General features: G+C 41.9%; 7 protein-coding genes across 12 annotated transcripts; 5 read left to right on the top strand and 2 right to left on the bottom strand.

Annotated features, from left to right (window-relative positions):
- The first annotated feature begins 24,896 nt into the window (after positions 1–24,896).
- TMEM72 (transmembrane protein 72) lies at positions 24,897–33,100 on the top strand. The gene is made up of 5 exons (XM_068166199.1): positions 24,897–24,980; positions 28,886–28,952; positions 29,950–30,021; positions 30,740–30,879; positions 31,070–33,100. The coding sequence occupies exons 1-5, from the start codon at positions 24,911–24,913 to the stop codon at positions 31,528–31,530; spliced, it is 810 nt and encodes a 269-aa protein (XP_068022300.1). The 5' UTR covers positions 24,897–24,910; the 3' UTR covers positions 31,531–33,100.
- On the top strand, positions 24,903–57,207 carry LOC137455415 (lipase member M-like). Of its 3 annotated transcripts, none has more exons than XM_068166198.1 (10): positions 24,903–24,980; positions 47,340–47,451; positions 48,681–48,798; positions 49,591–49,789; positions 50,434–50,543; positions 51,257–51,393; positions 51,944–52,090; positions 54,067–54,138; positions 55,413–55,484; positions 56,444–57,207. In XM_068166198.1, the coding sequence occupies exons 2-10, from the start codon at positions 47,413–47,415 to the stop codon at positions 56,675–56,677; spliced, it is 1,128 nt and encodes a 375-aa protein (XP_068022299.1). In that variant the 5' UTR covers positions 24,903–24,980; positions 47,340–47,412; the 3' UTR covers positions 56,678–57,207. The 3 variants fall into 3 exon arrangements, with proteins under 3 accessions (XP_068022299.1, XP_068022296.1, XP_068022297.1); XM_068166195.1 differs by lacking the exon at positions 24,903–24,980 and adding an exon at positions 45,096–45,786; XM_068166196.1 differs by lacking the exons at positions 24,903–24,980; positions 48,681–48,798 and having other exon boundaries at positions 47,370–47,451.
- Positions 57,208–59,822: 2,615 nt separating this feature from the next.
- On the top strand, positions 59,823–75,449 carry LOC137455420 (lysosomal acid lipase/cholesteryl ester hydrolase-like). Its single transcript, XM_068166203.1, has 10 exons — positions 59,823–60,038; positions 64,633–64,771; positions 66,083–66,197; positions 67,255–67,453; positions 68,079–68,188; positions 69,510–69,646; positions 70,175–70,315; positions 71,720–71,791; positions 73,813–73,881; positions 74,865–75,449. The coding sequence occupies exons 2-10, from the start codon at positions 64,640–64,642 to the stop codon at positions 75,096–75,098; spliced, it is 1,209 nt and encodes a 402-aa protein (XP_068022304.1). The 5' UTR covers positions 59,823–60,038; positions 64,633–64,639; the 3' UTR covers positions 75,099–75,449.
- An 873-nt stretch (positions 75,450–76,322) lies between these two features.
- On the bottom strand, positions 76,323–84,222 carry ANKRD22 (ankyrin repeat domain 22). 2 transcript variants are annotated; one of them, XM_068166209.1, is made up of 6 exons: positions 83,973–84,222; positions 80,772–80,963; positions 79,295–79,402; positions 78,828–78,905; positions 78,091–78,189; positions 76,323–77,404 (listed from the first exon to the last, which is right to left on the bottom strand). In XM_068166209.1, the coding sequence occupies exons 1-6, from the start codon at positions 83,991–83,993 to the stop codon at positions 77,327–77,329; spliced, it is 576 nt and encodes a 191-aa protein (XP_068022310.1). In that variant the 5' UTR covers positions 83,994–84,222; the 3' UTR covers positions 76,323–77,326. The 2 variants fall into 2 exon arrangements, with proteins under 2 accessions (XP_068022310.1, XP_068022309.1); XM_068166208.1 differs by lacking the exon at positions 83,973–84,222 and having other exon boundaries at positions 80,772–81,119.
- A 6,747-nt stretch (positions 84,223–90,969) lies between these two features.
- Positions 90,970–103,743, top strand: LOC137455421 (lysosomal acid lipase/cholesteryl ester hydrolase-like). Of its 3 annotated transcripts, none has more exons than XM_068166206.1 (10): positions 90,970–91,053; positions 92,851–92,989; positions 94,513–94,627; positions 94,877–95,075; positions 95,844–95,953; positions 96,292–96,428; positions 97,084–97,224; positions 98,219–98,290; positions 99,622–99,690; positions 103,250–103,743. In XM_068166206.1, exons 2-10 carry the CDS (start codon positions 92,858–92,860, stop codon positions 103,271–103,273), a joined length of 999 nt encoding a protein of 332 aa, XP_068022307.1. In that variant the 5' UTR covers positions 90,970–91,053; positions 92,851–92,857; the 3' UTR covers positions 103,274–103,743. The 3 variants fall into 3 exon arrangements, with proteins under 3 accessions (XP_068022307.1, XP_068022305.1, XP_068022306.1); XM_068166204.1 differs by lacking the exon at positions 103,250–103,743 and adding an exon at positions 101,103–101,920; XM_068166205.1 differs by lacking the exons at positions 99,622–99,690; positions 103,250–103,743 and adding an exon at positions 101,103–101,920.
- Positions 103,744–106,041: 2,298 nt separating this feature from the next.
- On the top strand, positions 106,042–128,466 carry STAMBPL1 (STAM binding protein like 1). Its single transcript, XM_068166202.1, has 11 exons — positions 106,042–106,279; positions 117,278–117,469; positions 118,295–118,512; positions 119,805–119,880; positions 121,225–121,320; positions 122,704–123,058; positions 123,687–123,811; positions 124,665–124,802; positions 125,424–125,536; positions 126,950–127,049; positions 128,140–128,466. Exons 2-11 carry the CDS (start codon positions 117,389–117,391, stop codon positions 128,194–128,196), a joined length of 1,359 nt encoding a protein of 452 aa, XP_068022303.1. The 5' UTR covers positions 106,042–106,279; positions 117,278–117,388; the 3' UTR covers positions 128,197–128,466.
- Positions 128,467–128,862: 396 nt separating this feature from the next.
- Positions 128,863–139,336, bottom strand: ACTA2 (actin alpha 2, smooth muscle). The gene is made up of 9 exons (XM_068166207.1): positions 139,260–139,336; positions 136,563–136,735; positions 134,737–134,865; positions 133,439–133,549; positions 132,859–132,943; positions 132,608–132,769; positions 132,161–132,352; positions 131,052–131,233; positions 128,863–130,272 (listed from the first exon to the last, which is right to left on the bottom strand). Exons 2-9 carry the CDS (start codon positions 136,689–136,691, stop codon positions 130,129–130,131), a joined length of 1,134 nt encoding a protein of 377 aa, XP_068022308.1. The 5' UTR covers positions 136,692–136,735; positions 139,260–139,336; the 3' UTR covers positions 128,863–130,128.
- Between the last annotated feature and the right edge of the window lie 2,661 nt (positions 139,337–141,997).

Raw genomic sequence — 141,997 nt, 5'->3', positions numbered from 1 at the left:
AGCCTGACCTGGTTTTACCAGGCCAACTCTGTACACTGAGATCAATGCCTTCCTGTTGTCCTCATGAATCTTTCTGTGACAGGCTCCAAGTCTAAAGAAAGATTCTCTAGTCCATACCTGAGATAGACTGCCTGAGAAGAGCTCATATGAAGAGCTGATCCTGCAAGGAGCTGAATATCTTTTCCCAGACAGCCACAGGCACCAGACTGCTGAGCTGCAGTCCCAAACATCTAACTGGATTAATTCACACTTTTCTTTATAACATCCAAATGACATATTATTCAGAACTGCATTTCCTGATTAGGCCATGATCCAGAAAAATACACAAACCTACTGAGTTTAAAGGAGACCCCCTGGAGTCAATAACTGGTCTCCTATGCTCAAAATTAGATCATAAGTGCTTTGCTGAATTGATGGTGATTTCAGAGAAAGCAATAGCCTGCAGCAAAGGTAAAGGCCCCAGAAAGACACTAATTGTTGGCAAACAAAAGCAACTATTAGCAAACATGAAAAACGATAATGTCAATATACACAAAGTAATTATGTGTACACAAAACTGCAATATGAACCCTGTGTAGCTATGAATAAAAGGCTTTGTTTGTGAAACTGGCCATTTCTCAATGTTTAGGTGCATGAGAACAAGTTGAAACATAAATCAAAATTAAGCCAGGAGTCCTCATCACTGGTGCTAAGTCTTTGAGAGTCTGGACTGCACAACACCTTTCAAAGATATTTCCATAACAGATGCTGTTTATTTTCTTCTATTTCCCTGTTGGCAAAGACACTGACTGACCAATTTATTTTTCCACTAGTTAAAAATTTTCTGGCTGCCCCTTCTGATTGTAAATATTAGTGGAAAAAAAAACATTTATTTGTTTGGAAGTACTCTCTTGGGAAGACTGATAAACACTATTCTTCAAAAACCTGAAGCATAGGCAAACTATGAGATTAAATTACCTTGGTGTTGCCAAGTCCTATGATTTTCACCCTACCTCTTCAATGCGCAGGACTTTTCATCCAGAGTGAGTGTTAAGAAAAAGAAATGGGAATCTCAAATTTTGATTTTAGCCTCAATGCTTACTGAAAGAAAACATCAGAGAGCACCTGAGCAGCTCTGAACAGTCTCTCCACCTGCTGCCTCCCCACAGACAGCAGCAGAACAGGGGCAGCTAAGCAGCAAAGATACTCCAGAGAGAAAAGATGAGATGGGTTTGTAGCAGTGCAAACTGGGACCATGGTCATGGGCACTGAACAACAGCCAGGGTGCTCTTCATATTACAGAGAATCCAATTTTGTTGCATGTTTCAAGCCATTATGGTCAATAAAAGAAAGCTGGAAAAGTTGTTCTGGACAAAGCTGTGGCATTTTTGTTTGGTTGGGGTTTTTTTAAACTGATTTTGACAAGAAAATGGAGCTCCAGATTGCTGAATTATTAGCAAAGGTGCAGGATTAACAGTGTTAGTTTATCTTTGAAGATGCACATTAGCCAGGAGTTAAGGCAGTTTATTCCTTATCTTCCTTACAAGTCTACAACAGACACTGGCTTTTCAACTAAATAGATTTCTTTTCATTAAACAAGAGTCAAACTGAACAAATTTGTTGATCAAACACTTGCAACACTTCTGACAAAGGAAAACATGTCTGGCTTCATACCCAAACAAGCTAAAGATTTTTTAACACGTGTTGCTTTCCTGTCTTCAACATCACCTGAGTGTCCTTGAAGGAAACCAGTGTGTAGGTGATGTCAGTTTAGAGGAAAGGGATTTCTGTGTGGGTGCTGCCTTAAACCTTAGTTGGTCTTTGGCACCTTCGTCCCATGCAGTGAACAAGGCAGAGGAGATTCTTTCCTCCTGTCAGTTATGCTACTGAGTGCTTGCACTGAAAGAGAGTTGCTGTCCTGCTAAAATGTCAACTCTTTTTCCCACCAGAAGGCCTGTTTTGAGACCGCTTCCTCCATGTGGGTGATTTCTGCCTGAAGTTTATCCTGTGTGGTCTCCTGCTAAATTCTTTTGTAGCGGAAGTTTGTGGCTAATCAGACAAAGCATTCAAATCACTCACATTTGGAAAAGCCATCCTTGCTTTCCTTGGGAAAGCACAGCTTACAAATACCTTGCCCTAGGAAGTTCACATTTTTTATGTGCTTTCCATCACAGGGAACTCCCTGGCAAAGAGGCACATCTGTTTGCAAATGATTCTACAATTATCTCCCACAAGTTTTAACTGATGAAAACACTGGTCTCTCTTTTCTTCTCTGTAAAGAAGAAAATTCGAGAAAACATTTATTCTCTGGAAGGGAAAGCCTCATCTGGATCTTTCAAACTTCATGCAGGATAGTTCAGTACCAGCCTGCTGTGGGAACAGAGTGCTGCGTTCCCCAAGCTCCTTGGACAATCCCAAACTTAAATGGTCCCCAGTTTGGAAGCAGGGAGGAACCGACCCCTGTTTGTTTCACTTGAGTGGCTTATGCAGACCACTCTTCATGGACAGGAGGATGGATAGGATTCTGCTAGGATCTGGAGTGCTCCACACAGTAATCCTTTCCTCAGCTGTAAGCATGCTGTATTTCACACAGCAAGCCCAGACTTCAGTAGCAGCAATTGCCTGATTATCTGATCGGCAAATTGGGAGACCAAAGTCTTCCTGCTGAGCTGAAAATCCAGTTAATAGCCAGGCTTTGGTCATTTCCAGGTGGAATGACATGAGCTGAGGGAAGCTGATTACTGAGTAAATGCAAATAGTTTCAGGGAAATCAGCTGTCACAACAGCAGTTTGAGAGCAGGCTCCACAAATTCACTGGGAAGTGAAAATGTCCATCATTCTGGGCTTGCCATTTCTGAGGAAGTGATTTATTCTTGATCACTTTGTTTCTACGTTCACACAGCTAGTTTGACTCATTGCAGCCCAGCTGAAGAGAAGAGAAGCCTTGAGCACTCAGGTTGCAGAGATCATCAGCTGTCTCCCATTGCTCCAACATCCTCCTTGTATTGTTCACCATACATTTATATACCCATCCCCACCTGAGCTATACTGAATAAGAACACAATTATTTTAACAGCAGCATATTATTCCAGCATAGCCAGTGTTAAAATACAGGTCATGGACTACTGCTCTATGAGATGCCATCATACAGGAAGGGCAGTACTCACTATTTTCTTCCACCTCCATTGCTCAGGATGGTATTCTAAGCCCCACTGTCTGCAAAATGCTATTACTTTCACCTCTCTTAATCTATCCCACTCATCACTGTTCAGTCTCAGTATCCCACAAGCACTAATCTCACAAGGTCCTATGAAGGTAGGCGAGAATTATCCCAAAGTTACAGATAAAAGAACAAGGCACAGAGCTGAAGGTCCAAAGCAGGCACACTGAGAAATCAAAGCTTTACTTCTTTTGTCTTGGTTTTAGACAATCATTTGAAGTGGGATCATCACAGTTCCTCTACACTCTCCTTAGATTAACACTAATGAGAGACATCTACCTACTCCCATCAGTCCTGTGCCAGCTGGAGTGCATACACATACCTAGGAACATGATTTGCATGAAGTCTTTACAATATGTTCCTAGGATTTAATCAGCGTTAACCATTTAGCCATGCTGATATTGTAACAGCATCTTTCCAACTGCTCTGCAACGCTACACATCCCCTCGACACAACCCCAAGCCACCACACAACCCTCCCTTTGTGCACTCAACATACAAGCCCATGACAGTGATTAACCAGCCTCATATGCAAACAATTACCCAACTTTTCGGGCAAGTCCCCAAGACTCCACACTTCACTTTGTCTCCATAAGGCATTTTTATCATGATGAATAACTCATTTTCAGTACTGGGAAATTCCTCCTGGGACAGGTAACTTTCCTGGAAGTACAAACTGTTTGTGGATCTCTCATAGACGCATATAAAACAAAGAGGAGGGATCTGCAAGAGAAAGAAGGGCAGAGTCAGTACAACTACAGGAATTTGATCAAAACAAATAAAATGAAAACTTATAGGAAGAAATGGCTCCTAGACCAAAGAGGAGTCCAGGAAAGTGATGAATTTCTCATTATTTAAGACCATCAAATGTACTTTGGACAGCGTACAGGAAGGAATAATTGCCCTTAGCTTCCACATGCATCACATGCCAAATAACTTACTTTAGCAGTATAATGCAGAAATTGCTTGCTGCTATAGCATTTGTTCTCTGTGTCATTGTTTTGTGGATATTTCAGCTTCACAGTATTGTCAAGTGGCAGAAAGCAGTATCCTACTCACACCCAACCTTCAAAATCCACCAAGCCTTTTTCACTTGTTACTGACAGTCTGCAGCCAGTGTCACAAAATCTTTCCACATGCCTCTTCCTAGACAGAGCATTAAGGTACAGAGTGCAAACATAAGTGAGCCTCTGTAAAAATATCACTCTATTCCTTGGCATAAAGGTTCACTGAGATTTTTGGTGTAAATTGTATTTTCTTTCAATCAGTAAAGCATCAGAACTGCAGGAAACAAGTAAACATGTTAAACCAAACAGCATTTTTATGTCCTTATGCTCCTGGTGTTCCAATTGCCCAGATCAGGAACTCAGCCAAACATGTAGCAGTCTTCTTCTGTCCTCCAAGATGCCTTTGCAGTGGAAGTGATGGGATCTGGTGCTTTTCCTGTTACAGGGTTGAAACAGCCAGGAAAACCATGCCAGTCCTGAAACCAGTGTAAGGGCATCCTAACACAATCCATGCACACTGCTCTACAGACCTGTGCTAACCTGACAGCAAACTTGAAGGAGAGCACAGCTTCCCCAGAGACAACTTCCTCTTGCTGTGAGATCTCAAGGAAGTTTTTGTTGTTGTTGTTTGGTTTGGGGGGTTGGTTGGTTTGTTTGTGGGTTGGGGGGGGGGGGGGTGGTGGTCTGTTTTTTGGTTGGTTGGTTGGTTTTGTTTTTTACAATTGCTTTCAGGGGTTGTTTCTGTTTCATGGGAATGTTTCGGATGCTCAGCTAAAGGGAGGAGCCAATTCCCTTGAAACCAGCCACAACCTTACTGACCTCTCTAAAACCCAGGTGTACACCTCCTTCAATAGCAGCTCTATCACTGCTGTCCTGGAGGAGCCACCACCACCAGCAGAGATAAGAGGCAGTTGTTTCTGAGAGTCTGTTTTGTATTACTTGAGAAAAAATTGTTCCAATATGTTGTGTTAGTTTTATGAGACAGACAAGTGTCCACTGAGACACAAGGTGTAATTATAGAGCAATTTCAATTAAGAGTCAAACTGTGGTCCTATAAGGTAAAAAGGTCAGTGCTGTATCTAGCAATGCAGCTGGATGGTGGTTTTGCACTTGGCTACAAAATGAAGGGAAATCCTAAATGGGGCCAAAAATATCCCTGTCTTTAGCCATGATTTTCTGCCAAGCATCAATCCCAGAGCAAATTCTGAATGGATATGTGCCTGGATTTACAGTTTAAACAATGTATTATGCACTCCTTTGTTTTAGCAGGTTCAGGCTGCAAATTCCACTCTTTCCAGAAAGCTTTTTTCCTTCCCCAGGTTTGATTACAAAATAACTAACTGAAGTGATTCTCCTTCGCAGTGAGAGTTTTTCAGCTGTTGAGTTTCAGATTATAGAAAAAAAAAAAATCCCAAAACTGGCACAGCATCCTCATGCAGTTCAAACAAAGGAGCAAACACAGAAAACATCAACAGTGGGAAATAATCTCAGAGCACCTCCTAGGGGACAAAGCCTGAGAAAACATCTGGAAGGGAATTAGATGAAGTACTATCTAGGACAGCAAATAGTCAGCATAGCATTCAAAAGGGAATGTCAAAGAAGCATAACTTGTTTGAGCTCTAAAATTCCCTGGAAATTTCAATATGCTCAAAAGGTGTGCGACAGTGCTTAACTTCAAAAGTAAAAAGCTAGGCCAAGATGAGATGAAAGCATGCAAAGGTAGAAACTGAATAGATGAGCTAAATAAAGGAAAGCGGAGATCAGGTAAATTCAGATGAGGGACAGGGCCTGGGACTGTGACTGTAGGTGAGTGCACAATAGTTTATTGGGGTTTAGACGAGTGGCTTTACTGGAATTCCAAGACATTAGACAACAGGAAAATCATTTTTCTTCAACTAGAAGTAAATTTTTCTAAGAATTTGGAATACCTGCAAATACTGTGTGGCTGCTTTTATGCAGTTGTAGATATTCAGGCAGATTACAGACCAAATGACATCCTGAGTCTGGTTTATTGCATAGGACCTGCAAATGTTCACACATATCCACAAACGTTGCTAATCACGAGAATTGCAGATAGCAAGAAGCTATCCCAGCCCCCTTTGAAGCGTCTCTGCCATCAACTGGAATATTATCTATCCTATTAAGGTTTTGGCAGCTACAAATGGGAATCTGGGCCAACTACAAGGTCAGACAAGTGTTCATGTCAGCCAACCATGACATGTCATCCAATTTGAAATGCAAATAACCTTACAGCAACCATGTAGGAGGGAGTCTAGGGGAGCAGCATCTCAGTGTGGCTTACTCCAGAAATAGAAGGTACAGCCTGTAGAAGGAAAGACTGAGTCAGTCATGAAAGCAATTAATTTTACATTGGAATGGAATATCATTGCCTTTCCAAATAAGGTATACTTCATAGGAATAGTTGTCATTCATCTAAAATCCACTAAACAAAGATTCTTGTGGGCAAGGTAAAAAAAAAAAAATAAATAAAAAAGTGGTCACTGAGAACCATGCCCAGAAGATCTGGGCAGAAAAAAAGACTACTTGGAAACTTACATGGGAAAGAGAATACAAGACTGAATTTACCACTGCTAGATATCACAGGAAAGAGGCAAATGCTGAAACAATCAAACAGGAAAACTAGCATGTTGTTAACTCAGTGATGATATCTAAAAGCCTGCAATGGGCACAGCAGCTACTCTCATCACCAATGGACCTGACAGCAAATTACAAGTAGAATCAATTTAATCTTGTCCTTCTGCCCTGGCCAACATTTTCACCCCATTCAACACTGCTAATCAAAAATAGAATAGCTCAGAGTTGCCTCTTGTCCAGAGATAACTTGTTCCCAGGAAACATTTGACAAAGTAGAAAGTGCCTCTGTAAAAGATTTTACATGTCTTACTCATCTAGGCTTTCCAGAAAGCTGATAAAGTAGTTTTAAACTCTGAGTAGAGATTAACTGATTTGATCTTGTCCACATTAGTTGTCTGAATTATCAACTTCACTAGGGCAGACTTATACCATGGAAAAAGGAAATCACTGGGACAACTGTCTAATGGTTTTGAATACACTAATAATCTGTCTCCCAAATATACTTACATGCAATTGATAGAGCAAATACAGCAGCAGAGCCATAATTTTGTTGATGAAGGTTTTAGAAGATATTATACGCAATCCCATCATAGAGAAAGGTATCTTACAAACTGTTCATGAGTTCATTACACTTGTATTAGCACTGGAAGTGCACCAAAGGTATGCTTCATGAGGCAAAGGCAAGAGCAGTTTTCTGGAGTCTCACATCAGCGTGGAAATGTAACCTTACCAATGTCAGCATTGAGATGGACATCTTGATCAGCATTGCAGGAACAATGCTCTATCCATCTCTTGGTTTTGATGCTTAGCCAGACATATAGAGAGAATAAGGAGTGAAAAAAAAATAAAAAAAAATTGGGACTGTGCATGACTGCCTGCAGCTGTACAGAGCATAGAGGAGAAAGTTGCCTTGTTTCAAAGTGACTGTACAAAAAGTCTTGTCACTCAAATTCTGCTTTGGTGATATACAAGCCAAAAGCAAAAGATGATCCTTAGGGACCAAGAGCAAAAGGGATGGAAACAGCAACTTTACACACCAGCAACATTAAGAAATTAAAGGAACAACCCAGGAAAGTGTTGGCTGGCAGTTCTCAACTTTCTACACATCACAGCACAAGCTCCCAGCTGGTTTGGGTATCTTGCCATTTCCAGTTTGATTCAACATAGGAAACAAAACCTCTCCTTGTCTTGACTGCCATTTGAACCTCTCAGTTAAATTCCAAAAGGAAGAAGCTTTGGTAAAGATGCTGATTTCCTAACCCTGCAAGACACATACCAAGCAACTCTAGCTAATTAACCTTTTATCTGTTAAGCTCCCTGCCTTTTGCTGGATCACACCATGAAAATTCCATTCTTCCCCCATCAGCTGTTTTTCCATCTTTCACTGTGACTCCAGTGCCTTTGGCTGACTCTGAATTCCCACCTCCTCCAGGCCAGCCCCTTACACTGGGCTTCCCTGAAGCCTGACAGCCAGATGTGGAGCCCAGTGTCAGGGCCACTTAGCTTTTCAATATAACCAAAGAGCTGCACCAACAACTGACAGCTATTTGGTTATATCTTTTTAAATAATTTGTCTTGCATATATGTGATCAACTAAAAACTCCTCACAGCTGCAAGAAAAAGCAAACAGTTTCCAGCTTGCCCTGAAGAGTCAAGAGAGGAGCCAGGCTTCAGTTTCCTAGCAGGATTATCTACAGATCACACCAGACATGAGAATCAGTCCAGAAAGCCAAACTGCTGTGCACAAACAAAAAACTATATGTCAACCTGCCCAAATTTCCAAATAACCTAGACCCACAGTGATGTTCTGCTGAATCTCTAGAGCTCTGCAAACATTTCTTGGACCATCCATTTTCAGCTGTCAATATATCAAGACCCATATTCTCCACACATTCATATTTCAAAGGCACAAGCTGGGAATGGAAGTGTTGATGACTTCTAAAGCCACAGAGGTACCCAGCAAGGTGTCAGAACAAGCAGCAGCTCACCACCATTCCCATTACAGGGGTTAACGAACCTGTGGAGCAGAGAAGAGTTTGTGGCACTGTCATGGGTTGAGTTGAATCTGCTGATATGTATTTGATACCATGCTGCCATCATGCCAGCTTCAAATGAAAGTGCTGGCAGGAGCAAAGTGTCATGGGGCCTGAAGTTCAGATTGTAACACAAGAGGCTTCCTCTTCTGGTTGCTGCTTCTGGGTTCCAGGTTTGGGGTGCTGGTCTTTGCTGTGCTGGCTGCTGTGTGCTTGGGTGGGTGGAACTGTTTTATTGCTGGCTTCTGCTGCTGCTTCTGCTTTTGCTAAGGTAACTGTATAGCATAGCTCATTAAATCCTTTATCTCAACCCAGAGTTTTTTGTGTTACTTTTCTGCCTGTGTGTGTGGGAGATGGGTGGCCTCCTTGGGAGAGCAGACTGTGTTAATCCAGGACAGGCTCCCAGCAACTTTCTATTCCAGACATGATATCTGCAGGACACCAGCAACCTGAGAATACAATAAAGGAAATAATCTAACACCCAAAACAAGGAATACATGGGGATGAATATATTTTATGCAATTAAAATAAAGCTATCTTTATAAGTATTGCCTGAGACAGCAAAACTAGGAAAGTGTAGAAACCATGGTAATACTTCCCTGCTTCTAGGCAGAGAGTTTAGTTAAGCACAGCCCTGAGCACATCAGTTGCATTCTCAGCTTAGAATCCATTTACGCAGAACTAGAGTGTAGCTTTTATCATTTGGTCTTCAGAGCTCTTCAACATTACTAACACAAAAAGAAGTTAGATAAAAGATAGCAGAGCAGAAGCCTCAAGAATAGAAAAATAGACAGCAACACAGCCAGCACTTCCAGTCTGGTTGCAAAATGTGGTAAACAGCAAATTCTTTTGAAATAGTGAAGTGTAGCAGGGATAAGATGATAGATTTACATTTAAGACACTGAAGAACTGTCCAAGAAAAAAAAAAAAAAAAAGTCTTTGATTTACACTCAAGTAAATCTTCCTCTGGATTAATCTGCCCAGCTCTGAGATAACATGTAGATTTTTTTTTTTTCCACACAACAAAGCATAAACAAATCCTCCATGTGCAGTGAATGGTGGGGCAGCAAAATGGAAAGCAATTTGGGAGCATGTACTTTCCAAGGAACGGAAAAACACTTTGTCATTCACTTAGGGGTTGGCTTTCAGAAGTGCTGCCAGGGCACTCAGTGTTTGATATAATCAGTCTGCTACCAAGAGCTTCATTTAAGCACAGGGAGCTGCCTGCATCTCTGGGCGATTCTCAAAACAGAGGGTCTGGGGAACATCACCTCACCCACTTCTGCTCTCCTTCAGCTAAATGTGACAGAGCAATTGTGCTGCAAGCTCCAGCCTGATGAAGCTAGGGCAGACTCAAGCAACTGCAGAAACTGGCATTACTGGTCCCCAGGGGATACAAGGCTATGAAGGCAGACAGGCAATTTTTCAACACTAAATAAAACAAGCCTTCATAACCAGGCATTATGTGCCTTTCCCCCCATCTTCTGATATCAGCAGCACCAGTCTGAAGTTTCACTACTCCGATGTGGAGCAAGACACTGTGCTGCAACACGGATCAAGGTAAGATGGATTCTTGTCTAACCTGCACAGCTATTACAGGTTAAAAAGTCTGCATTTCTGTTCCTGAATTTTATGAACAGTATGCCTAACTTCAGCAGTAAGGCAGCACCCCTTGCCAACCTTGGCTAGACTCAGCTCTTCTTCACCCTTCCACTCCAGCCTCTGCCCCTAGGCTGCTGGGGGCTAACCGCCCACTCAGCCCCTTTCCTTGGTGGGCTTTGTCCAAGGAAGGATGCAGACACAGCTGCCTCTGGCTGGTTTGAACACAGCCTCTGCAGCAGAGCCCATTGCCTGCAGGCTGTGAGCACACAGGTGCTGAGCTCAAAGGGGGAAAAGATCTCAACTGCCCAACTGTCTGCTTCAAAATCCCTGCTGTGTCTGTTAGTTTGTTTTCTTCAGCAGCAATGCTTTAGGAACAGCTGAGTACTCAGTTTCCCCTTACCCTGGGACTGAAAACCAAGCAAACTCAGATAGCACACACAGCTGTTCCTTCATCTAGAAAGAACAGTGTTTTGCATCTGGCTAGGCCACTCCTCAAAAGCATGGTGAGGAAAAAAAATACTCGGACAATAGTCAATTAACACAACAAAAGACACTCGGAAGTACTACATTACATGCTTGCTAAATGCTATCCCTGCAGTCAGTCTTCTGGGTCTCTAACCCTGCTCATTTTCTTCAAGGAAAACATTTTTATTCTCTTGGCAAATCTCAGGCAGCACTTTGCTTCCTAAGGACACAGACATCCTCTTGGGATAGCCAAATAAAGCCCAGGTTAAAAATATGTGTTCTTCAACCAGTTTTTCCTCGGTGGTGCATCCAGCAGATTCCTGGCACAGGCAAGCAACCTTGTCAAGCAGCGCTGTGTATTGCCCTAACAGTTACTGAGTTCACAGCTGCTGAGCAGCAGTGTAACAGGTTTTGGCACTTTGTCTGATGCACTCCAACACAACTGCTCACATGGCTACAGTGAACCACCTCACAGTTTGAATCAATAATCCTTATACACCTTTGTGGAAACTGAGGAACAGACCTGTGCTGACCATTCCAGGGCCACCCCACCTGCTCACAAAGGCAGGATTGGAAAGCAAACACAGATCTTTCAAGAATATAGCTTCATCAACAGGCCCCTTGATCACAACCAAGATCACTAGGATAGCAAGAGACCCAGGTCTTGTAGCTCTACATGCCATTTGAGCAGACATGTCAGCTGATGAGGTGCAGCTGTAATTGCTGAAGAATGAGTTACACCGAACATAAGGTGGTCAGTTTGGTTGGAACCTCCAAAGGCAAAAAGTATATCCAGGAGGCAGCATAGCAGCTGTGGGCACAAGCACCTGTATCTCCAAACTCAGACATCAAGTGAGAACAGCAACAGAAAGCCAGGGTTTATTTCACAGTATCACAGTATCACTAAGGTTGGAAGAGACCTCAAAGATCACCGAGTCCAACCTGTCACCACAGACCTCATGACTAGACCATGGCACCAAGTGCCACATCCAATCTCCTCTTGAACCCTTCCAGGAATGGTTGACTCCACCACCTCACTGGGCAGCCCATTCCAATGACTAATGACTCTCTCGGTGAAGAACTTTCTACTCACCTCGAGCCTAAACTTCCCCTGGTGCAGCTTGAGACTGTGTCCTCTTGTTCTGGTGCTGGCTGCCTGGGAGAAGAGACCAACTTCTTCCTGGCTACAACCACCCTTAAGGTAGTTGTAGAGGACAATGAGGTCACCCCTGAGCCTCCTCTTCTCCAGGCCAAACAATCCCAGCTCCCTCAGCCTCCCCTCATAGGGCTTGTGCTCAAGGCCTCTCACCAGTCTTGTTGCCCTTCTCTGGACACGTTCAATTGTCTCAATATCCTTCTTAAATTGAGGGGCCCAGAACTGGACATAGTACTCAAGGTGCAGCCTAGCCAATGCAGAGTACAGGGGCACAATGACTTCCCTGCTCCTGCTGGCCACACTATTCCTAATGCAGGCCAGGATGCCATTGGCCCTCTTGGGCACCTGGGCACCCTTCAAAATCCACTTCCCAAACCACGGTAGCTGCAAACAAACCTCTCCCAACAAAACTTCCTAGAATCCTGCTGTGCTCCCATAGGTCACCCAAACCAACCACACCCACCCTTCACCTAGAGATGACCTCCACCCTGGCTCTCCCACATGGTCATGGTCTTTAAAACCCCAAGTAGGATTTTACCAAGTGCAGACTGGGATTCAGGAAAAAGACTGGGGAAGAAACAAGCACATGGATGCCAGCCAGCAGAAGAGTGACGATATCTATTGCTAGCCCCAGATCGTATCTTTAAGCACTGGGATAATCCCATAACGACTTGCTGAGAATGTTTCTGGAGGGCATGATGGCAAACTGTGCCTGGGCAAGCTGCAGCAGCACACGGTGTAAAGTGAATTCCGTGATCAAATACAAATATGTTGTACTCTGGCACACAGTCTGTTTGCATAACAGTGTGCAGAAAATGTTGTTTTCTTTTTAATGGGAACAATTTGTCAAAGGGTTTGTGCCTCAGAGTGAGTTGCAACTTTATGCTTTAAATGAATATGAATGCTTCTCCTTTCTAAATAGTTGCTATCCAGAAACAAGGCAATGTTAGCCTGTTCATGGCATCTCCTGAAGAGTCAAGAGCAGAGAGGAGACAGTTCAGGCAAATAACTTTTTAACAGTTCACAGGCTGAAAGTCATCTGATTTGTTTTTGAAAAGGCCTTCTATAATTAGAAAATCAGGAGGTAGGGTTGGAGAAAGAGGTAAGAAAAAAATCTATGCAGCTTTGGAGATTTTATTCTTATTTTTGCTGCAATTTTGACTCAAAAATGCATCACGAGCTGTAGCACAAGACCAGCATGGCTGTGTTCACAAAAGATCCTCTGCTGAAGTCTGTCCACCTGCCACCTGATCTTAACTGAGAATTTCTGTAATAATAAATGGTGTTTCCAATGCTGGTTTTGGCTACCATTACACAAACATTTCCTGTGAAGAAGACAGGCAAATCTGGGACAAATAACTTCCTTTTTGGCACAAAACCTGGTCTGAAGCCATTCCTCAAACTCAACTCTGTTGCCCACAAGTGAATCAGATCTTTTTCCCCTGATGTCTTGAATAGGTAATGCCAGCAAGGGTAAAAGGCAATGAAGCAGCTGCACCATGCCCAGAACAGCAGAGCAAAGGTCCTGTCTAATGTTTCCTTTTTCATAAGTATCCCCAGCTGAAAAGCAAATGCTGCCCCACAGCATGTTTTCAGACAACCAGCACCAGAACAACAGGACACAGTCTCAAACTACACCTGGGGAAGTTTAGGCTTGAGGTGAGGAGAAAATTCTTCACTGAGAGAGTAGTTTGCCATTGGAATGTGCTGCCCAGGGAGGTGGTGTAGTCACCATCCCTGGAGGTGTTCAAGAGGGGATTGGACATGGCACTTGGTGCCATAGTTTAGTAGTCATGAGGTGTTGGGTGACAAGTTGGACTTGATAATCTCTGAGGTCTTTTCCAACCTTACTGATTCTATGATTTTATGATTCTAAGTTTCTGGTAAACCAAAGAAGACAAATGCATACATGACACAAGGGGTATGGGAGAATGAGGAAGTCATGATCAGCTCCCAGCTATCACTACATGGCTTTTCCTTCTATGAGGGTTTGCACTGAAGAAACAGCAGAAAATCTGCTTGGGGCTTACATGAGGAGCGGCCTGACTTGGAGCACTGCACATAGAAACATCAAGCCTAAGGCTGGTCAGATTTGCATGATAAACAAAAATTATAAAATCAATATAAAATTGTATATAGACAAATACAGAGACATCTTGAAGTCATAAAATGGGGTGGATGAACCTGAGTTGGCTTTTGCAGTTGCTGGGCAGGGCAAAGCCAAGTTGCATTCAAGTGCACTTCCCCTGAGAAAATGTTTAAAGAAGAGCCTGAAAATGACCCAAGTTCACATCCAAAGGTGACCTGAACTTCTATCCCTTTTTCCCGCACCAGGAGATATCAGCATTCATGGCCACACATCCAAGCAAGCCCTGGAGTTACCTTTAGCTTCCTCAATTTTCACTCAGATCCCCCTTCCCTAACCCCCATACATCTTATTCCATCCTCTTTTTATCTTATTAAGCCTGCGGTGGCCTCCCAAACATGCTAAATATAAATGTGTGGACCCAGCTATGTAAATAAAATGGCCTGTGTGGTAAGCATACAGGAGGGCAGGGGGCCTTTCCCACGGGTGGGAAGGCTGATTGCCAAGCAAATCCCAAGCCCTGTAGTCCTGCACAGAGAAAGGAAGCCTAAGATTTAGGAATGGTCACAACATTCCTTAAAGCAGCTGACCTTTTTCTCTACCTAGGGTGGGAAATGCCAGTTACAGGCAGTGCTAAAATCTGCCTCTAGCACCAGAGGATGAAGATCTGGAGGAAAGAGGGTGAAGGCACAGAGGTTGTGTAGGTAGGAATTTTAATGGATAAGTGGTATGCAACCAGAAGGCGAAGGATTTCTCCAGTCTTTCTATTGCTGATATATGCATATATCAGTGCTGACCATGGTGAGTGCTGTGTGAGGGCAGCTCTGGGCCTGCTGGGAATCATTTGAGCAACTCCCTTGATAATCTTTCCTCAAAAAGAAGCAGCTCAGACTGGAAAAATACATCAGAGGAACAGTTTAGAAGACTGCCAGACAGCTGCCTTACCATCTCCTGCGCAGCTTCCATGGTGAGAAGAGATCTAACCCTGTGTTGAATGAGCAGATGTGTCAGGGGCTGCATGTAATGTGTTGGTACCGAGTGTGCATACTGAGAGCTCTCACTGGTGCACACCCTCTGCTAGGTAGGATCCATGGAGAGTCTCCTCTTCTGACTGAAGAGACCTCATTAAGTTGCTGCTCTAATATAGTCCTCCGTGCCTCCCCATAGGTGAAAAGTGGCAGGAAGAAGGTGGATATGTGGCCACTTATAAGGTGAACTCACAGAGTGGGACAGCAGTAAGAGTTTGCCTAAATTCTAGAGACAGCAGATGATGTCATGAGATCTGGCTTGCTGTCACACTAACACAACATCAAAGATGCTTCCATTTTTCAGCAAGCAGAACAGCCTGTACCAAGTTCAGGAAGTGGACCTAAGTGCAAAGTGAGGTACAACACTGCCAGTGATCCTCAGAATCACAGGAGATGATCAAGCCACGCAAATAAAACACACGGCCACCAACTTCTGCCCATTACCACATACTCAAACCTGGAGATTAGATGTGCTGGATAAACTCAGGTTTACACCCTAGCTTTCCAGATGAGGCCAGGACAGCTTCTCCTCTCCCTCCAAATCTCATTAGCCATAGCAGTCAAATGGATTTGCAGGGAATGCCTTCTCTTTTCTGATTGGATGGCTAGTGCCTAGGCAGGGGCACAAAGAGTTGGTGTTTGGGGTCCTCCCCAAGGCCTCATCTAACCTCATCCTTGTTTTCAGCCTCCTTCTATTCTCAGCCCCAGCTATTAGTGATCTGATGAACTTCTGGGTTTAAAATGTATACAATTCAAATCTTTTCAGACTGCATAGCAAAAGAAGTGTCAAATCCTGCTGTCCTTGCTTGCTTTGTGGCCTTTTGAGGTCAACACCAAGTAAAATGAAACCCCAGAATAAATCCTTTTGAATAGGAATATTTTCATAAATACCTCTTCTACATAGCTTGCAAGTACTTGAGCCTCATTTCTGTATCTCTGCAGCCAAAACCATGTGTTTTGTGTTGTTCCACAGAAATCTCTCTGGTTGTTTATCTGCATAAACCCTTCCATAAATTGTTCATTTGGTCTCTAAATGCAGCAAGCAGGATCTTTGATGTATGTTTCAATCACCAGGTGAATCAAACACTGCTGTGCACACCTTTGCTCCCACGCAGGGAGAAGTTACCAGTCACCTTTGCCAGAAGAGAGGGCAAAAAGTCAAATGGTTTTGATGGATGGATAAATGTCTGTGGGCTGAACCACATGCACAGAGATTGTTTATACTAGAACTCCCTCCTCCTACTAGCTGATAAACTCCTCCTCCTCCAGTCTTATGGTATATACTCCAGACCAAAAGCCTGCATATGAATATTTGATCCCTTTTTTGAGCTCCTTTTACACTGCTGCATTTACTTCTGTGGTGGCAATTCCTCTCTGTACAGAAATAAGTAAAACATCAGCCTTTTTCTGTGGTGTTAAGGTACTACATGAGTCTTGCTACAGAGCTGCTCCACGTAGAGGTGGATCTCACTCTTCATCATCATAGCACAACTAATAACATTTGTTCTGAGTCTTATGAATGAGTCATGTTCATTTAGGTTAGAGTTTTGCTGACTTTCTTGATTGAGAGCTACCGCTGAATTTCACAAGGGATGTTCAGACTCACTGAGAAGCAGGCAAGATTCATCACTCTCAAATGAGCTGCTGACATGATTTGTGATACAGTCTGGATCAAGGCATCACTCTGCTTCAGTGTCCCCTTTCAAAACAGAAATGAGTCAGGGCAACAGGGAAACTAAGCACATTTACTTTGTGTTGACACATAGCGCTCCTGTTGGCAGTGTTGCCAGGTCTCAATGATGAGAGTCAGCCTGTGCATACAGTACACTATAATATGTCATGCTTCTCCAGGGAGAGAACCCCTTGTGAATGCCCTCTCACCCCTACACATGGCTCCTGCACCATTGTTACAAGTTGCTGCCTCCCAAGGTGGCAGCTCATACTGGCTATGTTTTTGTAGGGCAAGGGCCTGGAGGGATGAAGAAGTTGGAAGATGGAGCCTTAGAAAGGCTGTGAAGCAATTCAGATACCTCCTAGTGTGACAGCCCAGACCTTGTATCCACTGCCAGCTACTGAGGAAGAAATTGGCTGGCCCTGGGAGTGGGCTGCAATCAGCTGAACTGCTAATTCAGAGAGAATATGTGATTGATTTCATCCTTTTGAAGCCACATACAAATAGGCTGAGGCTGCTGTGGAGTATCTCATTGGTAATTTTTCTGCCTCTGCACTGCTGCTGCATAGTTTTCTTTGGTACCCTTTGGGCTCTGCGTTTTCTTGTGACCTGTAGTGTGAGGCTGGACTTCTTTTGCTACAGCCCACTGCTAGAAAGACAATTCTATTATTAAAGGTGAGGATGGGTCTTTCAAGACCTTTATTCACCTCCCTGTTTGATCACTCCGGTCCCATGGGACTTCTGGTGGGGTGAGGAATTTCTCAGCATCAGTGGGAAAATTGGGTGTGTGCTCACATGGATCACATCCTTCTAAGGGGCTGAAATCCATCCAGATAACAAACTATGTCTATACAGCAATCCTAAGCACAGCCTTTTCCATCTGCTCTGCCTACCCATGTCTGTCTTATCAATCGCTTATAGCTGACTCTTAGACAATGTATGCTCCTACTAGAATGTCTTTGTCATGTCAAGCTCATTATGCTCTGAGAATATTTTAGACTTCAACCCAGATGTGCTACTCTGTGGAGGAAGGAAATGGGTCTATTTTTATTGTGACAGATCACTGAGAGTCACCAGTGGCAGCTTCAGCATGATGAGTCTCTCCAAGTCCTGCAGCAGGCTGACTGCCTCATGGTGGGGGATTCCTGCATGTGTGGGCAACATGGGTGGTCTGTGTGACATGTCAGCTCACCTTTGAACACGTCTGGAGTCCCTGAAGCCTGGAAGTCTGACTAGTCCCACACTCCTGCAAGAAAGAATGGGAACTAAGGGCCACTAGGGTATATGCAGGGACTTGCAGAGGGCGTAACCATGCTTCAAGATGACATATGCAGCTCTTTTTGTGTCTCACTTCCCTCTTTATATGCCAAGTTCCAATCTCCTGTTATCCACTTGAGAGCCAAGATAAGGGTCCGGAAGACCAGAGATTTCCAAAGAAGGACAAGACCCCAAGACCCCACCACCAAGACCAACACTGAGCTCTGCTCCCTTTTCCCCAGGCAAGCCTCAGCAGCCCCATTACAGTGAGGTTTCTCCTTTGCCCTACTCCTGTTTAGCACTTGCAAGGACTGAGCAGACCCTGGCAAACAGCTCCTTTGTTGTGTTACATCTCAGCACAGCAGAGACAATCCCACTGGAATGAGCTTATGCCTGCAACTTGGTTCACCAGGCACATCCCTGGTGGCAGGAGCAGCCAGGTCCCTGGCAGGTCTCTAAACAGGCTGCTTGTGCATCCTGCTGGCTGGCATCCCCTCCCCCTTGCTTATTTGGAGGAGCACCACTGTTCCTGTCAGGGCTTTGCTGCTTCCACAATGCTTTGCATCTCCCAGTCCCGTTCCTGTTTCAACCCTCCTAACCATTCTCACTCTGCTGTCAGCAAAGAAGCTTCACAGGCAGCTGAGAAGTGACAAGATCAGAGGCATTAATTTCCATGGGGATTAGCCTTGAACTTGGTGCCTTGAACTTAGTCTCAGCTCCCCCAATGTCTCCTCTCCTTTGTTCCACTGCAGCATTTCTGGTTTAGCTTTAACCCCCAAAGATTATGAGTTTAAATCATACAGTTGTAAGTACTACTACTAGTAACAGCAAACTAGTATTAGTTTATACAATAATAATAGCAAACAAGTATTTTTCTCTTGAATTTTTTCTTTTCTTTATGGGTTTTGAGTCTTTTTTGCAGCTTTTTATCTGCAATTTTGAGAGCCAGAAATGTGTTTTCATGGGGAGTCTTGTATAATCACATGGTTCTAGGAACTGGGCACCAAACTCTGGGCTTGGTCCTATTGAAATGGAAATTGTAAGCACAGTCAATGAGTCTGGTATTGATAGGTTTTCTTATGACAGCTTGGTTTAAGACACACAGATGGGTTTTCATACATATACAGGCACACCTAGGTGACATCCTGATTTCAGAATCACACAATCACATAATTCTCTGCCAAGTGCTGTGCAAAATACCTGCTAGCTCAGCACACAAGACTCAGCCCACACATTTTGAATGAGGTGGCATAAGAATGTGGATTGATCCCAGCCATCCCCATGCAAAGCAGAGCCCTGGGGAACGGTCAGCCAGGAGCCCCTCATACTGCAGAGGACCCTCATCCAAACGGTTCCTTGTAAGTTTGTGAGATCACTGTAAGTATACTAAATGTGTTCCTACATGTAGTTTCTGTCTATAATTGCCTTTGCCACAGGGGCAGCAACTGCTGTCCTCTGCCCTGGAATCATCCCAGTGTTATGAGCTTTTCTTTATGTGGGACATATGAATGAGAGCTCATGCATGTTCATTGCCAAGCATAATGCAGTGCCTCTTTCTCCTCCATGACAGCAATGAGAAGGCCCACAGGAGAGTCTGTGAGCACGAAGGCTTTTCACCAGCCCCCCCAGCTCACCTTCTCCACTGGCTCAGCCCCTGGGACTGGCTGTACTGCAAAGGGACAATAAGGGCAGTATACTGCTGAGCCTTGACCCCATCCCTGTCAGAGTGAGAAATTCCCAGAGGAGTGGGTGAGTGTTCAACAGCATATTGAGCATCCTTTGATCACATACTATAAAGCAAAACAGGCTAGTCATTGATTCACGTTCACTGCAGCTCTGGGCTCCTCCCAGCCCCTTCAGGTCCACGTGGTGTCTAAACCAGCTCTTCTTGTTCAGACAGTAGGACTTTATGGTATCCTTTCACCACCTCCTCGCAGAGGGCTGGCTACAGATTGCCGCCGGCAGAGAGCAGCCACTTTTTCAGGGCAGTGGTGGGGTCCTGCTGTCCCCTGCCGGGCTTTACCAGCATGGCTTGCAGCACTGGCCTGGGTTTGAAGACTCCAGAGCACGTGATTTAGGGATTACACAAAAGCAAGATGGGACACACTTATGATTTTCAGTCCAGCTCTGCTGTTATGTTAGAATGAGCTAATTGGTACAGCTCTGGGATTTGTACCTTTTATGGGTTACACCAGTCTGTTAGACATGCTACATTACAGAATAGGGCTGTTGTAGATTTCTTGTTACTTTTCCATAGACATAGTTGTGAAGGTTTTGATGGGATGTGCTGTTACCAGGGTGGATACAATCTCTTATCAAAACTGGATTGTTGATTTTATTGATTGCTTTTGCCATGTTGTTAATTTTACCTTGCTTGCTTTTATGTATGCAAAGAATGTTGGAAAGGTTGATCAAAAGTGTGGGTTTATTAGGAAAAGAAAAAGCGGGAGATGTAGGAGAAGGGTTGGTTTTGGATAGCTTTGGGACAACTATGTTTTGTCTTGAGTCTAGGAGTTACCTCATCAGTAACTAAGAGAGAGAGCAGGCAGGATTTGGCTGGATATGTTAAGAAGCTTGTTTGCTAGCATTAACTCTATTGTACAGTGCTTAGCACATGTCAGTAGAAATGTAACCAATTAGAGTGTGACAACACTGCATTAGAAAAACATATAAGCCAACTGTGTAACTGTGTAATAAACATCTTTGCTGGTCTTCACAATAAAGGTTTTCGCCTGGAAACATCTTGGCTTGGAAGCCCTGCTTGTGTCATTACAAACAGTGACCCTGCATTACCACATCAGGATGCTCTTGCTTCATTCACACTGGTTTGGAAAGCTGTAGGCCACTGGTGATAGAAAGCATAGAAACGTTCCCACTGAGTGCAAGGAGATGTTTGTACTCAGTGAACCCACAGCTGTAATTCATTGATGCTTCCAGTCAACTTGGTCCATCCACCGTATATCAGCTAGCTGTCATGAAAATCCATTTTCTCCCCACAGCAGGTGATTTGGTGGAAGGACAGCACAGCGAGGAAGCACGTGGAACCACTGCAAATGTTCTGGGCAGCTTCCTTCTGTCTGCCTGTCCTTTGTCAGCCAAGGCAGAGTGCTGGTGTCACCCTGTCTCAGATGAACACATGGATGGAAGGAGATTCCAGTTTCACTGCTACTGCTTAGAGACAGGACCAAAGATGCCAAGCAAGGCTGCTTGACATGGTTGTTCTAGTTAAAGGCTAAAAGAAAGGAGGCAGTAAAAAAAGCAGATACAAATTTCTAGAGCATTGTACAAGGCAGTTTGGGAACTGTTTTTTTAGGATGGGCATAAAATGAGAATAGCTAAGCCCATCATGTTCCTATAGGTTTCTGTCAGAGTAAGGCTTGTGGTGCCCTACACCCTGTGAGGGGAACCTCTGCTCACTGTAGCACTCTTGCAGCATCAACATTTTGCAGAGCCAAGGCACAGGTGTGTGCTCCCTTGCAGCTTTCTAAGTGCAGTCACTCAGGACAGATGCTGCACTGTGGCCTTGGTCACAGAATAATGGTCCGATGGCCATGACACAGCAAAATGACTTGAGTAAAGTGTGAGGAGGGAGAGAGGAAGATGAGGACTAACACCACCATAAAACCCTAACACTGAAGTAAAATCCTCACAAGTCAGCCCATATATCACTGGAGGCAGCCTGTAAATGTGAATCCTGGCTGGCAGCCAAAGTGCAGATGGCAGCCTCTGTGCAAGAGAAGTGGCTTAATGTGCAGTGGGGTGTGCAGTGGGGTCCACGGCTGTTCATGTCCCAGAACAGGTTGTGCTGGTGCATAGGTTTTGCAGTGTTGGTTACAGGCTATTAAACCCCTCTAAGGTTGTAAGTTTCCAGTCCTCTTCCAACTGCATAAACTCATTCCTAAAAACCTCACCAAAACACACTTAAATGGCACACAGTTTCATTGAGGATATCATCTTCCCACTTGAACAGAGGCAGAACAGAAGGGCCCCCTCTACCGAGAAAAATAGGGTTCATGTGAAGTTGCTTTGTGAATCAAAGAAAGAAGATGATAAAGGAGTGTTGGCACAAAGCAAGTGTGAGAATATCTGTCCCGAGCTCCTCTCCTGGTCACTGAGGTGAGAGAAGCACCAGTGCACTGATGAACAGCAAGAGAAGACTTTGTTACCCCAAACTAAAAGTCTTTCCAGGCAGAGGACAAGGACCTTCAGAGAGGCTGACATAGGCCCACTCAGAGGATGGAGGTTGGGCAATAGCTAAAGGAACATAGAAGGGAGACAGGAGGTTTAAATTGTTAACATATTAATCTGCCTTTCCCAAATAGATGCTGTTCCTCCATCGCCACCACCACCCATAAACGTGTGTTTATTTTAAACCCTGGGGCTTATTGCTCTCCAGAAAGGAAACACTGCTGTCAAGGGCACTTAGACAAAGTCATTTAGTTTCTGGGTGAGAGCTCAGTGTAGTTTCATAAAAGCTCTCGAGTAACAGCACAGTGCACTGCACTGCCCATGTTGCCAACAAGGACCCCCACCATGGGAGGAAGCAGCAGCTTGCTCCATTAGGAGGTGCTGGGTGCTGCTGAAAGTTGGGTGCTGACAGCTTTCAGGATTCCGCTGTGGTCTTTGCTTCTTCTCTTCAAGCCTAAGCTCCTGGCTTTAAGTGGCTCTGAAGAAATCTTATGTCCTCCTTTCTTCTGTTTGCTTTTTAAGCAGTCTTCTAGCTTTTGTATTTGTAAAGAAATACCTGAAATTCAATACCTCAATGTTGAAACAAACAAGGGAACAACGGAAAAAGCATCCTGACTTTTTGCACAGCTCTTAAGCTGATTTGGTGATTTCTGGAAGTGGAAGGTAGTTCTGGAGCCTGCAGCAATGCACCATGAGAGGCCACAGCAAACAGGGCTGTGTGGTGCCCTGCCTGAGTGCTTCCTCAGTCTTTGTGGGACCTTCCCTTCTGATGTACCTCTGTTTTCCTCTTTGTGTCTCTCTTGCAAAGGAAGCTTTGACACACATCTGAGTCATGAGTTGTGGAAAACCTGTAGCTTCTTTAAACACCCACAGTAGTGAGAGAGGACAAGAGGAAACAGGAACACCCAAAGGCAGTATTAATGCTGCAAAGCAAAGACACATTTTGAGTCTGCACCATTCAGCACTGCCCTTCAGGATGCTCTGGAAGCCCTTCTCTAGTGGGCTTTTCTGTTGGAATATGTGCTTTGTCCCCACACCTTGTCAGCTTCGCCTGCTGCAAAATCCCTGCCATCCTCCAAGTTGTACATGTTCAGAAATACACTGCCTGTGGTTATTTACAGGAATTAGGCAGCCATTTCATGAACTCAGGCATTTTCCCATCCTGGGGAAATCCCAATCTGAAATGCAGCCCAAGATACTGTGGAAGTAAAGCTGTCACTGTGCCCTTGGACCAAGTCATCTCTACCCCTGGGACACATCAGTACAACACATACTGGCCAGGTTCAGCTTTGAGATGAAGAATCACAGGAGTCAGGCTCAGATGGTTGCTGCCTTCCTGCAGGGCTGCCTGTGCATGAGCTGAATGTGATTCACCCAGTCCTTTGCTCACATCACTGATTGGTTCACAGTAAGCACAGAGAGGGGCGGGGCTACAGGGACTCACCCGGTGCCAGATGCAGCACAAGGTGAGTTCACCGACCTGTGAATCTGCAGCCTTACAGGCACCAGGCATCCTTGCTGCCTGCCAGGACTGTGCTGTTGCTACACCCCTCCCAAAAGCACTATAACGACCAGATGCTGCTCTTGACACTTCCCCAGGCAGCAGCAGGTGGGATGCACCAAGTTCAGCACAGATGAATGTGGGGCTGTGGTCCAGAGGGGGACAGTGCATGGTTTCAGACATGCCCAAGGCTGCTTATATCCAGAGGTGGTATGTCCTGTAAAGACAAACCAAGGACCTTCAAGCTGTCTACCAATTCCAACATAAAGAGAGAGGCTAGGGAACCTATCCATTCCCCATATCCAGACACTTGTGTGACCCTGGTGCCATTCAAATGGCCCTGGTGACTATAACACAGAAATGCATTTCACTGAGGTTCCCAAGAAAAGAAATACACATCTCCCTGCTATGGTCATCCTGGGTCTGTGGGACCCTTGGGAACAGATCTGATTTCCTTGTTAATGTGGTTGCACATCAGCTTGGACACTGCCTGAGCCATTTAAGTCAGAACCTGGCAGAAACTGCATGGTGAGCAGCAGCTGTGGTGGGGGGCTCAGCTGCAGGAGGCAGCAGGGCTGGGGTGCCCTGGGAGCCTTGCAGCTTGCCAGAATGTGTTGCTTTCTTGCCAGTACCAAACACTGCCATCCTCACAAATAGTTAACTTGCCAGGATCTGCGCAGCACTAATGACTTCACATGCATTTAATCAGCTTGGGCTTCCAGAGCCTTATTCTCAGGAACAGGAAAGGCCATGCACCCCGAGTGCAAATGCTCCCAAAGCCGCACCCCCCCCTTTACCAATCATTAATCACTGCTAGGCCAGCAATGCCAGCAAGCAGCAAGCAAGCAGGAAAAGGCCAAGACTCCACAGCCCCGGCAGGAGCAGCTGGAAGCAGTGCTGACCGGTTCTCTGTGGTGGCAGCTCACTCTCCGACCACCCTCTGTGGGAGGACCTGGTGCAGGTGGCCAGTCCTGCGTGCACTGCCTTTTCCTTCAGGAAGGTCTCTTGGTCCTGGTTGTGGGAAGCTCTTAGTGTGGCTGGGAGCTGCTGGGCTACATGTGAGGCAAGAGTTCTAAAGAAGAGCTTCTGCCTGGTCGGCACTGCAGTATTCATCTCTTCACCATGCAGTACAAAGCGTTTTGGAGTACCCTGGAGTACACCTGCCGACTGCTGGGCATCACCACTGCAGCAGGTAAGAGTGAGCTCTCTTTTTCCTTGGCACTACAATGAACTGAGAGGTGTCAGGATCCCTGAGATGTCTCCCTGCCTTTGGCCAGGTGCAGGCACTGCCCCATCCTATAAAAAGGATGAGGAAACTTGCTCGCTGTTGCTTTGGGACCCAGGGAGGGAGAGTTCTTGGTGTCTGGCCAGGCTTTTTCCAAATACTGTGAGAGGCATAGTGAGACATCAGGCAGGAAGAGCCAGCACTCAGTATGGCAGAGGACAAACTAAAGCACAAAAGGAAAAGAAAAAAAAATCATATTCTTGTAAAACAGACAGGGGAGTGGACAAGATGAGACTGAAAAGCAAAATACTCATGGCTGCACAAAACTGCCAGGATGCTCTGTGGGATGTGAATATGAAGGAGGATCTTCCTGCGCTGTGTAGTGCAATGTCCTGTGCGAGGCAGGCCAGAGAAGGTGCAGCCATTGCAGCACACCTACTGCTGAAGTGTCTCTCTGCCTCTATAGCAACCCATCAGGAAGCAGGCTCAGGAAGCAGCTCAGTTTATAGCTGCAGTACAAGCATCATAAATTCACCCACCTGGCTAGTTGCATCTTTTCACCCACTGTTAGGGGCTGCTTGGGACCAGAGTCCTCTGGGTTTGGTGACACATCTGAGTGCTCTGTTTCAGGTGAAATGCAGGTGATTTGAGCCAGGTGTCTCAAGCACAGCCTCACCCAGAAGGACTGAACTGTGGTGAATAACCTTCTCAATATGAGGCAACTCCAGATAGGGCATCAGGAAACAGCTAATGTAGAGGCCTCAGGGGTTCCCTCTGACATGGCTGCTGACTCACTGTTACAGGACAGGACAGACAGTGATCTCTGTCTCAGCTTCCCTGAAGTTGAGATCAAAGTGCCTGATTTGCCTAAAGGCTGGAGGTGTGAACCAGATGTGAGAGGTGACTTGAGGTAGTGCCTGTTGTTCCTGTGTCAGACCCCCTGGAATTTCAGATTCACATACTGCAGAGTAGGTCACAGCATGCCTGGCTACTTTTGCATTTCCTTCATCAACTATGCACCCATGAGAGACACTTTGCTCAGGTCAGGGGCAAAGTAGAAAGCACACAGGTTAGCCGAAGAGATTAGAGGTCCCCAAGGACACTGGAAGCTGGGACACTGGAGGTAGTGCTCTGGAATGTGCTTTAGAGTACAGCTATAGGGCAGAGACTTGAGTCTCTGAGTTCACACAAACTCCCTGTAGATAAGTGCACACCATGGCGAGACAGCAACACAGAAGGGCTGGGACACAGCTTTAGCTAGGAAATGCAAATCTCTTCCTTTTCCTATCTTTATTACCCTCGGGCCCACATGAGTCCCCTCATACTCTCTCTTAAAGCTCCAAAGAAACTCATAAAGACCTTGCTGGGAGAAAATATGAGCTCATTGCCAATGGAAAACTAAAGCTAGAACAGTAGAATTCAAAGTATTTTATAATCTGGAAGTACTTTAGTGGAATACAGTCTCTTTCCTGATTGTTTTCTGTTCATCATTTTGCATCGCCTACAACTCTTTCTCTGGTACTTCCAGAAATGAGCAGTGCAGTTGTACCTCTGCTGAGCATCACAGACTATTTTTGGGAAGTATAAAGTATCTTGCTTAAAGCTGTACCACCGATCTCTATGCTTTTTCATAGCTCTGATACACTCCCAGTATCACCTGGTTTTCCCCAAAGGCCAGCAAAGAATGGGAGGTCCCTATGTTTTACTCTTCTATGTGTCTCAGCGGAGTAAGAAAACAGCTTGATGCAATGTTCAGTGCCTGATGAGGTGCGTGAGGTTTTTCCATGAAATGGAAACCATACAGAAGAGAATCCCCTGGGTGTTGTTTGAAATCAAAATAAGAAAGGGAGAGGAGAGTGTATCAGCCTCACTAATTGATTCTCAGAAAGCCTGCCCAACTCCATAAGCTGCTTGCAAACATAGGATACCCACATAATATAAACCTCCCCTTCCTCCAAGATCTTGGAGTGTAATGGCAGCCTGCAATGATGCAAAAGCGGTAGACAGGGCAAAGAGAGATCAAACAGCTCAGCAATATGCTACAGTGTTTGGGGCATCTCTGTAGTGCAGAGATTTTAAGATGTGATTTCTGCATCTAGGGGAGAGTCCTTACTTATTCCTTAATTCTCATGCTTTCAAACATTTAATTCCTAATCATGTGCCTTTAACCACATGGTTTGGAAAAGATCCAAATCAAAGCTGCAACTAATCCAAACAAACACCTCAGAAACAGCCCTTTGCTTCTTGCAGATTTTTCATGCCAACTGCTTTGTGGAAAAATTAGAAGGTGTGCAAAATGAGGAAACCTCCCCATCCAGAGCAGAGACTTGAGTGTAACAGCTGAGCTGTTGAACTCCGCATTTATCCCCAGAGCACAAATGAATAAACTCCACATTTGCAGAGAAGATTATAAAGAAGAGTTCTCAGATGTGAGACAGAAAAGGACAATACTTTGCATGCAGGATTATAAAGCTCACACATCTTCGCAGCCCTCTAATAAGGTTGATTTCCCTGTGCATGTGTTCATGGCTGCAGAGGCAGCCTCCATGGAGGAGGGTGGCTCATGGGTTCCATGCTTTTCCCTAGCTAACAGGAGACAGTAGCTCAGGTGACAGAGGGAACAAATATTGCAGAACCCTGGCAAAACTTAGCTCAGCCAGGGCTGGAAAGCTGTGTCCTCAGGCACAGATAAACCTTTAGCATTGACCCACCTCATAAGCTGATAGACACTGGTTTGCATCCCTGTTTTGGAGCCTGGTACTCTTCTCCAGCTGGGGAAACCCACAGCTCATAATAATGAAGCCAACCTGCACCTCAAACTTTTTGCAAGCATGCATTGCACGGAAATGGTGGTGAACTTCCTCAGCACCAGTGGATGGGCAGGGACTTCTTGGTGACATGGAGACACCAAGCACAGATTGGAGTGCAGTAAGTGCCCAAACCAATACCCTAGATATGAGAGCTGGGCTCTAGTCAGCTCCTTGCCACTGTCACTTGTGCACAGTGAACAGACAGGTGCTGATGCAAAACACTGTTTCTGCTCCATTTTGGAAAGAGCCTTGTGGGTAACTGAAGGATGTTGAAGGAAATTTTCCATTCCCTAAAGCTATTGGCCCCCAGTGGCCAGTCCAGGGAGGATTTTAGCCTCACTAATACTCTTAATCCCCCTTAAACTGACTCCCCACTGTGCTATGCTGGCTAGAGCACTGAGGGGACATTCATTCCCTAGTTTTAATCTCCATGCTTCCATTATGTGTTTTTCTGTTTGGCTAGCAAAGGATCTTGATGCCATGACTACAGCCCTTTGTGAGAAGGCAGCTGGCACAGTTCCCTACCCTGCTGCAGCCACATGTTGGGTGCAGCAGGCCTGGGCAAGCGGGGAGGGCAGGAGAGTGAGGCTAGCAGACCCTGGGGTTGGGGGGGGTTACCTAGACAGAGAGGTTCCCACAATGGGACTGGGCAGAGGTGGATGGAGCAGTGGGAGTCCCTGTTGCAGTTATGGTGGAACTGTGTGGCAGGGGGTAGAAGTCATGCAGAACAGTGCTGCTTTTCTTCCCCAGGTGTGCAAGGCCAGCTGGTATCCGTAGAGCACCTCTCCCCAGCCCACTCAATGGCAAGAATGCCATGATAGGGATACAGCTGGGATGGGTTTCTGGGCTGTATGTCAAGACCAGCATTCATCTCTGACCCCTCTGGGTTGGTGTGTCAGCATGAATCACTGCTGCTGGCAGTACTAACATGCTTCACAGCACAGTAGGAATAGCCTTACCAGCCCCTGGAGAAACCAGACCATTGATCCTGGGAGATGGTAGGACACCAGAGACCTGGGAACCAACTTTGTAGTCAGCATCTTTCCTACCTTCTTTTTCTAGTGCTGATTGGTGTGGGTGTAGAAACTCTTCAGCGAGGACAGTTCAAAAGCCTGGCATTCTATCTGCTGTGAGTATTTTTCTCCTTAAAGTCAAAGCTGATGGGGGTAACATGTTCAACCCTTCCACCACACACAGCCCCATACTAGACTTCAACAGCAGCATGGAGCAGCGTCCAAGGCTTTGGGTAATTCAGGTCTCCATATTTAGGTTTCAGAAAAGTAAGCTATTTCTGTTAGAAAGTGATGCTATTGCATCTTTGGTATTTGATATTTTCAATGACTGCATGAATGATTATAGGGTCTGTGGTGCCACTTGATTTCAAGAGGCTCTTCAACGTCTTTAGAAGACCATAGTCAAATTATCCTTCTCTTCTACTTTTTTAGTTCTTTGTTTAGTCATTCACTTGTTTCTACTCATGACAACAAATTCTTTGGTGATCCGGTAGACATTCTAGGTCAAAGACAATTGTCAGTTGTGCCTTTTACAACAGAAGAGCTTGTAATATTATCATGCTGGCTTTGAGATGCATGCTTAAGAATCATAAATTTGGCTTACCCTGAAACCAAACCAGAGATTTGTGAAGAATACATAGCAGCATTTAGAAGTGTTGGAGTAAGAAGAAATACAGAAATGCAGCAATGAATACAGATGGAACATAACAGGTGGATTCAGTTGTTCAAGGTCATTACAAACCTAGTAAAAATGTTGAAATCTAGAGATACAGGAGGAATTTCTACCTGCCAAATCTCAGAACTCTCAGAACTAGATTTGATTTTTTTCCCCAGTTGGACTAGATGACAGGTAAAAGTCCCATTCCAACCAACATTCTAAGATCATTCATGTCACTGTAGACTCACACAGGCCAGAGGTGACACTGGCTGCAGGTTGACCCTCTAAGGGCAGAAGGACTTTAAGCTCCTCTACAAAGCAGCCAAACAGGGGATGTCCAGACCCCAGCAGAGACTCTTTGGAATTGGATATGAAATCCTGGCTCTCTATGCCCTTTCTGCCTTGAAGAGCATACTCAAGCCCAATCCTGTCTCCCTGACAGTTCCACCTTTCAGTTTTTCAGGGGTTGCAGTTGCTCTCTGTGAAGGTTTCTTCTTTATCAGTTTGCTCCTGGAGATGTGCTTCACGTGAGTAGACCCCAGTCTTCTCCAGTCTTGGGGGGATATCTCTAAGGCAACTTGCCCCTTAGAGGCAACACAAGGCCTAGTTAATCTGCAAATGCCAGATTGAAGGTCCTGCCCCTAATGCCATGGCAAGTGCACTCAGGCAGGGGGGATGTAAGTGGGGCCGTGTCCATAGTCAGTTAAACCTATATTTTAATACAGGCCTCTGGTGTAATTTGCTGAGCATCAGTATGACAAACCCTGGTCTGCAGCATCTGCTTAAAACAGTATGAAGCCCTACAAGAGACTGATGTTAAAGGAAGATCCAGACACCCAGAGTGTGCTGCAGCTCCATCCCAGAGAGAGGGCAGAAATTTAACTTAAAATCTAAAAAACCCTTATGTACTTCTCAGAGAATGGACACTTCTGCTGTCATCTAGCATAAACTCAAAAGCTCTGAGAGCTTAGAGGCAATACTTTACTCCATCTAATAGACACTCAAATAGTGGCTAAGTGGGCAAACACACTAAGGAGAGATGGCCTGAGACACTGACCTCTGGCAGAAGTAGCTCCTGAACCCATCCTCCCATGGAAGGGACTCAGGCTTTGCCTACCTTCCCTGACCAACACACTGGTTTCCTGGAAAATCAGAGGATCTTCACATCTCGATGCATGACAGATCCAAATCTTTTTGCTGTGTGCTTGGTGCCCCATTCCACAAGAACTCTGTTTCTCTCCCCAGATATGAGCCTGACTCCCTGGCACAGGCCTGCTGGAAGCGGGCTAGACATCCGGGGAGCTTCCAAAAATTCCTGGGATACACACTGCTCTCAGTGGCTTGCTTCCTGCATCCTGTCCTCATCTGGCATGTCACCATCCCTGGTGAGGAGCCTATTCTGGTGTGAGGAGTAGCGCAAATGGAAGAGGAGCATGTTTTTTCAAGGGCCAGAGAGGGTGGGGAATTGTGGGGTGCCGGGCTGGTTGTGGATGGTGCTGAGCTAGCTAGACTAAGCAGCGCTTGGTGAGAACTTCACCTTGCTACAGCCCTCAGCCAACATGGTCTTCTCCCCAGGGTCTATGCTGGTGCTCACTGCCCTGGCCTATTTCCTGTTGAGCAAGAGGAGGAAGAGCACAGGGCACAAAGAGATGCATCCCCAGGCAGGCCAATATGTGGACCCTTCAGCCACTGTGGCAGCCCCAACCGTCGCTGGTGACACTGAGCAGACCTACACCTTCCACGCGTCCCAGAGGGAGCAGCACCACTCGTTGCTGGGCCATATGAAGAGCATCCTGAAGGGCAGCAAGGACAGAAGCCTGGGCCCAGTAGCTCCTGTCCAAGAAGCAGCCCCAGCAGCCCCACGCAAGCAAGTGCACTTCCAGGAAAAAGTGGTGCAGATCATCCCCTCTGTCAGCGAGAGCTTGGAGGATGTGGAGAGTGAGGCTGAAGAGACCACGTCGGACACAACACCCATCCTCACCCCTCCTGATGCTCCTGTAATACTCAGTCCCCTCAGCTCCACAGGCCTCTTTTGAGCCCTCAGCAGGACTGAAGATAGTACAAGCCTGATGACCCTGGCACGCTAGCATTCAAAAGGCCCTGAGTGGTGGCCTTTCTTGCCCTCTCTGCCACCAGAGTGACAACCCTGTCACTGCCTCTTCAAGGGTCTGCCCACAACACATGGTCTCACACTTTGTGACAGAGCAAGTGTGGTACCCAACCCTGCAGTACCATGCCCAGGGGATAGGTTGTTTTTTAGCCAGGGTAGTGCCAGGACAGTAAAGTTTCTGCTCCTACAGCCTTATGCATGGGCCATCCCTCTGTTACAGCACTAAACAACACAGTGGTTGCTCCTGCCTAACATCACAGCCATGGTGTGTACCTCCCACGTGGCTGCAGCAAACAGGAGGAGGGGAGACTGCCATGTCTCCAGAGCAGCCTCTGCCAGGGGTTGCTGTCTCCCTTCTGCCCTTGCTGCACATTGAAAAGCTCAGAGCTGAGACAACCTCAAGCACAGGGCACCTTATACTGTAGGTTCCCTCACAGCACTTGCACCAGCTGTAACAGGCCTAGGGCATCCAAAACTTTATTTCAGAGATGGGCTGAGACCTGGCACCCACTGTGTGCTAAGTGCCCTCCCCTGAGGCACACTCTGAGCCCAGCAGGGAAATCATGTCTGGCTTTGGGGGGCACCTACACAGGAGCAGGGAGGACCCTGGAACTTCCTGGTATCCACTGCACAGAGAGCACTCTCAAGTTAGAAGAGCTTTGGGATTATGTGGCCACTCAGCTCATGAGATTCAGCACTGTGCTGGCACAGCAGACTGTGTGTAAATCCCAAGGTGTGTTAACAATAGGCCTCAGAGGGCAGAGGCAATAATAAAATTTCAGTGTTGTCCCACTAGTCCCCTCCATCCCATCTTATCCCTGAACCCTTCAGCCCTGGTTTAATCCCATCATATTTTCTGCCCTTTGAGGAATGTTCACATAAAATCAAACCTTTCTCTCCTGTTCAACTCATTCTCTTGGCTCTCCCCTACCTGAGGTCTAAGACTTCCAGATGCCATCCGTGCCTGCAGATACCATCACCAAGGCCTTTTTGGTCAGCTTCAGGCAGCACTTTTGGTTGTACATGGGAAAGAAGTCATGTGGCTGAGTTTTCTTAGAAATAGGACACGAGGCTACACTGTCACCACTGCTAAGATGAAGTTTTAACTACTCTAAGCCCAGACACACAGCCTGAGGATGAGGCAGTGGTAAGGAGAGAAGACCCCTGAGACCTGCTAGCTATAAGGTAAAAGCCAGTGGGGCTGGCTGTGTTTTCTTGGAAATACATTACCTCTTCTTTTTAAAATCTCAGCTCTCTGAGTCACAATCACCATGTTCCTTGAGGAAAGAAGAGTAATTTAGAGTGCAGTGTGAAAATGGATGAGAGTTAAAAAAATCCCAAGGCAATTGAGATAAGAACCCAGTACTACTTTTTAATAAACTGGTTTTAAGTGAGTCCTAATTTGGGAGATGGATGAGGAAGGAAGTGAAAGATACTGAGTTACAATATTTGATTGCCTGTGTTTGATAATGAAGCACTTTCCACAAAGTTATAAACGGTGGCACACACTTGTCATTCTTACAATCAGACATAACCAAAAAGCTTTTTGTTGCATCACCAACATTTAAAATAATAGCTGGCATCAATATGTTATAGACACAACACATAGATTAGAGACCTCCTCCTCCTGGCTCCACAAATTAATCCTCCACCCCATAATTGTGTGCTGGGGAAGAGTCACGTACACATCTGCCTCTGGGGAGGTTTTACATCTGCAGAACAGTCTTCAGAAAATTGTGTTTGTTTACAGCCTAATGCACAACTGATAGCAGCAAGCCCAGGATCCAACCACAGCCCCACCCTTGAGCTAGGGTATTCATCACATTAAGAAATAAAAATAAAGCTGTTTTCCTCTAAAGCTGGTGACCAAACAGCACGCCCTTAACAACAAAGGTCCTGACTCAGCTATTACACGGTACCCACTCTTGTCAACTCTGCCCTAAAAGGTTGTGCTTGGAGATGGCTTCCTGGCATGATCACGCATCTGCTGTGCAATTAGACCCACTCTCATTAGCAAAATCGGCTTTCTGCATCTTCTTTGAACATTATCTAACTAATTACACACATAGAGATAAGGTTTATTGAAAAGGCACTGGTCCCAATAGATCAAGCAATCCACCAATGAGAGAAAGACCGCATGTCTGCAGCCTCCTCCTCTAGCCCTGAGCAAAGCTCCAGGGCAGCATGGGTGAGGATAGCTGTTCCACAACAAATTTCATCCTTCATCGCTTACTCAATCAGTCTCATGCCCCTACCAGCTGGCCAAGGGATGCTATGCAAGCACCTCTGGAGCAGTGAAGTGTTTGAGGAGCAAATTTTATTGCTCTGTGAAATGCCTAAAAAAGTTTGCACTAGTTCCAAGTCTGCAGAATTAGGTGTAGTTTTTAGGATTGTCTTTTGAAAGTATGGTGTAGGTTTCTCCTAAGAAGGAAGACCAGGAGAAGCTACAGGTGAAGTGACCGCTCAGTCTTCCTGAAGACAGTACTAGAACTGGTTATTCTTTCTGAATGCTTCTTTGTGTTGGCCTGGCTCCTCTTCAGCCACAGTTAGCTATCTGAGAAGATGAAGGCTGGAAAAAAAAAAAAAAAAGCAAGCTGCTCATCTTTTCTATATCATTAATTGCCTGTTCAGTTAAGGGCCATGGCTGGCTCACCCTGGGGTCTGGCAAGAGACTGCATCAGTGACAGGGAAGTAGATGCTCCAAGCTGTGCCCCAAACAGCACAAACAGGTACAATCTCAACACAAAGGCTGAGCTGATGCCCCTACTGCCCCTGCCAAGGAGTCCATTTGTATATTCCCCACTCTGTTCCTCACTGCTCATCCCACCCTTGGTGCTATCTTCCAGCTCCATCAGCTTACAGAGCTTTCCAGCTCAGAGGAAAAATAAGTAAGAAAAACTAAGTGGGTGGCTGGCTACCTTCTTGGGTAATGAGCAAAATAAATCACTGAAAGGAAGGGCCAGCCACAAAGTGAATCAAGTGAATGATAAAAGCACCCCTTTTAGAGGCAGGAGGCTTTTAGAGCAGCTCAACTGCTTAAAGAAATGCAGCCTCAGGCTTTCTTTAAAATCCCAGTGCAGAGAAAATGTTCAACCTCAGGGGGTGTCAGATGACTTTGCAGAGAGCTCAGAGATTATTTGCTAGAGTGTACATGTTTCTGTTGACCACTCTCCCTACACCTAACAGTGAGGGACTATCCCAGGGACTATTAAAGACACCAGAGATGCTGTAGAGAGTTTTTATAGGCATCTGTATATGAGAAACTTTCATAGGTAGAGGTGAATTTCAGGAAAAGAAAGAGGAAGAACTTGACATTATTAACTGTGTAGGGCAGTGCTATTTGAATTTGAGCTGCTTGAACTATAAATCCACAAAGCACTACATGAATGCTACTATATATTTTTTTCCTGATTACAGTTAATACATGATACATGTAATCCATTAAGATTAATCCTCTTAGTTAGACTGCATAAAGCTATAAACTTCTATGGATTCACATACTGAAAGGATACAAGATGAGTCATCCAAAAGAAACTACTCCTGTAATGTAAAACTCTGTGAGGTAATCCTGGTAGAAATTATTTCCTTCAAAATTTCCTCCAAAGATTTCTCAGCATGAGGAAAAATTTGCTGTGCACATGTGCAGTAGAAACACAACTCTCATCACAATTCACTGAACTAGTAGGCTGCAAACAGTTACTCCATTTAAAGTTTTATGTGAAGGTGAATACAGATTTCAGTGCAGGGCCTGATTACAACTTCTTTCCGCCTCCAATGCATACTAGTATGAGGAGCTGTTCACAGCTCCATGGACAGTTACACTACCTGCCCCACCACAGTGCTCTCACCTCACAACAGGTGCTTAAAGGGTCACACTTCAAACACCCAGTTCCCCTGAGCAGTTCTCCATTTGAAACATGGTTATGAATGTTTTACCAGTACAACAGCAGTGTTAGGAACATGGAGTACATTTGGAGAGAAACATGTCCAGTTTCTGCAGCATCAGTACTTGAAATTAGAAATTCCCTGCTCATATCTGCACATGCAATGCTCAGACGCTGGTATTAGTGTCAGTGTCATGGGCGGCTCCTAATTCAATATTGAGTAATAGCCACATGCAGCAGAGGACCTGTCTCCACTTGATTCCAAATGCTGCTTGCTTACACACTTGCAATCTTTCCACTTCTCTGCCTTGCAACTTCTCCCATCCCATTCAGGATAATCTGCCACATGCTGAGGCAGAAATGCAGATTCTTTTTTGGCTGGACTCCTGAATTTTGTGTTGTGCAGGAAATTACAGGAGGCAAGAACCATGTGCCAAACCTGCCTGGCATTCCTTGGAGCTGTCAGTTCCCTTATCTTCTCAGCATAGTGTGTCTAAAAGCACGAATCTGGCTATGTCAGGCTTGCATTACACTGGTGAAACTACTGCACTTAGGTTATATCCCAGTGAATGATTAAGGTACCCCTAGGAAACTAATCCTAGGAAGCTATTCACTCAGCATGTGACTTACTGAAGCTTGTTTTGTAACTCTATGCAAAACACCACGAACATGATTTTTCCAACCCAAGCCTGTAAATCACAGACTAAAATGGAAATTGCTATTTTGGACTCACACACACACACACACGCACAAAAAAAAACCCCACAAAACAAAACCAAAACCAATCCAACAAAACAACAATAGCAACAACAAAACACACCAAAAAACCACAAACAAACAAACAAAATAAGGAAAAAACCCAAACAACAACACCAACAAAAAGCATCATCTGAGAAAGAAAGGAAAAAACCCAGCATCTAAAGTTGATGCACAGCACAGGAGGAAGCTATGAACAGCATCTCAACACTAATCCTCATACCACTGTCACCTTTTCCTTCTTGTCAGACTCTCCTTCACCCCAAACTTTTCCACCTCAGAGCTGGCTTCATTCAGAAAAGAAAGCTATGTAAAAGAAAAATCATCTTGGTCAATCCATGGTAAACAAAACTAAGAGCTAACCTCTGCAGCTCATGCTTTTCAGCTACACATATACTTACTCTATATGCTGTAAAGTTTTATGCAAGCACAATGATCTGTTGCATGTAACGAGACACACCACAACTAGCTAAGTAAATTAGCCTTACCCCCCACAGTTAATACCAAAACCAAATATATATGTAATGGGAAGAGGGGGGGGGGGAGGAGAGAAATATAAAATCAATAAAACAAACAAACAATCAAACAAAAAAAAACCCAAACCACCAAAAAACCTCAAAGAAACAAAACCCAACCCAAACCTAACCACAAACCCCTCTAACCTGCACAATATCAAAGAACTAGACAAAAACCTACAAAATTATCTATCAAATATTCTGAAGTCCAAGGATAATATCAAACTTAAGTGCTCATACTAATATTTGTCATGCTTGTGGTAGCTATGAAAAGATGTAATTCAAATTATAATGGAGTTATAAATTAATAACATTTACTAAGATTTGATTGAAAGGTTGGTTGACTTTTCTATCAAAATTGCTGCTTTTGGAGTCATGTGAAAATGTCAGACACTCAGCTACTGTTCAAAGATGTACTACAGTCATAAAGTCTTGAAAGCTGGGAGCTCTTGGTGATCCTGTAGAGCTTATTCATGGCTTTGAATGCAGAAAGCTGGCTAGTCTGTGTTACCCAGAAAGGGGAAAACTGTTTAGAATTCCACTTCTTAAATGCCCTCTCAATTTTCATTCATTATTACTTTTTTCTGTCATCTTCAGCAACCAATAACAAACATTTCATGGACAACAGATGTTGCCAAGTTGAACCAGCTTGTACACATCAGTCGTCACAGAAAGCTGCTTCTACATCTGAAAAATCTGTCTACTGCTTTGCATTAACCAAGTGAAAGATACCTGCAAACCCACTCTTCATTATGTACAAATATGAAGCAGTCATATTTGTCTTTAACAGATAAGGCTAAAACTCATCACACACTCCAGTCACAATTCAGCAAGAGACTGGTTGAGATAAATGAATATATACAAAGCCTAGGACAAATTCCCAGAGTCAGGCAAGATGCCCAAGGACATCTGAAATAGAATACTAACACTCATACTTGGTTACTTCTTGTTGATGTTCTAGAGAGTGATTGCCAGAGTGTCGAGTATCCCCTTACATTACTACACTCCTTTTCTTTGTCCTATAGGTAGCAGTAGCCAAAGATAAAAAATAAGCAGACAGATGAGTGATTAAAATTCTGCAATTCTGCATTAAATATTTCCCCAAAATGCCCTCACAGGTGAATGGTCTTGTTAGGAAAAAAAAAATAGCAGTTTTGTGTAGAGGGTTGCATGTGCATAACTGATATGCATATACACCTTGTATTTATGATTTTACCCCACTACACAGCTGGTCCACTACGTAGAGAAGTTGGTTTACCATAAGCAATTATCTAGGTCTGCCTTTGGTTTTAATTTCTAATAAATAAACTCCAAGGCTGTAATTCTCTCCAGTTCCCAAAGAAAATTACAGACCAGTGGTCACAGAAGCTGTCTCAGAGCTGACCTACCCCTGATCTTGCCCCCATCCCTGGCGCCAGTGGCAGCAAACAACATGGAAACAACATTGCACATGGGAAAGTCATCATGCATAGGAAGGCATCATGTGAGAAATCTGCTGAATTAGGCAATCCTGCAGTGGGGAGGGAAAGGCTGACTCCTTCCACAGATCATCCTGATGGCACAATTCAATGTCTCTCGATAGCACATAATGAATGACAAGCACCAGATATAGTGACACAATTCACATCTCTACAATCTGGAGCAACCTCCAAGATGCAGAACATGCCAGGTGGGAATTCACACTATGCAAAATGGTAATGTGTCTTTCCTTGTGCATTTCCAAAGCCTTGGAGGCTAGGACCTTCCATCCATTTTTGTGTGTCTCATGAAGTTTTTCTTTGGACAGGTCTAATTTCTGTTCTTCCTTTGTTGAAATCAAACCATGCACAACTGTGCAGAAAGCAATGGCATTGACTTCAGGGTGCTTCCAAAGCTAGTGCTTTCTGGGCAAAACAAATGTTTTCTTATGAAATTAAAAACCAAGTACCTGGTATATGCAACATGTACAAAACTGCCCCTTAGGGTGTGACTCTGTAACATCAGGTGGTCTATAATATCAGAATAACTCATTTGTCTTTATAATTTGAAAATAACACTAGTCTAAAAAAAATGTTTGCAATGGCAAAATGTTTGCAAGCCCTTTTCAAAACATGAAGAAGAGCAATCCATCAGCAGTATAGAACTATACAGTGATTTTATTCAAAGCCTTCAGAGAGAATGGCTTAGCTCCCTTCTTACGGAAACAAAGCCCAGGAGATTATACTGTCTGCATGTTCCTTTGTAAATTTGGAGCCCTGTGGCCAGTTTTCACTGACAACAGCATAGTCCTCTGCAAAATAATTAAAGTTTCATGTGTTTTATGAAAAAAATAAATTTATGAACAAGTAGAAGAGGAGGAAGAGGAAGAGAGATGCCCAAATTACTGGAAATATTCAACTGGAGCTTGCAATCAACTGTAAGGTACAAACTGACAGGAAAACAGTGTTGCTACATTTAGTGCTCACAGAAGAGCTTTTTAAACACAGAAAAATTCTGATAGACTTGAATTAAAATGTTGACAGCATTGGCTGCCCCAAGAATTTTTTAAGTGCCTGTTAGAATTCTGTTTAAATCTTTTTTTCAAAGCAAAACCTTGTCAGTGACTTCTTTACTTCCAGCAGTCCATTCTCTTAAGTCTCTGCCAATCCTTTAGGGCACATGAGTAAGGAATTCAGCTATAATGTTCGTTTACTGATCATCAGATCAGAAAGAACACAGCTTGAATGGAAATAATCCTTAGACACTGTTCATATTGGGGACAGTTTGTGCACAAAATCTTCATAGCCAGAGGTGTCAGCTGAGCAGCAAGAAGGAAACGAGCCCTGAAGGCTAAAATTACTTAGGCAGAATGGCACAACAGTGACCAGTAATTCCATGTCTTACTTGTAACACCTGGACGCCAGTTATTTCAAGATTCCAGGATGACCTGAGAAAGGCTGTGGATTCAACAACTGCAGAGCGATTTGGCTGAGCAGTGCTGCAGTGGTGCTGCAGAATGCAGTCCAACTTTGCCAGCTGAGAAGCATGGTGCAGCACAAGGAGTACAGATGCTCAAAGCGGTGCTGCTAAGGGCAGGTCTGAGCAGGTGTCCCTACATGCTGCTCTGTAGGGATGCCACCAGCTCAGATCAGAATTACCCTGAGGATCACTGCACCCCAACTCACTGGACAGTGAAAACATGAACTAGTTTTCCTGTTGACTTTCAAAAGGAAAGTACAAGCTACTGGCTTTTCAGACCTGTTTCTTCTTTAAGATTGGCAGTTCCACTAGCACAGAGCACCCCCACTAAGGCATACGTTGTCCTCCTACAAAGACCTGGAGAAGTCATCACTTTTCAGATGGCCACCATTATACGTGTCAGGGAGCAAAACAGTCAGGAATCTACTCTGTAGAAGGATCTTCCTGTCTCAAGACACTTCACAAAATGAGGTCATCCTGACCATAAAAAAGACATGGATTTTCTTTTTGAGGGTGAGAACTATGACCTTATCTGATACTGTCTTAATGAAAGAATAATCCCTTGTTGCATGGAAACTTTGGATGTCTAGTGCAACATCAGATGGAGCAGCTTGGAAGTGGTCTGTAAATTTCATTTGTCCTGTTTCTGTGCCCTGTTGTGAAACTAACATTTTAGAAGTAAACTTCCCTCACTTAGCAAGAGAATTAAATATTTCTGACAAGTAAAATAGAGTGCATCACTTTGGGGTCAGCAGACACATTTTCTCTTTATAAGGGAAAGCTTCAAAGGCTACATTAGATAGCGGATCTTCTATTTAAAATGCATTTCTATAGCTAAGGCTAAAACACTTTGATCATGTTCATTTTTGGCTACAAAAGATCAAAACAGTGTTCTAAGTGTTATGTGTAAAGTAATCATCTTAATTTTGTAATTATGTTTTGTTTTTTTGTTTTTTTTATTTTATGATGGACTATTTAATGTGAGAAAAATAATGGCAATGCCAAGAGTAGAGCAGCAACTTTTAGTAGTAGCTATCTTTGTTTTTTAAAGAAAAAGGACCTTCACTGTTTCAAAAAAAGTCCTGTGTAGGGAAAAACTCAACCAAAACCAACTGTTTTACAATTTGGAAAGACAGATTATCCAAGCTATTGGCCTTGTGGAAGTTAGTGGGAAGTTGTTTCTATAGGGGAAAAAAAATCAACAAGCCAAGACTGAGTTAATTAGCAATGGAATTCATCTTTGAAAATATTTTTTTCAGTAGAAAGCAGGCAAGTAAAAAGTTGTTCACAGGAAGAGACTCAGAGGTCCCAGCTGCCAGCTAGCACAGGACCCAGCCCTGACCTCAGTTCACTGCACACACTGTGCTGCTGCCAACTTAATCCCAGCCCAACCCAGTTACAGATACAGAAGAATGCCAGCCTGAGCAGTCTCCCTCTGTCCCAGAGCAAACCCACTACTTTGATTCCTAGTTCTAAAAAAAAATCTAGTCACTCTGCCCACAACCCCCCTGACCCATCCTTAAAAATAACTCTGTAGCTCCTGCTGATGCCAATGCAAAACTGACCAGAGCAAACTGCTTAACTCAACCCCAGCCTCAGTCATTAGTCCTTCTTTACCAGTGCTTAATGGTACAACCTTACAAGGACTGCATGGGGCACAGTGAGTAGTGCTCACTGCTGCACACTGAGTGTAACTCCTGCTTAGCGCTCATAGAGTTTCAAGTTGCTTTTGCCAAAGGATTTGAATTCACAGTCCCACTAATTTAGCAACAAGTGCATGAGAAAGAAATCATACTGAATTTCACTTTCTACAGAGGTGTATGCAGATCTGTGAATTCTTTACATTTTTTTCTAATTACAGCTGACGCATATGGGGATGAGGAGATACTGCTGTGTACGTTACCACAAAACTAGCATGGGGCAAAACATTTCAAATAGTTATGCAAAGCTCATGAATTGCAGCAGAGGTGAAGAAACCCTGCCTTGCATACGTTTCGCAAACTGCAGCATCAGCCAAAACGGAAATGCTTCTTGTTTTCAGGAGTTGTGTTTCCTTTTGGATAAGTCAACAGAGGGGCTGGTGCTGAGCTTTTTGTTTGCAAGTTGTCCCTTCTATGGGTGGCTGGGGCTTGGGCAGGGAAGGACAGCACTGCCTGGAACATTCTCAGACAAGGTGTCAGCAGTGTGAGCAGAAGAGACAAGCATGCAGCTCTCGCTAGCCCTTCCTTTTGACATCTTACTTTACCTTTGTCACATGAAAGATTCATAACAATGTAAGTGCCAACTCAGAGCTACCTCACTCAACACTTAAGAATGCTCAGCCCAGTTTCTGGGAGCCCTCCAGGCTACTTCATGACATTTACCCTGATCATGAGCATCAGGAATATTTCTGCAGGCCTGACAGAGATGAGGAGAATCTCTAACTCAAGCAGCATCTGTTGTTACTGGTGTTTTATGGTTTTGTACTTGCATCTCTTTGTGTGTGGAATCCACTGGATGGACTCTCCTCCCTGTTAGGAGGCACTGCTGGGCATGACGGCTGTGCCTGCACACTCCAGACATACCTGTGCTGAAAGCCAACAGTGCTAGAGCCAAGGCAGGTGTCGTTGAGGGCAGATGTTGTGTCTATAATGTCAGAAACCAGGTATTGTCCCAAGGATGATGTGGAAAATGCACTGCTGGACTGTATTCTTAGTGTTCTGCTCACTCTCTAGAAACAACTGCTTCACTGTTATGGCATGAAATTTTTTTAAGTCACATGAACGTATGGAGAGGTTCCTTCTGTTTTTTCTTCCATGTGTTCCCTTGGAGACTCCTGGACGGCAATTTGCACAAAGCCAAGACTATCTCTCAATAAAGCCTCCTTTAGAGGCCCTCCTTAACATACTCAAAATAGTGAAATGGTTCTGATAACTATTACACCAGCTGGATGAAGATGCCAAAAGGACATATTTGATCCGTGAAGAACTACTATATTCAGCTGCTTGCAAATACCTTCCATTCTCAAGTCACTTTCACAGCCAAGTCTAATTCCTGAGGCAGGAGGGAATAAAGAAAGCAAAAGGTTTGCAGAAAATACCAAAATGCTGAGAATTCTATCCATTGCTGGGTTTTTTGTTGTTTTTCTTTTCTTTTCTTTTTTTTATTTTCTTTTCTTTCCTTTTCTTTTTTCTTTTCTTTTCTTTTCTTTTCTTTTCTTTTCTTTTCTTTTCTTTTCTTTTCTTTTCTTTTCTTTTCTTTTCTTTTCTTTTCTTTTCTTTTCTTTTCTTTTCTTTTCCTTTTCTTTTCTTTTCTTTTCTTTTCTTTTCTTTTCTTTTCTTTTCTTTTCTTTTCTTTTCTTTTCTTTTCTTTTCTTTTCTTTTCTTTTCTTTTCTTTTCTTTTCTTTTCTTTTTTCTTTTCTTTTCTTTTCTTTTCTTTTCTTTTCTTTTCTTTTCTTTTCTTTTCTTTTCTTTTCTTTTCTTTTCTTTTCTTTTCTTTTCTTTTCTTTTCTTTTCTTTTTTCTTTCCCTTTCTTTCTTTTATTTTCTGCTTTTCTTTTATTTTCTGCTTTTCTTTTCTCTTCTCTTCTCTTCTCTTCTCTTCTCTTCTCTTCTCTTCTCTTCTCTTCTCTTCTCTTCTCTTCTCTTCTCTTCTCTTCTCTTCTCTTCTCTTCTCTTCTCTTCTCTTCTCTTCTCTTCTCTTCTCTTCTCTTCTCTTCTCTTCTCTTCTCTTCTCTTCTCTTCTCTTCTCTTCTCTTCTCTTCTCTTCTCTTCTCTTCTCTTCTCTTCTCTTCTCTTCTCTTCTCTTCTCTTCTCTTCTCTTCTCTTCTCTTCTCTTCTCTTCTCTTCTCTTCTCTTCTCCTTTTTCTTTTTATCCAGAAAGAGCACTGGAAGGATCCAAGGTTTCATAAAACAAACATGCAGTCAACAATTTATTCAAAGGCACTTAGTTATATAAGGGCACCTAGACAGACCAGTTTAAAGGTCATATGCCTATGACTACATTTATGAAGCACTGCAGCCACACCTCTGACAGCAACATTTCAACCTTTAAACATTTTCGCTAAATTCTATGCCTGTTTAGAGTGTAACTTCCCCTGAAACCTGTCAACTTACAATAGTGTGCATGTCTGTGTTTAAGAAAAATCAACCTAGCACTTACCCTTGTTCATTTTATTTCTTTGTCTCAAACAGTCACATCACACACATACTGTCACTATCCTACAATGACAACTTCATCCACTAGTTTTCTGTTTATGATATGATGCCATTGATACATTGTCCTCTTACTCAGGAAGAATTGCTTTACATTAAAGCATGAAGCTGGCTTTGTTCACTGTAAGTTAGCAGCACATCTTGGAGCACATCTTGCCCAAGGAGGTGGTGGAGTCGCCGTCATTGGAGGTGTTCAGGAGGAGACTTGATGGGGTACTTGGTGCCATGGGTTAGCTGTTTGGGTGGGTTGGATTGGTTGATGGGTTGGATGCGATGATCTTGAAGGTCTCTTCCAACCTGGTTTGGTTTATTCTAAATAAAGTGAGAGTATATTCTAAAATAGTGTGAGGTACTCAAAGGCATGTACACATTTAAACTCTTTGCTTATGGAATTCATGACACTGAGACTTTAAAACTATGTGAAAGGAAATCAAGAGACAGCAACCCACTCCATGTGTAGAGTCAATATCTGAACACATTACATGTTTTAAACCATCTTTTTGAAAACCTTTACCTGCCTTAATTCCCTGACAGAACTTAAACTTGGGCCTTTATATTTATCTTTGAAGGCCTGATACCAAATCTTGTAGGAACAGGCCTTCTCCAGAAATTTTCCTTCATATTTCTTTCTGTTTTGAAATATTAAAGAAAGCAAGCTCCAAGGATACATTAAATAATTCTCGTCCTAACCACAGCCAGTATTGCAAGGAGAAAGAATGCAAGCTATGAAATGAATAGAAATATCAAAGCTTGTTCAAAACCTCAGTAGGTTCATGGAAGTGTGCAAGCTAATCTGCACTGCTGGATAAATGATATCTGTAAAGAATATGGTATCTGTAAAGAATATCTGGAGGAAAAAGAGTATGGATCTGGATAAGAAAGAATAATTAGTTTCAGTGTTTAAAAGTATCAAGTTGGATCAGGCAGAATGAAAAGTCCATTAACAAAAAAAAAAAGTCTCAATCATACTTCTGTGAAGTTTGTGTCTTAGTAAAATCTAGGACACCACTGTGGGAATATGGCTTCATCATGCTTGTACTTCATACAAAAAGAGTCTCACAATGCTCACTGTCCTGAAAATCTAAAAATTGACTCAGACCTACTTGCTTCTACTGCTGGACAGTATTGGCCCACTCCTAGAACGCTTGAGCTTGCTGAGACAAGTGGCCATTATGGTAATGTTTCCCAAGTCCATACAGAATGTCAAAAAGCATTCTAGCTTCATAAATATTCATTTAGGAACTGTTCTTTTCATTCTATGGCCATTCTAGAGGTGAAATATGAATAAAGGAAAATCTCCTGAAACCAATGCAGAATTACAGAACAGCAACATGAGCATGAAAAGAATAAAAAATATTTTTTTTTAAAAAAGTAATAACTTTTATAGAAATATCAGAATCTGAATTCCTTCCATCCTTTACACATAACATGAGAGCAAGCCAGTTGTTAGGAAAAGAGAAAGTAGTTGCAGGTTTGTTGACAATTTCATTAGGTATGATAAAGTATATCTATGAACATATTTGTTTTCAAAATTCCTGATCTTACTCTGCCACTCTACAGAGACTGGTATTCTCCTTATAACTCCAGCAACCTGTGATAGTAAGAAGAGCCTTGTTATAGCTGTGGTGGCTAAGGAGATGACAAACATGAGAACTGAGGATAAAAGGAGTCACCTTTCTCTGGTGCTGCCTTAGAGGAAAGCTGAAGCTATCATAGAAGTAATGACTAGTGAGAAATAGATCTTTATTGTCAGCGTGCTGCATGATTGGGGAAAAAAGGGTGCATGACCATTATTTTGGAGCAGTCTTTACCCAGCACTGCTTCCAAGCAGTCAGGAACTGTTTCTATTCTTCTGCCATCTCAGTCACTCAGCTGAACACATGATTTCTGGCATAAGGTCAGTTATGCTTTAAGTTATCTCTGGCCCAAAACTAATGAAGACTTTGTGGGATTTGTAAAAGACAACATCAAGACTGGGCTTGAGGAGCTGCTTTATTATTTGAGACCAAAGATATTTCATTGTCTTATTTGTAAGTCACTTAGGTGAAAGGATGGCTATTTCTTGAAAGGTTCCTTTTATTTAAAGAGCAGTAGCATGACTCAGCCTGAATTTAGGTAACTGAGAAACCTGGAGAAGCATGAGAAAGGGGCAAGTGTGGCAGTAAGAAAACAGAGTCTTTTGACCAAAAGAAAGGAGGATAGATCAGTAAAATAAAGTTTTTTAAGTACCTGTTTCTTTTTCTACAAAAGGAGCTAAATATTTAAAACATATAACTATATCAGAATGTAGTATTGCAAAGTTAGAATATAAATTATTGCTGTGTCTTGATTGGTAAAATAATAAATGCAATGGAATTTCTTTTTTTTTTTTTTTTTTGGGGGTGGGAGGGAGAGACAGATTCAATCTTAAAGATCCATCACTGGGACAGCAGAGGTTTAGGCATGGTTTCTGAGGGTGTGTGTATTGTAGACAGAAAATTACAATTCAAACATTCTTCATTGTCTTTGAGCTAGGTATTCACAGACTGCAAAGATGGTATGTGTGCATCTAAGCAGGCTAGTTTCTTCTCTCTTTTTTTTCTTTTGTTGTGGTGTTTTGGTGGTGGTGGTGGTGGTGGTTTTTTGGTTGGTTGGAGTATTTTTTCAGGGGGTTTAATTCTTTATCTCCTGGACAAAACTGGATGTCATGAGGTCTGTGGTGACAGGTTGGATTTGATGATCTTTGAGGTCTCTTCCAACCTTGGTGATTCTGTGATTCAGTGATTCTGTCATTCTGTGATGTCCGTGCACTCAGCCTCTATCTACATTTAGCAAAGCTTTCTTTTCCTTTCTCCATCTTCATCCTGTGCAGTGGATAAAGTTTGCCATTAGGTAGGCTTGCACAAATTACGCCAGACAGCTACAAAGAAGTGTTTTATTTGGGTTCCTAAGTTCTTAAATAATAAATATTTCACTTTGTTGTTTGTTTTTTTTAATCGCTTTTCCAGCTGTCAAACAACTTGCTTGTCTCCACTTTGATAACTCCACTGTGACAATGACTGCTTTAGTTATTTGATGATCTGTAACTTCAGAATTCCATAGAGTCAGCCAGAAATATTTCCTAATTAATCTACAGACATATGCATGGCATAGTAAAGCAACTGACTTGCTTCTCAGAAGAATTAATAAAATCCATGTCTCCAAAACCTTTGCTCCTTTCCTTGGATTCACTGATACTTTTATTCTCATTGAGAGCAATGTCTTGGTCCAGACCAAGCAGAAAATCCAGATTCCTGTCATACTCTCCCAGATAGGCGCTGAAAGTCAGCTTTGTTCCACTTAATTAACAAGTGGGGAGTACCAGGCTAGTTTCTTTCAGTAGTAGGCTTCCCTTGTCAGAAAAGCACAGAACCTGTCTGTATTACAGTGCAGAGCAGAACTACTAACAGATGAATATACTGTTTTATTCAGAGAGAAGATATGGCTGTTTGCTGCTGTGACATATTTGTTTCAGGGGATTACTTGTTCAGAAGAATTTAGAAGAATGAAAAGAGCTGTGGACCCTGAAGCATTTATGAATATTGTAAGTTGCTTGGTGCATGTCTCATAGAAGAGGTGTTTCTAGGTGTTACAAGTGATAAGATAGATAAGCTGCCTTTAACCCACCCTCTCTAATCACTCTGTATACTATTGCCTGCTCTTCTTTTTTTTTGCATGTGCAAGAGCACGTCTTATGTTTAACAGCAATGAAGGCAAACACTTTTCCTTAGTAAATCTCCAGAGTTAATATCCTTTTAAATGTCAGTTACCACTTTGCTATTGCTGGCACTATCCTCTATCTGAAAGAACAACCATCTAGAAAGTTAGCATTTCTTCATCAAAAAGGAATCTAAATAATGATTGGCTTGCTCCCTCCTTTTTTTTTTTTTTTTTTCCCTTTTTTTTTTTCTCTTTTTTTTTTTTTCTTTTTTTTTTCCCTCTTTTTTATTTTCTCTTTTTTTTTCTTTTCTTTTTTTTTTTTTTTTTTTGGAAATGACCAGCATAAATCAGAAATAGCCAGCTTTTCAAAACATCACCTTCTGCCAAGTAAGCTTAGATTTTAGTCACCTGTTAAAATCTTGGTTTTTTTTTTTCTGTCCTGCATGAGAAATTACATTGAGTAGTTGTCTGAGTACAAGTTATCAAAAAAAAATTAAAATCCTTTTTGAGAAAATAGTTGAATGCTACGGGTCAAAAGTAATACTCGTTGCAGAGCTTACAACTGGCTGTGCTAGTGATGTCACTTGTGACTATGCAAGTGGCCGATCCTGTTTTTTCCAACACTTTTTCGGTGTTATTCATTTGTATATGTACCAATCACAAAAGGGCAGTTGTGAAACTCTGAATTACTCTGAAGGTAGTTTAAATAAAATGGTTTCTCACTGCGTTGCAACAGATTAGGAGCATGCACTCAGGAACCTCTTAATCTCATCTGTGGGACATCGTAAGCTCCTGCTATGATGTTGTAGTGATTCTTCTGCCATTAGAATGCAAGGGCTTGTGCTTGCGTGACAGTAATATAACACAGCTTTTTTATGACAGATTTTAACGGAATAGTCAAATCCTGGACGTAACACAAAGAAGGAAGGAAGTCTGTTGTCATTTCAGGGTTACACTATCCCATCTGGTACTGCTTTACTCAGATGCTCAGTATATGTAGGCTAAATACCCAGTGGTATCTGCTCTCTAACATTTCTTCATTGTGAATAACTTACGGATACAGTATATGAAATCCACTTCTGCAAGCAAATGCATTTGTACTTTCTCTTCTAGAATGATCTCATTGCTTACAAAGGGTATCCTTGTGAGGAGTATGAAGTGGCTACAGAGGATGGTTATATCATTACCATTAACAGAATCCCTTATGGTACACAGAATCAGGGAAACCCAGGTACACTTCTTTTATATGACATAAACTCAGTCTAGATAGTGCACTTTCTGGGAAGAGATACCTTATATTTGCAAAATGTCCATCAAAGCTCATATAGATGAGCAAAATTTTAGTAGAGAATTCCATCTGCCATAAACAGCCTGCAAGATCACCACAATTTATGTCAAGTAAACCTATTTATAATTAAAAAAAAAATAAAATATCTGTTATCTGTGAAGCATCTAACCTCACAAAAAGAGTAGATGAGCAAAAAGTTTTTAAAAGAAGAAGTAAAGGTTGTGAACTTCCCAGTTATCCTCCTCTGAGAGGATCCTCTTCTGTTCCAGCTTTTAATTTTGCTTACACTTGGTTAATAAGAGGGGGTGATTCACACTTTGAGCAAAGGAAGCCTCTGTAAACAATCCCACACTTTCAATCTAAATATCAGTGCTGAGAATCTCAAGCTAAAGTAGTAGAGCTATACAAATAATGACCAGCAATTGCTGAGATGTTTTTTTGCTAGTGTCAGACAGATCTTCCCACGAATCCTCACAGGAGCTAAGAAGTTCTCTCTTTATGCAAAGGAATGTTTTGTTCTTATGACTAGACATCTCCCTATAAGTTGGTGCAGAAACAACATAGTATCATAGTATCAGTCAGGGTTGGAAGGGACCACAAGTATCATCTAGTTCCAATCCCCCTGCCATGGGCAGGGACACCTCATACATACAGGAGAGCAAAATCCCTGAACTACCAGAAAAATCAAGACATTTTAAAAGTCGCTTTTTTGTTTGTTTCTGATTTGCTTTTCAGCTCTGAGACCTGCTGTATTTCTCCAACATGGATTACTGGGAGATGCTAGTAACTGGGTCACAAACCTACCCAACAATAGCTTGGGCTTCCTTCTAGCTGATGCTGGCTTTGATGTTTGGATGGGAAATAGCAGAGGGAATCGCTGGTCCAGAAAACATCAAAATTATACCATTGATCAAGATGAATTCTGGGCTTTCAGGTAGATTGAACCATTGAAGGGTATCTCCGTTTCTCATCCTTACATATTTATTTAAGCTGTCCCAATCAGGGATTTACATATGCTACCTTTTAAAAGCATTTGTTACATCCTCTTTTGCTGTGTGAGATTTAATAGGGGGGGAAACTACTTTCCTTTAATTACTGCTAGAAAAGGTTCTTCAAACTACAGATTTAGCAGCAATTTTAAGCTGTTTAGAGGCACTACTCTGCATATAACAGTACCACTATAATCGCAGAAGGAGAAAACAAATCATTTCTGCACTGACTTTAGTGGACATTTTAAAATAGACCTTTTGTTCAGAGCCTAATTGCATAAAATGTGTGATTACATGGAAGGAGCTCTCTTCGTGAATCACCATTCCTTCCTTCTGTGTGGAACATTACAATTCAATATGATACTTCTTGAAATTATAGCCCTTCTGTTGAAAACACAGGAGAAAACACTGCAGAATATCTTGAGCAGTATATTCCATATCCAGTACCAGAAAGACACAGACCCTACAATATCTGAATGGTTCACTAAATGGTTCATGCTGTTTCTTTGCTGATGAGTCTGTAATAAAAAAGAGCATTCAAATTGACTTTTAATTTATGCATGCATCTTTTTCAATCTCCTGCCAACAGTTTTGATGAGATGGCAAAGTATGATATTCCAGCAGCAATAAATTTCATTGTGGAGAAAACAGGACAGGAAAAGTTGTACTATATTGGCTACTCACAAGGCACAACCGTTGGTAAGTTACGCACAACAGACAAATGTTTCAGGAAAACAGGAATAAAATGTGATTTGAGATACTGAATGTATCTGGGGTATCCATTAACTCTTTGCAGGTGTGAAAAACACAGTATAAGCTGTTTTCAGCATGTAGGCATTCTTTATTTATTATAAAGACAATAAAACACAAAGAGCCAAAAGCACTGCTGCTGTAAATCTGTCGACTTGGAATTACACTAGAAATTACCGTGGGTCATGCAAATTGTTTCCTTTCAAGATGTTTGGGTGTGCCCTACTGCAGATGGTCAATTGATCAAAACAAACAAAATAGGAAGTTGAGTACAGAAAGGGAAGTTGGACATACACACACACACACAAAGAAAGAAACAAACCAAAAAAGAAACTCAGTTGACCAGAAGAAAAACAACTGCTGCTCAAAATAGTATATGAAATGCATGAATGTATGACAAACATGTGCTTTTATGTTTAAATGGGTTTGGGAGAATGCTGAAAAGACAAAATGTAGAAAGAAATTTCTTTCTGAAGAGGGAAATAAAAATACAAGCTGGCAACACATGGAGAAGAGGGATTTCGCACAAATCTAAGCTGAACCATAGCCTCTGAACAGCTAAGGTTGTTTGTAGCTTTGAAATTGGAGAGTTACATTTATAAATACTGAAAACAATCTAAAGTACACGTGATGGTTTTCTAAAATCTTTTTTATTTTCTCAGCTTTCATTGCATTTTCAACAATGCCAGAGCTGGCTCAAAAAATCAAGCTCTATTTTGCATTGGCACCTGTTGCTACTATTAAGTATGCTAGAAGCCCAGCAACAAAACTCCTCCACCTTCCTGAAAAATTGCTGAGGGTATGTGATATCTTGGTTTCAACTGTTTAGCCATATACTTGTTTGTTCAGCTTTTGAAATGGATAAACAGAAAGTAGAGGGCTTTATGAAATCTATTCATTTGCATGTGGGTAGGTTTACCTTATGATTGAGGCCTTTGGAAGTTCAGAATGGACATTAAAAACTTAATCTAGGGCAATAGTGCAACATTGGGGCAGGTCACCTGGAGAGGTACAGAGATGCAGATCCTCAAAGGCTTCCAAAATTCCTGTAGACAAAAACCGCAAGCAGTGTGCAAGCTTAGAGATAAAATATAAATTAGAGTTAGCGTTTAGCATATCTCTTTGTTAAAAGTGGTGTGACACATCAGCCTGAGCAGACTGACGCAAGGGAAAACCACTGAACTTCTTACTGAAAACATCATCTGGCAAATGAAAAAAAAAAAAAAAAAAGCAAGTGAGAAGCACTGAAAGTGCTGGAGAAGAGAAACAGGACACAAACAACTTTAAAAACCGACAGCACAATGTACAAATGCGCATTCTTAAATGAATGTTACCTTTGCATTTCACAGAGTTTGCTTGGCAAAAGAGAATTCCTTCACCAGACTGAACATCTAAGAAAGATAATGGCCCCTGTTTGTAGCCACCGAGCTTTTGCCAGGCTTTGCAGAAGTGTCTTCTTCAGTCTGGGTGGCTGTAACCTGAAAAACATTGACAAGGTATGTGCAATTCTTACCAGCTCTACTGAGAGTTTAAGCTTCTACTCTCAAAATTTACCTTCTATACTGTGATTTTTTATTGTTCCATGTCACATTACAGGGAACAGTCCCCACTACTAGATAGCAAAATCTTCTGGGTGCCCCACCACTGCCAGGGGATCACTGCCTACTCCTCAGAATAACACTTGGCATCAGCCTTACAGTGCCTGATCAGCTGTAAACAGCTGATCAAAGCTTCCCAAAACTGCAGTCAGCTTTCTGCCACACCTCACCAAGGGTACTGCTCTTGGTTCACACTTTTACTGCTGGTCTCACTGCAAATCGTTGCAGCATGCTGACACACCAGGGAAGAAATAAAACTCCTACCTGCTTCATGTTTCCAAGGCATCCTGGGGTGCATCAAGAAGAGTGTGGCAAGCAGATCGAGGGAATTTCTCTCCCCTCTCTGATCTGCCCTGGTGAGGCCACATCTGGAACATCTCTCTTATGAGGAAAGACTGAGATAATTGTGTCTTTTTAGTCTGGAAAAGAGAAGACTCATGGGGAATCTCATAAATGTTTGTAAATATTTAAAGGGTGGGTGTCAGGAGGATGGGACCAGTCTTTTTACATCTGATCATGAGGAAGAACTTAATGGGTGACAGAGCACTGGAACAGACTGCCCAGAGAGATGGTGGAGTCTGCATCTCTGGAGACAATCAAAATCCACCTGGATGTGTTCCTGTGTGACCTTCTCTAGGTGAACCTACCTTGGCAGGGGTGTTTGACTTGATGATCTCCAGAGGTCACTTGCAACCACTACCATTTTGTGATTCTGTGATTTAGTGAGCTCTTTGCAATGGAGAGAGGAACATATGTATTCCCACATGTCCACCTCCTCCAAGCCTTGGACCATCAGGACTGTGCTCAGAGACATGGGATATCTAGGGGGTACCTAAGAAAGAGTTGTCGGACACTGAGGGTTAAGATATACTTGGGAAGGTCATGCTATGTACAGCTGTAGGCCAGACCACCTGGGTTTGAAAATGTTAGAACCACATAATCATTTCAATTGGAAAAGTCATTTATGATCATAGAGTCCAATTATTATCTAACTCTACCAAGTCTGGTGCTAAGTTATGTCTTTTAAACATCTCCAAGGATGGTGATTCAACCACCTTCCTAGGGAATCTGTTCCAGTATTTGATAGCCCATTCAGTAAAGAAGTTTCTTCTAACATCAAATCGAAACCTCCCCTGGTATAATTAGAGGCTATTTCCTCTCATCCTATCATTTGTTACTTGGGAGAAGACACCAACACCCACCTTGCTGCAACCTCCTTTCAGAAGAACAATACAGTCTCCTCTCAGTCTCCTTTTCTCCAGGCTAAACAACTCCAGTTCCCTCAGCTGCTCCTCATAAGACCTGTTCTCCAGCATTTTGTTCCAGGAGAGTGGACTTGATGATCTTTCAAGGCCTCTTCCAACCCTTAACATTCTGTGATTCTGTAATTCCAGCATGTTTTAAAAAATAGCACACAGCATGTTCTGTGGGGAAGGATCACATAGCAGATGGTTAAGAAGCCCCTGCAGGACTTATTTCAAACAGCCATGCATTCATTCTGCAGGCAATTGCAGTTCCTTTTGCTGTTCTGTCCAACAGCAATTCCCTCTCACAGAGAATCTGTTACAGACTCCTGAAAAAAACCAACATGTAGTTTGGGGTATAAATTGCTGGCTTTCTAGTCTGTCTTTTCTACTTGTAAATTCTTTTCTATTCTTAGTCATCCTGGAAAATGTTCTGGTCAAAGGCTGTTCTTTTGGTGTCACTTCAACCCTCATACATCACCACATACGGAGTAACTCTGAGTGAGTCTCCAATCATGCCACTCCAGTTTCTCTTGGTTTTATTGATAGATGACACCACTGTGGCAGATGTTTTGATGTACAACTGAACAGAAAGGAATAAAAGAATACTTACTAAATATTTTCTTTCAGAACCTAATCGACGTGTATATTGCACAAACCTCAGGTGGAACTTCCGTGCAGAACATAATCCACTGGAGTCAGGTACTAGCAAACTCCTGGAAGACAAAATAGATACTCACATCTCGCTGAGTGATATACTATGGCTACACTTGATATGCTGCTGTGAAGCCATTGCTAACTTCTTGGAAACACATGAAGTTCGCAGTTTAATTCTGCTATCTCAATTCAAAACAGTGTTTTTCATGGATCCTTCTTTTGCCAGCAGGATAGAAATACCCTGTGTGATAGAGGTACATTCAGATTTGTGTAGAAATGCGTGCAGATGTATGTATCACTCTTCTCATTGTACATCCAATACCTCTTACAAACTATGTCCACAACTCTATACAAAGCAGTGATGAGGAAAGCTGCCTTTCTGTCAATAAGTTTGGGCTCCAGTCACAGAAGCTGCTGCATGCAGGGCAGGTTTCCTGGCAGCACTGGAGGCTCTGGAGCAGATCAGAAGCAGCTACAAGTACAGTCAGCCTGCAAAAATGTTAATAATGCACTTTTAAAAACAGCAAACACATGGATATGATAGAGTGATATATGCACAGGCTTTTACTTCAAATCAATATTTTTGGCTGTGAATTGACAGAAAATATTAGATTTGATTAATTTATTTCATAACCACAGCATAGACTCATAAAGAAAAAGAGCTACAAAGGCACAATGGGGCAGCTCTGAAAATTGGCTCAGGTTTAATCCAGCATGTACCCACAGACTGGCAAGTGCAAACATGTATCAGTAATGCTTCTAAGCCTCCACTGATTTTGCTGTTATTACTATTAAAGAAGTTAGCAGACATCTTACCTTCAATATTAAGGTCCCATTTGATCTTGTCTTTCATAGTAGTGACAACCCATGCTGTAGGACAAAGTCAAGGAGTACAGGGAAAGAACTAGAAATGGTGAATTCTTCAAACCAGAGAGGGAAGAGAAAAGATAAAGAGCAGCCACTCACAGAGCTGAGTGATGGCAATGCAACTGTCAGAAAAGGACTCAGCAATAGTAGTGAGAACTTGCTGGAGGCAGGTCTTAATAACAATTTTACAAACTAGAGCAAATTTCCTGGGAGAGCAGCCCTAAGTCTTGCTGCAGAAGCTGTGGGGTTTTTTTATTTTTTCTCCTGGCAAAAACAACTGACTCTTTTTCATCAATTGAGACACTTAATTAAATCACTCTTGGCTCTTTCATAATTCTTAGAAGAACTGCTGTTGAGGCTTTAGATTAGAATCAGAGGCTCAACAGGGAAAGAACCCACAACTTTGCTGTGCGATGGCTGTGTAACTAGTCTTCTCTTGTTCATCCACTTAGGAGGCTCGCTCAGGGAAGTTCCAAGCTTATGACTGGGGCAGTTCAGAGAAGAACATGGGGAAATACCAACAGGTATGTTTTGGTGAAACAATATTATCACCCTTGAACAATACACAAGCACACAGGAGGAGAGCAAGAATACAAGTAGATGAAAGTATTACTACTTTCATCAACAGAGAAAGCGTGCAAGCACTCATGGAAATGGTATCTTTTAAAAAGAAAAGCGAAAGAGAGGGAGAGAGGAAGATCAAATTTTGGCAATTAAATTATCAATAGGAATAAGAGGAAGCAAGGGCAGGAAAAGACAGAAAATGAATTGTGAAAAAGAAGAGTATGTCTCATGAGTAAGACCTAAGTGGTGTCTTGCCTGCTACCATGATTTAAACAGTTACCACTGCATGCAAGCTCAGGGAAATAATATTAGCAAGAGGACAACTGGAGAGTTAATAGCTATCCCTAGATTCTGGCAGCCATAGATAAAAGGACCTTTTCTTCAAGCAGTCCCTGAGGAACTTCTCCATTCACAACTCTAATCCCATCCTTGACTCTCATACCCTTTCGGTCTCCACAACATTATGAGTTACCTACCCACCTACCTTCTAGGTTTTGTGTTATGAGAAGTAATAGGATAATTATTTCCTGTGCTTTTTCTGTGTAGCACCACTCTGTGCTTCACTTCATCCTTGTCATATGTTGTGTTTTCTAAGACATGCATATCTTCTGCAGCTGACCAGGACTCCAAAAGGATAGAGAGAGTGCTTTATCCAGAGGCACACTGGCAATAGCATTCTATAATTTTCTGTCTTGTAACCAGTTCTTGCCCTATGAATTCCTAGCTGAGAGGGTATCTCAGGAGGCATTTTTCCTTCACATGTGCTATCATCCCTGAAATCATAGTCAGACAAGGAAGTAAGGGCACTTGGTTTAGGTACCTCTACTTTGAACAGTGATAGAAGAAAGCCCCAAATGAATGTTTAAAGGTTTCCGTGCTTTCCTGGGCATTCATTCTGGCACTGCTCCATGTTTTGCAGGCTACTCCTCCTCTGTACAATGTAGAGGAGATGACTGTACCAACTGCAGTATGGACTGGGGGACAAGACACGCTTGCAGATCCCAAGGATGCAGCCATTTTACTGTCTCAAATTAAGAGGCTCATCTATCACAAGAGGATTCCCGAATGGGCACACTTGGATTTCATCTGGGGGTTGGATGCACCTTTGTGCCTGTACAATGAGATTATTGATCTGATGCAGAGGTATCCTTAACCCACAAGCAGGAGTCAGACTCAACTCATTCAACGTCACCTGCTTTCACTGGATATGAGCAAAACCTTCTTTTGCATCAGATGGTATCTTCTGGAGTCAGAGAAAAGAGTTCTCCTGACGCATTTTTTCACAGCACATACCACTGCAATGCGTTCTGCATCCTGATGCTGTACTTTTTATTTTCTGGCATCCTTGTGGGTCAGAAACCATGTCTTAACTGATGCAGTCTAGATTCTGAAATAACTCTCTGTGGCTAACAGAAGACAGGGTTTTCATGCAGCCTGCTCTCTTCTTTCGAGACTAACAGTAATCCAAGTATTGAATTTCTCTGAACACAGTAAATGATCCCAAGATGTTTTCCATTCATCATATTATTTCTCAGTTTATTGGGCTGGCAGTTACTGAAAGGCATAGTGTAGTGTTAGCCAAGACTAATTCTAGCAGTTATGGTATTGGTTCATTTTATTATTGGATGAGATGATGACTAGAAAATAAAACCTGAGCTCACAGAAGAAGCTCGCTCCTGAAAAGAGGATCGTTTGTCTTCATTTAAAATAGGGCTGTTCACTTTTTTCATGAGGGAAAAGGCACAAGGGGCAAGGGACACAGGGAGGGTAGACACAGCATAAAACAGTAGCCTGTCTTGTGGTTCAAGCACACACACCTGAAGATGGGAAAATTGGGTTCAAGCCCTACCTGTCCCAGCCCCAACTCCTTTTTGTGCCCTTCCCCCTGCCCCCTCGCCAAGATAGAGGAATAACGGCAAACACAATCTCTACTGAAAACACTTTCAGGATCTGTGTATATGAACTATCCAGGCTGCGAGAAAGTTGCTGATTTCATCTGGGCAATGACAGTACTTCAATGGGACACTTTCATTCAAAGTCTTCAATCTCATTCTTCATTCTATGAGGCCAGCAGATATCTCACGTCTGCTCTTTGACATGAAAGCTATTGGCTACCACAGAGGAAAGCTCTTGTAACATTTATCATGGCTCTGAGATGCCTCTCTGGGGTTTGAACACTAAAATGAAAAGTACCCAAACATTACTAGAAAGAACCCATTGTCTCCATCCCATGGGTATTTAGAGCACTTTGCCCAGTAGTGGGAAGGGTCACTTTGAAAATAGTTCTGAAGAAACTATCATACTGTCTAATTTCTTGAGAGAGTTCTATCTCTATCAGTCTTGTTTCAAATAGGTAGTTATGCACAAAGATACTTACTTGAAGGGTAGCTTCCATGGTTCTAATATTACAACATTATGATTTATGGTCCCTTCACAATAAAATACCATTAGCCCCACTGTAAAAAGAAACACAATGCATCTAGGGGTTTCCTTTCAATGTGACATCTTCATCCTCAATCTGAATCAAATATTTATGTGGGCCAACTTTGAGATGCTAATCAGGGCAGGTACAGCTGAGACTGGTGACACTGGTGTCATTATATGTGTCTCACTCTGTGAAATGGTTCATTAGCCAAACAAATTAACTTGGCTGGATGTCTGCTGTCATTTCTGTCTCTTTCCCTTCCGAGGCAAACAGCAGGCCTGTTTTTCCTCCTGAGCCCACTGCTGAAGCCTGTCCCCTTTCCTTGTGCTTCACAAATGTAAGCAGAACTTGATTGAAAAAGAACAGCTCTGCTCCAGACAAGGCCATTTCTTACACCTAATATGAATTCCTGGGGGCAAACACCCTCCAGAGTATCAGCCTGTCAACTAGCTCACAATTTGCAGGGAACTCACATGAGGATTTGAGACATATTTTATGAGTTTTCAATACTTAAAATGGGAAATTCAATAACAATATAGCAGAAAGATACAGAGTTGTGCAGCTGCCTTGCAACCTGGAAGAACATAGAGCAGGATGGTGAATTTTCAGTGAAATCAGTAAAAACAAGTTGGACAAACTGAATTAGAAATGTCATTGGCACATGAGGAGGAATTATACATCATGTTGCAGGACCTCTTCTGTGTGGTTAATTTTTGGTTTCATGAAAGTCATTGTCACTTAGAGACATCTAAGCAGCCAAGTTGCAATTTTTTTCACTAAGAAATTACTGAACTACCTTTGTAGGTAGAATAGAATAGAATAGAATAGAATAGAATAGAATAGAATAGAATAGAATAGAATAGAATAGAATAGAATAGACCAGGTTGGAAGAGACCTTCGAGATCATCGTGTCCAACCCATCATCCAACATCATCTAATCAACTAAACTATGGCACCAAGCACCCCATCAAGTCTCCTCCTAAACACCTCCACTGATGGTGACTCCACCACCTAGTTCTACCACAGTAGAACTATGTTGCAGCATCACTGGCATCCTGTTCTTATGTCACTCCTTTCCTTCCCCCACTGTTGAAAGGACGCATTGCATTTGTAACTGTGTTCCCAGAATCATCTACCTTTCATCTGGTGTTCTTCTAAATGATCATCAGACCATGAAAGACAAGTTCTTCTGAAGACACTTAAGAGTTAATTGGCTGAAAAGCCTAGTCCTCATGTAGGAAGATTCTACTTTGCTTGAAGTCCAGCTGACAAAGGACACTGGACGTGTCATTCTGCTCATGGTCATCAACACAATTTCAGTGAGGACTGGGCCTCCAGGATGACTATAATTAATTCAGAAGTTAAAGATCTTCTGAGATAGTATGTTTTCAAAGCTGATGAAAATCGTTTGAAGAAGCCTTGTTTTTTCCCTCATTGTGAGAAAGGTTATATGATGTATTCAAGCTGCCTTTGGCACCAAAGGGTCCCTACAGAAGCCATGTCAACACTGAGTGACCAATGTAGAACAAGATGGTTTTCATGAGTTGTGCTGCTCACTGGAAAACAGAACAATCTGTAATACTAAACTTCATGTTGACATAAACAAAATGAAAATAATTAGCAGAGGCAGTGCTGCTAAGACAGTAAGTTGAGAGAAGCTGGACACTTTCTCCTCTTCATCCTAAAAGATTAGATTTGGAGCAGGCCCTTAGCTGGGCAACAGTATAGGTCAAGGTCTACCACAGCCTCAGGCAACTGGAACACCCAGGTGTGAGCTAAACATTCTAACCACTTATTTGTAGGTACTTAAACTCTCTTGCTCTGTGATGCATTTTGGGTTTCTGAATTTAACCAGAAGATCTTTTTCATCATAAAGATTTCCTCACTCCTGAAGCACTGCCAAATCAGCACTAAAACACGCTCTACAATACACACTGCCAACTCGTGACAGTCAGGGCTGCTACCCTGAAGTGCTCATGGTGTTTTGACTTCCTTTTATCTGCGCAGGTTACTCTCAATGAATCAGTCTGCTAGTGGAGACAGACCAGGAGCTGTGGCAGAAGTCACAAGCAAGGCAGTCAAAGAAGAGGTAAGTTGCTTGCTCATATGTGTTCATGGTCTCTTGCTCTGTTGCCTGTTTCCATAAAGATGTTTCATCTTGGCTTTATGCAGTTGCTGGGATGAATAGACAGCTTTTTGCCTCTCTGATCTGTAAGCCTACTGCGATATACAGAAGTGCTTCTTTGCTCAGGTTAGAAGACAAAGAAGTTAGACTTGCATAAAAGGAAGAAAAAGAGTAACTATTTCATTTTCCTCTTCATGTTTACTTCAGCCTGAGAACAGAGGAATGAAAGTCTCAGTACTGCAACAGCATTAAGAGTTTCTCCTGCTCTTGCAGTGTAATGCACATGTATGTTTTGTTAGTAAGGCAGCAGATTCCCATATGCATTTAGTCACAGTTGCTTCTCCGGTTGGTGTGGGTATACCTTACAGCCTGCATGAAATACATTTTAGACTGCTTAAAGCACAAGGGTAGATGGATGAATTTATGAATAGCTTGTATCTTGTCCTTTTATGTCAGACAGCAATATTTCCTTATGACTTCATCTCACTGGATAAAAACAGCTGTTAATGTCTCAACTGTATTCTTAAAGCTTAAAGGAGCAGTGGCCTGCCAAGAATGATAGTACTTTGCCTGCTGTATCTGATTCAAAAGGCAAATACTTGGGAGTCCGTGAGCCATGCCAGCTAAGCCAGGTGATCACAGAGTGGATTGAGAAGAATTTGCCTAACAGGAGAAATAATTTAGCCTCTGCATTTACTCTAGCAGTTTTGGTATTAATTTGAAAACAGTCTGAGACATTAGCAGAACTTTTTCTCCCCAAGTAAGATTCCCTGTGCAGGGAGAGGGAGGCATATTTTACTCCCATTAGAACAGATTAAAATAGCAGAAATAAAAAATAAAAGAAAAAAAGGGGAGGAAGGGTGGAGAGCACAACAGTGTTGTACTGACTGAGTATGTACTTGTGAAGCTTCCTGTTTTGACAACAAAAAATAAGTATTTGGTACACAAAAGGAATCGAATGGGGTGTGTTTTGATGCTGTTTAAAGGTTTGGGTGTTTCCAAATGCTGCTTCATTCCAACAGTCTGATGACTCATGAGGTTTGACTTTAAATTTGTTCTGTCAAATTTGAAGGTTAAATTGGAGATCAGAAAAAAGTCAAAACTCTTTCTCCTATAAGGACATTTACAGAGCACAAAAATCTCTTGGCTATCTCTCCCTCACTCTCACAAATCCTGCTCATCTTCCCATTACTTGCCAAAGAATGATCTTTCATTTTCTCATAAACTGTAGCTCAATTTCCAAGTCCAAAAAAACTTCATGGAGCAGCATGTCTCAGTATAGTAGATGCCTTATGCTACAAACAGACTCAAAAAACATGTGGCTGCATGACAACTGTAGTAGTAGTATGGTGTTAGTGTTTGATCACCCCAGAGGCACTACAAGCACAGCTTCCAAGCCAAGGTCTTACTAAGTGAAGATGTTTATTGCATTATACAGCAAGGTTATATACTCTTTTAAAAAGCAAATATGTCACATCTTAATTGGTTATTTTATATTGGCATGCGTGTAAGCAAGGCACACAAGAGGTTAAAATAGCAAAACAACTTTTCAACATATCCAACCAAATTCTGCCAAGTCTTTCCCTCAGTTACTGTTAAGGTGTGCATTCTTAACTCAAGGACAAAACATAGCTGTTCCAAAGCTATCCGAAAACAACCCTTCTCCTCCAAAGAATTTCTGTTCTTCATTGAAAATTACATTCTCCATGTATAGTGGACCTGGCAATGCCTGGTTTCAGAAATATTTGTTTCCTAAGTCTGCTTAACTTCCTAATACAAACTGTAATACAGTCAGGTCTCCTATGTAATTTTCTCATAAACCCTGATCCTAAGCAGGGATGCTGAGGCTACTCTTAATCTACATGGACACTCACTAGTTGGCCGGTCCACTCTTGTTGAGTACTGAGCTGGTCACAGAACACACAACAGATACGTTTGGCCTGCCTTTCCCCCAGCAAGGCACTAACCTCACTGAACTGTCCTTCCCCCAGCAAATAGCCCTCAGGAACATCTCCAAACCCCTCTACTTTACAGCCTTGCATCTCAGTGATCAACTTGGAAAATATTTACCAATGACACCAAAAGTTAATTACAGGATGAACAGAAAGGTGAACTAACAAAAATACACCAGTCATAGAAACATGCACATAGAAACCAAGCTTACAGGAACAGTAATGTCCCCAGTCATTACCTGCTGAGTACAGCAGGGAGGTCATTCTGCCCCTGTACTCAGCACTGGTTAGGCCACACCTTGAGTCCTGTGTCCAGTTCTGGGCCCCTCACTTTAGGAAAGATATTGAGTTGCTGGAATGTGTCCAGAGAAGGGCAACAAAGCTGGGGAGGGGTTTGGAGCACAAGCCCTATGTGGAGAGGCTGAGGGAGCTGGGGTTGCTTAGCCTGGAGAAGAGGAGGCTCAGGGGAGATCTTATTGCTCTCTACAACTACCTGAAGGGAGATTGTAGCCAGGTGGGGGCTGGTCTCTTCTCCCAGGCAACCAGCACCAGATCAAGAGGACACAGTCTCAAACTGTGCCAGGCGAGGTTTAGACTGGATGTTAGGAAGAGATTCTTCATTGAGAGAGTGATTACCCATTGGAATGTGCTGCCTGGAGAGGTGGTGGAGTCATCATCATTGGGGGGTGTTTAGGAAGAGACTTGATAGGGTGCTTGGTTGCATGGTTTAGTTGATTAGATGGTGTTGGATGATGGGTTGGATGCGATGATCTTTGAGGTCTCTTCCAAACCGGTGTGGCCTGGCCTATTCTATTCTATTCTATTCTATTCTATTCTATTCTATTCTATTCTATTCTATTCTATTCTATTCTACCAGTGAAGCAATCTTGCTAGACACCCTGAGGAGCCAAATCCTTGCATTGCATTATGTGCACCTTTTGACCCATGGATTCTTTTGTGTAATATTTAGGTAGCTTGCCTGATCTTTATGGTCACCTGCAGAATGGTTGGTACTTTTCACAGTCCACGTTCTCTCCCCACACATAGAAAACACAGCACACAACAGCTATTAGATGTATAAGGGCTTTTCCAGAATGTGCAAGTAGAGTCCTGAGCTTCATAGGCAAATCCTTTTTGTGCAGTTCTTTAGACTGGAAAGAAAAATCCTATCCTACCCATTTGCAGCTGTCTTCTAGGCAGAGAGTACTGGACGTGTCAGCACTCCTCTTGCTCTCCATAAGAGTTTTAACTCATAGTCCCATACCCAACATCTTTCTTTTACACAGAAACTGCTCTTCCCTTTTCTAGAGTGTTTGAGGGAAAATTTGCATGTTGGAGGAAAGGTTTGAGAAGCTCACAAGGAGCAGTGGTCCTTCACTCACTGACTGGGTTCCAGAAAGCAAAGACAAAAACATAGAAGTATCGAAGTATAGTTTCTGCAGGTGGAGTTGGCACAAACTGGTGCTAAGTAGCCTGTACTCTGCAACTTCTATTCAGAAAAGCTAATATGGTTCCTTCAGTCAACCCAGGACCCCACAACCAAGACAAGATTTGCAATATGGACAAACATCACTAAGAGGTAAAGGAGACAGACCCTTGACAACATGAAAGTGGACTCAGGATCTGTTGTTCATTACTCTAAATCCAAATCATTCCATGGTTTCTTGGCTGGTGGAAGCCATCCATTTTGAGAGACAGAAACTTTGGGCTCAGATGTAGCAGTATGAAAAATGCAATTATCTGGGGATAGCAAAGCAGGTTCTTTAAGGAAGTGATCAGCAAGGGAATGGCAAAGGGATGGCAAATGGAAACCTAGATGACTGTTTCAGTCTGAAAGGCAAGGCTAGAGAATTGACTCATGGGACTTCTGGGAAGTCATTCATTGTGACTGTAGTCTCAGAGGAATTAATTTCAAACCAAGCTTGAATCTCATCTGAGGGACATCACCTCATGGGTAAGGCACAAACTTGCACTTATCGAGTGCAAGTATGTTTCTATGAGACCACTACATCTCTTTCCAGAGTCCTTGAATCACTCCTGGCCCCTGCACAACTCTTCACAAGCCTAATTGACTGATGCCCATCCCAACACATCACTGGTCAGCACCAATATTGTCATTTGATCCGAGAGGTGGAGAGGGCAGGAGGAAAGAGTGACTGTTCCAAACCTCTCTCACCTCATTCTTGAGGAGGCAAGAAACAAACTGTACTCTCTCCTCCTTTTGCCTCTCCTGCTGACAGATTAGTGGAGGCAAATAAAAGCAGACAGTCTGGGGGGTGGTCACCTCAAGTACTCATGCTGCTTTGTCAAGCTTCTGCTTCTGATTCATGCCAAGAGCTGGTCCTACCTACTAACCATATTTCCCTCATCATCTGCAGAGTGTTCAAGCATAATGTAACAAAATATCCCCAAGTGGTCTCCTCACCAGTTTGTCAACCCTTCCTGTTACACAACATGATCTGTGGAGAGTCCCTTCTCACACAGGCAGCCCCTTGGGAAACAGACCTTGAGCAGCCTTCAGAAATCTCCCCACTTGGGTCTTCCTATGCAGTTCCATGTCTCTCTCTTCCCAACACAAACACCCCTGCATGTGCTCCTTCACACAGCCCAGATATGTGGTGCCTCCTCGTGCTGCTCTGCTCCCAAGGAATTGCCTTTTCAGCAGGATTTGCAACACCCTCCACTCTGAACTCAGACACAAGCCACCACAGGAAGACTCGCAACCCTGAATGCTTTATGAACGTTGTAAGTTGGGTCACCTTCTCTACCTTTCTTTCTAAATTGTCTCTCACAGTACTACCACCACTGTGACATCACTAACAGTTCCTGTCAGGAGACTATGAAAAGTCCCTTCCACATTCCCCATTTTCCCAACTTGCCTGTTCCAGAAGTACTCACCTTAGAGTCACCACTGCAACAAAGGCCAGCTCTGACTGCCAGGGACAGATGAGACTCACACGGGTCACGTTGCATGAGGACAGACACTGAACACTGCAAAGGAAAGTGATGGCTGCTACTTTTAGCACCAAAGCAAGGCAACTCCCTAGAATCTCCTAAGGGGTACTGGAGAACCAGGCTACTGAATTTTGACCCCAACAACAGCACTCAGCTCTAGACTGTAGCCAGAGCACAGACTATATACTCCAGTCTATACCAAACTGAATGAAAGCCCTTCACTGCCTGCATTTAGGGTGAATTCCAATAGATAAATGATGAACATGAGGTTGGGCCATGCCTCATGATGTTTGCAAGCATCACCTTTCTCAACACATGTTGTATTTCAGGCTACTAAATAAAGAAAGGAATAGTGTAAGCCTGGTGAGAGGACAGATCCCTCCAGCACTATGGGAAAACCAGCCTAGAATAAATCTTAATATTCCTATCCAGAGGGAAGAATTCCTTTGCAGTGGAGGTAAAGGCTGGTTTCTAGTCTCAAAAGAAGCAAAGTCCTCCCCCTCTGTAAACACCTGTTTGTTCAGTGCAGTAGCAAGGGAGGATGAATCCCTTCGTCAAAATGCAGATTCTCACAACACAAAGTAATCCAAGGCTTGGATTGAATCACCAACGATTTCCTCACAGTACATGCAAAATTAGGTGTAGGTGGTCTCCTGAGTTCCTCAGTCACACGAGCTCCACCCTTGTTTGCCTTGAATACCTGGCTTGCCTAATCACACTGGCAAGGAAGTGTTCATTACAGCCCAAAACTCACACCTTTTAGCATTGACTTATACAGATAATGCTGCTCATTTAATCTGATCTCTATTGTTCTTGCAAAACATGACAAATGCTCTCCCAAAGGGTTAGTCACTCAGTAAAGTTCTACTTTGATCCACAATATGGGGTCAAATACCAGACAACTACTACCTAAGTAGGTCTGAGGACTTCTGATACTTCTTTTTACAAGACCTGTAATATTTATTCCAAGCCACAAACCCTGTGGCCAGAGTCCTTGCACTACCATCACAGAACAGCTCATGTCCACACTGCTTAGTTTGGTTACCCTCCAAAACAGGACAACTCGATGTTAACAAGCTCTCCTTTTCTCATTTTCCTCAGAGTGAAATTATCAGATATCATGGATACCCCAGTGAGGAATATGAAGTTACCACGGAGGATGGATACATTCTTGGTGTTTTCAGAATTCCTGCTGGGAGGAACAGCCAAAATACAGGTGTGACACAGTTATATGACAAAAGGAAGTGCTGAGATTCAACTCTTACATGGCTTTCCTACCTTTCCCCTTTATTCATGCAATGTCATGTTCCACCCCTTTCCATCTCAGCAAGAACACCTAGTCAGGAATTTGGCCTGAATTCTGAATCCATCTAAAGTCCACACATTCAGTGTCTCTGTCCTTATTTCACACTTTCCTAAAAACTTTGTCATATCCCAGGTTTCTTCCCCTGATGTGGGCTGGAGGAGGGCTTGGTAGACTAGATTTTGCTGGATGTGGGGGAAGGGGTTTCCATTAACACCCTAAATAATACACATTTAAAACAGAAGCCTGAGAACAATTCCCAGCCTTCTGAAGGACAGAGATATTCTGAAGAAAGGTGACAAGTAATCAGGTCATTGCAAATACATTTCTCCTGTTTCATTGCATTTTCTACCTGGAATTAAAGGTACTCTGGATACTGATACTTTGTTTATTACTTATTGTTAGAACTATAGAATAATTTATTTTGTATGCCTCCTCCTATTTGGATATTCTCCTTTGGAGATCACCTGAACCAATTGCACTCTGAAAATAAGGTTAAGCAAAATGAGATCAGGTGCCTCTCAACCCTATTCAGTTGGTTATTGAATTGACCTAAGGGTAGATGTGCTTATTTGGATTAACTATACTTTGTTTTCCATGCACATTTATGCCTTCAGCAGTTTTCTGCTGTGGGTAAATGGTTTCAATATAGGGACTGGTAAGTTGACTTTCTAGTGCAAGAAGAAGTGGGGACAGGCCTCTTCATTAAATTCTTTATTTGTCAGTCCTGTCAGGAAAAGGCTTTGAAATGTCAGAAAGTGGTTGCTGATTGCATGGAAAAAAATCCTTCCATTTTCTCAGACTAATATCTACGGGAGCTATTTTATATTCTATGTATTTAGAATGTAGTCTACTTAGAGCTTCTTGAAGAAGGAAAGACTTCAAACCACTCACAAACTAAACTCTACATTCCATTCTTAAATACACATTAACTACTGCTCCAATATAAGAACGCTTTCCTTTTTTCCAGGTCAAAGGCCTGCGGTCTTCCTACAGCATGCTTTTCTTGGAGATGCTACCCACTGGATTTCTAACTTGCCCAACAACAGCTTGGGCTTCCTCCTTGCAGATGCTGGCTATGATGTCTGGATTGGAAACAGCCGAGGGAACACTTGGTCTATGAAACACAAGACCCTTAAACCCTGCCAGAAAGAGTTCTGGCAGTTCAGGTACTCTGTGTAGAGGGAGAATTACTCAAGACAGAAACTCTGAGGGAACTAAATAGCTTCAGCCTGATGGTTTTTACCTAAACCAGCATCAGAACAATGTCTACACCAACCAAGGAGAGTAAAGAGCCCGATGAAGAAGGATACTCACTGCTACTCAGAGTTAGGAATATTGGCTGGGGAAGAGATTTCAGATCCTGGGAACTGAAATGGGATGCTGACGAAAAGGGAAATAGTACTGTAAGAGGGAGAGCAAGAAATTAATCTGGAACAGGATGAGCATGTCTATAAATCTATGCTCTCTCACAGCTGAATTCAATCAAGAGAGGTGTGTTTTGTAACCCAGGCTAGTGAAAGCACTGATTAATTCATATTCCCAAAGGCTGCAGCTAACAGGTAAAACTGGCACCTCCTCCACAGACAGCCCAAGGCAGCTGGCAGTACAGCTCTGTCCCTCTACTCCCTTCCTCAACACAAGAAAGAATGCTGACAAATTGTGCAATCTTTTCCTGCAATCAAAGTGTGCAATGGGTCCTGCTTGATGTGGCAAACAAAGCTGACGTTCAGTAGTTCTCATTGTGAAAGCCAAATTATCTGCTGCTAGCTTTTTATGTTTTCTCCTCTATAGCTTTGACGAAATGGGTAAATATGATATCCCAGCAGAGCTGTATTTCATCATGAATAAAACTGGACAAAAGGATGTATACTATGTTGGTCACTCAGAAGGCACAACAGCAGGTAATGCCAAGACATTCACAGCTCAGAACCATTCATGCTCCTACCTGGTCAGCAGGTGGGGCTCCCCACTGAAGCAGTTGTTCTTGTTTGTGGGGAGCCAGAAAATTTAGAAGTGCCTGCTGAGTTGAGATTTGAAAAACATGCAAAAGCTTTCTAAAACCAGCTTTGATTATCTTAATAAGCAAAGAAACCTAATAGCACCCCCAGATATGGTTGAACTTGTTAAAAGAGGCATAAAAGTGATTATTACTGAGTACTTCAGGTACTGAGACTGGGTATTTTTCTTAAAGTCCCAGCAACAGGAATTTTAATATAGCTCATCTTTTTTATTGAGAAATATGATTATTTTCTTTGTGAAGGAGAAAGAAAAACTAAAAAGATAAACCAGCACATATAATTCATAATTGCAAATAACAGAAGAAAAGGAAAAATACTTCCAGTGTTACGAAGTGACTTAACAGCAAGCTTACAACTTAAAGCATAGCCCATAAGTAGTTAAAACCAGCCACTTTATCATTTGAAAGCTTACTGCCAGAGATTGAAAATTAGGAAAGAAAAAACATTAATAACTTATTTTCTCTGAGTGCTAGCCTTTAGCATTAACTCACCTCATGGCCTTCAAATGCAACTAACTGGGTATTTTTTAGCATCATTTGGAAGTTCCTGATATTTACAGTTCATGTGTAAGTCCTTGAATGCACATTGATTAGAAATGAGCAACCACCAGTTCATTAATGTAAACAACTGAGAAAGAAAAGAGAAGGAAATGTTCAATAATTCTAGATTGCCATAGCTCCAGACCTTTTCTTTCTTTTCCTCTCAAAAGAGCATTTAAAGACCGACATGCCAAAGCAAATTAACCATCTAGGCTTTCTTCTGCTGCCTTTGATGCAAAAAATCACTTGACAACACTCAAAGCTTCCAGTATTCAGGTAATTATTCTACAGTTTCATGGAAGCATAAACATACACAAACATTTAAAGACTAGAATCTGAAAAAATATTTTTTTCTGTGAGAGATTTCTGATATTTAGAGACAACTGACTTTATCACAAAAACCTCTTTGACATGTTGCCTACTAGAAAGACAAGATCCAGACAACCTCAAAATGAACTTTGCCTCCCAAACAAATTTCATTTCCAAAATTATCTTCAGCATTTGGCTTAGGTAAAACATGCTGCATACAGACAAACGTGGGCAACAGACAAAAGGCTGCAAAGCTAGTCTCACTTCATTTTTGCTACCTACTGCTTGTTTATTTATTTTGTTTATTTGGTGGAAGACTTCCTCACTCATTCATGATGTCTCTTCTGTGTTTACAGGCTTCATAGCATTTTCTACATACCCTGAGCTAGCTAAACGGGTGAAACTGTTCTTTGCTTTGAGCCCAGTAATCATAGGAACACATGCTACAAGTCCTCTGGTTAACATAGTAAGAGCTCCTGAACCACTGCTCAGGGTATGTCAATTTTCCCTCTAAGAGGCCCAATCCCTGATTTTATAGGGTACACTCAACCCAAGATGAAATGTTCTCAAAGAGGTGATACACTGACACAGAGCTTGCAAAGAATCAAGTACTCTTGAAAAATCTACTCCCGAAGTCTGTGAGGAAAACACTGGAGATACAAAGCTTGTAGCAGTAGGTCCCAGTGAAGCAGGAGAGTTGTGAAACTCTGTCTCATCTTGCTGTTGGCTAGTATTTTGCTGTGATAACAGCCATGACAATCTCTGAGACTTCAAAAATGTGTGAGCACTGAGGTCACTACACTAGAACTGGAAGGATGACTTCCTCCAGAATTGATGCCAGTAATAAGAAGGAAGGGTATGTGATGAGTTGTGGGGAAGGTGTTCAAGGGGGTTATTGGGAAGGCAAGCTGTTTCAGTCATCACTGATTTGGGAGGCTGGGCTGTTGGCAACAGTTCCTTGCATATAGTGTTCCTGTAACAAGGTAAAAAAAAAAAGTGTTGCCCTTTTCCCTTCTCTCAGTTAGGATTTGGCTGCAAAGGAGCCTTGCACCAGGTCGGATTTCTGAAAGGACCCGTGACACAGTTATGTACAAGCCTGGATAAGTTGTGTGGCCATATTCTCATTTACATAGCTGGAGGCAGTATAAAAAATGTGAATACGGTAAGTATATGCAAGAACACCTATTCAGAGTAAAACTAAAGGGATTTGGGGAGTTACACTTGAGCATTCTATCCTTACCCAGAAACTATCATGCCTTTCAGTGTACACAAACCACAATGTAGTTCTCAGCAGACCAAGGGAATGCCAGGACACTCTGTGGTGCAAACAGTGCCAAACAGGACTAGAGCTAATGATGGATGGGACCAATAACAAGGCACAAATCCAGAAAAAAAGGACTGAATTCAGTCTGGAGCTATACTGAATGTCAATGGATGTGACAAGATTTTGGTCAGGGACAGATGTTGTTTAGAGAAAGCTAATGGATGTTGGAGTCAGATTTCTTCTTGGAAATACAGTTCCCAGTTTCCCTCCTTAGCTGACATCAGGGTTCTCTGAACACTGGAATAATTAAAGGACAGGGAAAAGTTCCTTTTATCTTCCCACTTTTCGGACTACTTGCAGCAGAAGTTGGTTCCAAAGAACTACTGTAAGAGGAGTTTTCCCATATCTGTTATCCTTAAAACTGGGACCAACAGATAAATCCAAAACACATATTGCTAGAGAAAGTCCTGGCAGTGTACCTGGGGAGTGCAACACACCTACAGTTGGATTCACAAAAACTAGTGCATCAGTAGGTGGGGACAGGAGAGACAGGACAGTTGTCCCTATGCTTGCCAACATATGGATGCTGTAGTGTCTTAAATCCCCTTTATAGTGGCCAAATATGTAGAAGCTGGCATTTGTAATGTTTGTTACTGCAGCATCTGTGAAGACCAGAACCCATTTTTCTACATCTATAGCCACTTAAAAAGGCACATGTGGGCAAGTGTCCAGAATAAGGTTCAGTGCAAAAGCAATTAAAAGCATTGTTGTCCTTTTGAATTGAAAAGCTAATCTATTAAGGCTCTTTGCTGACTTGGGTTAAGTTAGTAATGTGGTTCTCAGGACAAGATATCAAGTTTGAGGAGCAACCTGGGGAGATGGAATTAGAACATGTCCTTAACACAATTATAAAAATGCAAACAGAAGAACAAACCAGCTGCTTTGTAAGATGGCTTCTTTAGCACTACAAGTAAAGTGAAGTGAAAAACAAACCTTCAAAAGACATATACGTGCATGGGGATTTGGTGTGAGGTGAGGAATCTGCTTTGAAAAGACAGGAAAGTTGTTCCTGACTGTTGCTGAGCCACAGGATCCCCCAGCAGTACTATCTTCATGTATCAGACTCACTTTCATGGAGAAAGTATGCAGATGTATACAATTAACCAGCTCTTCCTAATTTTGCTTCTCAGTTTTCTGTCTGATATTCATGAATTAAAATAGAGTTTTATCACAGTAGCAGTATGTTTCCTTCTGTCACAGAACTGGATCACTGCCTTTATAACACTTTTGCTTTCTCTCCAGAGTCGAATAGATGTATACGTAGGACATTCCCCTGCTGGAACATCAGTACAGGACATTATTCATTGGCATCAGGTACAAATGCACACTGGTGTATGGCATTTATTGCTGCTTTTTATGCAACCAACAGCCTACAGGGAAGTCCAGAGGCAGGGAATCTGGGAAAGTGGCCATCGCATCTTACCCCATGCTGCCATGAGCACCTGCCACTGAGACAGCACTGTTTCCCCTGGCTCACCACACCATTAACTGAATTGCTCCTTTGGTATCAGGCACTGAGATTTCCCCAGGGCACATCAGGCCTCTCTGGATGTGGGGCTCTAATGGCTTCCAGCCTTTGTTTTTTAAGACTTTTACCTTTAAAGCTGCAGAAGGGAACATAAGCAGTGCCTAGGCGCTTGGCAGGCAGTAGGAGGATAGTGGAAACCTGAGCAGCCAGGAGAAAAAACATACAAAGAATGCAGTTTAAAGCTTTTCTCTGAGGGATAATTGCAACCTGAATCATCCCCCAAGCCAATTAAACACAAACATTTCTTCTGGCTTAATGGCAATGTGGGGAACAGCCTTATACTATTACAGTGCATGACAAGGAACTCTGCTCTACAGGGACGTTCCCCATGGCCATTTTTTCCCCAAACTCTTTTAGTTACTCTTGCCACTGTCCAGATCCTGGATTCCAGTTCTCTGAAGGCTTGTTTTTCTCATGCTCTGAATTAGGCCAGGGCAAGACAGCTCCAGCCAAGAAATACATCACTGTCCAGGCACACCTGCTGATCCAGGGTATATCTGCATACATCCTATGGCAAGCAGATGTCTAGCATATTCCCAGATACCTGAAGACTTGCAGTCAAGGTTTTCTAAACTAACAAACACTTAGTTTCTCACACTCTGTATTACACGCAACCACTCAGAAGTGAAATTACTTGTCAGGCTTGTGCAAAAACCAAAATAAAAATAAAATAGCAAAACCAACCAAACAAACAAAAAAAACCCAAACCCCAAACCAAACAACAAAACCCTACCCAAACATGCATTAACTCTTCACTTACCAGTCCTGCAGGTCATATACCTTGTCTTTTACACAACATAATCAAGAAAGCTAATGTCTTATGTCTAATGTTTTACCCAAAAACTGTTGTCAGAGCACAATTTATGTATAGCCAAACTCTTTCAAATACAGAGCATCTGGAAATGTCACCACTACTATTAAGCAGACCAGACAAAATTGACACACAAAAGTCAAGTTGTGTAAGGAGAGATCTTGTATTACATTAGACAAATAATAGCTCACACTGTAGACATTCAGGTCATCTTTCCATGTGGCAACTGAATTCTCTATTACGAAGAGGGAAGGCCAAATTCAGGTAACTCAGATAGTCAAGCCAAATTTTAATAGCAAGACATATCAAGGGTGGTGGCTGAGGATCAAGAGAGAAAGTTAGCAAGAGGAAAGGTGATGAAGTAGTTTAAGAAGGACATTGAGACACTTGAACGTGTCCAGAGAAGGGCGACAAAGCTGGTGAGAGGCCTTGAGCACAAGCCCTACGAGGAGAGGCTGAGGGAGCTGGGGTTGTTTAGCCTGGAGAAGAGAAGGCTCAGGGGAGACCTTATTGCTGTCTACAACTACCTGAAGGGGGGTTGTAGCCAGGAGTGAGTTGGTCTCTTCTCTCAGGCAACTAGCACCAGAACGAAAGGACACAGTCTCAAGCTGCGCCAGGGGAGGTTTAGGCTTGAGGTGAGGAGAAAGTTCGTCACTGGGAGAGTCGTTTGCCATTGGAATGGGCTGCCCGGTGAGGTGGTGGAGTCACCATCCCTGGAGGTGTTCAAGAGGGGATTGGATGTGGCACTTGGTGCCATGGTCTAGTCATGAGGTCTGTGGTGACAGGTTGGACTTGATGATCTTTGAGGTCTCTTCCAACCTTGGTGATACTGTGATACTGTGATACCTCACATCCCACCCTATGATCCATCCTCAGTAGCCCTGAGGATGGGGGAGGAGTAACTCACAGACCACCACCTGAGCCTTTGCTTCAATTGCAGGCAGCACTATGCTTCTTGGTCTCTCAACACCTATACTCTATCTGTTCATTTAACAGCTAACACATGGACGTCGATTTTATGCTTATGACTATGGGTCTAAGGAAAACATGAAGAAATACAACCAGGTAAGTAAAGATGATTTCCCCATGCTTGGGTCCTGGGTCCTGGTAAAACTAAGAACAGAAAAAAATATTGTGGCACCTTGAGAGCTAGAGAAAGAGGGAGGTAGTGGTCTGAGAAAATGTTTCACCTGAGTCTAATACTCATATGTGTAAAATCCATACACAGACAAGGCTTGGACAGATTCCTTGCAGACAGCTAACAGAAATCTGTTTTGCCTCCCTTACTGATGCAGCGATCTGTGCAAAGACGTGTCAGTTTACCTACCATTCCCTAAAGGCTAAGAACTACATCCAGGTTCTAGGACTGGATGATTACGGAGCTCTTCACTTCCCCAAAAATCCTTACAGTCTGCCTAGCAGTTGAGGGAAGAGACACATTTTCACAGCTACAGTGACTTCTCCCACTGGTTGACAATAATTTCATTTTTAACCAGCACACTTGAATTACAGTGTCATGTGCTGTACCAGGGCAGGTTGCTTTTCTTTGGAGACAGAAATGCTCCAGAGATACAATCATTCTTCTCTACCCATGAACACTCAGAAATTTTCTGCAGTGAAATTACAAAGGGTCAAAGTCATTCCTTGCCATTTAAGTCCCAAGTGTAACAACTAAGACCAACAGTTGCACTTCATGCTGCAAGAAAACTTAAAGATCTTTCTATCTTAAATATGCACATCAATAAGCTCCACAGTCCTTGTATGATAAGCAGGCAATGGTCTTTACATATACCCACCTCCAAAGGGCACAAGCAGATGCCAAACTGCAGGACAACTCTTTGGCTGGCAGTATAGAAAGACCCAGGAACAGGACAGATCCTTCCCCTTTATCACCAACAGAGAATGAGTTTAAGGAAAGAGACCCTAAAATGGTGACCTCCATCCTTACTGTTTTACTGCGCAAATGAGAGGTGCTTGCACAGAACCCTTTATCTAAGCACAGCTTCTGAGATAACAGCATTCACTCAGCTCTCCTCCATTCCTTGCAGTCTACTCCTCCTGAGTACAAGATAGAGAAGATAAGCATGCCAATTGCTGTCTGGAGCGGTGGAGATGACAAATTTGCAGATCCAACAGACATGGCAGAGCTACTTTCCCGGATTACTAATCTTATTTACCATGAACATTTTCCTGCATGGGGACATCTCGATTTCATCTGGGGCCTTGATGCAACTGAGAAAATGTATAGGAAAATCATTGAACTAATGAAAAAATACTTTTGAAACCACATGCAAAGTCTTGAATCATTTGGTAAAAATCTCCCACTTTTCTATTTGGCAATAAGTGGAGGCAAACACACAAACACACATAATAGTAACAGTATCTACACCTGTTTCTTGTTTTCATCATAGTTTGAAGTTTTCTGTGGTGCTACTGTGACTGCTGTCTTCCTGAGAAATTTGATGTGTATAACAACTCTTTTGTTCTCATGTTTGTCTCACACTCACATGCCCCACAGAGGCATTCCTATGCCAAATTTCTGTGTTCATATGAAGACTCAAGAGCAGGATTTGTTCATTTCTTTGTTGAAGTAAACCCAACCTTTGTTTAAATTAAACCACTTATTGTTCAAATGAAGACTCAAGAGTGGGATTTGTTCATTTCTGTGTTTAAATTAAATGACTTATCCACTTGACAGAGAACTTGGATTTTTTTTTTTCCTTTTCACTCCTCTCATTTACTGATAGTGTCAACACAACCAAGAGATCTTAAAACACAAGAAACTGAATAGGCAACAGATGACTTCCAAACATCAAGGAATCCAACCTCGGAAAAAAACCATAGAAGTATTCTCTTGCCCCTCCATGTCTACACATCATCCAGAGTTTTGTTGATGCACTCTAAAACCCCCAACATCAAAGAACATAGATGGCAGTTGAGGAATGAGGAAATGTAGATGCATCAGGCAACCTAAGCAATACAGATTACACCCCATGAATCATTCTTGAGACTGGCAATAAAGTTGTTGCAAGCACCTCAAGTATCATAAATAATAAATTTGACATTTATGCAATTTCTACAGCATGGGAAAGCAGTCAGCTGTTTTCTCTCTCTGGCCATTAGCCCAAAGAGATAACATGCTCATTATTCATGCAAGTGCCTCACATGTCACCTACAAGGTGATATGCTAGGTAAGTGTCTGTCCCCAGGTTGCACCTAAAATGTTCATTATTACAAGCTCAGACAGAGTAGCTTTGTTTCTGTGTGGAGCCTCATCTAAGACCCTTTGTAGTTGGAGTCAGCATTCAACAGAACAGTTACACCAAAAAATATATCTGTGCTCTGCAACTCCAGAAAAGCATAGTGGCTTGTCCATGCACTTAGTCTAGCAGCCATTGGCAGCGCTGATCACAGTATCTAGCTTTTGAATTTAGCTCACAGAATACAGTCAAAACTGTCAACAGAAATAAAGATCCATTAGAACAAGAAAACAAGATGCAGCAGCATTTGAAAGGAGATTGCTCTTTATTGCAGCATTATTAAATAACAAAGTGCCAGGCCACATTAATACACTGCTTTACCACTGCAGGTTTTCTTCTGCCTTTACCTGTGCAAGAGAAGACTCATGAACTTATTACACTTTTGGTATATGCATCCACTGCTGCATGCACCACTTTGAAGAGCATGCTATCCCGTGCACTCCCTCATGAAGGATACACCTGGTTCCCATCAACAGTATTTCATGTATTGTTATTTTTTACCCTTTACTACACTGTTTATATTGGAAAGGTAGATAGAGGTTTTTTTCTACCATGCCCACAAGAATTTCATTATTATTTCTTAATGCATTAAAGCAACACAGGACCTGGTTTTTCTTGTGGTCTCTAGCAACCCAAGGAATCTCTTTTTGCTGTTTCTTATATGAAGATAATCTTTCTTTTGTAGTCACATAGTGAGAATTAAGGTGTGTGAAACTTGTAGCATGGCTGGAAGGAGGAAATGCTAGACTGAGAGACCCATTTTCCCAGTCACTCCCACTGTAGGAAGTACTCAGAGGAAGGGTACCAGACTTTGGATAAAGTGGTGTGGTATACTGTGCAATTGTCAAGTGTATCCTCTACAGAATAAGTGACACACTCTAAAGGATACTTTATTTTTGCATTGTCTGCCAATCATTAGACTTTCAGAAACATTTTAGCTAGCTTTCAAAATCCTCTGTCTGTGCAAGTCAAGCAATAAAACTGGGAGAAGCAGATGAGAAGGGCAATAGTTTGAATGCTATTATAATCACTCATGGCTTAGCAAAACCATATGAATTCCCTTCAACCCTCATGGCTCTGGGGATACTGACAGTTCTCACACTATAGTCAAAGTCTGCAGCAAGGAATGGGTGGATTTAAACCAAGTGTTTATCAAGTAACAGCCCTCAACCTTCTGCAGGACTCCTGCTGCTGTGTAAGATGGATTTCCTGATGAGGTTAACTGTTGCATTTTCAAGAGTCCTCGGTGTCTAGGAATTTTTCCTTAGCATGCTTTCAATGTTGTGGAACTTCAGTCTTCTTGCTATATCTAAGGGAGTCTCGCCATCCTGAAAAAACAGATGAAATACATTGCAATATGACAGATAGGTCAAGCACAAAGTGCTTTCCTGAGTTTGCCACCCAGATGTAGTGCTCTCCTGCCTAAGTTTCATTGTCATGTCACAGCCTTGCTCCAACACTACTTTCACTGAAGCCAGGAGCGGAGTCCTACCCTCCATTGTTTCCCGGGGCTAAGATCCAAAGTCAGCTATAAGACAATTTCAAGAGCAACACGGGCATATATTGCTCATCTCAGCTCAGTAATGCAGACACTCATGGGTCAGTATTTATTTGGACAACATTTGAGCTTTTCTGCTGATAGACATAGCATCTCTCAGAAGAAGGGTGTCCAGCTGCACAAAAAAATATCTAGGACGGCTCTTGTCACTCTCTTGCAAGCTGCATCTTGGAACCAACTGCAATGCAGCTATGAACTAAGAAGAGGTACCATAAAGATAGCTAAGAGATCTGTCAATCCAGTGGACGCTGGTAGAAATTCAGCAGTGAAGGATATGGACTTTGAAATTGCTCTTGCCAAAACAGACAACAAAGTGAAAGTTGTTGTATACCCCACAGCACACAAGTCTGCTGCCAGGGAGCTGTTCACCCTTAATTTTTCTAAACTGCTGCACACCAGCTAACTGCTGCACACACCACATTCTGGTTAATACAGTTATCCACTTCTACCTCTTACCTGATTCTTTACAGAGGAGTCTGCATGAGCTTCAAGCAGTAGAGGAATGACTGTCTGGTTTTTCATTTCACAAGCATAGTGAAGGGCTGTGCTACCAGACTGAAGGAAAAGAGAATCAAGTGAGATTTAGCTCTATTACTTCTTTAGTACACCTTAGGCAAGTGCAACTGCAGCCTTATCAGTTTCCCTCTAGCAGTTCTAGAACTCTACAGATAGCACATTCTGAAGACCAAGAGAAGACACAGGGCCTAGCATCCTGGCTTAACAAATCTGCTCAAGTCCAAGAACTCATAAGTGATGATAAACTCAGACATTATACATCATTAGACTTTTTATAAGATCAGGTATTTAATACAAAAATATCTCAACCCAGCTTGCCTGATGTCAGGGACACCTCATCTAGTGTGAGCTGTCCCTGCCTGTGGCAGGGGAGTTGAAACTAAATGATCCTTGAGGTCCCTTCTAGCCCTGACAATTCTATGATTCTATGATGTCTCTTAAAGGGCAACAGTTAGAGAGACAATTAGTTGATGAGTGGAGGATTGTATCTCCATGCATTAGTTACAGAACTATTGCCTAACCATCAAGGGGAAATACTGAATCCTCCTGGTATATCACAGTCACTTCAGTGCTGGATCCTGCTCTGAAAGTAGGACTATCTTCAAGGGTTTCAAAGTCTGGTTTTAGCATTGTTGCATGCACACAAACCACATTGACACTGGTATAAACCCACTTACAAAGTCTGCAGCATTAACATCCACTCCAGCTCTAAGCAACATCTTGATCAGATTTTCATTCTGTTTAGTTTTTGAGACCTGTTTGGTGCACAGGAAAGAGTAACACAGTAAGTACACCGTACTATGAGTAATGCAGTACTAAGTAGATTTTGGCTAAATACTGCTTTTTTGTTTTGTTGGTGTTTGTTTTTTGTTGGTTTTGTGTTGTTTTCTTTTCCTGAAAGGAAGAGTGCCTGGCTTCTGTAAATGCCAGACTGATGCAGTAATACAATTCTGCTCCTTCACTAGCTATATTCACAGTGAAGCTCCCTGTTTCTTCTGTTGCTCTCCAACACTCCTTGCTTTAAACACAAAATAATAAAAAGTGCATATTCTGTACAGGTTCATGGCCTGAAATACTACCATGAGAAAGGCAGTAAGGGGAAAGGGAAAGGTACAGGGTTTTCCCTGCTTTCATCCAGACTCACCATGAGAAGATATCCAATAAGCAAAACTGGCATGAGGATTATGATGAGAACATAGTCAAGGAAGGTGAACCGTTTTCTTATAGCATAGTGCAGACAAGTGCGGTCCTTCTAAACACAAAACTCTGCTTAGTACCACATTCAGTGATCTGATGGCATTTGTTTAATATTGACAGCATTGAGACCATTTTATATTTAACAAGCTTTCTTTTAGGTTATCCACTAGAAATATTTCTCCGATTTTCAAGCAGAAACAGATACACCCACTTTGTTTCCTTCAAGTAGGAGCACATTAAACACACCCTAATGGGAATCATGATGCTAGAAGGATGTGGGGCTCAAAGGATTCATGTAAATGCCTGCAAACTTGGACATGGCTGCAGAGAGGAAGAGGGTATAGGGGACATCTCATGTGGCTACTACTGCTGCCCAGTATGTTAAATCAGCAGGAAGAATCCTCTCAGCTCCTCTTCTTATAGACGTACTGGTTACTGGAGCAAAGACATAGGAGAGTTTATAGCACCTCCTCTGGCACATGTGAGAAACATAGGAAGCAGCAACACTGCCAGCAGATTCCTAGTGAGGAGAAAGCTTAAAAAATTCTTTGACTACTGAGTGTACCAAAGCAACTACAGGGCAGAACTGTACTCCTATGTGCTAAAGCACACTTGTGCTAAACCTCCTACAGATTGTCAAAGTGGAGTTTGACAGTCGAGGTTACAGTATTACACTGGAGCCCAAAACATGCAAAAAAAGCCTCTCTGTGCCATGCTCTTGTCCCCATTCTCACTCCTTAGCATCACAGTTGAGCTCTGCACCCAAAAGCATGATTCTATCTGTGAAGATGAAGCAGAGAGGCATTTAAGAAAGCCAAGCATGGAAATCTAACACAAAACCACACTTCCTCATTACCTTAGGGAAAACAACATATTGTGCAAGGCAGGTAGGATTTTTAAAATAGAGAACTGGGGAAGAACAAAATATTGCTCCCCTCTATGCTATTATTTGTCATGACATTCTTCTGTAGCGTGACAAAAACAGGTCTGTAGAGGAAATAAGGAAAGTTTTCAGAGAGTCAGTCTGTCCTTAGGGATACATTGTTAGAGCTGGACAGGGTCTTCTTAAGGCCTTCCATTCAGGGTGAAGAAAAAGGCAGAGCAAAAGAAAGGTTAGAGAAAGGCCAGATAGAGGCTGGAGAGCAAAGTGAATGCAGTGTGGTGCATCAGTAAGCAGGCAGAACCCACTGGCAGCCAAGGGATAGCATACAGTACTACCTAATGGGGAACACAAACACAAAGAGAAATTCAGGTTAGCAGAGTTTATTGTCTTGTGCATATTGGCAAGTTAGGAAAATAAATGAGAAGACAAACCAAGTCCCTGTTGCTTCCCAGAGTCCCTACACAAGCATCCCAAGAAACTGAAAGAATCCAATTCACTGAAAGAACAAATTGCTGCAAAGGAGGAGCTGGTGGCCGCTTACCTTGTTTCTGAGGTTGACATCAGCATTTCTTTTTAGGAGATAACTAACTATCCTGTTGTTTCCCTGTTTACATGCGCAAATCAAGGGGGTGTCTCCACCAAAGCTGTCCTGGATGTTCACAGAGTTGCTGTTGCGCTCCAAAAGGATCTGGACTTCATTCAAATCGTTATTATAAGCTGCCTGACAAATGGGCTGATGAGAGAAGATAAAATTTGTCAGGACATATTTCACTAAGACGTCTGTACTTCCCATTCTGACTACACGCTGCCAAGCGCTTCTGACACGTTGCAGTTCTTGGTGACTTCCAGAAGGTGGTGGTAAGAGATACTCCTGCAGCTGCCACACAGCAGCTCTCAGCCTGATAAGTCACAACCCTTGCAGCATGGAATGAACTTTCTGTGAATTTTGGATGATGTGTTTCGAATCCAAGAAATAAATCTGTTTCATCTGCAACCATTCAAAACCGGCTTCTGATATCATAGGAGCTGGCCACTGTATTAAGCAGCAAGTGCTGACAAGCCTGCACCTCTCTTAATTCTACAAAAACAGGCGTTCTCTTTGGCTGAGCACTGCTGAATAAGAGGTATCACATCTGTCTCATCAGTTCCCAGAACATAAGCATGCTTTAGGAGGAAGTTAAAAAAACCAAACCCCTACAATGTTTCTTTTCTAGGGCTTGAAGTTTAACTTCATACCTGAAAAATAATGCAAAGTTGGAAAATACAGCTCAGATCCTACTTGGCTTTTGAGAACTGCTTTCTGTTGAAGTCCTCCACAGTATTTGTACACAATTTTGACCTAACCTGCAACTCCTTCTCTCTCCAGCAGCAGGAACTCAGACTAAGGAGACACTGAGAATTACAGGAGTACTGTGAGTTTCTAATGGCCTAATACAGGCAGAAAAGAACACTGGGAAGCATGGCGGACTGGTGGCATTGGAACTTCTCCAGTCAAAAAGAGAATAGGTTTCTTCCATTTCTTCTAAACTGTGCCAAATTCTCCTGGCAGTGTGGGGCAGTCAGGAGAATGCCTACAGTTTCCTGTGTTAAAGATGCACTGGCAGCTGGAGAACAGACATAAAATCTATGGTGCCTTCTTTAAGCATGTGTAAGAAACAAAGACCAGTGCTCCCACAACAGAAAACACTGAAGAAAGCATCAGTGGGAAGTGAACTTACACTTCTGTGGGTGATGGCAATCCAGGACACAGAGTGACTACTCTCACCTACACCCACTTTATTTGTAAACCCACTGTCCTGACTGCTCTATACAAATCAGAACAGATCCAGCCTACCTCCACAATGTATCAAGGCAGACCTGGTATACAGCAAAGAGCAGACTCTGGGGACTGGAAATGAGAGTTTCAAGATTAGATAAGCCAATGACTGATTGTATTGCAATTCAGGTGTGCAACAGAAAAATGAATATGCAGTTTTAAAGCAAAGCCTCTGTAGTTAGATTAGAATGTCTCCTTCTACAATACTCCTTTGTCAAGAGCTTCAGAAGAGGATTTCATTGCTCAGCATCTGATGCTTCAGGAAAGGCAAGAATTAGTCATAGGGCAAGCAAGATTTTTCACAGTTGAAATTACTTAGTACAAGACTACCAGATAAAGGGTGCAAGAAAAGTAAAAATCTTGCACTGTCAGAAAGAAGGACAATACTTCTACACAACTGATTTATTTTTAATTAGTTGTGGCCCATGTGATTGAAATCAAGACCTCAGATCCAGATGAGCTGCCACATCTTGGCCTACTTGTTTTCAGAGCTTCTTGCACCTCCCTCCAGAGTGATAAACCACAAACTACTTGGCAAGTTCTACCCCTTGTGAAATAAAGGTTAAAGGCACAGTGCTAAGGACAAAGCATTCAGCCCACAGAGAGGAGGCTGAGGTAAACCTGGTCTTGCAACTGGGAGAGCAATTCCAGATTATAACTGCTTCCTCCTTTGAGTACTACAGGGCATTGCCTAAATATCATCAATGCTTTGCAGCTGTTTAACCAAAAAGGAGTAATTTCATAATGTCCAGGTACTCTGAACCAATCCATAGTCTTCCTGTGTACTCAAATTAATCCAAAGGCATGATATGAACTAAACAAGAAAGTCTAAATCATGTATGTGATGCTGAGGAACATACTAGTATCTAATCCATACTCCACAGAAAAGACAATTTACACTTTCTTATTTGCATGTCTCTAGATTTCTATCCTGTATAAATGAACTATATTTGCCAAAAGCAATATATCTCACTCAAAATTTTTAAAGGAGGAGAGCTAATATATGTGAAAATATTAACTACAAAGCACAGAGGATAAACACCACTTTAATTAAGCTAGATGACACCGTTTCCTTGCACAATGCTATCTCAGAGTAGTAGATCTGGAGAGAGGCAACAAATCCCTTCAGAATAAAGGATTCAGATCCTTTCAGAATAAAAGACTGCAGTCTACCTGGCCCATCATTTTATGGCTGTCTCCAGAAAAAAAAAAAAAATAATAAAAAGAAGCAGCAGTGCAATGCACTCTGTTCACAGTCAAAAAGGACCTGATGTACACAAATGGAAGTTTTACAAAATAATGAAGAAGGTAATATTTATTATAAAATCCAGACTCACGCTAAATGGAGGATAGCTTGGGAATAAATCCCTATAGTTAAGAGCTAATAAGAAATCACATTCTTAAAATAATTGGGGGGTGGGAACAGGGGGAATGTTTCTTTAGGCACTGGCTTTATTATTTGTATTCAGCATAAGCCAAAGAGTTGTCCACAGCTTGCAAAGTTGTCTCTTGTTTGTCCCATGCTCAGAATCATTCTGATCTCAACGTGGAACACAAAAAAATGCTCAACCCTTACTTTCTGTGAAGTCACCATAATTACACTGATCATGCATTATCTTTACTCCTACAGACAGTACTTCTATCAAATTGCAACGGCCAAAGGACACAATTCCAAAGGGAAGGAGAGGGGGAACCCCAAAAAAAAGCAACCAAAACCAAACCAACAACAACATAAAAACAAACAAACCACCAAACCAAAACAAAACCAACAGAAAACAAACCACCAAACCCAACAAAACACACATACAAAACAAAACACCAAAACCAAACCCAGATCTGTACAAGCCTGTTTGTGGGAGGCTGCAAACCCAGTGAATATCCCTATCTTCAATAGCTTCAGTTACTGTGCAGAAGATGGTCACATACCTCTGAATAAAGTATTCCCATGCCTATTCTTCACTGCTTGAGTTCTTGTTCACCAGCCCAACAAGTTAACCTCATTTGAAATGTTCTTGAGCTTGTTTGATTCTGGTTAATATCTAACTTAAAAGTATCTCTCTTTCTCAAGATACATTTCTTTTAGGTGCTTTCTACTTGGTGGCACGAAACAATTATCTTTGGAAACCCAACCCAGGAAGGCAAATGTGAGAAAAGCAGGTTATGGGAGACTGAAAGAACAAGTTACAACATAGAAGCCTTTTCCTTTGTCACAGTTGCCCTAACAGCCTCCAGTTGCCTAAAAAGGAAAGTAGCAAAACAGGTTGAGGAGAGGAGGAGGGGACAAGAGAGAAGAAAATTTCACAATTGAAGAAAGGGAGGGTGAATGGGGCGGCGGGGGAAGACAGGTAACTTACAACTAACAGGATGGTAGCTAGCTTGCCACCCAATCTACTTCTGACTAAAATATTTTCCAAACTCTCTGAAAGAATACCTCAAGAGACCTACTGGGAAAATGGAAGCAGACTTGGCAGCCCAGCCCTACTGCCCCACCCCTGGGGAGAGAAAAAATAAAAGAAAAAAGAAAGGTATATGATTCATGTTTCCCCTGATAATTATGTATGTTAGCCTGGAGAGGAGGAGACTCAGGGGTGACCACATTGCTCTCTACAGCTACCTTAAGGGAGGTTCTAGACAGGTGGAGGTTGGTCTCTTCTCCCAGGCAGCCAGCATCAGAACAAGAGGACACAGTCTCAAGCTGCGCCAGGGGAGGTTTAGGCTGCATTAGAGTTTCCTTGGGAAGAGAATTACTGGTGATGTCTTCATACCTTTTGTGTGTTCATGGCTCTCAGGATATGATGCTGATAGTATTGGTGTACTAAACTCAGACAGCCTTTAGAATAGAATAAATAGAAAAAAAATAGAGTAGAATAAATAGAATAGAATAAACCAGATTGGAAGAGACCTTCAAGATCATCGCGTCCAACCCATCATCCAACACCATCTAATCAACTAAACCATGCAACCAAGCACCCTATCAAGTCTCCTCCTAAACACCTCCAATGATAGCAACTCCACCACCTCCCCAGTCAGCCCATTGGGCAATCACTCTCTCTATGAAGAATTTCTTCCTAACATCCAGTCTGAACCTCCCCTGGTGCAGCCTGAGACTGTGTCCTCTTGTTCTGGTGCTGGTTGCCTGGGAGAAATGCCCAGCCCCAGCCAGTCTACAACGTCCCTTCAGGTAGTTGTAGAGAGCAATAAGGTCTCCCCTGAACCTCCTCCTCTCCAGGCTAAACAACCCCAGCTCCCTCAGCCTCTCCTCATAGGGCTTGTGTTCCAAACTGCTCACCAACTTTGTTGCCCTTCTCGGGACTCGTTCCAGCAAGTCAACATCCCTCCTAAATTGGGGGGCCCAGAACTGGACACAGGACTCAAGGTGTGGCCTAACCAGTGCAGTGTACAGGGGCAGAATGACCTCCCTGCTCCTGCTGGCCACATAATTCCTGATACAGGCCAGGATGCCCTTGGCCCTCCTGGCCCCCCAGACACACTGCTGGCTCATGTTCAGCCTACCATCAACCAGCACCCCCAGGTCCCTCTCCACCTGACTGCTCTCCAGGCACTCTGATCCCAGCCTGTAGCACTGCATGGGGTTGTTGTGGCCGATGTGCAGAACTCAGCACTTGGATGTGTTAAATCTCATGCCATTGGATTCTGCCCATCTGTGCAGCCTGTCAAGGTCCCTCTGCAAAGCCCTTCTATCGTCTAACAGATCAACACCTGCCCCCAGCTTGGTGTCGTCAGCAAATTTACTGATGATGGACTCAATGCCCTCATCCAGATCATCAGTGAAGATATTAAAGAGCATGGGGCCCAGCACTGATCCTTGGGGGGCATCACTAGTTACTCGCTGCCAGCTGGCAGTGGCACCATTCACCACCACTCTCTGAGCTCAGCCCTCCAGCCCGTTCCTAACCCAGCACAGAGTGCTCCACAGGCTGACAGCTTGGCCAGGAGTTTGCTGTGGGGGACGGTGTCAAAGGCCTTGCTTAAGTCCAGATAGACTACATCCACAGGCCTCCCCACATCCACCAGACGGGTCACCTGATCATAGAAGGAGATCAGGTTGGTCAGGCAGGACCTGCCCTTCCTAAATCCATGCTGGCTGGGCCTGATCCCTTGGCCATCCTGTAAGTGCTGTGTGATTGCACTCAAGATGACCTGTTCCATAATCTTGCCTGGCACTGAGGTCAGGCTGACAGGCCTATAATTCCCTGGCTCATCCAACCGGCCCTTCTTGGGGATGGGCATCATGTTGGCCAGCTTCCAGTCATCTGGGACCTCTCCAGTGAGCCAGGACTGTTGAAAAATGATGAGAGCAACTTGGCCAGCTCATCTGACAGCTCTCTCAGCACCCTAGGATGGATCCCATCCAGTCCCATGGACTTCTGGGGATCCAAGCAACTAAAGAGATCTCTAACTACTTCCTCCTGGATCACAGGGGAACTATGCTGCTCCGTGCCTCCATCTGCCTGCTCAGGAGGCCAGTTGTCTGGAAGACAATCTGTCCTGCTATTAAAATTTGAGACAAAGAAGCCTTTTCCTCATCTTTTGTTACTATGTTCCCCTCCATGTCCACCAAGGAGTGGAGGTTGTCCTTGTCCCTCCTCTTGCTATTAATATATTTACAGAAGGATATTTTGTTGTCCTTCACAGCAGTCGCCAGTCTAAGCTCTAAATGAGCTTTCACCTCCCTAAGTTTTTTCCTACATGACCTAGCAACATCCCTAAACATTCTATGGGTTGCCTCACCTTTCTTCCAAACATGATACACCCTCTTTTTTCCCCTTAATTCCTTTAGAAGCTCATAGGGCATGCTTATTTCAAATGTCTGCAGATACCTGAAAATATCCTTTCCCTTTATAGTTTAAACTACCTTTCCCATACTTGTAGCACATTTTAAAACAAATTCTAACTCTGTCAACAGCTGTTTACCAGAAGAAAATTAGTTTGAAGTGTAATAGGAAAATACACTACACCTACTTGTGATAAACATCACAAGGATCCTCCCAACAAATTGATTGCTCAGCTTGCAGTGAATATTCTGTTGGCCTAAAGGAGAGTGAGTAACCTTTCAAAAAGAAAAACGTGTTCCCCATCAGTATTTCTTCATATCCAGATGCTAAGGAGGGAACATCCTCCTACATCAACTGGGCAGGCTGTTGGAATTATAAACTACAACTTGTTGAAAGAAACTTGAAAGCGTTACTTAAAAACATTTAGAAGTTTACATAATTCTCTCCTAACACGAATGTATAAATGCATGGGAACATATGAAATATTAAAAGACAAACAAACAAAACAAGCAAATAAAACAAACAAAAACACACCAAAAAAACCCAACCAAAAAACCCAAACAAGCGGAAAAAAAACTCCTCGTCCACAAAGCACAGCAATAGCTTCAGGCAACATCTTTCTAAAGATAATGTAAAATTACCTTTTAATCTAGCATCACATGTCAGGCTCTCTTAAAAATCACTTAAAGGACTACTTTGGTCAGAGCTTCAACAACAGAAGAGACAAGCAGCTCCGTCATGGTGAGGTATGAGACATACACCTTTATGTAGTCACAGATTCACTTCTGCTTCACAGAATCTCCTTAGTGAGGATTTGAATCCTGGACTTTTTGAGATTTTTTGCTGAATAAATCTTTTATTTTCAAAAGGTGCCAGGGCTCGATGGATGTGCAAACTGCAACTTACTCAATCTGTCTAGGAAACATGAGTCTTACTCCCCTAAATAATTTTACAGCATTTCAAAGATGCTGAGCCAGAAGTGAACTGAGAGTTTGTCAGAAGGGCCTTCGCCAGAGAAAAAAAAAAAAATAAAGGCAACTCATTTTTTAAACTAAATATCAATTAAACTTCAGAACAGCACATTCAGTAAAATACATGGAAGATAATGGATCTCTTTAATTTCCAAGCACTGTAAATGATATTGCTCCAAATGGCACGAGCTACGCTACTCTGGAAAGATATCTCTGGCCTGCTGGAGTTGTGTGCACAGAACAGTCCTCAGAAATGTGTATTCCTAAGAAACACTCTCCTGGAATGGCCAGTGTCTGGACAGAAAGAACACTCATCTCTTGCACCTCCTCTCAGCAAAATCGTTAAGCTACTCAAACAACAACCTTGTAGCACTGCAAGGGTCCCTTACACCTCTGCTTCGGGACTTGATTAACTCAACAGTCCCACTGAGCACAAAGAAGTCCCTCCATGGCACAGACCAGAGCCTGAATTTTATAACACTTCAAGCCAAACTCAGTGAAGTGATGGTGTCACATGAACAACAGGACTTCTCAATACTCCCCTTGCCTCCTGATGCTTGTATGATCACTACTGGGTTACTGCTGTTACAGCTCATCCTGTGGCTCAGTTCCAGCAGCTCATCATTCATACAGGCTGATCCTGGCCTGCCCAGGGCTCTGTTCCCCATAATCAGCTCACGGACAGTATTACACAAGATGGAACACAATAGTCATAAAAAAGCCAGTGGGCTGTACATCTGCACAAACCGGCTGACACAATATGTCTTTTTACAACCAGTGCTATCATATAAAATAACTCTATGTAAAATTGTCCGATTAGCATAGGGATACCTCAGCAGATTGAGGCATTTGATAAATAGCTATCTTCTTTCCCATACCTGCCTGCTCAATCGTCTGACAAATGCATGGAGAAAACTGATGAGAATCACAAAAGTACTTGGGAAGAGGAATAGGCTTACAAGACAAAAGGAAGATCATACACAGAACATTTCCTTAAGTAAACATTCCCAGAATCACAGAAACATTCAGGTTGGAACAGACCCTCAGGATCACCAAGTCCAACCGATAACCCTACTTTACAAGTTTCACCCCTAAACCATATCTTCAAGCACCATATGCAACCTTTAAACACATCCAGGGTTGGTGACCCAACCACCTCCCTGGGCAGTACATTCCAATGCCTGACCACTTTTTCCATGTTTTTTTTTTTTTCCTAATGTCCAGTTTAAACCTACCCAGTGACAGCTTAAGGCTGCTCCCTCTTGTTCTATCACTAATTACCCATGAGAAGAGACCAGCACCAGCCTCTCTATGATGCCCTTTCAGGTAGTTATAGACAGCAATGAGGTCTTGCCTCAGCCTCCTCTTTTTCAGCCTAAAGAGCCCCAGCTTCTTCAGTTATTCTCCTTTTTTTGCTGTTGCTTTCGTTTTAGCAATCCTTTACTAAAGATAACAGATTGGCTATGTTCACTGTATTTTATGAAACATGACAGTATCATACTTCTGTATTTTACAGGGCTTGTAAAGGAGAACACACGTTTCCCCTTTGTCCTCTTCCTCCAAGCCTGCAGACCATCAGGGATATGTTTAGAGGCATAGGATGCCCCTAAGAGAAAGGGATGGCAGACACTGGAGTTAAGACAGGTTTACAGATTGCACTGGGTTGAGAGGGACCCTCAAAGGTCATCTCGTCCAACCCTTCTGCAGTGAGAAGGAACACCTCCAAGAAGAACAGGCTGCCCAGGGCTACAGAAGTCTGATCTTGAATGTCTCAAGACATATTTGGGCACCTCATGCCATGTGCAGCTGTAGACCTGACCATCTGGGCATCAAAGTTTTACTCCAGCATTTTCAAAACAGAATACTTGCCATCTTAGCTGGCATTGTTCTCTATGTAAGGACAGCACGTTCTAAGAAGTTTCTGTATATCTTTTAGGTTTTGGGTCTCCTGTACTCTTTTTATAAGCATTACTTTCATTGTCTCTTTCCCCTGTTCAGATCGGTTTACCCATCTTTTGCTATTGATTCCTACTGACAATATCAGAAACAATATTACACATCCCCTATGCCAGCATGAGTGAAATTAGGTAAAATGCTGCAGATCATTCCACGTTGACTATGAAATGAAAAAATGCAGTATGGTGTTAGCTGGGAATACAGCAGAGAAATGGCTTCCTTGTCTCTCACAAAGCAGGGATATCAGACTTGCTGAGCTATAATGTCTTTCATTGAGAAATCTCTTTTTTGGCTTTCCCAGATTATATTCTACTTCATAAAGCAGAATTGGGTTTGCAGTGACTCTCACCAGATTCTGTTTACTAGCAAAGACTTTCTTCACTGTTTTCCCACACAAGACAGCAGATGAATAACACCTACTTTCCTGAGAATTTTCTGCACCAGGGCACCAGGCCAGTTTCAGTGAGGACTGAGCACCCAGGATGGCTACAATTAATTAAGATCTCCAAAGATATTGTGTTTTCACAGGGTTCATGGAAATGGCTTGGAAGAAGCAGAAACTTTTATCAGCATCCTCTCTGCATCGAAGTTTACACAATATTCTCAAACTTAATTCGGTACATGAGAAGCCCTACAGGAGTTGGCTGACTCAGAGCAAATTGGTCTTTTCTTGCATTGTTCACTCAACAACAGATTTGGGAATGTGTGTGAGATGCTAAACATGTGCCTTTCAAATCACTTGCATTTTATTCAAAGAAGAATTGTCCCTAGCAAAGAAGAATTGTCCCCAAGCACTCTGCAAATACTAGTTCAGAAAACAGGTGACAGGTGTGGAGCCAGTGATCATGCCAGCTTCTGTACAAACCACCACAGCAAAGACCACATTCACAGGTAAAAAGCACTTGGAAAGCTTCATGTGGTCACAGAACTCCCCCTGAGAGATCTAGCAGTAAAGATAAAGATAAATATATGCCACACCATCAGGAGACAAAATTCCCCAGGTTCCTGCTAAATATCCTAACTACAGGTTAGACACCTCTTTACCTTTCCTTCCACATGGTGCAATTCGGTCTTTCAGAAGATCACACAGTGGTGCTGTTTATCATAAAAAACCTCCAACCTGCTAAATCAGCACTTCAACGTACCCTCCTATATATGCAGACATCACACAGCCCTCTACTGCTGCTCCTTTCATTGGCCAAGGTTTCTGCCAGTCAATCAGTGTGCTAGTGGAGACAGACCAGAACTGCAGCAGAAGACAACACAGACAGTTACAAAGCAGAGGTGAGTTGCTTGCACATTAAGTGTTTGTGGTCTCTTTCTCTTTTACCTGTCTCCATAGTGATGTGCAGTCTTGCTTTAGTGCACTTGCTCATCAGAGTAGGCAGTCTGCATCCTTTCTGATGCATTTGACCTGCACAAATGGGGAAAAGGAGTGACTGATGATTCCATTTTGTTCTCATTGTTGGTGGGTTTTTGGGTTTGGCTGTTTTTTTTTTTTCCCCTAAGGATGTCACCCTGCATGTATGAAAATCTCAGTATTGAAAGTGTGTGCTTAAATTGGACATTTTGCTTTCATAGCTTTAAATGCATTTAAACTTTCCTTGTTAGTTAACCAGGAGATTCCAACTTCCACCAGCTACATTAACTGCCCTGGTGCCTTTGTATTCCATTTACAGATTTTGTGAAAAGAATGCTGTGACTCTTTCAAGAGTACACTAAAGATGAATCTTGAGAAGGTTTAAAGTTCATTTTCATTAAATATCAAAAACCTTCAGAAATGGCCTTTTGGATGCATCTTTCAGGTCTCTTCCTCTACCTTTTTTTTTTTTTTTTAATATATTAAATTAAATATTTCAGTTAATTCCAGTTTGCCAAGGTAAATGCTGCTCTTTGGTACTGTTTTGTTACATGAAAAGAGTAGCTTGTGATTCAAGGTTCTTACAGTCAAAGCTTTCCCACTGAAATTAATGAGATAGTGCATGCCAAGCCTTGGAGTTAACTGGCACACTCCATCTGATTTAGAAACATTTATCTGCAAGTGCCTTAAAACATGCCAGCTAAGCTAGGTGACAATACAGTATATGGAAAAAAAAGTATAACCCTAAAAATGGCAACAATTCAGCTACCTTGCTGCCTCACCAGTCTGGTACACAACCAAACTATGACTTAAGCTGAAGTTCTCCGTTTTGTTCCCAAACCATGTTCCACATTCAGAGCTAGAGGAAGAGGTTTAATTTCTGTTTGAACTGAGCAAACCAACTGAAAGCAGTGGTGTACCTACTATAAAACTGTGCTTCCAGAGTGCACGGGTGGGAGGAATTCTGTGCCATTGGCAAAATGGAAGTATTCTCCTACAAAGTGGGGGGAATACAGCGTGTCTGGATGTCAATATTAAAATTAATTAATTAAAAAATTAAACCAGTTTTGGTTCAATCTAGATGTTCTGGTGACTCAAGGGCTAAGATAGATTTAATTTAAAAAAAAAAAATTAAAAAAATTGAGAACCCCTTTCCTCATTAGGAAGTTCAGAGGAAAAAGTAAATCTTTTGGCTGGCCTTTCCAGGCTCTCAAAATCTTAAGTCTTCCCCATGATATGTCAGATAATACACTCTACTTTTATGACCTATCAGTTTCCTCAATGCTGATTACAAATGTGGCTACAGTCAAAGCACAGAGCACTAACTAGATAGATGACACTCTACAATTTCTACTCAGAAAAGCTTCCCTGTGATGATCAGTCAACCCCTAAAAACAGTGAAAATTGAGTCTTTCCTCAGGTGGCCAAGGAACACATTTACAACAGGCAGAACCAAATGAGAGGGAAAGGAAGGAACTCAGGGCGCAAACTAGCACCAGTATCACACAGGCACATTCCACCCAGGTTGGCTTCACATTCTCCTGGAGCCTTTGATTCACTCCTGGCCCCTGTTAAACAGGGTGAGCTGTAGGCAGTCCCCAGGTACTTATTGTGGCAGACCTTGGGCAGCCTTCAGGAGACTCCCCACTTGAGTCTTCCTATGCAGTTTCATGTCTCTCTCTTCCCAACGCAAACACCCCTGCATGTGCTCCTTCACACAGCCCAAAGATGTGGTGCCTCCTCGTGCTGCTCTGCTCCCAAGGAATTGCTTTTTCAGCAGGATTGGCAACACCTTCCACTCTGAACTCAGACACAAGTCACCACAGGAAGACTCACAACCCTGAATGCTTTATGAACGTTGTAAGTTGGGTCACCTTCTCTACCTTTCTTTCTAAATTGTCTCTCACAGTACTACTACCACTGTGCCATCACTAACAGTTCCTGTCAGGAGGCTAAAAGTAGGGTCCCTCCAGCAAAAGGGAGCACCAGCCTAGAAGAAAATTTGATGCTCCTATCCAAACAGTTAGAGCTGCCAGAGAAAATACTTCCCCTGCAGTGGAGGCAAGGTCTGGTTTCTAGTCTCAAGGAAAACAAAGTCCTCTGCTTCTGTAACAAACTCTTTGTTCAGTACAATGACAAGGGGATGAATCCCTTCCTCAAAATGCAGATTCTCACAGCAAAAAATAATCCAAGACCCCTTGCTCTGAATCACCAAAGATTTCTCCACAACAGTGTAATAGGTGGTGCTGTGAGAGAGTCAGTAATAGGAGATCCACCCTACCTGGCTTGCCTAACCATACATTGGCAAGAAAGGGTTCATTATGGGCCCAAACCCACATCTTCTGGCACCACTGCATGTTTACTGCTGAATATTTACTCTCTAGAAAGGTATGATCTCTACTGGCCTTGCAAAACACCACAAATGATCTTCCAAAAGGTTAGTTAGTCAGTACGATTCTGCTTTATCCCATAATATAGAGTCAAATGCCAGACAACTACCACCTAAGCAGATCTGAAGAAGGCTTGGATGCACCTTTGTACAAGACCTTTAATATTTATTCTCAGCCATGATCCCTGTGGCCTTGCACTACAATCAAAGAACAGCCCACATCCACCCTGCTCAGCTTGGTTACCCTCCAAAGCAGGATGGCTTTATCTGAGCTGTTTAATAGCCTAAAAAATTCTAAAAGAATAAAGATGTGTCTAGGAAAAGTGGTGGAGAGTACTGGGATACTTGGGAAAATGCTACTTCCAGGACTGTCCTAACACATGACAGCCCATGCAGCCAAACTGCAGGGGTCAGTCTAATTTACTCAGGTCTAATGTACTGCGCAGCTGAACTCTGCCATTCTTATAAGCCTGTGCAGGTCTTAAGTACCACTGCTATAGCAATCACTACCTGACCAAAACCTAGGCAATGTGGGGTATGTCAGGAAAGCTTCAAGTATAACTAGGTGTTTCCAACCTGAGCAAATGCAACTCTTCTTATTTCAATTTGTGGGATACAGCATTAAAAAGCATACACAAACTACATCAGACAAACACAGCTCAGCTGCTCTCACCACTGTATGCAAACTCCAGCCCCCATGAGTATGTTATAGTATATATCTGATCATCTCCAAAAGAGAAGATCACAGGTTTTGTTGTCCTGTAGGAATCTCTTTTAGGTTCTTTCCTACCAGTACAACACCAAGCAGTAGAGAAAATATGATATGTTATTACAGTCATCTTCTGTAATAGGTTAAACTTAACCCATGACACTTCATAGCACGTCCATGGCTAGTTTCACATTCCTGGACAGAAGCAGCCTCTGGACACCTTCTCCACCCATCTCTATGATGTAAATGCATGTTAACAAGCTTCCTTTTTCTCTTTTTCCTCAGAGTGAAATTATCAGATATCATGGATACCCCAGTGAAGAATATGAAGTTACCACAGAGGATGGATATATTCTTGGTATTTTCAGAATTCCTGCTGGGAGGAACAGCCAAAATACAGGTGTGACACAGTTATAAGATAAAATGAAGTTCTAAGACTTAACTCTTGCGTGGGTCCCCTATCTTTTCCCTTCATTCATGCAATAGCTGTTCCACATCTTTCCATCTCAGCAAGAACACCTACTTAGGAATACAGTCTGTATCATACACATAGATTAAAAAACTCTTGCAGAACCACACTCTGCACTTCAGTTTTAACTACACATTACTTCATACTACTGCAGCATAAGAAAACACTCTGCTTTTTCAGGGAAAAAGCCTGCAGTCTTGCTACATCATGGTACTTTAGGAGATTCTATTCAGTGGATTTCTAACCTGCCCAACAACAGCCTAGGCTTCATCCTCGCAGATGCTGGCTATGATGTCTGGATGGGAAACAGCCGAGGAGACACCTGGTCTTTAAAACACAAGACCCTTAAGCCCTGCCAGAAAGAGTTCTGGCAATTCAGGTACTCTGTGGAGAAACTGAAGAAAGTAACTTTAAGGGATCTAGCAAGATTGGGCGGTTAATATTTGGATGCAGAAACTTTCCCCTTCTGGTATATGAAAACATCTCCTTCTCGACTATATGAAAGCCTTACTGGTTTTCATATATCTGACTTCAAGTGGGACATCCAACATGTATGGAGACTTGCCAACTCCTTTCCTCAGATGCAGCCACTTCTGGGCTTTTCAAGGGGGGGATCATAAGAAGGGCTTAGCTATGTGACCTGGACAGACCTTTCGGGAATCAGCACATACAGAAACAAGACCGGACGTAAACAGGTCACCTTTGTCCATACAAAGTGCTTGTTTCTCTGAGGAAAAGGCTTCCAAAACTGGGCGGCATCTGTAACTTTGAAGTCTCCCACCAGATACTGCATTCCAAGTGAGACAGGAATGAAAGCTGATCAGCTCAGTGCAGAAATTTGATCTATCACAACTGATATTAACTGAGAGAGAAATATTTTTTTAGTCTATGCTGGTGAGAGCAATGATTGACTTCTGCAAGAGCCTCAGCTAATGGACAAAACTGGCACCTCCTTTGCAGAGCCTAAGGTGTTCAGCAGACTGGCAGTACAGCTGCATCACTCTATCTACTTCCCCAACTCAAGCAAGAATGCCGAAGTGAGCAACCTTGTCTTTCAATGGGCCCTGCATGGTGCAATGAACAAAACTGATAGTTACTCATGCCATGACAGCCAGTTTTGCTAGTGTTCTGTGTTTCTCCCCTATAGCTTCGATGAGATAGGCAAATATGATATTCCTGCAGAGCTGTACTTCATCACGAATAAAACTGGACAAAAAGAGATATACTATGTTGGTCATTCAGAGGCTTCAACTGCAGGTAATGTTATGACTGCTTAAGTACATAACAATGTTACTGATTATGATTTATGTATAAGATCCATGAGTAGATGGCCACAAAATGGCCTTAACACAAAACTGTCACTTCTGAGAAAATCAGTACTTAGATGTGCTTTAATGAACCTGTATCCTTAGAATGAACTCTGTCTCCCAGATAAAAGTTTCAAGAATCAAACACATTCCATGGGTCTGCAGCACAAGTGTACACCAGGCAATGGGCTGCTAACCTGATCTCACTTCTTTGCTGCCTACTGCTTTTTTTTTATTTATTTGGTCTGTGAAAATCACTAACTTGACCTGTGTCTTCTGAGTTTACAGGCTTCATTGCGTTTTCTACTCACCCAGAATTGGCTCAAAGGGTTAAAGTGTTCTTTGCTTTGGGACCAGTAGCCACAATCACACATGCTAACAGTCCTCTGGTAACAATTGCACGTCTTCCCCAACCACTGATCAGGGTATGTCATTTCTCTTTCTAGAAGACATCATTGTCTACTTTGTCTCTACTGGACTCATTCAATGTGGAATTCATATTCAGGGTGTGATGAGTTAAGAATGAATTCAGTTTATCGGACTGTTGACTGTGCTGGTAGACTTCGGACCTTCCACAGAACTAAGCTTCAGGGCTTGATGCTGTGTCTCTTTTGCAACTTCTTTAAGATTACAGACCATTTTCACCATAAGTTGTTTAAAAGATATTTTTGAGGCAAGTTCACAATTACCAGAGTAAAAGGAGTCTAACATAGGCTACTACATCTAGCCTTAAGAAGTAGTATAAAACTACAAATAAGACATTTCACATATTAATTTTATCAGACATTGTCGAGGTTTAGCCTGAATCAGGGGGTGAACTACAGCAATTGCTCTATCACCTGATGATAACTCTGAAACAAAGAAGGGAGATTAGCAAAAGAAGAGGCAACCTGGAAGTTGAAATGATAATCAGATTTCATGAAATTGCATTTAATGGATTCAACTTAAGAACATACTTTAAAGGGTACTGGGGTAGCAGAAGGTTTCAGCAATCTTACTTAAGAGGCAAGGCTATCGCGGGCATGAAGTAATCCTGCAGCAATGCAAAATCCCCAGATTTTGCACCTTTTCTCCACTCAGATACTATTTGGCTGTAAAGGAGTTCTTCAACAGAATGAATGGATGAAAGAGCCCCTAATATGGTTTTGCAGATCTCTGGGAAAACTTTGTGCCAGTGCCTTCAGCTTCATAGCTGGGGACAAGGTACAAAGTCTGAACACGGTAAGCATATTCAAGAACTCTTTAATATCAGTAAAGCTGAAGTAATTTTGAAGGAAAAAATAAAGTTTCTTCCTTATGTCTGCATACAGTTGCAGGGACATAGAGAACTGTGTTGGAGTTTTCACATAAAGCAAACTAGGACCTCAGCTAGTGCTGAGATGTGACACCTGACACATTCAAATCACAGAAGGAAGAAAGGCTGAATTCAAAATGGTCCCACCTTGAAATGATGTCCCTCGGTGTCCTTTCTTCTGGAGCAAAGCCAAATAAAAGTTGGACAGATACTAAAGCTTTGTAAAATGGACAAATGGATAGAGAAAGATCTTTTTTCTGCTGCATAATTCATATTTTCCTTCCTAAAGAGGAAGCCATACAGATAGTCTGGAAATGAGAGACCATTTCTTTTTGTTCTCTACACATATAGAATATCTCCAGCCAAAACTTCAAGGCTGTTTTTTCATGCTTTGTCAATGGCAAGACCTCATTCCTTTACTCTGGCTGCTGCCATTTGTTCTTGCAGACCTTCCACATCTGTTCTCTAGTAGCCTTCGATGTTTCATACTCAGGCTGTTTAACAAGCATTCCCATAAAACCCTCACATACGCATAGCCACATTATGCTTGAGCAGACAAATAACAGTCCTCCTCTACTGCTTAAGCACAGCACTGTTTAAAAGCATCAAACAAACTTAAGAAACTGGAAAAAAAAAAAAAAAAAAAAAAGGAATGGACACACTCCCCAAATGATGTTTTCCATGTGAATAGGCATGAGCCAAGGAAAGATTCTGCCAAAAGGATAAAATTCTACATACTCATCCCTACTGTAAACTTATATATTTGAAAGTCTCTTCCTCAACTTTCTGTTTGATATTTGAAAAATGTTTTATTAAAATAGAGTTTTAGCACAGCAGCACTATGTTGCTTAGGTCCTCCACAACTTCCTTCTGTCACAGGACTGGATCTCTGCCTTCGTAACACTTCTGCTTTCTCTCCAGAGTCGAATGGATATCTATGTAGGACATGAGCCTGCTGGAACATCAGTACAGAACCTTATTCATTGGCATCAGGTACAAATGCACACTGGTGTATGGCATTTACTGCTGCTTTTTATGCAACCAACAGCCTACAGGGAAGTCCAGAGTCAGAGAATCCGGGAAAGTGGCCATCGCATCTTACCCCATGCTGCCATGAGCACCTGCCACTGAGACAGCACTGTTTCCCCTGGCTCACCACACCATTAACTGAATTGCTCCTTTGGTATCAGGCACTGAGATTTCCCCAGGGCACGTCAGGCCTCTCTGGATGTGGGGCTCTAATGGCTTCCAGCCTTTATTTGTTAAGACTTTGCCTTGAAAGATGCAGAAGGGAATGTAAGCAGTGCCTAGGCACTTGGCAGGCAGTAGGAGGATAGTGGAAACCTGAGCCGAGGAGACAAAATATACAAGGAATGGTACAGGTTAAAGCTTTTCTCCCAGAGGGTTAATTGCAGCTCAGATAATTTCCCAAAGGCAGTTAACCACACAAATGCTTCTACTGGCACAATGGCAAAGTGGGCAACTGCCTCTTCTGCTGGCATCTTAGGCCACTGTCAGACCTAAGCTTGTTCTACTTATGCTCCAATTCAGAACAGCACATGAGAGCAGCCCTCAGAAACACATCACTGCATGTGCACAGAACTGCAGCTACTTATGTTAACACTTAAATATACACGTCTTCCTCCACACACCTGCGACTAAAATTCCCAGGATCCAGATCAGCAGTACCCAGAGCCAGAAAACAGAAGCAAGCTAGCAGATATCTAGCATATCCCCAGTTAAAGTTTGTACACAAAAAAAAAACAAAAAAGCAGCACACATTTTTGGGGAGACAGATTCGTCTTTTATTGGGTTTATTTTTTCCTTTTAGACAAAGCACATTCAAACAGTATAGGTTTAATCTCAAAGGTCTTTTCCAACCTGGTTAATTCTATTCTATTCTAATGACACTCTACTCCCAGTAGCCAAACTCTTGAAAGAAATAGAGTCTCTGGAAATGTTGCCACTAACCTAAGCAGATCAGAAAAAAATGACACACAGAAGTTGCGATGTCATACATTACACTAACTAGACTAGTAACAGCCCTGACACTTCCATGTCAAAAAATGAGGTCCCAACTTTTGCTAACTAAGACAGTAAAGCAGAACTTAATGACAAAACACACTAAGGGTGGTGGCTGAGGATCAGGAGAGAATGCTAGCAAGGTGAAAAATGGCAGTGTCACACACCCTATGATCCATCTTCAGTAACCCTGGAAGCCTGCCCACTGTGTGAGCCTTGGCTTTAATCGTAAGCAAAACACCTCCTATGTACTTTATCTCTTAACACTTTCATTTTATCTGTCCTTGTTACAATATTAATAGATAGCATATGCAGACAAATTTCAAGCTCTTGACTATGGCTGTAAGGAGAACATGAAGAAATACAACCAGGTAAGGCAATATGCTTTCCCCAAGAGTGCATTCTTGTGTCCTGGCAAAACTCAGAATAGAAAAATGTGGATTTTAGCACCTGTGAGTGCTAAAGAGGGGGAGAGTGGTCTGAGGTAATGTTTCACCTGATGCAAATATTCGTACATGCAATACCTACTCACACACAAGGTATAGACAGTTTCTTGCAGACAGTTAGGACTTGAACGGTATGGAGCTCTCCATTTCCTCAAAAATTCTGAAGATCTGCCTAGCAGTTAAACACTAGACCTGGGGGAAGGGAAAAAAAAAAAAGAAGAAATGTATACACTGGTTTTGAGAAGATACTTACCACAAAAATTAAACAGAAGGGATGATTCAGTACGGCACAGTGGAGACTGCTGTGGTGAACTAATATATCCCATATGGAAAAAAAGGAAACACAAAGCTTAGTCATTAGTAGCTTTGGTTACTGCATAGTCAACTCTCTGAAGTGCTGCACTCCTCTTGCAACACTGTTGAATTCCCTGGCAGTTTTTTGACATTTAATCAAATCAGTTGACTTGCAGTGAGCTTTTCTGAGTCACAGTAGTCATTTTATGTGTGGCACATTAGCTCACAGGTGGAGAAAGATTCCATAGATCTATCTGGCAATTTCCATCCACACATACGGTCCTTAACTACTGAAGTTTAAATTTGGAAATAAGCCATGTTCTGTTCTTGCGATTTTTGAAGTTTAGGGAACTGCCCAAAAAAAAACCTAACCAGCCAACAAGTAAAATGCCAGAACCACCCTTACATAATAGAGGTTAATTTAAATGCATGTTGTGCACGGTCCCTTACCACCCTGTAAACAAACAACCATCCAAATGACTTCCATTTGGCTGTGGTCTCAGAAGACTGTCATTCTAATCTTCCATGTTTCTTTCATTTCCTCTGTGATGATAGGCAAGGCAATTATGCTCACAGGCTGTTACTTCATCAGTAGCAACACTATGATTCAGGGAGAGTATCAAGTGAAGTCTGGAACAATGTAACCAAAAGTGTTTCACTCCATGCCCCATAAAAGCATGAAGAGGACCCTGCATAAGCCAAAAATGGGACGCAACTGAACAGCAACTTCACAGTCCTTGCTTGATAAGCACAGACCCTGCTCTTTCTCTTTCCATATACTCACTTCCAAAGGGCATAACCAGATGCCAATTTGCAGGACAACTCTTAGGTTGGCATTATAAATTGACACAGGAATAGGATGGATATTTCCCTTCCATCAATGGAGAATGGGAAGGAAATATATACTAAGAGGGTGATATTCATCCTTACTGTTTTACTATAGTGAATAAAGAGAGGAATGAGAGGTGTTTGCACAGAATTCTTTCTCTAAACACAACTTCTGAGACAATAGCATCCACACATCTCTCCTCCCTTTCTTACAGTCCACTCCTCCTGAGTACAAGATAGAGAAGATAAGCATACCAACTGCTGTCTGGAGTGCTGGACGTGACAAATTTGCAGACCCAAAAGACATGGCAAAGCTACTTCCCAGGATTACTAATCTTATTTACCATGAGCACTTTCCTTCATGGGGACATCTTGATTTTGTATGGGGCCTTGATGCAGCCACAATGATGTACAGAAAAATTGTTGAACTAATAGCAAAATACCCTTAAAGCTTTACACAGGACATTCATTCATTCGGTAAAAATCCCAAAGATTTCTGTTTACCAGTGTCATGGTTTGACATGGGTGCCTTTAAGAAACATAATGTTTGGGACTTCCAGGAGGCTGTGCCCAGGGGTAGATGGGAAATTGTAGTTCTTGTTATTTCATTCCATAATGTCTGCATCTAGCCTTTATAAGGGCACAGCACAAGTTGTTCCTTCTCCTATTCCTTTTTTTCCACTTTCCCTCTCTCTCTCCCTTCCCAGTGCTGCTCCCTTATCTTTTGTGATGTGGGGGAGTGAGGACTTGAGCAGCTTTGGCAGGGACCTGAAGCTGGCAAGCCAAATTTTAGCTGCATCACACAGGTTTGGTAATGGGGGTGCAGAGAGGCTTATTATGAGGGGGGGCATTTGAGGCCTGGCTGTTTGGCTTGGTTTGGTGGAGGTTGGTGAGAGCTTTGGCTTAGCGGGCGCTTCTGTGTTAAGCCCAGAATATGCATTTTGTGTATTTTATATGCTTTTGCACTGTAGCATGTAGTTTATGAATAGCACTTCCACTTAATCTTCCAATCATATTCTGTATTTGTATCCAATCCTGTGTGAAGTTTTCATTAATTCCCTTGAGAAGAATTAAAGAGCCTCTCTTCCTCCAGTCCTCAAATGAAGACAAGCAGTAGAATACAAGCACGGGGACTGGTATAGGAATTTGCAAACCATATTAGGAAGAAGTTCTTCACCATGAGGGTGGTGAGACACTGGAAGAGGTTGCCAGGGAGGTGCTAGAAGCCCCGTCCCTGGAGGTTTTTAAGGCCAGGCTGGATGTGGCTCTGAGCAACCTGATCTAGTGTGAGGTGTCCCTGCCCATGGCAGGGGCTTGAAACTAGATGATCCTTGAGGTCACTTCCAACCCTAAAAATTCTATGATTCTATGATTCACTATTGATTGGTTTGCAATGCTTCTACAATGTTGGTTTGAATAGAATAGAATAGAATAGATCAGACCAGATTGGAAGAGACCTTCAAGATCATTGCGTCCAATCTATCTATCATCCAACACCACCTAATCAACTAAACCATGCAACCAAGCAACCTGTCAAGTCTCCTCCTGAACACCTCCAGTGACGGCGACTCCACCACCTCCCCGGGCAGCCTATTCCAATGGGCAATCACTCTCTCTGTGTAAAACTTCCTCCTGACCTCCAGCCTGAACCTCCCCTGGTGCAGCCTGAGACTGTGTCCTCTTGTTCTGGTGCTGGTTGCCTGGGAAAAGAGACCAACCTCTGCCTGTCTACAACCCCCCCTTCAGGTAGTTGTAGAGAGCAATAAGGTCACCCCTGAGTCTCCTCTTCTCCAGGCTAAGCAGCCCCAGCTCCCTCAGCCTCTCCTCATAGGGCTTGTGTTCCAAGCCCCTCACCAACTTTGTTGCCCTTCTCTGGACTTGTTCCAGCAAGTCAACATCCTTCCTAAACTGAGGGGCCCAGAACTGGACACAGTACTCGAGGTGTGGCCTAACCAGTGCAGTGTACAGGGGCAGAATGACCTCCCTGTTCCTGCTGGCCACACTGTTCTTAATGCAGGCCAGGATGCCATTGGCCCTCCTGGCCGCCTGGGCACACTGCAGGCTCATGTTCAGCCTACCATCAACCAGCACCCCCAGGTCCCTCTCTGCCTGGCTGCTCTCCAGCCACTCTGACCCTAGCCTGTAGCACTGCATGGGGTTGTTGTGGCCGATGTGTTTTCTGCAATGCTACATTCTTTTGCTGCCTGGAGTCTCTCTGGCAAAGTGGAGGCACATGCATGTGACTGCTAGCAATACAAATATATTAGAAGAGACACTTTAAGGATCACTTCTTTTGGAAGATTTTAGGTTTTATAGGACTGGTTTTCCTACAACTAAGATTGCCTTTTCTCTTCCCTTGTAGATCACTATCATACATTCCATGTGAGACAGAGGTATTATCTCCTGAAAATCCCCAAATAGGAGATACTAATTTCTCTGCTGAAGTGATCTTTGTTTAATTTAAATAATCTATCCCCTTGACACAGTGTTTTGCCTGTTTTCCTCACATTACCAACAGAAGCCAGCCAGACCCAAAGTACCTTCACTTGTAAGAATATTCTGGCATCTAAGCAGACCTGGGCTTTAATGGCCCAAATACCAAGTCATCCAACATGAGAAAACTTACGTCAGTGATAAATCCTTTGATTGTTTCACTGATGAAGATACTCCTTCACACTAATTAATGGTTTGTTAAAATTACTACTACAAAGAGTACAATGGTCTTCATGCTCATAACCTGTCAACTGAGGATTGATGAGATGCAGATATACGAGCAGCCTGCACACAAAGGATGATAGCATCCATCTCAAGAAGTATTCCTGGCACTGTCAGTAAAAGAAGTTGTTTCAAGCTCTTCTACCGTCTCAGCTCACTGTGTTCATGCAACCCACTTACTCACCCACAAGGTTATTCCAGAAGGTGAAAGTTCCTATTAACGGGTTCATCATTACAGGCCAAGACAGGTAGCTCAGGCACTGTGGGTGTTTCTCTTTGTGGGAGATTGGTATCAATATATAAACAAAATATGTTTGTCTCATGTGTTATAGAGAACACATGCTAAAGAGATGACACATCCTCTCTAGCAGCCTGTGGTACCACTGGGAACTGAGCTCCCAACTTCTGGAGAGCTTTGCAGTCCAAAACACAGAGATTGTGAAGTGGCTACTCTCACTCACATCACGTCAGTTATAAACACCAGGGTCCTGACTGCCCCAGAGAACTCGGAACAGATCCAGCCCACCTCCACAACACAGCAGGGCAGACCTGTCACAGCATCACACATTGTACTCAATACACACATGAGCTCTAGGTCTCAAGGGAGGTGGAGTAGGACCAACAATCCCATCTTAGGAAAAGGGGAAGCAAGTGCTTCTTTGAGCTACCTGGCAGCAAAGCCCTTCACCTCTGCTTATTCATACTTATTCACCACCACCTAACATTTGGACAAGAACCATACAATGAACCTGACTGTGTGATGTTGCACAAAACATACAATGGAAGGGAGGGAAGACACAGAATCACACCACCAAACTCTTCCTACCCTTATCAGTGGTGCCTTTTCCCTGCCACAGCATCAGTGCTAACTGTAAAGTAACTCAGATTTTCCATGAACCAGAGCATGTGGTTCTGCCCTACTGAAGAAAGCAAAAGGCAGACACTGGGCACTGTCTTTTCTGGTAAATGAATGAAGGGGGATCTTGCAGTTCCTCAAAACTAGGTTGTGTGAATGCAGGTCTGAAATTAAGCTTGCTCATCTTGGAAGCACTCTCCAAGGAGACATCAAATTCAAACTTCTTTAGAGGGAAGAACCAGTCACAAACTGGAAAGTATTTAAGTCAGTGACCAACACTGCTTGCAGAAGTATACAATGTGCAGTATCTTCCATACTGAACACCTCCCTCAGCCTAATGCTCACCTCTGAAGTGAGTCTTACAAATTGTTGCCAAATTGTCTAATGAAAGACAATAATTTCCAAATGAACATCAAGTAGGCCCTCCACTTGCCAGTTTCCTGCAACCAAATGTTATCTTGTTCTTGTAATCCACCAGGAATACAGTCCTAGACAACAAGAATACCCACTCCCTTCACTTCCCCTTGGAAGATTCTTAGCCTTGCTATGCTGTAAGAGTTCATTGCACCTCTGCTTCAGGATGGGATTAACTCTGCATCCTCCTGGGCACAGAGAAAACTCTCCATGGCATATACGAGTGCCTGTATTTATTAAGATTTTGAGACAAACTCAATAATACAAAAATTCCAAGTATGTATTTGAAGACTTTTTAATCATCATTATTTTTTTCTTGCCCAGATCAGTCCCTCCTGATCTTAAAGCCAGGACCAGAATTTGTTGCCCCACACTACTGCCACCAGCACCAAGAGTGGCATTTCAAGGCTGGGATGCTAAGCTGCCAGAATAGCCACACACACACACTGGGAGAAAGACCCTTCCGATGCCTGAGGGTGCAGTAGGAGCTAAATACAAGTATCTTGGAACACATCTAGATTTATGGCAGAAGGTCACCATGAAGATCATCCAAACTCATAACGGAGCAGCTGCTGTGTTGGCTAGACATTCCCAAAAAAGATCTGGGCACAGCACAGCTTCCTCGGAACACCAGGCAGACCAACAGCCTCTCTTTCCACAGCGAGCCCTACCTGCTATGCCTCAGGGGAGGAACTCCTCTTCTTTCCAGCAATCTTTCTTCCTTACCACAGTCCCCGCGCCTTCATTGAGACCTTCCTCCTTACCTATTGACACCTTCCTCAGTGTCAGAGCTGGATTTCCCCTCACTAAGCGGCAGCCAAAGTGAGGCGCACTTGCTCGCCGCTACACCAGCAGGTACAGCCTTAAGCGATGACCGAACTGGCACCCGGAACGCGAGACACGAGGAGGTTCACACGCCAGAGGAACGCGGCCACGCCGCAGAGCGCCCCTCGGTCCCCCCACCCAGGCGGTCACACCGCCGCCTTCTCTCGCGCTGCCGGACAGCCCTTGGGTTGCAGCGGCGGCCCCGAGCGCGCGGCGGCGCCCGCGGCCGTTAGGCTAAAGCGGCGGCGGACCCCACGGCGCACGCAGAGAGGGCCGCGGCCAGGGCCGCGGCCACGCCGCTCTCTCCGGCGTGCGCAGGCTCCTCCCTTCGCCCCGTACCGTAACCTGGGCCGGCTGCGGCGGCGCAAGGCGCTCGGTTCGGCGCCTCGCCTCACCGCGGCACCGCCAGCACCTGCCATTTGCCCCGCCCGCGCTCCTGCGCGGAGCGCCCGGGGCACCGAATCCCGGCGGGGCGAGGCTGGGCGGCGGAGGGCCCAGGCCGCCCCCGCCGCAGGGCGGACGTCCCTCGCTTTGTCTCCAGGAGCCCCGGCTGCTGGGCCGCTCACACGGATGCGAGATCTGGTAAGCAGCCGTTGCTGCCTCGGGTCTGGGGAGCGCGGGGCAGTGCTGGCGGGGCGCTGCATCTCCGCCTTTGCGCGAATGGTCCCTGCGGGCAGAGGGAGATAGGGCCGGCACTGTACTATGCTGTACCGTGCGGTGCGCTGCCTTTTCCGGAGCCGGGAGCGGTGGGAGCCGCGGCCGGTACGAACTCCATCAGCTCCGTTGCTCTGGCGTGTGTCCCCGGAGCGCGACGGGTCCGGCCCGTCCCCGCCCCGGGTGTCAGGTGCCGCGGTCCTAGGAGGCCTGTCGGAAATCGCCGTCTTCCAGGCACGGCGGAACTTGACGTACGAACGGCCCCAGGCAGGCTGAGCCTTGGTGCGAGGGGGAGAGAGGCAACAGCTCTTGGTGCATAGGTGCAGCGTGGGCATGGGCTTGCCAGTGGTGCGCGGGGAGGCGGGGAGCAGCGAGCCTGGGCTGGATAAAGCTGCTAATTTCACTGCGCCTACAGAAATAGGTGATTAAAGTATGGTGGAGAGGAGAGTTGAGAACGTTATAGTGTTTCAGAGAGAAATCTCTATTTCAGAACAATTTCTGTATACACGTGAAAGATTATCATTGGAACAGAAAGTGAAAAAGAAATCTTTTTAAAGATCTCTCTTCAGCCATTTCTGCTCATGCACCTCATTTTGTATCCACCTCATTCTGACATCTAAGGTGTCCCTTTGACGTGCACGGAGGAACGTCATTCACTTCTCTCACACAAGGATGCACTGTCCTGTTTCAGAAGGATGGCAAAAACTGTCTTCTGGAGGAATTCCCCTTGGTTTGGAATTCTTTTTATATAATATGCACGTGGTTCTGAGTGTTTGTGTGACAAGTCCTGGAAGGAAAAAACAAGAAAACCCACCTTTTGCTGAGAATGGAAAGCAGTGAGATCATGAGGTTTCAAATGGACTGTAGTTCCCAGGGAATTCATTCCTCGGACAAAGCCCATCTTTAATATAGTTCTTTCTTAATTCAAGTGGGTTTTCTCCTTGTTGCAGGCTATAGTGATTGATTGTCCAAAGCTATAGTTACCATGTATTTGATTAAATGCCTTAGAACATTAGGTCCTAAGGATACAGACTCAGAACTTTCTGAAATATTCCTAGGAAAGTGGAGTACAGGTTTGTTGTTGTGGGTGTTGCTGCAGCAATATATTGTGTTCCTCTGTGACAGCTGGGTTTTCTGACTTGCTGAATGCATTTCTGCTTGGTACATTGTGTGTCTAAGTTCTGAGGGTATGAATAACTAAACCGAAGGCCAGTGTTCACAAGTTCAGTGTTTCATAGATCACAGGAGAGTGCAGGAAATGTTCCTCTCAAATCCTGTATAATTGTAGATGCAAATGTTACTTTTTAAATAGGACTTTAAATGGCTTAATGAGGAATTATTTTGTAATACTATATTTAAAAATAAGGTTCAGTGTCTTAGTCAGTCCTGCAGCGATCTGTTTTATTGATATTGCTGTGGGCATACTGAGAAGGCATTTCTTGTGTGGTTTTCTTTACATGCATAAAGTATGCTCAAGGTCAGGCCTTAGAGCATTTCCTGGAAGTTAATCACCAAACCTGAGGAAGAGTATAGTTCAAAGTGAGGGGTGTCATGAAATTTGCAGCTGCTGAGACAGTGCCAAGGTGACATGCATGAAGACATTAAGCAAATGCTGTATAAAACATAAATATTTGGCCTCTGTGTGCTGGAATTCTATGCATAGCAGGACTTTTTTTCCTCCCTGTTCTTGTCTGACTCCTGAGATTTTAATTCTGTATCAAAGGTTACATGTTCAGTTTGCCATGTAATGAAAATATTTTTCTATATAATTTTAATAAAATTCTAACATTTAGATTGCCATGCAGGAAAACTTATTTTCCGGTCATAGTTTCCATGGTCTATGAAAACAAAATCTTGCTTATACAGTTGATAAATGATCTCTGTGTAGTGGCTTAGTACTCTTGTTGCATAGGCATCCCTATGAAAAAAATGCATCATTTTCAGTCTTACACGGATGATGATAACTTACAGTGATGCTGTGAGTCAGGCACCTGCTCAGACACAACCCATTGCCTACCACTTCCTACTGGCAGCTTTATATGTTTCACAGTTCAGCACACAGCATATGAAATTGCATTAGAGAAGCTGTGAGCTCACTACGCAATCAATGTAGAAAGTCTCTTCCTGGTTTAGCATCACTTAACCGTTGTCTGAAGGCCTACCAAGATGTCAGGCTCTCTCCACTGATATGGAAAGGAGCTTGGATAGTTTGCACAGATTCATCCCGACTAATCCTGACTCATCAGGTCTCATCCTGAAGGGAAAGGCAAATAATTTGGAAATAGGCTCAAAAGTAGTCTGTGCATAGCTTCACTGGGATGAGTAGCCTGCTGGCCTGCAAGTTTATAAAATGTTAGCCACAAATCACTGTGCTCAGCTTTGATATTCTGGATAATTCAGCTGACATTCAAACAGTCCTGTAAGCTGTATTACAGTCAGTGCTGCTATAAAATGTCTGTTTACTATTGTTGATCTTAGCAAATTTAGGAAAGAGAAATTAAATATATTAATAATATTTTCTAAAGCATGCTGATTTCTTCTCGCAGAGACAAACAGTCCTGTGTTTTTCTTACGATCTGCTCATAGCAAGAGACATCCTGAATAATCTAACATAGGGCAAGAGGTCAAAGACTTCATTATTAAATTAACTGTATTATCTTAATATAAGCATTGTACTGCAGAAACATGCCAAATTAACTGGTAATTATTTGTACTGATTGACTACACTCCATCCTGTCATTAATGTAATATTTATAGTGATACAAGTATCAGTGTTTTACCTGCACTTTGCTTTCTTAAACATCAGCATACAAAATAGTCGGAATAGTAGAACTAACACTTCAAATTATTTTTAGTAGATTTGGGGCCACAAAGCAAATCCACAACAATCTTCCATTGAAATGAGTGCATCAGGTATACATTTGAGGGGTTGTTTGTTTGTTTGCTTGTTTGTTTTTCAGTATTTCAGGTGAATCATCAAAGAATAAATTATACTACAACAGATATTTCTTTTGTTTTGCTTTCTTCTGGCTTAACGTGCCCTGATGCACTCATTTCAGCGGAAGATTGTTGTGGATTTCCTAAATGAAGGCAATGGCACTGTTTTTCTACAGCATATCAAGAACATCCTTTTAGTGGGTCACTGGAAAGATGTTCCGTGTTGCGTAAGTATATGCCAGTGACTGCCTAAGAACGTTACTGTTTGTAATCTAAGACGTTCTAACATTGGTGATACTTTATGCATTATGCTAAAAATACTTTTCTGCTGAAACTGAATGGTGTTACCAAAAAAGAGAGGAGGAGGGATTGTGTTTTGTTTTGACACAAGATAGCACAGGAGAAAGAATCGTCAGCAGTTCACAGATGCCTGTTTCTATGTTCAGTGTGTTCAGTCTGTTTTTTAGCACATGCTCTTTAAAGTGGCTAATATCTCTGTAGACAGACTGTTATAAATCTGTCAGTGAGACACCATCTATGTTGTACAGCTCAAATGCGTAGGGTTATGTTGTAGTAGCATGGACATACTAAATCTTGACATTAAAATAGTCTGCATAAAAATGAATGAGAAAATAAGTGAAAGTCAGAATTCATGTCTGTGCTCTGAAGCGATGGGAAAAGCTTGTAGGTTCTACATTCATATTCTCTGTAGGGAGTAAGACTCAGGTTTTTGCATGTGTTATGTTGGACGTTATTATCTGCATATTGTGATGATTTATCAGAGCCTTAACAGACACAGTAGGAATCTAATGTTATTGATTTAGCTCATTAATTCAGTAATGTTTGTATCTGTTCCAAAAGGAAAACTGTTCCTAGAAAACAGACAGTCAATGATATTCAAGTGGATGCATTAACTAACTGTAGTCATCCAAATATTTGCAGAACCACTTTAAAAGTCTTTAGTCATTCTAACTTCTTTAACTGTGGGAAAACGGACCCTTGTGTCACATACATTTTCATTAGATGAAAAGAAAGCTCAGTTTTGTGATGTGAGATGCAGCACTGAGCAATGTAACCACACAGGCAAAACCTGCATTTGGCAGATCTGTGCAAGGAGAATCCGCACGTGACTTCTTCCTTTCAGTATTCAGAGCAGGTGAAGATGCAACTGTCTGCACACAACTGACTCTTGCACTCAGCAAAGGATAAATTTAGTAAGAAATTATCTCCTTGTGTACTAGCCAGCCCTCAGAGACTAGAGGGGCTAGGGGTGGCTGGACTTTTCTCTTAATAGATATGCCAATTCAGTATGTAATACCATGACTATAGGCCCAGCACCAGAACTGCCTGTCTGCTGTAGGTCTGGCTGCATTGAAAAGAAGCAGTAGGGTGTATGGTTTATTTAGATGCAGCATACACAGATTCTTTACTATTGCGGGTGATCAGTACACTAAACTGCAGACTAGCTGTATAGCTCTAAAATACGATTGTAATTACAGGCATAAAATATCCTGGGAAATAACTTGGGCATAGCTGAGGTCACAGCTCTTACCCAAAAGGCATGCCTTCTGTAGGGGACAAAACGGTCAATCTGTCCCTGCTGTTTGCTATCAAAATTCTTGTCCCTACTGTAGATACAAAACCAGGGCAATATTTATACCTCATATCTACAATTATAGAAAATGCAGAGGGTGTGACTGTGGTTGATCCATTGTTCCTTTATCCGTTCCACCAGCACTTAAGTGATTTCACGGGTGATCAGTGGAGGAATGAGCCCCCAGGCTCCTCTGCAGTGCCATGGCTGCACAGACCCACCCAGTCCCTGCACCTGCCTCAGTCACTATGAGTTCATATTTATTTATTTTTCTTTTCCACTGTTTTTTGCTTACAACACTGACAGAGTCTGCTGAGAGGCCTCTAGGCAATGTGATGGGAGGTGGGTAGGACTGTTCTTTGACAGTGTGTGAAAAAGAGGATATAACCTTGACCCACTTTCTTGGAAACATGATTGCATAGCTCAGCAGCTGCCTCTGGGACCTACTCAAGCTTGGGAGGAGGTCTTGGTAATGCTGTTTAAATGAATCTATGGTGCTAAGGGGTAGTGTGTTACTGAGAGGCTTTTCTGGAACCAACCTTAATAGCTCCTACTAGGAAGAGCAGCTGGGGTTCTCAGCAAGGGGCTCCTTGCATTGCCTCTTTTCATTTAAATGCCATTCTGTTGGTTTAGATTGATTGAGGTTTTTCCTCTGCACAAGAAAATCATCTTGTTCTGACATTCAGTGCTTCATTGTTTGGTTTGTGGTTGGTTTGGTTGGTTGTTTTGGTTTTTGTTGTTGTTGGTTGGTTGATTGGATGGATTTTTTGGGTTTGGTTTTTGTTTTGGTGGTTTTTTTCCAGAAGAGATTACTTCCTATACTAGCTGAATCACTTGATGTAATGCTGAATGTTGTTTCAAAAAATGTGTTGACAGAGAAATGTGCTGTTTCATTTTGGAGAGAACCAACAGAAGGCAGTTTGCTCTTTAGACTATTTTTTATCTCACTTTATATCAAAACCAACAGTGTGTATAGATTATCATGTGTTGTGTCAGTATGTGTTCTGGTGTTTCAAGAAGAGCTCAATGATTTAGGTGCCTGTATCTCTAACCTATTTTTCACTAAATTCGTTTGAAAATCCACTTCAAACTACAAAAGTACAAGTATCTGCATCATGGGTACAAAACATTCCTTTATCTTCATCTATCAATCAGTGGACGTGCCCTATTTCAAGGCTGGTTTATGCACTTGCTAATTTAGCAGTTTAATGAGAACTGACCCCTTTTATGGTTTGAGACATTTATTTTTATGCTGGGATTCTGCTGTCATCACACTTCTTAACACAATAACACAGAGTCTTACTGCTTGAGTTTCTCATGACTATATATAAATTGTTTCCCTGTACTGTGGAATGAATGCAGAACGGTGCTTTCCACAGGACTTTGCAAAAAGTGGAACTATACCACATTTTAGCTCCCGTATTAACCAATCTTTCTAGATGTACTGTAAGAGCCTTGATCCCAATGAACTGAATTATTTTGATGGGAAACACATCTGGGCTTTGCACCACCAAAATATTAAACAAAAGAATGAATAGTTCTAAAATAATCCATTATGTAAAAAATGCAAATAAATCATTGCTACTGCCCCAAGTGTCTGTTACTCATAACAGAAACTGAAGTTTGAATGAAATAAAAAATGCTTTGGAATTTTTTTCCCATGATCTCTTTCATGCAAGATTTTCATGGCAAATGTTGCTGACAGTAGTGAAGTCAACCTGTTAGGACTAATTCCCTTGAAATTCAAAAATCTGTTACAGTGGGGAAACTAATGTTTCAAAGTAACTAATAACAATGTTTCAAAGTTACTCTTTGCAATGTGGGCAAATACTAAAGTTGGCAGTTTCTTGTTTGCAAAACTAAAAAGCTCATTCAATTTTAAAAACTTCTCCTGAAGAGGGAAAACCAGCCTTAAGATGATGATAAGGAGTTGAAATTCAGGTGTCATGCTCTGCAGTCAGCTAGTTTCTGGGGAGTACAGGTACCCTGAGCTCCTATTTATGTCCTCTCCAGAAAGTCTGAGCATGCAAATGCTTCTAGTGTGCTGCCGGTCACTGTGTACATCCTTTGGCAAAGTGTGGTCCTTCTTGGATTCATTGTCTATGCTACTACAGTTATCTCACATAATCAAGTTATATTGGCAAAGGACATACCACACTATATAGACATTTCAGAGCCTGCCATAGGAATGCAGGAAGACTGATATGATCTCTTTGTGCCCAGACTGTCAGCTGGCTCCATCCATACAAGGCATTGCAAACAAACTGCAACTTGATTAGTTCCTACTGCGCTTGAGCTAATAAGCCTTGCTGTGCAGCCATGTGTGCCACCTTTCATTATCGCAAGGCACAGTTATGTAGCTTACAGACTTAGCTGGGTCATGCACCTCAGGCTTTGAGCACAGGCAGAGGGCCTCTTGCTTGCCTGCATTCATCTGTCCTGGCAATTATTTGAAATGCACCAACATGCAATGAACTTTGAGGGCACTGGAGAATTTGTAATGAGTTAGGATATTATACCTCTCAGAAAAACATGAGAGTGTTTGATATGTCTTGATGTGCTTCCTCTATCTTCATGCGTACTACTGTTTGCATATAATTTTAAATTAAAATTGCCCTCTATGCTATCCAGTTCCCTGGTAGCTGGTACCATGTTTGTTAGCTTGAACAGAAAGAATTCAGTTCAATGCCATTTAAAATGCTGATTTTTCTCACTCTGTTCTGTTTCCTGTGTCTGAAAGCCTTTGATTTAATAAAGCTGGATTTTACAAAGGATTCATGCATAGTATAATAAGCTGGATCATAGAGGAAAATAACTGTGTTTGGAGGTATGCCATTACCAGGTTAATCAAGAATAGCTTCTTAACTGTTGAATGGTTGTTGAATTCTTATATTCTGATAATGACTTCCAAAACATTTATGAGAAATAGCTTGATATGCAGGCTAAATGTCTTGACATTTCTCCTTGCTCAAACATTATCAGTCCATCTAAGCTAGTTAGAGTGCCTGAAATTGTAAAGCAGAAAAATGCATTTTTATTCTTAGAGTTTAGAGCACTTTGCATTCTAATCGTCTGAGTAAGACTGCTCCAAGCTAGCATTGCTATTTGCCCCCTGTGGTGGTTGTTGGAGCGTAGTTCCCTATGTTCACATTTTTTTTTGTATATTTGAGTATAATTAGTTACAGCTACACTGAGAGAATTTATCTTTGCTCTTGTAGAGTGAAATATGAATGTATTTCCAGAACACAAAGAGTCATTATCAAGACTGAGCAAGCTCTTAGGGTGCATTTTCAAAGCTAGCTCATATCAGTCTGGGACAGCACTGCCTTAGAAAGCTGTGGATCTGTTTTGCTGGCTTTGTGTTTCTGCCTCCTCTCTTGCATTCTGAATTTGAGGAGGAACTAATTGATTTTCAAATTGAATTTTATTTTAACTTGCCTTGAAGTCACTGGTGTCAACAAAGTGTAAGTACAAAGAAGTATGGTGAGGGTAGCTCTTTGGCAGTATCATGGCCTTCAACCAGCTAAAGGCAATTGTGAAGCCAAACCATGAGGAACTTTATGCACAGAGGCATTCCAGAGAACGGGCAGACATGCCTGTGCTGGTGTTTTTAGTGAAGCTTAGCTTTCTGTATTTTAATCATTTATAATTCTGGCCAGTGTGTCCATGTGCTAAGGATAATATAGTCAAGCACAGTCATAAGACAACCCACATTCTTTATAGGATTTTTATTATTACTATTGTTCAACTGCCACCTGTAGTAACCGATACATTTGAGTCTTTTTTGGCATTTTTATAAAAGCTATACAAATTCATCCCAGTCTTTCTTCTTTCTTTACAGTGTCTCTTTTTTTAATGTACTCCTAAAGTAAAAGTTAAAAACTCAGTTTCCTCTTTCATTTGCTAAGCTTTTGCTCTGTGGCTTGACTTGTGGTCTCTACAGAGCTTCTTCATCCTTTCAAAGCTCTGACACAATTCTGAGGAAGTGTGAGTTTCTGCTGTTACCAGATGGCTCCTCTTGAAAATATCTCACATTACACTTTGGGGATTTTTTTTTCTTAATTTTAATGCTCCTTTGGGTAAATTAAAAAAAAAATAGAAAATTAAAAAATCACAGAAATAACTTATAAATGTCATATTCTTAGAAACAACCAAGATCAGAAATGTTTGATGTCTTCCTGTGCTGGTTGTGAAGAGATTTCGCCTTGGGCATACCACAGACTTCTTCAACAGAGACCTCTCTGGGAATACTGGTCCTTGAAAAAACAAATAAAATGTCAATTAGTGCCTTTTTTATTTCCAGCTTTATGCTGCACTGCCATTTTTCCACTTGCCTGCCAGCTAGGGTGAAGAGTAATCACAGAGTGGTAACAGTTGAAAGAAGCATACAATCCATATCCCATGTCCTCCATAGGGAAGCATTCAAGAGCATTCTCTTAAGTGTCGATTTTCTCACTAGATTTTAAAGAAAGTTTCTAAGGGGAAAATGCTTGAAGAGCAGTTGTCTTGCTCAAAAGCTGCTAATTAAAGTAGAGAATCAGATAGAGACATTCTGCACCCTTTCCTTTTGAACAATGTAGGGTTTTTTTTTTTTGGTAAATGGAATGACTAGAATATTCTGCAATTTGCCATTCTTGGATGCATACTTTAGATTAAAACCAACCTTCCATTCAGCTATCATCAATCAGCCAGTTGCTTCTAGGGGAAATAAAAAAACCTAAATAAAAATTCACAAGTGCTAGATAAATGACTAAATGGTATAAAAATATATACTTTTTAGCTCTCAAAATATTTTTAATTTTTTACTTTTGAGGTGTTTTTTTTTTTTTTTTAGTTTAAAATCTGAGCTGCAAGGAGAGAAGACTAACATGAGCTCTGTGCTGGCCAAGCTTTTAGCTCTGCCCTTTCACAGTCTGCTGCATCCTCACTGGTCCATCTGAAGAAGGTTTTCAGGTGGAACTAGCCATAAAGCAGTGTGTTTCTTAGTGCAGGCTAAAGGAAAAATACTTAATTACTCTAGTCTCAGTGGGGTCTTTCTACAGTCTGCAAATATTTAGAGAAGTATTTCCAGTAGCACTGCAACCACGTTGGTGGCTTGTGTGTATAAGCAAGCAATGGTTCTCTCCACATACACAGATTATGCAAGCATTTTGAACAGCTTAATGTTCTTGAATTTGAATTCTCAGCCCTGTGGCATACCTGATGATCAGAATAAAAATCTAGAAAATGGAAAACATGGGTATAAAGTCCAGCAAGAATGTATTATTGAGACTGGTAGCTTTTAGATCAAAGTGGAGTGAGATTGATTTTATAAGGTGGAATGAGTATACCAGTAAGGGCTTTCACAAGTGAACTAGGATGATTCTGATTATTTTAAAGAAAGTATATTGCTTAAATTAATTTAGTAGTTCCTGTAATACTTACACTAACGGTTAAAATTAAAGACAGACCTAACAGATAGATACTGTTTGGTTTAGGAAAAAAACATGGAACACTGAAATACAGAAATCAATACTTGAGAAATGCAGTCAGCTAAAAACACATTAGGGCTGTTTCCTCCAACCCAGAGTCCTCTTGCCTCTAGAGAGAGATGTGCTAAGAAAATATCTTTGCTGAATGCACTCTTTATGCTTTTACAAAAGCATAAAGCATATTTATTGCAATATATGAAGTGCCTTTGACATTCAGGATTAAATCTGTTTAGATTGAGTGCACAGAAGTGAAAAAAAAAACACATTAGGAGGTTCTTCCAGTGCAATTTAAATAATTAATTTCCCTTTCAGGGGTTGGTTGGGTTTTTTCACTAATGGCCACAGCATGTCTAAATATTTGTCTTGCTCAAAGCTGCGCAAGCAGCAGTTACTATCAGTTGATTCATTGAGTTTATTGTATTTTGACTATAGAAATCAGCAAGCTGTGCAGGTGGAACACATGGTACTTGAAATAATTTTCTCTGCTTTAAATTTCTAGTATGAGTTTGTGTGCTAAGTTTTATTTTTAACTACAGGATTAGCAGGAGAAAAGATGCTAGATTCCAACTGTTTGTAAATACGTTTGTCAAAACATATGCTCAAGGAAACAAAGATCCTGTGATTAGTCTTTGACCTTTGAGGTTTTAACTCGGTGCTTGAGTTGGGGTTTTTGAAGTTCTACTAAAAATAATTTGTTATATTCTGTTCTAATTCACTGTAATAACATTAGAACCAGTCAGCTAGTCCACAACTGTTGTGTCAACCCCCATGCATACCCCTTTTAAATTCTGGCTGCCTGGTGAATTTTAATTTATTAAATATGTAAGTACTGAGATACCAAAGTAATGAGTGCGTGTAGGCACATGAATTTACATGACATTTGAGTGTATTTCTAATCTGAATGACTTGTCACACATTTTCCAGCACATGACCACAATCAACATATCTATGTTCAAGTTTCCATTGGGCTAATAAGCCCTGAGACACCCGCCTGCAAATAGTGAGCACTGGATTGATACTGCCATTTGCAATCCAATGGAGACTTTGGAGGAACAGAGTGATCTTGGTTCACAGACAGACTACAACATGGAACAACCATTCACTGTCAGCTCTTTGGTATGTCTGAGAAAGGAATGCTTTACTGGCTGAGCACCCTCTCTTTCAAATAGTAAACATGTCAAAAAAGCTCTTCAGCAGTGCTGGGGGTCTGTTACAAGGGACTCCTGCTGTATGCTTCCGGTTGCTCTCGCAATCTGCCTGGTGAATTTGTGGGAATTTATTTCAACATATGTGGTTTATGGGGGTTTAGCTTGTTTCAGTGATCAGGTTTTTAGCAAGTTGAACTGAACATTTGGAATAGAAAGAGTAAGAATTTTCATCAGAGTAAACAACGTGAAATAGCCAATTGTTTAGCAACTTACCAGGAAGCAGCTATCCTGCTTCTTCAGTACAGTTAGTTCAAGTTTCTTAGGCTGTAACTGCCTTGTTTGAAACTGGAAATGAACATTTGAAGTCAACTGCTGACTGACCAGCAGAACTTACTACTCTTTGTTAGCTGAACTATGCCCAGCAGTCATACCTCATAATGTAATAGAAATCGGAGTATACAGGCCTGCCATCAAATGATTTCAATAAATCAGAACCTTGTAGAATTTCATATGTGGGTGATTCTAAAGAAGACAAATTTTGTTTCTTTTGATCATTTCAATAGATGTTTACCTAACTTTATCTTGATGTTTGTAGTTTGAAGTTTGGGGGAGGGGGTAAGACCACTTTTTTATTTGTAATAGAAGTCAGAGTTTAGTCACAATTGAGAAACATATTGGATCGTTTCAGCTGTGGCTAGCAGTGGGAAAACCAGTGTAATTCTGAGAAAAAATACTTACTGAAATGGAAACTTAATAATCTGGTTTTCTTTGCTAATCTCTTGTTCTCTTACAGAAAAAGCTAGTAGCTATTCCTGACCATACAGACATCTCTGTGACCCCAGAAGAAAGAGTACGTGCCTTAAGCAAACTGGGCAGCAGTATCACAATCAATGAAGATATCACTCCCCGTCGTTACTTCAGATCTGGAATAGAAATGGAGCGAATGGCATCAGTCTATATGGAGGAGGGAAACCTGGAGAATGCTTTTGTATTTTATAATAAGTTCATAACGTAAGAAAACGTTTGTGGTTGTTACAGCTTACAATTCTGAGTAAACTGAAATGAAGATTTGCAGTGAAAAGTGGACACCCCTTTAGATTAGAAGAAAAACGCTTGGCATGTTCTTGCAGAGCAGCTTTGTTCACCGGAGGTCTTTCTTCTAACCACAGGCTTTATTATATTTTCATCTCAACTGTTAGTACAGGAGTCTTATCCATCTATTAACTGCCAGGTGTGACCTAACCTGCTATACAGAGGTTTAAATTTACTGTGCCAAGCTATACTATGAACACTGTTTTGCATGGATTATTCTGTATCAGTCTGATCATTAAATACAGCGCATGGCTGAAAAAGCAATGCTTAGATAAGATTTCTGAGCCTTTTATTATTTATAGTCTGTGCTTCTACTGGTCTTTTGCCTCTTAGTAGTTTTCCTTCCCAAAGCAAATTAAGTGTAAGTTACTTGTTCTTACAGGAGTAAACACAAAATCTACAGTCTGTGTTCATTGTGTGATTTATCTCCCCACTCAAAACCCCCAAATCTGGGCAGCTTTCAAACTTTTTAAGTACCTAGCTTTGCAGCAGGATTCATTGGTTTGTTTTCTTACTTCTGAAAGGGTTGGTTTTGTGGTTTGGATTCTTTTCATATGTATGTTTTACAATTTTCATAATAGGAGACCTCCTTCCTCCTCCCTTATTTCCCTTGTACTCTAAAAATTAGACCAAATCTTCCTTATTTTACTTAATTTTAAATGTATGTATCTCTATAAAAAGAAGGTCTGGAAGTGAACATTGTGCAAATTGCTGAAAGAATGACAGCAGCTGAGTGTCACTGTAATTCAGGTGTCTGGGTAGGTTAATAATACTGCAGTTAGCTCTGCAGCTTGACCTAGTAAAAATAACTGCTTTAATGGTAATCAGTGCTGTGTCGTGGACAGCATTCAGATTCAGCATTTTGTCCATGGACAGCAGAAACGGTATTTATTTAACACTAGGTAGGGTAGAGAGCGCTACCCTAGCCAATTACTGCTTCTAGTTACTTCTTTTTTATTAACCCAATGCACTGATAATGAAAACTAAAACATATTTGGATGTAGAAAATTATCTATTATTACCCTACGTGTCCTGTACAAGTCTATACAAAAAATTAAGTGTTAGTTTAAATAAATGTGTAGAAACCTGCTCCAAGTCATCTAGAATTCAGTGTTCAACAGTTATGTGGAACTGATTTTTCTGCAACATAAAAGCTACTACAGATATGACTCTGGCTACTGAGGTGAACACATGCATGTTTAATTTTCTAGGTTGTTTGTGGAAAAGCTGCCCAATCATCGAGACTATCACCAATGTGCAGTACCAGAAAAACAGGTTATTATTAAGGTAGGATGATGGTTTCCTGGCCTTTAAAAAGCATTTATCTCAGAATCTGTCCATTCTTTCCTAGCAGTCTTTTTTTCTCCTGAGTGCACACATAGCCCACAGTAGCCACCATGGTTTGCATTTCAGGTACCTTTCTCCACGAGTCATTCATGTTTTATTTTGTCTCAATTGGTGATCATTGCTAGAAATTAGATTATTGTTCTAAATTGGTAGATTGAAGCCCAAATACATCTGCTTCTGAATGCTTACATATTAAAAATACAGTAACAGTAATAGGAGTTTGACTCTGGTCCTAGTTATACGAGTGGATAGTGGTCTGAACTGACTCTTGCAAACAAAGGGAAAGATATGTGTGGCATTACTGGCGTCTGTGCAGTATTTGTTTACCCAGCTAAATGATTTTTAATTTGTTTATTATTAAATATGTATTTACTTCATATTTTATCAATTATTTTCCCTCCATTTGTGTGCAAAAGAAATTTCAAATACAGCATTTATATTGAGCTTAAAACATCTGCTATTGCCCAATGAGAATTATTAGAATAATCATAAGTGTTCCATGCTTCGTGCTGTCATATTTTCATGCTGTATTGTTCAAACTGAATAATGTTATATTCAAAGCCAAAATGCTTCATGCAGAATTTTTGACAGTGCCCTACAATCTAGGAAAACATCCCTGCTGACAAAGTGCATCTAACATTATGCTCCCTCCTGTGGCACTCAGTAGGTTTAAGCGTGTCGTCTCTTTCCCTCCCTTGCCTACACTCTCTGAATTATTTTGTAGTAGCTTCTGCATCAGAAGATTACATTGGGCATTGGATTTGGTTTTCAAAACAAAATTGTTTTATCTGCCAGGGCTGTCACAGGAAGCTATGTGTGTAGCTATCTCTGCAAATACAGTTTTTAATTCCACACACACACCCCCCAGCTAGAAATGGACATATTCAGTGCCTGTCCAGGGCATCACAGAGAAAAATGTGATGGTCCTACCTGAAACACTGAAAGTTTCACCTAGCAAAAATATTAATCAACACACATATATTAAACAAAACTGAGGGAGCAGAATGCTAGAAAAAGGACAGTTTTTCCCTTGAGAGAAGTACTAGTCATGTCACATCTTTCACTGACAAAAAACAGCACAGCTTTATTGAAATCAGTGTACTATAGAAGCTTCCGAAGCTGATGGTTAGTGTATAGTCCTTTCTTTCCTGGGAGAAGAGTAGTATTTATTTTTTTTATTATTTTGTATCTTTTGAAGTCTATACTATAGCTGAGTTTGTTTTCCAGGTGGTTCTTTCTAAAAGTGAAAAATAAACCTATCTGTCTTTCTCCCCCACCCCAAAGAAATTGAAGGAGGTTGCATTTCCAAGGACAGATGAATTGAAGAGAGATCTTTTAAAAAAGTATAACTTAGAATATCAAGAATACATGCAAAACAAAGTAAGTTTTATATGGTTATTAAATCTTCAGTATGCATATCTTTTCTGAAATACAAATCGTACAAATTAAGCAGTAAAGTGTCAGTTCTGACAGTTCTGTAGGAATTTAATCATGTCACAGGCTGCTTGGAATGACTTTTCTCAGAATCTAATCAGTTGGTCATTTTAAATAAGTCATGCAAGTGTGTATTTAGAAATAAATGTGCTGTGATAGTTGCATAATAACAGACTATGAATATCTGAATAGTCTTGGGTAAACTCTGATTTTGTTTTATAAAGAGGATACTGTTCAGAGACGTGAGTATGTGTGCAAAGTCTCTTGGCTCCAAATATGCTCAAGTCTGAATTGATCCTCTTTGAAGCTTTAATTAACTGTAAATATTTGCATCTCCTGTGCTGAAGTCGCTGAAAAAAGGCTTTGTAGTTTTAAAAACTTGCCTTGGAAAGAGCATCTCAGGGTAAAGCATCTTTGTATTTTCTTCTCTTAAAATTGACCTAGGGAATTACAAAAGGAAAAACAAAACCCAACAAAAACTACAACAACAAAACCCAATACAACAAGAAAACAACCTTAAACCAAAAGAAGTACACAAAAAAAACTAAACTCCCCACACCCCATATTCCTGTCACTAATTGGCATGAGGCTTTCTTTCCTGATCTCTTTTGTTCATGATGTGGAAGAAATTACTTTGCTCTTTTGATTTGCTCCTGAAGATGGGTGATGCTCTCCTTTACCAGAGAGTAGGAAGGGCTGTTGAAACTTGAATGATCCCTTGCAGTTCATGAAACAGCAGGTGGCATGGTGGCAAGAGGGCACCTAATGTGTCAGAGGCTGAGGAGGCCATACACAAAGGCCGGGTTAAGCAATCCAGGGAAAGTTGAGGAAATAAAGTAGCAGGATAAAGTTGACCAACCTACCCAAACAGCAGCAACAAGGAACAAAACCAGATAAGAACATGGATTATGAAATCTACCCAGAAAAACCTTGTGCTCATGTATTTCTTGTTGCACTGAAAATTGTAAGGGCTTACACTTCTGTCTAGTCTCTTTACTGTCACTGCTGTGAAAAGCCTTTTTCTAATGATTTTATTGTAATGGGTAAATGGGGCCAGTGCTATCACTACCGAAGTAAAACCACAGAGCACCACAGGTGTGCAGATTGGAAGCTTTGTGTTGGGAATTCCTTATTTACTGTATATTCTTCCATAGGATGCTACATTTGGGGATATAGGTGTATTTGACAGTTCAGCAAATAGTTTCCAAAATGTAATTTTAATTAATAGGATTCAATGGGTTTATTAAACAATTAGATTCCATCTTCCCCCTAATTTTTTGTCCCTTTTTTTAGTGTTCTGAGAATGTCATTGTTTTGCATATGTTTCAGAACAAATGTAAAACTGAATTTCTGAAGAAGCTAGAGCACCAAAAGCTAATAGAGGCAGAGAAGAAACGAATTGCGCATATGCGGCAACAGCAGCTTGAATCAGAGCAGTTTCAGTTCTTTGAGGATCAGCTTAAGAAGCAAGAACTAGCTCGAGATCAGAAAATCAAAGAGAGCATGGTTATGTCTGAACAGATAGATGGAAGTATGCTATCTTGTATTTCTGTACCGGAGAACAATTCCTTATCTACTGCACTCCTTGAGAAAACAGAGAGGAGTGGCACATCTGGCTGCACTGGACGTTCATCTCCAGTAAACCGGGTCTTAAAGCCAGCAGCTACTTTAAGTGCTGTTCAGAGTAAGTGCAGAGATTGTTTTACTTTATTTTTTTGTTGTTGTTATTTTATCTACCTATTTGGTGCTTATAGCAGTCCACATATTGCATATGCATGTGTATGTATTCACTGTGAGGATGTCCACAGTGAAATAAGCATGAACAGGTTTATGTACACACAACAGTTCCATAAAGTTTCTTCATTTTAAGAGAGGTGACTGGTTGCAGAGTTTCAAATTTTTCAGCTGAGTACTAATAGGTGGATCTAGAAACTGAGCTTATCAAATTAGGTCTGATTCTTGCTGTGGACTTCAAGGGAACAGAGGCAGAACCTGCAGTGATTCACCCTGGAAAGCCATGGCCTCTGGGACATATTATCAGCTCATTGTCATCTGAGGGGCAGGCTAGTGAGCATATTTTATGGGCTTGTGATCTCAATTTAGGATGAAGTGCTTGCTTGTGCTGTGGATTTATTCCCATTAGAAATCTGAGATGTGGTAAGTATAATTCTGTCACTTTAATTTTCTGTGCCTGGGAATATTTCCTTATTTTAGGGAACATCACTGTGTAAGCTTCAAATGTCTTTTTATCTCTCCTTTTTGGTTGTTCTTCTGTTTGTTTATTTGTTTTGTTGTTGTTTTTTTTTCATTAGCTCAGTTGGCTGAAGCACTCAGAGGCGTCATTTTGCCCAGGGATCTCTGTCACAAATTTCTGCTGCTAGCAGAGGCAAATACTGTAAGAGGAATAGAAACATGTGGAATTCTCTGTGGAAAACTGGTACAGTTTAACCCTTAGATTTGTATGGGGAAGACTAATTTGATAAGTGTTGTATTTTCCTGTAAAGTATCAATTTCAGAACAAAAGCAGATCTAAACTATTAGTTTTTAATATGATTAACTTGTTGTTATAACCTGAGTGATCACCTCAGCAATGTGGACTTGGCTTACTGGGGAAACATCTAATGAAAGTATACTGCTGTCAGTATAAAATGTAGCAGGTTTTTTCAGCATGTTGTACAATACAAGCTTTTTCGAGTACATTCTCTGGCATTCATGTAAGGTAAGTGAGGTTTAGTTGCAGAACAATGAAATATAAAGACTGTTAGAATCTACTGGAGTCATCAAATTCGTGATAGCACAACAAAAAAAGAAGAAGAAAATCCCTCTGTCAAGCTGTAGAACATCTGACTTTCAGGCTGAGTTTTTCTGTTTGGTTGGGTTTTTTGTCCTTTGATCTAGATAAAAATGTCCTTTCAGAGCAATGAAAAATGTCATGGCTGCTGCTGGCATACAGAGATTTTTCAAGATGATGTTCAAGTAGATTTAACTTGTACAAAGAAAAGAATAGCAAGAGTAGGGTTCCAAGTTTCACAGAAAATAATTAGAATATTCTCAACCTCTTTTTCCACATTTTTGTTTCAAAGGATATCCTTTTCACAGTGGTCCCTGAGAGTCTTTCAATGCAGCACATTGTAACTAATACTAACCTGCATGTTTTCATGATAAAATGCTAATCCGTATTTTCAGTGTAAGTCAATATAGCAACTCAAATCAGTGAAGCTATCAGATTCTGATTTGACATTGATTCATTGGTTCATCTGTTCCGCTCTAAGTCAATGTTTGTTTTGCAGACACATAATGAATTTACTATTACCCATGTAATAGTGCCAAAGCAAACTGCAGGACCAGACTACTGCGACATGGAGAATGTGGAAGAATTATTTGGTATTCAGGATCAGTATGATCTTCTCACTTTGGGATGGATACATGTATGTATGACTCGAAGATACTGACCTACCTATATCAGATCCTCATACTAAATGAAAAAGAAACCTTGAAATAAGAAAAAGAAATAACTTAAATAATCCAAAATAATTTACTCTGTTCTAACTGTGGTGATGTAAATGTGCATTAAGGTTCTCTACAGATGAGTATTTCTTAATGCTGTTGAAGCATTCTCTTGACACAATGGGCCTACTTTGGCCAGTGCAAATTTTGTTTCTTTTGATGTAGGGGTATTTTTAATTCTAATACCACTTATTTTTCTACTGTATTCAACATTGAGGGAGGGGGAGGGCATTGTGTTTCTTAAACTTTATTATTTATAGGGGTTTTTGGAAAATCAAGTCATTTCCCCTTGTCTTGTTCTTCTTCATTCCCCTACAGTCAGGAAACTGCTGTACATCTGGTTGTGAATGCACATCCATAAAGCTTGTACTGAAAAGCCACCCTAACAGTGTAGAACCTAGAACTTAATAGGAACTTAGGAAAACAACCTGGGGAAGTTGGCACTTTCTCTTGTTACAAATTATTGTTCTTTCTTGAATGTATGTCAACCTTGATTTGTAAGAAATATTTCATGATGTTGAGTTTTCCTTTTCTCCTTGTAGACACATCCAACACAAACTGCATTCTTATCCAGTGTTGATCTTCATACTCATTGTTCTTATCAGCTAATGTTGCCAGAGGCCATTGCAATTGTCTGTTCACCAAAGCATAATGAGTGAGTTCTGATTTTTATAAGTAATGTTTAGATCCTTTCCCCTCCTCTTTATCATAGAATTTGATCATATGCAAATAGCACATGTCAGCTGGGATGTAAGGAAGGAATATTTTATTGGGAGCCCTTCTTTAAGTTACTTAGACTTTCATTCCAGTCTTCTTCTTGCTACTTTCTCCTCCCTCCCCAGCCCAAAATTTTAAATTTGATTCAATTTTTTATACTCTGTTCAATTGAGTAGTAATGACAGGAATTATTCTTGTGGAGACTTTATTATCAGATCTATCTTCATTGTAGCTGATGAAGGTAATCGAGGGATTTCGTGTATTTCTCCAGGACATGTAAACTGGGGAGCAGAGGGATATCACTTCTTTTTGTCTGACAATAAGGTCCTATTTTTGTACTTTAAAAAAATGCAGAGAAAAGTATTTGGAAAAAATGGAAGTATTTAAGCATTAATGTGAAAGTTGTCCAGAGGAGGTGTCAAGTCTACCTCCTTGGAGATATTCAAAACCTGACTGAACATGGTCCTGGTCAATGCATTCAAGGTGATTTCTGATGAAGCAGAGCAGGGGTTGGACTAGGCAATTTTCAGAGTTCTTTTCCAGCCTCAACAATTTTGTGATTCTGTTTTGATGTGCTTGGCATTTTTTTAAGGCTAACTCCATTGTTTAGATTGCCTTTGATTCCGGCCTTCTGCCTCTCTTGACATAGATGACTTCTGTGAATCCCATTCTGGTCGTCTAACTTCCTTTATGGACCATTCAGATAGCAGAAGTGTAAATAAAAAATAAATGACAAGGGCACAAGCAGTAGGCTTTGAAAACTAGAACACATCTAGAGACCTCTTACAAATCTCTGGTCTTCTGGACTTCTTTTGTGGTGTATGTTGATACCTTGTAACTACCTCTAACCTGGTACTCCTATCTGTAATGTATTAATTAGATAATTATTACCCTGTAGTTTACTAGCTCTTAACGTACCTTACAGAAGGGTGGCATTTCTAAATGGGGAGGATGTGTAATCTCAGTAATATTTAAACAGCTGTCCTCTTTTAAATTGCCCCTCTAGCGTTCAGTGAGTGAAATGCCATTCAGAACACCTAAGATTTTGGGTTCTATCTATTCCTGTATGAATTACCCTCAGCCTTTATAGGCTAACCTGCACAATGAGAAAAGCACTGGTACTGTGATATTTTTTTCCACCCCCTTCCCCTCATTATCTCCTCCTTTACAGAAATATAACTCCCCTTGCTTTTAAATACCTGTAAGAATCCAACTCAGCCTTGGCTCCTGTGTATAGGATGTCACTGATTGCCATTCTGTTGTCCTGTTAAGCTAAGCAATTTGTATATGAAACCTTGGACATGTACTGTGGGAGGAGTATATAACAGGAGTTTCATCTTTTGCTTTCCAGCACTGGCATCTTCAGACTTACTAATGCTGGCATGCTAGAAGTTTCTGCATGTAAAAAGAAGGGATTTCATCCACATACAAAGGACCCTAGGTTATTTAATGTAAGTATATAAACCATCCTGTTTTTTACTATTCAAATTCTTGACCATGGTTTTGCTGCAGATGGAAGTGATATGTGCTTCAGATTCGATACTTTATCATTTTCCCCCTTTTTAATTCATTGTCCTTACCAAGGTGGACATCAAGTGTCCACCTAAGGAGTCAATAGTATGAGCACACGAGATGACTGTTACACTACTATTCATAATTCAAACAGTGGCTGACCAGTGGCAGTTACCTGCTTTCAGAAGAAGCAAAAGGTGCTGTTGCAACAGGGAGTTAATTCCTGAGCTCTTCAGTTTTTTAACAAGGAATTCAGTTCATCTCCCCAGCTGTAGTGTCCCCAACCAAACACCCAAATTACTAAAACCTGCAGCTATAGGTAGATTTGGCCCCATTTCCTTCATTGACCATAATTTTCCCCTGTCTTTTCATAAGCCTTTCTCAGTCACTGCCATACATCTCTTTTGATGTTTTAATAGCACAGTATGGCTGAACAATCAGAATTATCAGAGGTGTCACTGCTCTATGGAAGACAATGGTTTTTATCTTTGAATATTTAATTATTTTTTTCTTTTAATGGAGCTTACTGCACATACAGAGCATCTCACATAGCTCAAAATAAAATGATTAAATGCAGAGAAGTAATGATGAGAGACATTGGAAATTACTTCTTACTCTGTCAGTATTACTCCCTAATAGGAGAGGTTGGGTTGTTTTGTTTTGTTCCATTCTTTTATCATGGACTGTAGGGATAATGGGAAAGTAGTCCAACTCTGAAAAAAATTTAAGACTCATTTCAGGTGTCTTATGCTGTGATACACAGAGGATAGCACAGAACTAGGATCTGTTTCACAGGCTAAGCACTAAAGAATATCCTCTTTAGAAATTTATTTCTGATCAGATGTTTAGTCCTTGCTTTGTTCAGCAGTCTATACCTGTGTCAGCTTTGCCTGTGGATAAGGCACAGTAACGGATACAATCCAAGTTGGATAGATGGGCATGGTATGAAACAGGCTCAGAAAATTAAAAGGAAACTATAACCCTCATTTGCTATTTTACTGAAACTGATTTCTCTGACTTCTTCTGCAGCCATGTACCCATGTGGTCGGAAAGGACATAAAGATAATTGTGCTGGACTTGAGGTGATATGGATGGACAATGTTACTATACCAATAGCCAAAACAGAACAATGGGTTCCTGATTTTCCTACATTTTCAGAAATGACTTTTATATTTATACATTTTAAACTGAATGGTTTGATATTTATTGCTCTAGCCTGTTTGGGAGTTATTTTGCTGCTCTGTCAAGATGGAGTTCAGTGGCATTACCCCTGAATCTGTAACCAAATCTCACCTATAAAACACAACAATAAAATGAACTTCAAACAACAGTACCCGCCTCAAAATAAGTAATGGTCCTTTTGTCCCGTGTTGGCATCAATTGCTTTCTGAGAATTGGCTTCTTCTGACTTCCACCAATGTACATCTCCCTGCTTCAGTGAATGGACATTATATGGAGTAGATTTTTTTCCAACCCTTTTCTCATTTCATCCTTGCACAGCTCGAGTTTTGGCTAAGTTGTTAAGCAGATAACACTTGGGAAAACACAAGTCCTTTACCTGAGATCTGCCCCTCACCACATCTTGGAATAGCAGAGGTGCATCACAGTTCCTTGGAGAAATGTCTTCTCCAGCAACCCTCCAGGAGAAACTTGTATTTAAAATCAAGTTCTTATCCTGAAAATGATTCTCTGGGTCTATCTAGAGTTAGATAAAAAGATCTAGACAGAGTTAGAAAGAAGAACCATACAAAGTTATTTGCTCTTACAGGAGTTTATTTAGTATTTGTTCCAAGAAGCTAGATAGACCAATACCTTAAATAATAAGGTTAGTACAAAAAAGTTCAGAACATGTGCTAACAGTCAGAGCTGAACAAGATCTGGAACCCAGGGGTTAGGCAGATATGGTAAATACAAGGTGCTGTTGCAAAAAGCTTACAGTTTGAAAGATGAGTAACAGGCAAGTGAGGTAAACTATTGAGGAAAATGGGAAACAAAAATAAATAGGATCCTTTATCCTGAACTCGAATACAGCTTACAACAAGTTCCTTAGAACTGACCTTTTCCAGGTCTGTCTCAATAAATTCTATGTTCATATATATACTTTTAAGACTTCAGCTTCTATGCATATATTTCTAATTGAGTATCAGCTTTGATTTATTCGTGACTATTAAATGGAATCAGAAAAATCACGGGAAAAGAAAATCATCTAAATTATCTATTTGATTACATTACATCACTCCAACAAACAAATAGTTCTGAAGAGAAAGTGTATTAAGCCAGCTTAATTACCCTTTAGACCTTGCCATAAATCACAAAAATAGTAGGCTGCACTTATCCTGATTGTCATAGGCTAGGAACATCGTGTGATCAATCTAATGTCAATGTTTAGATATGCTCCCAAAGGAACAGGTTTCATTTCTTTAAAGAAAATGCACAGAACAGTAGTAGTAGGCATTGTACACCTCTGGGGCATACACTGTCAGAAATCAGCTTTTCCAAGATGATGGATGTGAAGTAATGCTATGTTATGCATAGATGACATTTCTGGATAGAGAAGTTGCAAAGTACAGTGCTTGTCCTGAGAGCGAGCAGACGCTATGCTCCCTTAGTACTGCCCACAACTTTGGAAATCACAAGACTGGTTCTGTTTGCAGACTAAAATGTTTTCTGAGGCTAAACTGTGACAACGTGCAGCCTGATAACTGAGCATTTTCTATTAAGCCCAATATGCTGCAGTAACAAATTCATGTCACAAGATGGAGCTTGAAACCAGCTGTAATTGTACCTCCACAAATGTGCGGATTGTGGGGGTTTTAAATAGGAGCAGCAATTCCATAGCATATTTCAGATTTATTTAAAAAACCAAAACAAAAACCCCAACAAAACAAAAAACCCACCACAATATCCAATTAATTAGAGTAATTATGATGAAGAATTTATGGAACAAAATTAGGAGAATGTATTTTCCTGAATACATTCACAGTACTACACTAAGGAGACGTATAAAGATAAAGCCATTTAAAAGCATTTGCGATGAACGATGGATGGGCCAGCTTCATCATATTCCTGTTTGCTGATCCACATCTGCTGGAAAGTAGAGAGGGAGGCAAGGATGGAGCCTCCAATCCAGACAGAGTACTTACGTTCAGGAGGAGCAATGATCTGTTCAAGAAATAAAAGCATTAAGTACAACTGTGAATAAAATACATTTGTTATACAAAAATACTAAAGCAGTGATATTTGATAATAAAATACCCCCTGTATCTATGTGCTCGTGTCAACCCTGGCATTACAGTTAGCCACTGCTGCGAACAGTTAAGTTAAAAGGTTGTTACTGAAGTCTGAGTCTAAATTCTCAGTTTCTCTGCCTCAGTCAGTCTGCTCAGTAAGAGTATTGCATTTGTGTATTCACAGCTGCACATAAGGAAAGGGGAGATAATTGCTCTGGAGACATAAAATGATAGCCTGGAGATGGCTTAGAAAAATGAGTGAACTATGGAGTACTCTTATTGGTAGAGTTGATAAAATGTTTGTAAAACAAGGATCAAAGAACTGAAGCAGCAGAAGGAAGAGTGGCTTGTCAGAGGCTCACTCTTTTATGAATTTGTAGGCTGAGGACAAAACAAGCATTTCTTCCCTCCCACCTCAATTAGCCAAAAGGCTGAAGAAGCCCATATATAGCCCCAGATGAAAATGTATGCTGCTGTGTCCATGCCATTCTTCTTTAGCCATGTTATGGTAGTTAGTAGAAGTCACCCTGAACAAGGAAATGAGATAAGAAAAGACTCTGTTCTTCCAGCCACAAGTGGTGATTATTTGCTAGAAGGTACAGACATGATTCAAAATATGTACAAAGCACTTTGTGAAGTGTTATGTTTCACTAGGTTTTTGAGGACCTAGTACATGCCAACTCAAATACTCTACAAATGATTGCATCATACCTTGATCTTCATAGTGCTGGGAGCCAGAGCAGTTATTTCCTTCTGCATCCTGTCTGCAATACCTGGGTACATTGTAGTGCCTCCAGACAGCACATTATTGGCATAAAGATCCTTTCTAATGTCTATGTCACACTTCATGATGCTGTTGTAAGTGGTTTCATGAATGCCAGCAGACTCCATGCCTGGGGAAGTTACAGAGGAATGCTGAGGATGAAACTCCATACAGAGACTCAGAATTGTCAAGACAAAACTCACAACATGAACTTTAATGTCTCTTTGGAAGACATCAGTCTTCAGAGATATGGAAATCTGGAAGGTCACTTTGCAGCTGCCTAAATGATTTGCTTAGGAGTTCCTTTGTGTACAGCCCTCCTCTCTCCCTTACATACACAGCTCTTCCTTAAAAAGAAAGCTGGGGGTGTGGAATAGTAGACTTTCCACTAGGCTTTTGCAGGCAATCTCCAATGTCTTAAGAATTCCTTATATGGTCCTGGAATCATTTGTTTTCTTGTTTCTCTCTTTTTTTTTTTTTTTTAAACCAGCTCAGAGGCAGAACAATCAAAATATGTCCTAATTCTTCTAAGTATGCAACTATTTCTTTCTCAGCAGAAATTCTGCTAGTTAGGAGAACCAACACCAGATTTCTATGTGACCTCATTGCCAGTATGCTTCACGGCTGTTGATTAACATGGCATTGTCTTGGCTTTGCTCTGCAAATGTGATGAACCATAGAATCAGGATCCAGAGCAGACTTTCTGAAAAATAAAAGCAGTGCTTCCTGACCTCTCCCTTGCAAGCATGGTGAAACTACAATCCTCATACTATTTTAGAGAAGTGACTTTGCAGCCACACTTCTAGTAGTAGCCAACTGCACAACATACAAAATGCCACAGGCCTAATGATAGAATCCAGGAACAAGCATTCAAGGTTTATTTTAGAAAGCATTTTGCCTCATTGTTTGACATGAAGTTCCTCCCACCATATTAATAGTGCTGTTCTAAAAGATTATTGTATAATGAGTTCTAGGACGTAGTTGTGTATGAGTCTGCGTGAGTTGGCAATGGGACACAATGTGCAGTTTATCAAGGCAGAACAATCATTCATCCTACCAATGAAAGAGGGCTGGAAGAGGGTCTCTGGGCAGCGGAAGCGTTCATTTCCAATGGTGATCACCTGACCATCGGGAAGCTCATAGCTTTTTTCCAGAGAGGAAGAAGAGGCTGCAGTGGCCATCTCATTTTCAAAGTCCAGGGCCACGTAACACAGCTTCTCTTTGATGTCACGGACAATTTCACGCTCCGCTGTCAAAAGGATTCAATCTTTAGAATGGCATTCAGGAAAGACCCAGACACACTGACAGGTTGTTCCCTTTCATCCACCAGCACCCTCCCCATATTTTCAACAAACCCTCTGCTAATCTTTCAGGGAACTTTCCTGTTAGCTTCCTTCCTGTTAGCTTCCTTCCTGTGTCTGTTCAACTGCAGGACCACTGCTAGTCCTTCTAAGGACTAGAAACATGGAACATCAAACAATTCTTCTCAGCAGCATGTCCTTACCAGTGGTCACAAAGGAGTAGCCACGTTCCGTCAGGATTTTCATGAGGTAGTCTGTCAGGTCACGGCCAGCCAGGTCCAGACGCATGATAGCGTGCGGCAGGGCATAGCCTTCATAGATTGGCACATTGTGGGTGACACCATCCCCAGAGTCAAGCACGATCCCTTTGAGAAGGCAACACACAACTCATTCCCAGGTGCACATCAACATTCCCACATTGCAAAAGTCTGTGGCATGTTCCCCAGAGGCCTACCTGTGGTACGTCCAGAAGCATAGAGGGACAGAACAGCTTGAATAGCTACATACATGGCTGGCACGTTGAAAGTCTCAAACATTATCTGAAATGCAGTTAAAATAATTGCCTTTAGCAGTTTTCATTTAGCTGAAGCAATTTACTGAGGAAACAGGCAAGATTTTCATATTTCTTGATGGTTGGTAATAACAAGGAAGGAAAATACAAAATTGTGCTGGACAAAATATCTAAATCCAAGAATATTTGTCCTATAAGAAGACATCTCCCTACATCTGGCCTCTATCTTCAAAATATGAATATAGACACAGTCTCATATTAGAGAAAATTTTATAATAGGCCTGGACATAAAAGTAGTTTAAGATGACAAGAAGCTTGGAGAGACTGAGGTATTCACAGTCAAAGCAAATACAGTGATTTTCTGAAGTAAATGTAATAATACACAGACATGGCAGGTGGTCACTGTGCATCTTCCGTAACAAAGAACAGACTACTGGACAGCATGACTAATTGAAATGATAAAGTTCACATCCTGCTGGATTCACAAAGTTGGAATTACTCAACAGCTTTAGTATGAGCTTACCTGGGTCATTTTCTCTCGGTTGGCTTTGGGATTCAGGGGTGCTTCAGTCAGGAGAGTTGGGTGTTCTTCAGGTGCAACACGGAGCTCATTATAGAAAGAGTGATGCCAGATCTGAGGACAATGGAAGAATGCAGAGGAAGGAAACACCATCACCCAGCAGCTCAGAATCACTTCCAAACAGATACTGTGCTCCAGCACTCTGCTTACAAGACTAGAGATAGGCTAGTAACATTTTTCCTGCAGTTCTTGCCTTCTTAGAAATTACATAAGTAACTTATAGTAGAAGAGACCAAGCAGGACAGACTTGGTTCCAGCAATGCTATTTCAACAATGACTGAAAGTGAAACAGTTCCAGAACAACTCTAGAACACAAGCAGACCTAAGGGTTCAGTAGCTAACAGGTCTCTTTCAGTTTGCAGAGGCCATCCCAAGAACTCGTAAAAAGAAATAAAGGCAAATGCTTTGTGAGGCTAAAAGTCAGCTTGTATGTATCACCTCCACACAACTCATTCCTACCAGCTGTAAAAATCAGCCAAGTGGACAGCAATGTTAATACCGCAATAAGAAGTAAACCTACCAGAGACTTTCTAAAGGCCAAGAAGTTATTTCTTAAGCTTGTTTTCAAGCTGGTGGTGATTAGAGACTGATTGGTATGCTAGGCATCTGAAAGGTTTTGCTTCCAAGTAAGATCTACAATGCTATGAGAATCAGGAAGTCCTGTGTGACCCCACTTGCAGTGTGTGGTGATGTCCCAACTGTTCCAAACAGCCCTGTTTCCACAGCACAACACTATACAGAGATACCAGCTTAGAAATTATACCAACCATGCAGACTATGACTATAACCATGATTCTGGAAGCCTTTCATCCAAATACTAGCTCTGAAATGGATGCCATGCACTGCAGTATTGATAATCTTTCAAACATTAAAACGTATGTGTGTAAACAGTGCCCTTTCTATCAAATTTCCATACATTTTGCTTTTTTTTAGAGATACCATCTTAAATTCCATTTTCGTACTTTCAAATTGAGAATATTTCTTCCCTTTCTTTTCCTTCCACCCTCCCACCTCTAATAATGAGCAAAGATTTATAGATGAGATGGGAGTAAAAGAACTCCCAATAACTCTTTTGATGTACTCCTAGTGATAGTTCAGCTTTAGAAGCAAGATAACCTTTCCTGTCAACAAGCTTAATTAAACCATACTTGATAGCAGGATGCTCTCATCTCAGATTTAGTGGGCATTCCGTAAGCCTTTGGTTCAAGTAGCTGATTGCCAACTTTTCAAAGCTGAAATACCTTCTCCATGTCATCCCAGTTTGTAATGATGCCGTGTTCTATGGGATATTTCAAGGTTAGGATTCCTCTCTTGCTTTGAGCCTCATCACCTACGTAGCTGTCTTTTTGACCCATACCAACCATCACACCCTGTAAAATACCACAAATGGAGTTAGTCTCTCGAGGAAAGGTATCACAATGTAAACACAACATTAACCATGAAATAAATGCAGTGGCCAGTTATACTAATTACAGAATACTTTGTGAATACTAATAAATGGAGAGTTACTCATTGCTCTTCAATTGCCAAAATTAAACGTTTAGTTTACTTCAATCTCTATTTATGTTTCCACTACAGTTTAAATAAACAGAACAAGTGTCATGCTAAATGTATCAAGATGAAGTGGAAAGACAGGCTTGATTTAACATTTCTTATCATGTAAGGATGAGCTGTTTGCTAAAGTGGAATAAAAGCAGAATGTGCCATCTAAGGGTCAAAACAGAGCAATACACACTTTTCATTTCCCAAGGCTTAAATTTCAACAATTTTTAATCATCTTTTTGGACACTGTGATCTTGTCGAGACAGACAATTTAAATCTACTGGTGAATCTTTGTAGGTATTTCCATGGAGGAAATTTCCATGATTCATGGACTCTAAGGTGGAAATTACTCTGGATATATGCCAGTCTCTACATCAAAGTCACAAAAACTGGGGAAAAAATAGTATACAAGAAGATGCTTTGAATGCATAATACTCTTATCAGAGCTTAGTCAGTAGAGACTCCAAACCCTGGTATCTCTAACTCACTGTCTTAAAAACAGGCAACTGGAATTTGTAATTTTTGATGGGAAGATCCTTCTTCCAGGGGACTAATGCTATCTGTGATAAATCATCAGGAAAGAAAGACTCTAGGAATTGGTATTTGTTTCCATTGTAACTATACAGCTTGGGTCTGCATAATTAATGCCTTGCACACTAACTACAGAAACTGGCATCTGAATACTTCTGGTTTTAATTATGGTAATTCCCAGAGGCCTCAATTAGACCTGCAGACGTAGCTGCTGTACTGAAAGACAGGCATTTCTCCAGCTTTGAAGAACCTAAAATGCATTTGCTGGGTACATAAAATGCCATACTTAACAAGAAGTTTACCTCTTTCCACTTTACCAGGGCCTCTGATGGCATAGAAGCAATTGTATGGATCTGCTGACTAGGTGGATTAGTTTGTTGTGGCCTAGCCAAGCTGCTATAATTCCTGTTAATGACGGTCTTGCTCAAGCTCTTTTTATTTAACAGTTCAGCTAATAAATGTATTTTGCTAATAAATGTATTTTGCAAACTGTTAGAATCAAGTACATTAAGATGCAAACCCTGACGCTAAAGAAACTCAACCCCAGACAGGTGCCCATTTGTGCTACAGCTAAATGAATAAAGTCAAGAAGTTTAACTGGAAGGTGACTGAAAACTTCTCCTTCCTCCTTTAGGTTTCCACATATCACCTATCATCAGCTTTTAGAGTAGTCAAAATTTCCAGATACTTGTATGTCGGGCCTTTTTTTTTTTTTTTTTAACTAACTTTACTCACCAAGTCCCAAAATTAAAGGGTAGGGAAAAGAAGGCACAAAAGAGTTTAACGTTTTATAAGGTTTTCTCTCACAAGGCAAGACACCTGCTTTGACTCAGATGAGTGCATCAGTGGATGTATTTTGCCTGGAAATACACAGATCAGTCAAGGCTGGGCTAGCCCCAAACACAGGAGAAGGTGGTCCTAGGCTGGAAAGCTGGGGACAGAGCAGAAAAGCCTTCTAGAAGCCCAGTGTGGAATAACCAGTGCAGTTCATTACCTGATGCCTGGGACGACCCACAATGGAAGGGAAAACTGCTCTTGGAGCATCATCCCCAGCAAAGCCAGCTTTGCAGAGCCCGGACCCATTGTCACAAACAAGGGCAGTGCTGTCCTCTTCCTCACACATTCTTCTATGTCAATGTCCTTAGGCACTCCAGACAGAAAACAGGCCTATGAAATCAAAAGGAAATAATTTAAAGAGAAAAAGAAAACAAAACCAAACCATGCTCGAGTAACAAACCTGACCTTGAAGACAGAGGTGGCTGTGAGGAAACGAGCCACACCAGCAAAGAGAGGTATGGCACCAGCCTGGCAATCACAAAGGCTGTAGGGCCATTCAAAGAAACAGGCTTCTGTTTAAAAGTATGAGAGGTTTCAATCACATCTGCCAGAGGGCTGTATGCACAAGATATTGTCCAGGGGATCCCAGAGGAAACTTCCAGTCCTGTGGCATGGGCAGACAGATGAGGGAGCAGTAAAAGTTTATCTAAATTTGGTCACAGAAATTCATGGCTGGGAGTGGTGGGAGATAAAAGAATGCTGGACTGACAGCTGCAAAAGCACTGGTTTCATCAGAACTTTCCCTGCTTTTCTATCACCCTGACAAAGTCCTGACACATGGAAAGCTGTCAAAGGTAAGAGCACTTCCATCTTCACCATTCAGTCTTGGGCTTCCCAAAAACTAACCACATTAAACACTATGCATGTATTACAGAGATTTTTTTGGATGCAGATATTAACCCACTGGGTGAAGACAGCAGATTAAGTTTACATTTTAGCTTCCAAAAGAAAATAAATGTTCTAAATTAGAGAAAAAAAATAACCCAAACAAAACAACAGAAACCACAAAACCAAAAAGCCCTCTCCTAGTTACTCAGAAAATACAGTGAGTGACATTATCTGCTTTAGAAACAGGCTGCAGCATATAGTCTATTATCATTTCAAAGCAGCTAATGAACTGCATTTGCAGAGTGGTGGAATACTTCATGTTGGCTCCTTTTCTCAGTAAGAAGAAACAGGGCAACAGGGAGATAATATGGGTAATAAAAATACTTTGAAGGTTTTCTATTAAAGTCAATTACAGAAACAAGCACTGAATACCAGGACTCAAGACAAACTATCAGCTCCCAATTTATAGTGCGGTAGGGAATCATTTGGCTAGCTCTGGGCCTGGGCTTCCACACAGAGTTCAGCAAATTGCAACGTGTTAACAGCTAAAGGAGACAGCTGTCATCCGCAGGCCAGCTGGCCCTGCATGCAGTCTCCAAAACCTTTTGCCACTGGAATACTGAAAGCACAGGACAAAGTAGGAATGGCTTCAGCAAGAGCCATGGCCCATGAGCAAGGGAGCCCACCATCCATTTAGCCTCTGTAACACATGGAACAAGCATGGACAGGTCTCCCAAATCTTTAATTTGAGATCCTGTGTCTCCTCCTGGCCAGGCAGCTGTAAGATACTGCTGCAGCCTGCTCCTGCACACCGTGTGGGCATAGCTCCCAGAGAAGAAAAGAACAGAGAAATCCTAGTTTCAGGTACCCCAGATATTTTACTGTTATTACTGGAAAAAGAAAGTAAGTTGCAGTTTTTGCATCCTCTGGGAAAAGAGGCTCTTTATATTCAAACATTTACTGAATGGAGCATGATTGTTATCTAATGTCAATGAACAGACTGGTTTGGACAAACCATTTCCTAATTAGGAAATAGGCTTTTCAACCGTCTGTTTTTGGAACAGAGTTCGAGGTCAGGGGGTTTACTCAAACCAGTGCAGCTAATGAAATGCCAAAAATCACTTGGGGGAGGGGAAATAAGGGGGCAGGGAAGACTACATTTCTGAGCTTAGTGGACTCTAAATGAAAACCATATTTAGTAATAAAGCACAAAAAGCTGAAAAATCAAAGCTGAAGGATTTCAGACAGGGTGCCCTGCTACCAGCCAGCAAGTTACAGCTCAGGACTGCCATGGCATGCATTAGCAACATCTTAAGACAACAAATCTCACTCAGTACTGCAGAAGAAAGGATTTTTTTTTTCTCCCAAGTAATTAATACAGCATTTAATCTTTCTTTCATCAGCTTTACATCTAAAGGTAACAAATCACCTCACCAATCTCCAGAAGCTATTAAGGGAACTCAAGCCTCACACAAAATATTGCGTGTAGCTTGTTCTGTAATGGAATGTTTGGCATTTAACAGGACAGTGGTTTCAAATATGTAGGGATAAGGATGAATAAACATGTATCTTCACTGTACTCTCTTAGACCCTGCTAAATTGCACACTTACAGTTCTTCTTACAGTCACATTCTCCAGAACACTTATGTCACCTTAGTATGAGTTAACAGCACCAAAGAAAACCTTCTGAGAGATGCTACTACATATCCCTTCAGGAACTCTGTTCTGTCCCACACTAATGCTCCAGGTCACATAGGTTCATTCAAACATGCATATAGCTGTAATTTCAGCTGTGCCATTACACAGACAATGTCTTTATAGAACTTTCCCTTTCAGAAGTGCTATAAAATAAAGACAACTGACTTTAGACATTGCAAGTGTTTTATCAATTCAATTCTAATAAGTAATTTTGCTTAAGCAAACTACAGCACAGCAGTACATCCTCCTGAATAGCTTCTAGTTGACATTATTTAACTGAAGTCCTCCAGCAATCTGTAAATCATGATATTGGTTCAGTGCCACTTACCCTGACAGCGCTTGGCTGGGGATAGCTGCTCTAGGATGGTTCACTCTGTATCTGAAAGCTCTAGGGTTATATAGCCCCTTCAGCTCTTCTCCTCCCACTAGCCTCCCAAACAAGGAGCAAAGACAGGCAGAGATAGAGCTGAAGTCTCTAACAAAACCATATAGGGACCTTATTACAAAAACCTCTAATCTGGGTGGCCACAGGCCCTGGGTCTCTTCCACTGCATTCCAGTGTAGAGCTCATGAAACAGGAGGAGACTTTCAGCTGTGTAAGATAAACACTTTAAAACATCAGAAGAGTTGCTAAAATACAGAGAGACTGTGTGCCTACAATAGACACCCTCTGGCAGAACAAGCATGTGTCCAAACAAGAAAGCTCCAGGCCTCCATAGTAACATCCGAGAGGCAGAATGAGAAATTGGAAGAGCAGTCATTTATGACAGGGAAGGTGTTTTTGAAGAAGCACTTTGCTTTCATTAAAGATTTTTACAAAAACAGTGAAAATATTTCTGGCAAGCTAAACAGCTGTGGAATTTATCTGCAAGGTCTCTTTAAAATCTTGGCATTTTGCTTGTCTGCTAAATATTGCTCATAGGCTCAAGGGTAGTTTAAAAAGTACCTGCTGTTGTGTAGGGTTCAGAGCAAAGTGTTTGGAAGGTTGTGAAAATGTTTTGTCAAAAGATTGATATAATCCCTTTTCGGTTGAGAAGGGTTAGAATTCATGCTGCTTCTCTTGTCAGCTCATTTTCAAAACCCCAGGATCTACGGGCCAACTTCACCCTAGTGCTACACCAGGGACGGTCACAAATCTGGATTGTCACAAACTCACATCTCAAACTGTTCATAATAAAGTTGCTGAATTTTATAACCTCCAGCCAGCTTTTCCATTGAACATATTTTTAGCAAGTAAGCAAGGGTTCTCACTGTACAAGTTATTTTCAGCACAGCATGGATTTTTACAGCTGTAGCCAGTTTTTCTCTAGACAGGCTGATTCTAGCAAAGCAGCTCTATCATAGTCAACAATACTTGGTCACAAAGTCTGTACTAATGACCAGAAACCATCTCTAATCTCCAATACTAAACCATTATAAATTCAGAATTGCTCTATGCACACCAAGTCAAGAAAGATGTGAGAATCCAAGTGAGATCCTTGCAGTGTGAGTCTTGTTACAATGGGCAGGAGCATCACTAGCTTGCTTGCAGAGTGTTTGCTGCCTAATTGAGTAGTCTTAACACAAGAAAATCTCCCATAAAATTACAGTGGGAGCTTTTCTGATGTAGAGATTTAAGGATTAAGCTCTGACCAGAGACAGCAGATAGGCAGAATTATGGACTGAAGACCAAAAGGAATTCAACTTTTAAGGAATGTAACTGCCTTTGAGGGCCAGGTACAGAAGATAACAAGTGTTGGAACGCGAGCCCTGCAAAAGCTATTTATTTGTCTTCCAGAACCAGGGAAAAAGAGAAGAGGTATTTTGAAGGGGAAAAAAAGCAACAAACCAAACCAAACCAAACCAAACAAACAAAAACCAAACCAAAACAACAACAAATGAAACCCACAAACAAAACCAAAACAACAAAAAAATCCACCAAGGTAAGCAAGCTAAAACAGAGGGTATAAACAATATAAACAGACCTTTTTTCTGCATTTCTCCCACTGACACTCAAAGGACAGACAAAACAATTTTCTCTTTGTTTTCAAACAACATCCAAATACATAGCTGAGGGAAATTATGTACCTCTAAAGAACATATGGCATTAGATCAGAGAATTCAGGTGAAGAGGCAGGAGTACTTCACACAGCAGAACCCCTCACTGCAGTATCATATCTGATTTTGATACAAACATCAATTACCTCCTAGACTGGAGGAAACAATACAAGGTTTTTAATGTAATACTGCTCCTTAGAAATATCAAGACTAGGATGAAGATCCAAAAGAATCCAAAGTCTTCACCTTAATGAAAAGAGGTTCATACAAAAAGGCTTACTGATGATGATGCTATAAGCAGTTACATATGAGATTGCAGAGCAAATAAACAGTGCTTCTGTAGAACTGGAGCATCATTCACACGGCACCTCAGCACAGCTAGAAATACAGGCAACAGTTTTCTATCAGAGTCCTCTATGGATATTATAGCAGGTGGTGACCATGCAGACACCTTCATGTATCTGTTCTGCTTCATCACAATTGCTATAAACATAGCCTGGTGCATACCACAATTACCAGTGGTGGCATTGATGGCAACAACAGCCCCTTGGCTGTGATGAGGAATGATTATTTGGGTGGGGATCACCAAAGATGTGGCAATCCTAGCTTTCAGGGTGTTCAAGAGAAAGATACATCAGACATATTCATTCAAAGGAGGTAGCTGTTGATACACTGATAAAGAGGAGACATCAGTTGTTTGGAGGAACCTTCTATATGAAGGACAGCTGTCAGAAACAGGGCTATGCAAACTAGAAAGGAGAATTAAGGCTAGACGCTGACTGAGCAGTAGTGATGGATACACAGGAACAGCACAAGAAAAAATGTAGAGATGTTGCAGAACCATGCCTCCAGCATACAATGGAAAGCCAGTGCTAAGCAGCCAGCTTGTCTCTGGGGTGTTCCGTTATGGAAGGTCCTAGGGCAGCAGGAAGGAAGGCAGACAAACAGGTGAACTATGCAAGGAAATTAGGTCAGTCTGGCTCAAGTGACCTTATAGAATATAGGTATTTCTTTTCTTTTTAGTGATTC

Source organism: Melanerpes formicivorus, unplaced genomic scaffold (genome assembly GCF_026170545.1).
Source record: "Melanerpes formicivorus ecotype bairdi unplaced genomic scaffold, bMelFor1.0.p_v2 SCAF_98, whole genome shotgun sequence".
Lineage (NCBI taxonomy): Eukaryota > Metazoa > Chordata > Aves > Piciformes > Picidae > Melanerpes > Melanerpes formicivorus.
Note: the sequence above shows the minus strand (reverse complement) of the source record. Positions and strands in the feature narration are given on the sequence as shown.

Excerpts from the sequence above, each read along its gene's own strand:
- TMEM72 (XM_068166199.1), top strand. The coding sequence starts at position 24,911 with ATGCAGTACAAAGCGTTTTGGAGTACCCTGGAGTACACCTGCCGACTG. Across the intron at positions 24,981-28,885 it reads GGGCATCACCACTGCAGCAG|TGCTGATTGGTGTGGGTGTA; the intron begins GTAAGAGTGAGC and ends TTCTTTTTCTAG. Across the intron at positions 30,022-30,739 it reads CTCCTGGAGATGTGCTTCAC|ATATGAGCCTGACTCCCTGG; the intron begins GTGAGTAGACCC and ends TTCTCTCCCCAG.
- LOC137455415 (XM_068166195.1), top strand. Across the intron at positions 47,452-48,680 it reads CTGAAGCATTTATGAATATT|AATGATCTCATTGCTTACAA; the intron begins GTAAGTTGCTTG and ends TTTCTCTTCTAG. Across the intron at positions 50,544-51,256 it reads CTCACAAGGCACAACCGTTG|CTTTCATTGCATTTTCAACA; the intron begins GTAAGTTACGCA and ends TTATTTTCTCAG.
- LOC137455420 (XM_068166203.1), top strand. The coding sequence starts at position 64,640 with ATGTGGTGCCTCCTCGTGCTGCTCTGCTCCCAAGGAATTGCCTTTTCA. Across the intron at positions 66,198-67,254 it reads GAGGAACAGCCAAAATACAG|GTCAAAGGCCTGCGGTCTTC; the intron begins GTGTGACACAGT and ends CCTTTTTTCCAG. Across the intron at positions 71,792-73,812 it reads ACATTATTCATTGGCATCAG|CTAACACATGGACGTCGATT; the intron begins GTACAAATGCAC and ends TTCATTTAACAG.
- ANKRD22 (XM_068166208.1), bottom strand. The coding sequence starts at position 81,023 with ATGGGAAGTACAGACGTCTTAGTGAAATATGTCCTGACAAATTTTATC. Across the intron at positions 79,403-80,771 it reads ATGTCAACCTCAGAAACAAG|AAGGACCGCACTTGTCTGCA; the intron begins GTAAGCGGCCAC and ends TTTTGTGTTTAG. Across the intron at positions 78,190-78,827 it reads ATGTTAATGCTGCAGACTTT|TCTGGTAGCACAGCCCTTCA; the intron begins GTAAGTGGGTTT and ends CTTTTCCTTCAG.
- LOC137455421 (XM_068166204.1), top strand. The coding sequence starts at position 92,858 with ATGTGGTGCCTCCTCGTGCTGCTCTGCTCCCAAGGAATTGCTTTTTCA. Across the intron at positions 98,291-99,621 it reads ACCTTATTCATTGGCATCAG|ATAGCATATGCAGACAAATT; the intron begins GTACAAATGCAC and ends CAATATTAATAG. Across the intron at positions 99,691-101,102 it reads ACATGAAGAAATACAACCAG|TCCACTCCTCCTGAGTACAA; the intron begins GTAAGGCAATAT and ends CCTTTCTTACAG.
- STAMBPL1 (XM_068166202.1), top strand. The coding sequence starts at position 117,389 with ATGGAGACTTTGGAGGAACAGAGTGATCTTGGTTCACAGACAGACTAC. Across the intron at positions 117,470-118,294 it reads CATTCACTGTCAGCTCTTTG|AAAAAGCTAGTAGCTATTCC; the intron begins GTATGTCTGAGA and ends GTTCTCTTACAG. Across the intron at positions 121,321-122,703 it reads AAGAATACATGCAAAACAAA|AACAAATGTAAAACTGAATT; the intron begins GTAAGTTTTATA and ends CATATGTTTCAG.
- ACTA2 (XM_068166207.1), bottom strand. The coding sequence starts at position 136,691 with ATGTGTGAGGAAGAGGACAGCACTGCCCTTGTTTGTGACAATGGGTCC. Across the intron at positions 134,866-136,562 it reads TGGGTCGTCCCAGGCATCAG|GGTGTGATGGTTGGTATGGG; the intron begins GTAATGAACTGC and ends GGTATTTTACAG. Across the intron at positions 132,770-132,858 it reads TGCTTCTGGACGTACCACAG|GGATCGTGCTTGACTCTGGG; the intron begins GTAGGCCTCTGG and ends GCCTTCTCAAAG.